At 43.0% G+C, this 144,179-nt stretch overlaps 1 protein-coding gene across 1 annotated transcript; it reads left to right on the plus strand.

Moving 5' to 3' along the window:
• The first annotated feature begins 44,825 nt into the window (after positions 1-44,825).
• GALNT15 (polypeptide N-acetylgalactosaminyltransferase 15) lies at positions 44,826-98,627 on the plus strand. Its single transcript, XM_003415742.4, has 10 exons — positions 44,826-45,370; positions 68,360-68,526; positions 71,767-71,971; positions 77,426-77,593; positions 84,698-84,815; positions 86,724-86,918; positions 91,418-91,549; positions 92,001-92,105; positions 94,213-94,356; positions 95,808-98,627. Exons 1-10 carry the CDS (start codon positions 44,826-44,828, stop codon positions 95,949-95,951), a joined length of 1,923 nt encoding a protein of 640 aa, XP_003415790.1. The 3' UTR covers positions 95,952-98,627.
• The last annotated feature ends 45,552 nt before the right edge of the window (positions 98,628-144,179 follow it).

Here is a 144,179-nt window from a genome sequence, read left to right on the forward strand (position 1 = left end):
AAACCTATAAAGAATCAAGGAAAGCAAGATAGGGCAGGGAGAGAAGCTAGGCAAAGATGTGGTTTCGGCTCAAGTCTGATCCCATAGGGAGCTCCTGAAGTGTGAACTGCACCACAAAATTGTCCCACCTTGAGGCAAGGAGGCTAGACTTTTGTACTCTTTATCAGTCACTGGTTGCAGACTGCCCTTGATGTGTGTGTGTGGTGGGAGCAGGGGGTGTAACGTGTAACCTCCTACGTATTCTACATATTTCTGGAAGAGAAGTGGCTCTTGCTGGCAGTGGGTGAGTCTCTGGAGAAGGATGTAGCTATGTGGTGTCACAAGCCAATACACCCAGAAGCTGGTGGATGGGCGTACCTGCCCAGCTAACAGAGATCTGGGTGGGGCACAATCAGCTTCTACGGCGATAGCTAAATGACTCCTGTAAGGGGAGCGGAGTCAAAGTTAATTTACAGCCGGAAACGAGAACAGGATGCATTTCGAAAAGGCCAGCAGCTTGCTATTGATGGAAAAGATGGAGTACTGAATTTACAAAGAAAGAGGGTATGTGACACAGTTAATATCCCTGGCGAGGTCCCCTTCTCCACCCTGTGTAACTGATGTCTACCCCTCCCCCACCGTTCAGGAGCCTGGAGCTTCCGGTCAGTGGAGGAAGTGAACCAGAGAATGAGAAAGGGCTCTGAGAGGACACACAGGAGGGGCCGCGTTGACGGTCTGTGGTATCTGACGTGGCTCCAATCCACAAGCCTGAATTTGTTCTTTTTCAGGAGTAGGAAATATTTATCACATCTCTTCTGGCCCAGTTCTTTGAGGAAGCTCTTGATTTGTTTACTAGAAATCAAACACCGGAAGCACAAATCATAGTCATTCATTGCTATGCGATCGTTTACACAGCCTGTCACTTTCCCTGGAGGCCATCAGCTGGTCTTGGCCCTGAATTCACCTTCTTTTGGCCAGGTTGGTTGCTCAGGACCTTCAGTGCTGCCTGAGGTTTGCATTGATAAATTGATGTTTCGTTCTGTTTTTCTCCTTTCTTAAGACTTTATTTTCTTTTGAAAAGATAGGCACTGTTGTAACCTTTTCTCTCCCGCAAGACTTCAGTCTTCCACACGTTCTCACAAATAAGAGCTAAGTGTTTTGCAATAACATTTGTCGGTTCCTTAAACCTCCTACTTCACTGGTTTGAATATACCTACCTTCGAACAGCTTCTCCTCTGTGGAGTTTAATTTGGCACACACCTCCCCCACAATGGGAGGTGATATTGTTTTGATATGTGATTAGAGTTAAATCTTTTATAGACGCATTCCTGAAGTTGCATGAGCCAAGAATCTGCTCTGAACCTGTTATAGGTGCCAAAATGTTACAAAGAGCTCTTGTTGAGATAGCGTGTGTACCCGGATGTGACTGGATATGAACAAACTAATATGTGGTGGAAAACAGGTATAAAGCAATAGGGTGATAAATGCAACATTACAAAACAGCATTCGAACTCCACAGATATCTTGCATAAGCATTGTATCCGTCCTCGCTTTTCTAATAGCCAAAAAAAATTTCATATGTATGTACTTTCCAGGCCATTATATTCATCCGTTCATTCCATACATGTATTTCGGAGTTCCTGTTATATCGCAGCCATAGTCAGGAATTGGGAAGACACAAGGGACAGGGCACTCAGGGTCCCAGCTCTCATGGAGCTTATGATTTAGGAAGAGAAACAGATATTAAGCAAATCATTAAAAAAAAAAAAAATAGCTGTTTAGTGACAGTTGGGATAGTTTTAAGAAGTAAAAATAAAGTGTTCTGATTATCTATTGCTGTGCAACGAGCCACCTGAAAATATCATCTTCAAACAATGACAATAGAATGTATAATGTTTGGTGAGGACTCAACAGGGATAGATGGCCTCTGCTGTCCTTGGCATCAGTTAGGGGGAGTGCGCAAAAGCTGGGGTTAGAATCATTGGAAGGAAAACTCACATGTCTGACAGTGGATGCTGGCTGTCTACTGGGGCCTCAGTTGGGCTATCAGATGGAACACATATACGTGGCCTTCATGGGGCCTGGGCTGCCTCACAATATGGTGACTGGGTTCCCTGGGTAAATGTCCTGAGAGAGAGTGGGGTAAAAACTGTATCTCTTTATAACTTAGCATCAATGTCACATTCTGTCACTTCAGCTACATACTAGTCATCAAGGCAGTCACAAAATCTTGATCAATTCCAAAAGGAGGAAAAATAGACTCGGCCTCTTGATAAGGATGTGGCAAGGTCTTGGAAGAGCGTGTGGGATCAGAAATAAGCCTGTGGCCATTTTTGGAAAATATAGCCTGTAACAAATGGCTATGAGAGAGCTAAGGCCTAAATTAGAAAGATACGAGAAGGGACTTTTAAGCTGGGACCTGGAGGGTGAGTTAACCAGGTAAAAAAGGAGGGGATGGAGAGGGGTATGGGGAGGAGGGACGCTCTAACAGTGGGTCCAGGCTCAGAAGGAGCTTGACTACAGGAAGAACTGAAAGGAGGCCAGTGCAGCTGCAATGTCCTGAGAAAAAGTTTGTAATTAAAAAAACTGGAAACAATTTAAAGGTCTTCAATAGGGACCATCAGGATACCACCAGGTAACATCGTGCTTAACCAACCTATGCCTAGTACCCTGGTTATCTATTATTGTGCACAAACCATCCCAAAGTTAGTGGCATAAAATGGCAATCACTTATGATTTTTTCTCACAGTTTTGGGGATTGAGGGGCTCAGTTGGGCAGTTTTCACTTGAGGTCTCTCATGTGGTTGTTGTCAGATGATGCTCAGGTGTGGAGCCATCTTGAAGCCCTTCTTGCTCACATGTTTGGTGCCTGGACTGGGAAGACTCAAATGGCTGGGGCCACAACAGCTGAGCCCCTCAAAACCTCTCTCACTCAAAATATGGACTCTCAACGTGGCCCCTCTAGCACAGCAGCTCCTGGGTAGTCAGGCTTCTTACAGGGTGGCTGATGGCTCCCAGATCAAGTATCCCAAGACAAACCAGGAGAAGTTGCATGGCCTTTTCTAGCCCAGACTCGGAAGCCAGGCAGCATCACTTCTGTCACTTGGTGGCCATTGAGGCAGTCACAAAGGCTCACCCATTTTCAAGAGGAGAGGCGGAGACTTATTTTAAAGCTGCCACACCTAGGGCGACCATGTAACACTCTGTCCAAAGGGAGACACTTTTGGGAATGAAGAGTGGGTGCTTCTTAGGCATAAACTGGGACTGTGCTTGGTAAGCCTAGATATATGGTCACCTCCCACTACTCTGTCCACAAAATTAAGAGCACCAAGCTCTCTTAAATTCCTTTGCTTTCCTGACAGTCACTGTGTCATTTTTAAACATACTCTTTACTCATAGAAATTTGTGTTTTAAAATTCATTTCTGTTTCTTGGTAATTTCTTCCTTTTAGATCATGAATATCATTATCTTGAGGTCGCTTCTTCATAATCAATCTGGAACTTAATATCTTGCCCCACAGTATCTTTCTTCCTGACCGAGACAGGCTCTGGCACTCTAGGGTAAGCGTTTAGCATGCTTTCTTTCCAGGGGTGGCTTAACCAATAAACAAGGTATGCATGGGCTTGCTTGTATTTACTTACTAATCTGTAGTGCACAATTTCATGCATCAAAGATGTGAAAAACAGATGAAATTGTACACTACAGATTAATAAGTAAGCCCATGTGTACTTTGCTTATTGGGTAATCCATCCCTGCTTCTTTCTCAGAAGAGAAAAACCCAAGCAATGGAAGAATTCGCTTCAAGGAATGTTTTTTAACAACCTCATTTTTTGGCTAAATGGTAAAAAAAAACAATCTCACTTTTTGGCTAAATGGTCACAGTGATGACTCATTGGTTGAAATCAAATCCTTCATCCCAAAGAAGTGTTTTTATAAGAAGTGGGTGTTTTTTCTTTTCCCCAAAGGCAGACTGCTTAATATTTGGTGCTTCTCTTTTCTGAGTAATAATTTCCATCTCAGATGAAACTGACAGTGACAGTTTCAGGCTCGTACCAATAACCTAAAGAGCTGTAATCGTGCCCCCTTATCCAGGGGTGTAAGGATGGTGGCGCATTGGTTAAGTGCTCAGCTGCAAACCGAAATGTTCGCAGTTAGAGACTACCCAGCAGCTCTGCAGGATAAAGACCTGGTGATCTGGTCCTGTAAAGATTACAGCCTAGGGAACCCTATAGGGCAGTTGTACTCTGTCACGCAGGATCGCTCTGAGTTGGAATGGACTCGACAGCACCCAACAACAGCATCCAGGAATCTGCTTTTGGCTACAGCCCAAAGGGGAGTTCAGCCATCCAACCATCCCACCAACAGTCTCACTTTTTCCCCCTTTTCCCTCCAGGCAGCTATTAACCTATTTTTCCAAAGATCATGGAGAAGTACAGATGACCAGACAGAGCATTTGGAAATAAGACCCAGGTGTAAGTAAGCATGGCAGGTTTATTGTCTATCGAGAAACAGCTACAGCCAATCCATCTCTCCCCATCCCAGTTCTCCATTCAAGTATCTATTCCTTTCACAGCTTTCCACCATAAAACATTTTCTTTCTGATCTTTCTTTCCTAAGATTCTACAACTCTGTGCCATTGCTGAAAGAAGGCAAAGCTATTTCTCTCCTATTGATCCAAGACAGCAAACACCTCATTCTATTCCATTTGTCTTTTTGGAAGTTTTCACAAATATCTCTTTGCTAGAAAACAAAAATGCAAAACTTGAACCCGTGTCTGTTCCTGAATGAAATACACAGGAAATTTTTGTGAACCTGGGCCATAGCCTGGGCTTCATAAATTAAGAAGGTATTTAAGACATATACAGCAAGAGAGTTAAGCCTGGGAAAACTAAGGGAAAATCCTTAAAAGGAACTACTAGGGGTGAAAATGGTGGCTTTCAACAGCTGCTGAAGACAAAAGCAGGAGTAGAGTTAGGGTGACCACTGTCCCAGTTAACCTGGGATGGAAAAGTGTTACTAGGACATGCCATGGCACTTTCAGATTTCGAATCTGGAAAGTCCTGGGAAAACTGGGACCAGTTGGTCACCGTACTGGAATTATCTTCTCTAACCAGAAGCTACCCCTGCTGCTGTACCCTGAAAAGCCAGGCTCTGCCCTGGAAAAGGAGGAGGAGGCAGAGATGACCCCAGGCCAGGCCGGAGGGCAACGGACAAAGCCAGAGGAGCAGCCAGTCATATAGACTTCCAATTTAGGGGTGCTAAGTCTTTTTTCAGGAGTTTTGGGAACAACAAGGTGGCCGTGGAAAGGTGGACAATATTGTAAATATGGAGACAGAACCTCCCTGTAGAAAGGAGGTGTCACTTAACTTTGTAAAATGAGCAGGTTCCACCTAAGCTCTGAAGGTCCCTTCTTGGCAGCCTTCCTTCCACATGAGACTCCTGGGAGTTGATGGTGGCCTGGGCCTCCAGGCAAATCCTAGAGCTCTGGCTCCTGCTCCTCTCACAGGCTTTGGGCTCTCCCTCTCCATGACAGAAGTAGGGAGTTAATTGTTAAAGCTTCCTTTTTGTCCTCAATGACCCTACCCCACACTGCTTTAGGCCAAGAGGGCACTTCTGCTGTGATGCTTTTCACGAAATAACTAGGGGAGGGGGACTCATGTCATCATGAGGTCTTCACTTAAGGTCTTGTCTTTCTTCATGAAAAAAAAAAAAATCAAATCATCCAAAAGTTGGAAACAAGGCAAAAAGATGCATGACCTCCATTGTCAAGATTGTCCAAGGGTTGTTCAACTTACTAGTAGAATGTGACTTTGTTTGACGTACTGTTTACTCTTGATTCGATATTTTACAGCTCTCAAAGGTTAAGTTGTTAATTTTTTGAAAATCATTAAGATTCAAATGATTTTTTCCGATAGCGATGTGTCTTAGTTATCTAGTGCTACTATAACAGAAATAACACATGAGGGTGGCTTTAACAAAGAGAAATTTATTTTCTCATAGTCCAGTGGGCTATAAGTCCAAAATCAAGGCATCAGCTCCAGCGGAAGCCTTTCTCTCTCTCTGTTGGCTCTGGAGGAAGGCCCTTCTCATCAATCTTCCCTTAGTCTGGGAGCTTCTTAGCACAGGAACCTCTGGTCCAAAGGACATCCTCTGCTCCCGGGGCTGCTTTTTGGTGGTATGAAGTCCCCCTGTCTCTCCACTCACCTTTCTCTTTTTTATATCCCAAAAATCACAACCCAATCCCATAGATTGAGTCCCGTCTCATCAACACAACTGCCCCCATCCCCACTTCATTAACATCATAGAGGCAGGATTTACAACATATAGGAAAATCACATCAGATGATAAGATGGTGGACAATCACACAACGCTGGAAATCATGGCCCAGTCAAATTGGTACACACGTTTTTGGGGGACAAAATTCAAACCATGGTAAGTGATTTGTGTCCTATAGAGATAACAATTACTTCTGTTTTGTAGAGTAAAAAAAAAAAAAATTGTAGAGTAGATAACACTAAAGGTTATAGTTTTATTGCCCTGAAAAAAAAAACCAGTTTTGTGTCTGACTTAGCAATATTTTCCCACATTTTTTTTCTTCCACTAACCACATACACATCAGTTTCTGATATGTGCCTGTTTCTCTCATTGAGTTAAAATAAAACTTTGACATGTGCTTGTATGTATGTATTCATATGAGAATTGTGCATTTTTTAACACTTTGAAAATTACACTTTTGGCATTTTTCCCTGCCCCATTTTTTGTTCCCTTAGCATGAGAAAAAATGCAGTTCTAAGTCACGAGAGCTCTTCATCTTTCTGTCCTTCAAATATGGATAACACCCTGGTCTCCCTTAGGGCTGTGGTAAGTGGCACCTTTGGGTAAAAACTCTCTTAGGAGAGGAATTAGTCAATTACAGAGTTACAGATAATAGCAAAATGTGGACATTAAGAGTCCAGCAATAGAAAAATAGAAAATTATAGCATATTGACATTAAATACTATCCAACTAGTAAGTGTAATCACAACAAAGACTGTGCAGCCACATGGAAAACTCTCGGGCTAACATGTTAAGACCATCACCCATTGTCAGTTTGTCAGACTGTGGTGGCTTACATGTTGCTGTGATGCTGGAAGCTATGCCGCTGGTATTTGAGATACCAGCAGGGTCCCTAATGGTGGTTTCAGCCAAACTTCCAGACCCAGATAGACTAGGAAGAAAGGCCTGGTAATCTACTTTCAAAAAGCAGTCAATGAAAACTCTATGGATCACAATAGAATATTGCCTGACAGAGTGCAGGAAGATGAGCCCTCTAGGTTGGAAGATACTCAAAATAGACAGTGGCTGAGGACTCAAATATACCAACAATTGTGAAGATGGAGCAGGATCAGGCAACATTTTATTCTGTCGTACATGGGGTTGCTATGGGTCAGAGCCAACTGGACAACCACTAAAAACAACAGCAAGTTAAGTGAAAAGTTGTTGTGGTTGTTAGGTGTTGTTGAGTTGGTTCCAACTCATAGATACCCTACGTACAACCGAACAAAATATTTCCTAGTCCTGTGCCATCCTGACAGTCATTGCTATGTTGGGCCCATTGTTGCAGCCACTGTGTCAATCCATCTCACTGAGGGTCTTCCTCTTTTTTGCTGTCCCTCTACTTTACCAAGCATGATGTCCTTCTCCAGGTACTGATCCCTCTGGATCCAGTGTAACCAGTGTACCTGTCCAATGTAACCTAACCTAAGCTGCTGCCGTCGAGTTGATTCCGACTCATAGCAACCCTATAGGACAGAGTAGAACTGCCCCATAGAGTTTCCAAGGAGCACCTGGTGGATTCAAACTGCCAGCCTTTTGGTTAGCAGCCACAGCATTTAAGCACTACCCCACCAGGGTTTCCCTGTCCAATGTATGTGAGGTGAAGTCTTGCCATCCTTGCTTCTAAGGAGCATTCTGGCTGTACTTCTTCCCAGAGAGCTTTGTTCATTTTTTTGGCAGTCCATAGTCTATTTAATATTCTTGGCCAACATCGTAATTCAAAGGCTTCAACTCTTCTATCTTCCTTATTCATTGGCCAGTTTTCACATGCATCTGAGGGATTGAAAACACCATGGCTTGGGTCAGGCACATCTCAGTCCTTAAAGTGACACCTTTGTTTTTTTTAACACTTTAGAGATCTTTTAGAGTATATTTGCCCAATGCAGTGGGTAGTTTGATTTGTTGACTGCTGCTTCCGTGGGCATTGATTGTGATTCCAAGTAAAATAAAATCCTGGTCAACTTCAATCTTTTCTCCATTTATCATGATGTTGCTTATCTGGTCCAGTTATGAGGGTTTTTGTTTTCTTTATGTTGAGGTGTAATCCATACTGAAGGCTGTAGTCTTTGATCTTCTTCAGTAAAAGTAAGTGCTTCAAGTCCTCTTCATTTTCAGCAATCAAGGTTGTGTGACCTGCCATGTCACAGGTTCTTAATGAGCCTTCCTCCAATCCTGATGCCCTGTTCTTCTTCCTATGGTCCAGCTTCTAGGATCGTTTGTTCAGCATACAGGTTGAATAAGTATGGTGAAAGTATACAACCCTGATGCACAAATTTCCTGACTTTAAATCATGTACTATCCCCTTGTTCTGTTCGAATGACTGCCTCTTGGTCTATGTACTGGTTTCGCATGAGCACAATTAAATGTCTTAGAATTCGCATTCTTTGCAATGTTACCGTAATTTGTTATGATCCACACAACCAAATGTCTTTGCATAGTCAATAAGACACTGGTAAACATCTCTCTGGTATTTTCTGCTTTAAGCCAAGATCCATCTGATGTCAGCAGTGACATCTACATTCCACGTCCTCTTCTAAATCCAGGTTGAACTTCTGGCAGTTCCCTGTCAATGTACTGCTGCAACTGCTTTTGAATGATCTTCAGCAAAGCTTTGCTTGCGTGTGATATTAATGATATTGTTTAATAATTTCCTTATTTTGGTGGATCACCTCTCTTTGGAATGGGCACAAATATTGATCTCTTGTAGTCAGTTGGCCAGGAAGCTCTCTTCCAAATTTCTTGACATAGATGAGAGTGAGCACCTCCAGCACTGCATCTGTTTGTTCAAACACCTCAGTTGGTACTCCATGAATTCCTGAAGCCTTGTTTTTCCCTATTCCCTTCAGCTCAGCTTGGGCTTCTTCCTTCAATACAATCAGTTCTTGATCATATGCTACCTCCTGAAATGTCAACCAATTCTTTCTGGAACAGTGACTCTGTGTATTCCTTCCATCTTCTTTTGATGCTTCCTGCGTCGTTCGATATTTCCCAGTAGAATCCTTCAAGATTGCAACTTGAGGCTTGAATTTTTTCTTCAGTTCTTTCAGCTTGAGAAATGCTGAGCATGTTCTTCACTTTTGGTTTTCTAACTCCAGGTCTTTGCACATTTACTTAGAATACTTTGTCTTCTCGAGCCACATTTTGAAATCTTCTGTTGAGCTCTTTTGCGTCATCATTTGTTTATTTTGCTTTAGCTACTCTACGTTCAACAGCAAGTTTCAGAGTCTCTTCTGAGACCCATTTTGGCCTTTTCTTTCTTTCACATCTTTTTAATGACATTTTGCTTTCTTCATGTATGACGTCCTTGATATCATTCCACAACTTGTCTGGTCTTCAGTCATTCATGTTCAATGTGTCAAATCTATTCTTGAGTTAGTCTCCAAATTTAGGTGGCATATACTGAAGGTTGTACTTTGGCTGTCATAGACTTTGTTTTAATTTTCTTTAGCTTGAACTTGAACTTGCATATAAGCGGTTGATGGTCTCTTCATAGTTGCCTCCTGGCCTTGTTCTGACTGATGATATTGCACTTCTATATCATCTCTTTTCACAAATATAGTCGATTTCATTCCTGTGTCTTCCATCCTGTGAGGTCCACGTGTACAGTCACCATTTATGTTGTTGAAAAAAGGTATTTGCAATGAAGAAGTCATTGTTCTTACCAAATTCTATTATGCAATCTCCAGCATCATTTCTATCACCAAGGACATATTTTCCAACTATAGATCCTTCTTCTTTGTTTCCAGCTTTTGCATTCCAATCTCCAATAATTATCAGTGCATTTTGATTGCATGTTTTTATCAACTTTAGACTGCAGAAGTAAAAATCTTCAGTTTCTTCATCTTTGGCATTAGTGATTGGTAGGTAAATTTGAATAATAGTTGTATTAACTGGTCTTCGTTGTAGGCATATGGATATTATCCTATCACTGACAGCATTGTACTTCAGGATAGAGCTTAAAATGTTCTTTTTGACGATGAATGCAACACCCAAAAAAAAATTCCTCTTCAATTCTTGGCATAGTAGGCCATATGATTGTCTGATTGAAAATGGCAAATATCAGTCCATTTCAGCTCACTAATGCCTAGAGTATTGATCTTTGTGTAGTCTATTTCATTTTTGATGACTTCCAGTTTTTCTAGATTTATCCTTTATACATTCCACATTCTGATTATTAATGTATGTTTGCAGCTGTTTCTTCTTATATTTAATTGTGCCACATCAGCAAATGAAGGCCCCAAAAGCTGTACTCCAGCCACATCGTTAAGGTTGACTCTACTTTGAGGAAGCAGCTCTTCTCCAGTTGTCTTTTGAGTGCCTTCCAACCTGAGGGGCTCATCTTCTGGCACTACATCAGACAATGTCCCACTGTTAGTCATAAGGTTTTCACTGGCCAGTTTTTTTGGAAGTAGACCTCCAGATTTTTCTTAGTCTATCTTGGTCTGGAAGTTTCACTGAAACCTGTTCACCGTGGGTAAACCTCCTGGTATTTGAAATATCGGTGGCATAGCTCCAGCATCACAGCAACACACGAGACACCACAGTACAATAAACTGACAAGACACATGGGGTAAGTGGAAAGAGTGGTATATAAAATGTTTTGAACTAGAAGGTAAGATAAATGTGAAAATATCTGTGAGGAGGGTCTATTAGGAAGGTTTCTCATTTTTTTCCCCCACGTGATATTTAACATGGTTTTTGTCCTTTCAATGAAAACAAACAAACATTAAAAGAAAGTTTAAAACCTGAGCAAGCTGAACATTACTATTATATATTACTGATATTCCGTGGTCATGAAGCTATGGTTAGGAGCTATCGTTGAGTAACTCTCTTGAGATCTCCCCAGACTGGCCCCATTCTATCACCACTTAACCTCCTCCCCACCAAGTACTCAGGAGCTCCAGTGTCACTTCCAACTTTATCATGCTGTAACCAGAGATTGTTGCTGTTGTTCGTTGCTGTGGAGTCAGTTCTGATTCATGCCGACCCCATGTGTGCAGAGTAGAACTGTTCTATAAGGTATTCAAGGCCATGACCTTTCAGAAGCAGATTACCAGGCCTTTCTTCTGTGGTGCCTCTGGGTGAGTTCAAACAGTCAAACTTTCTACTAGTAGTCAAGGGACTCCTTATGACCAGGGCAAGGAAAGGTAAATTCCCGTGGCATCAGACAGAGCTTAAGGAATGGACTTCCAAAAGTTTGCCGGGACACCACAGGCCCCAACTCCCAGACCCACAGTCAAGCTCCCCTCACAGACTCCTGGGCAGCTCCCTAGATTGTCTTGAGGGGCTATCAAGTTCCAGCTCATCCCTGCCCTCGTGGCGCTGGCCCTGATACTGCATACTCTACCTGACTCACCCAAATCCACCCTGCCACGGAGACTGAGACTGATTATGCAGGCTCCAGATTCCACACTGGGATCCAGGACTCATATCGGTTTGCCTACCCTGTCTTCCATTTCTCTCAGAGCATCCGGTCTGGCCATGAAAAACCCTTCCTGTCACAGACACAGCATTGCACTGGTCTCCTGAGGACAGACCTTCCCCTCCCCACCCTCTTGGAGAAAACCACAAAAACAAAACAGGAGCCAGCTCTGTTCTGAGGGGAATGTTTTCTCCCCATTCCCACCTCGTGAAGCTCTTTGGCCTGAAACACAAGCAGTGAAGCGTTCATGAAGCTTCCCGGAGGTACCCACACAGCAGACCCAACCACCTGCCAGCTCTGACCTCACTTCAAGTTGCTTTCAGTTTTCTGGCAGCTGATGTTTTTAAGCTGGCTTGTCTCTAAGCACATGTATTTACTGTCTTCACTGATGTTCCTTAAAATCTCCCTCCTTCTGAGTCCCCAGTTCAGCCTCTGTTCAATGAGTCAGAGTGGCATTTTGTTTAACATGTTGGTGTATTCTTAGTTATTTTCCAAGCACTGGTCCCAAATGGAGCATAAGCTCCTGATGGGCAGGAGCACATTCCACATTTCTTTGTATCCCTACAGCTAACATAGTGCCCTAGCCAGAGTAAATATCTGCGGCATACTGGAAACAATGCAAAGGTCCATACAACAGAATACTACTCAGAAATTTAAAGGAATGAACCACTGACACCGTCAACAACATGAATGAATCTCAGAAATGTTATGCCAGAGGAAAGAAGCCAGACACAAAAAAGGATCTGTATATGTATACCCTTGTGACCACCACTCTATCAAAATGATACATACGTGTGTGTGTATCCATATCTATACATACATGTGACCACCACCCTATCTATATATGTTGTTGTTGTTAGATGCCACGGAGTCAGTTCCGACTCATAGCGACCCCATGTACAACAGAAAGAACACTGCCCAGTCCTGCAGTGTCCTCACAACGGTTGTTATGTTTAAGCCCATTGTTGCAGCCACTGTGTCAACCCATCTCATTTAGTGTCTTCCTCTTTTTCGCTGACCCTCTCCTTTACCAAGCATGATGTCCTTCTCCAGGGACTGATCCCTCCTGATAACATGTCCAATGTATGTGAGATGTAGTCTCGCCATCCTTGCATCTAAGGAGCATTTTGGTTGTACTTCTTCCAAGACAGATTTGTTCCTTCTTTTGGAATTCTATGGTATGTTTAGTATTCTTCTCCAACACCACAATTCAAAGGCATCAGTTTTTCTTCCGTCTTATTTATTCATCATTCAGCTTTCATATGCATATGAGGCGATTGAAAACACCATGGCTTGGATCAGGCGCATCTTAGTCTTCAAGTTGACATCTTCTCTTTTCAACACCTTAAATAAGTCTTTTGCAGCAAATTTTCCAAATGCAATGTGTCTTTTGAGTTCTTGACTGCTGCTTCCGTGGGTGTTGATTGTGGATCTAAGTAAAATGAAATCCTTGACAACTTCAGTCTTTTTCCCGTTTATCATGATGTTGCTTATTGGTCCAGTTGTGAGGATTTTTGTTTTCTTTATGTTGAGGTGTAATCCATACTGAATGCTATGGTCTTTGATCTTCATTAGTAAGTGCTTCAAGTCCTCTTCACTTTCAGCAAGCAAGGTTGTGTCATCTGCATAACTCAGATTGTTAATGAGTCTTCCTCCAATCCCAATGCCTGGTTCTTCTTCGTATAATTCAGCTTCTTGGATTATTTGCTCAGCATATGAATTGAATAGGCATCTGAAAGGATACAACCAGGATGCACACCTTTCCTGGCTTTGAACAACACAGTATCCCCTTGTTCTATTTGAATGACTGCCTCTTGTTCTATATACAGGTTCAGCACGAGCACAGTTAAGTGTTCTGGAATTCCCATTCTTCACAATGTTATCCGTAATTTGTTATGATCCACACAGTCAAATGCCTTTGCCTAGTCAATAAAACGTAGGTAATGAATATCCAAAAGTCATCATTTTCTAGTTATTTTACTTCTATCTATGCTCCTGAGATTATTTACCTTTAAGGCATCTGGAAAACTATGTAATAGTGCACTACTCTACATCGCTTCCCAACTCTGTGTTCAGAGATATAGTGCTGGTAGCTTGAAATAGGCCACAATGGTATATCACAGAAATGGCAAATTCTGCAAATTAGAATATCACCCTTCCTAGAGAGCTGGTTGTTAAGTCTACACCAGCACACTACTGCACCAAATGGCAGGAGACCCCAGAGGAAGCAGAGCATGCACACCAAATTCCTTGCTGACTATGATAAGGGTAGGGAGTGTTGGTCACCATGCCTTCTTGCACAAGATGTGGCATGGAATGATGCAAGTCTGAGCACTCATAGAGGAAATCAAAGCAGAGAGATGGAGTGAGCTGCTAGATTCAACAGTACCTGAAGTCAGTGTTGCTGTACTTTCTTTTTTTACTTACATGAGACTCAGTATAGAGGCATCACATTCTAATTCACACAAAGACACCATATGGACTAGCAGCTTGGCCCTGGAGGGGACTTCCCTGGGACCCTTCCACAAGGGTTACAGAAGGTGTCAGCTAGGGATCATGGCCCAAGGTTAATCAAAAATCAGAAGCAAACATGGGGTGTTGCAGTTGGAAGGGCAAGGTAGAAGGTGGGCATTGGGGAGGTCATTAGATCTGAGATGGGTGTGGGCAAGGATGTGAGGCTGGGGTTCTTTCTGGACTCCTTGGGTTTGTTGTTAGGCTCCATCAAGTCAATTCAATTCACAGTGACCCCGTGTGACAGAGTAGAACTGCCCCATAGGGTTTTCTAGGCTGTAATCTTTACAGGAGCAGATCACCATTTTTTTTCTCACATGGAGCGCTGGGTGGGTTCAAACTGGCAACTTTTATGGTTAGCAGCTGAGAACATAACCATTGTGCCACCAGGGTTCATTCCTCAAACTTGCTTATCAGAATTATAAAAGGGAGTACTTTTGTTGGAGGAATTTCAGGCAGTAAAAGGCAGGAAGGGGAAAATCCCCACTATCCGGGCCAGTTGGGGAATTGTAGGTAGAGTGCAGTGGCCCAGAGTTCTGCCTCCACGGTCAGCAACTTCAAGTTGCTCTTACTTCTCATAGCTTCTCCCCCCATCTTTTTTTTTTTTTTTTCCAACTATAATACGCTCTGCTCTAAAATATTGGAGCCTAATCCTAGCGATGGGAGTAGTGGTGGTTCAGTGGCAGGATTCTATTCTTCCTTGCAGGAGACCTGGGTTCAATTCCTGAGCAATGCACCTCAAGCACAGCTACGAGTTGCTATGATGCTGAAAAGGCTTCAGCAGAGCTTCTAGACTAAGAGACTAGAAGGAAAGGCCTGGTGATCTACTTCTGAAAATCAGCCAGTGAAAACCCTATGAATCACAAAAATGGATCCCATTGTGCATGGAGGCCCCTGAGTCGGGAGCCAGCAGCTAACAACAACAATCATAGCCATGCATCAGAATCACTGAGGAGCTTCTTCCAAAATGCAGATTTGGGGGCTACTGTGGTTGGAAAATCTGATCGAGAGATTCTGGAACAGAGCCAAGGAACTGACCAGGCTTGTGAGCTCCTGAGGCAAAATATCTCCATTTAATTGTTGGTTTTGTCCATAGTGGCACCCCTGGCAAAAGCAGCAGAAACCAATTTGATGGGGTGGAATGAAGGTGGAAGAATTGCCTTGGGGCTTGGGGAAGCAGACAGGACTGGCTACACAATTTGCGGGGCCCAATGTAAAATGTAAACACAGGGCCCCTTGTTCAAAAATTATTAAGGATTTCAAGATAACAACAGCAGAACGTTAAACCAAGCATGGGGCCCTTCTGAGCATGGAGCCCTGTATGACTACACTGGTCACAAGCCTGTGAAGCCGGCCCTGGTAGCAGGTCACCATTTGTGGGTTGGGATCCTGTGTTGATTACTCATAACGCAGGGGCTGCCCACCTGATTTTCAAATCAAAGGCCCCAGGCAAAAGTCAGTGAGCCTTGAAGGCCCCTATCCCAACTTTGAAGGAGAGCCATGGTAGAGTGCCCAACAGAGCAGGACTTGGAGGAGTTCCACTTCTCCTCAGGCCCCAGAGGCTCCAGAGCCTCAGCTGGGTTCCTACTGGAATGTGGAATGGACACAGAAGTGTTTCAGGGAGATAGAAACAGAGCTGGTGGAAGAGGACCCCCATTTGGCAGCCTGGCTAGAAGGGAGGCCACAAACTGAGCAGGTAAACGTCCACAGAGGGCCACACCTTATTCCACCTCAGAACTAGTCTCGAGCTTCTCAGGCCTGACTCTTTCTCGTTGGCCAACTCACCCCTTTTCACTCAAGATAATCTTTTGAGAAGAAGCCAAACTAACAGGGTAACTAACTCATCCCCGTTTGCCCGGGACTTTCCCAGTTTCAGCAGTGAAAATCCTGCAACCCAGGAAGTCCAGGTAAACTGGGACTGTTGGCCACCCTACAAACCAAGGCTCATGTCCTTGTCCTCAGGAGGCCCCATTTTGAAAGGGCTCAAGCCATTCCTGTGGGCAGTTGTCCTTTAAGACTAAGTGGCTACGATCTAGCAATTCAACAGAGTAGGTTGCCTCCTTCAGCTGTCTTTGGCTATTTCCAGGTACATTTGTCTCAGTGGTTCACCAGGCCCTTACATTACTCACAATCAAATATTGCAAAGGCATCTTGCTATGGCTGTGGCAGGGCATTGGTAATAGCTGCTTTCAGTTTTTCCCACTTAAAACAACCCCATCCGTGCTCTAAGCAGTGGTCTTCATCCCTGGCTGCACATTACAATCCCCTGGGGGGGTCAGGTTGTTCTGATGTGCAGCCAGGGTTAAGAAGCATTGCTCTATGATCCAGAGGACTGAATATTTCATTACACCATTGTCCAAAACAGTTTCCTGAGGAAAATCTTGGTCCTGCCCAGGCTTTCCTTCACCCACCTCCCTGCAGGTGTGAGGTAGACCTCTATTCAAACTAGCCCCTAATTTAAGGAATTTTTAAAAACCACAAAGAGCATCAGGCCTACATCCTATTTGCTTGATTATCAAAGCAGGTGGCACTACTCTTGCTGATCAACACAGACCTCCAGGTTCTTGCCATTTCATAAAACCCTGAACTCCAGTTTTCATGGATAATGGTCAAGAGGATCTATTAACTATCCAACTAGGCAGTTTTTATTCTATGGATGCTGTGAATCTGATGACTAATCACATTCCTAGCAACACTGGTTGTTAGGAAGCTCAGAGTCAATTTGTGCCTCACCAAAAACCAAACCAAAACCATTGCCGCGGAGTTGATTCCGACTCATGGCAACCCTACGTGTTACAGATTAGAACTGCTCCAGGGCTTTTCTTGGCTGTAATCTTTATGGAAGCAGATTACCAGAACTTTCTCCCACAGTGCCATTGGGTAGATTTGAACTGCCAACCTTTCAGTTAGCAGCTAAGTGCAAACCATTTGCTGTACCCAAGGACCATTAAATACATACTTCATGTGCTTACTTTACTTCTGGTTTCATCTTACTTCCTAACCTTACTTTTCATTTGGCCCAGTGTCCTTAGCTATTTATCCTATTGAGTTGAATGCACACACAAGCTGCCACAAACCCTTTCGGAAATAAAGAAGGGCATAATATATAAACACATAAAATACAAATGGTAATTGTCATTATCGGGGGGAGACAGAGCACAAATAACGTTGGACAGATTCCAGGAAGCAGATCATGCTGAGTCTCATGATGCAAAACTTCCAATCTTTGACACACAGCTCTACATATTCAGGATGCAAGACTTTTCACCCTGACTTGTACGACTTGATGGCACTAGTTTTTTTTTTCTTTTTTTTTTTTTTGTGTCACCAAAGTACTAATACCCACATACCCAAGCCAGGGAGGACCTTCTCTCTGACACTGAACTGTCTTCTGGCCTTTCCATATCGTTGCAGCTAAGGAGAAGACAGTTGTCTTTACTGACACATTTATCCTTCCTCATCAAGGACACAATTCTCTTGATTGGCTTACAAGCTCCACTCTGCATTCTAGGAGAGCGAGTGTGCTACTACAGTCTGTTGTTTTAATGAATTATTTGATTTATTTGCAGAATTGGCGAGAAGGCCTTTTGAAATCAATCTGCAAATGTAATTGAAAATTTAAATCAGTAGTTTGAGCCAAGAATGTGGGCATTTTTAATGGCATTGTAGATTAGACTTAAACGCCCCTTTGTGGCTGATGACTTGGTTCTCCATAGGATTACTTTCGCAGATGCCAGGAACTTGGTTATTCACAGCACTGTCTTGTTCAGAAGCAGGGAGGCTGTGTAGGATGGCTGAGATTTCTTCACTTTCCTCCATCTGCATGGTTGTTTGGAGGTTCTGTATAAATGGCTCAGGCAGAATCTCCTTTTTTTTTTTTTAGCTTTTCATTCAGGTTTTATTTTTGTTGCTGTAAGCAAAACTTACTAAATAGCCAAAAACATGGCTGAAAGTCCCTTATCCATAACATGGCTGAGAGCCCCTTAAATTGTTTAATACTTTAACACAATAAAAAACACGATATGACACAATAATTTCATAAAATAAAGCACAAGTTTAAAGCGCTGTCTTCCTTAACTTGTTCTCTTGTTTACCAGTTCCCTCCAAATTCCTGTATTAATCATTAAAAAAAAAATTAAAAAAAAAAAATGGTTGCCAAGTTCACTCTGACTCATGGTGACCCTGACTCGTGGAGACCCCATGTATGTCAGAGTAGAACCGTGCTCCATAGGGTTTTCTTCCTTTCTTTTTATTTATTGTGCTTTAAGTGAAAGTTTACAAATCAAATTAGTCTCTCATACAAAAACTTATACACACCTTCCTATGTACTCCTAGCTGCTCTTCCCCTAACGAGACAGCCCACTCCTCCTCTCCACCCTGTATTCCCCATATCCATTCAACCAGCAGCTGCCCACTCTGCCTTCTCATCTTGCCTCCAGACAGGAGCTGCCCACATAGTCTCATGTGTCTACTAGAGCCAAGAAGCTCACTCCTCACCAGTATCGTTTTCTGTCTTACAGTCCAGTTCAATCCCTGTTTGAAGAATTGACTTTGGGAATGGTTCTAGTCATGGACTAACAGAGGATCCGGGGATCAAGACCTCTGGGTCCCTCTAGTCTCAGTCAGACCATTAAGTGTGGTCTTTTTGCAAGAATTTGAGGTCTGTATCCCCCTGTTCTCCTGCTCCATCAGAGAGAATCTCCATTTTATAATCAACATTTCCAACTCAGCCCATGGGCTGTATGTCCACTTTCCATCAAAGAAGCTCAGTGCTGAAAAAGACCTAAGGAACATTGTCATGGATTGAATTGTGTCCCCCCAAAATGTCTGTCAACTTGACTAGGTCATGATTCCCAGTATTGTATGATTGTCTACAATTTTGTTATCTGAGGTGATTTCTCTATGTGTTATAAATCCCATTACTATGATGTTAGTGAGATAGATTAGCAGCAGTTATATTGATAAGATCGACAAGATCAGATAGTGTCTTAAGCCAATCTCTTTTGAGATATAAAATAGAGAAGAGAGCAGAGAGACATGGGGACCTCATACCACCAAGAAAGCAGCACCACAAGCAGAGTACATCCTTTGGACCCAAGGTTCCTGCACAGAGAAGCTCCTAGACCATGGGAAGTTTGATGATATGGACCTTCCCCCAGAGCTGACAAAGAGAGAAAGTCTTACCCTGGAGCTGATGCTCTGAATTCAGACTTCTAGCCTCCTAGACTGTGAGAGAATAAATTTTTCTTTGTTAAAGCCACCCTCTTGTGGTGTTTCTGTTATAGCACCACTAGATGACTAAGACAAACATCTAATGCAGCTCTTTCCTTTTGTAAATGAATGAAGTTAAAGAATTTGTCCAGAATCACATAGAATGAGTGGCAGATTTTGGACCAGGGTGCAGTTTCCATCACAACTCTGAACAACCTGGAATCAGGTGTAGCAATTCTAGACTAAGACAATCTTTCAAGGATTCCGTCCAAACTCTACCTCCAACCCCCTCAACATATTCAAGGTACACTCATGGGGCTGCCCTTCTATGGTATCTTTGCCCCAAACCATGTAAATACAGCCTTTTGAAGACATAATTGAACACATATCCTAGCTGAAAACTCCCCCAGGCAACAAGAGTTCTTAACATGGGAACCCAGCCCCGCCTCCTCTCTGAAATCAGAAAAGGTCTCCATTTCTGCCTGCCTGAATCCTAGCTTATTAGCAAACCACTATTGTCAAACATTATCTGCAGCCTTATACAGTATCTCTCTCAAGGATCATCTCATGTTTTCCAAGGAGATTACAAAAGGTCATCAAAAGCTTTTTGAAGAGATATCCTAGCCTTGCAAATTGAAACGTGGCACAAAGAACATTCAAGGAGTAAAGCCCAGTCCACCCACCATGGGGACTGTGGTCCTCATTGTCTTTCTGAACCCAGCATTGCCTACAGCACCTTACTCCTCCTCTTCCAGGTGCTACATCTGTTTGGGGGAGAGGTGGGTGGTGAATTGGCAACATCTGGACTATCAGCTCTTTAAATGTCAGGGTAAATATATTTTCTAGTCTTTCCTTAATGGCTAAGATTTGGCTGCCTATAAACTCATCTCTTCCCTGTCCACTTGGATTTTGAACTATAAGTGTTCACAGATTAGCTATTTCCAATGCCTTCCCATCTCAAATGGCAGATCAAAGTGGAAGAGCTCAGGTTCCACCAGGCTCCCAAGATGTTGCAAGCTGCAGGTGTGTGACCCATTGTTTGGGTATTCAAGGTCCTAGTAATGCTGGCTAGAGTTTACTTCACATTCACCCTGCTGCCTCCAGCTCTGATCCAGCCTACAGAAGAGAGGCAGAAGCTTTTAAAAATGATGGTAAACAATGAGGTCACAGCCAAGAACAGCCCAGCCCTCGTGGAACCAGCCAAGAAAAAGCAGTCTCAGTGGCTACAGCAGCCATGTGGATAACACTGAGTCAAGGAATCATGGTTGGTAGGGCCAACCAGACAGGGACTTACAAAATGGGAGATCCATTTAAGAGCAGTGGCTTAGAATTGAATAATCTCTGTGCCAAACCCAGATTGTCTGCTACCCTAGGCTCTAAGCTCTAGTAACTAATGAAGTGCTGGGCACATAGTAGTTGGCCAGTAAGCTCAAACAACCTTCTCTATGAGGCTCAAAGTTTCAGTACCTAAAGCAGTGCCTAGCACATAGTAGGTGGGCAATAACTCTATACTGCCTTCTCTACCGGACTGTGATTTCAACGCCTGACACCTGGCACATAATAGGTAGAAATAAATGTTGGTTGAATATGTAATTGCATTCATAAACAGATATTAGGATAGGTGGAAGGATGGATGGAAGGATGGACGGATGGACGGATGGACAGACGGACAGACGGACGGATGGAATTAAACCTTTGCTTAAAACAAACAAGTCTAAAAACTTGACTCAGTTGCTCATAAGGCAATCCTTTGCTCTAATTGTTTTAAAATTCTCCCACTGATTGAGACAAAATCCGCCACATTGTTACCTATCCTGAGCATTTCTAGTTTTCTCCTGTGTCTTCCCACTCTTTTTAGAGGGCTATTCCCAAGAGAAGGAGCCCTGGTGGTGCAGTGGTTAAGTGCTTGGCCATGAACCCAAAGGTCAGCAGTTCAAACCCACCAGCTGTTCTTCATGAGAAAGACATGGTGTACTGCTTCTGTAAAGATTACAGCCTTGGAAACTTTATGGGGCAGTTCTACTCTGTCCTGTAGGGTCACTGTGAGTCGGAATCAACTTGTAGCAACAGGTTTTCGGGTTTGGTGTATAAATACCCAAGTCCCTCTCTTCTTGGTTGGGACAACTCTGAGGCATGTGTTGTACCCTGTCTCCCAGAGTTCCCCAACAAAATTAAGTTCCAGTTACCAACAGTGGTAGGAAGCTTGATAACAAACCCTTCAAAGGCTGCTTTAAAGAACCCTGGTGGTGCAAAGGTTAAGTGATCGGCTGCTAACTGAAAGATTGGTGGTTTGAACCCACCCAGAAATTCTGCAGGAGAAAGATCTGGCCACCTGCTCCCATAGAGATTACAGATTACAGCCTAGAAAACCCTATGGGGCAGTTCTACTCTGTCACACAGGGTCACTCTGAGTCTGAATCAACTCGACAGCACACAACAGCAAAGGCTGTTTTACCTTTTTTATGTCTCTTGCCCTCTCCCCTACCAGTATTTTTTCACCATCCAAATAAACTACTTATATTCAAATCCTTGCTCCAGGGTCTGCTTCTAAGAAAGTGCTAATGAAGACACCATTATTGATAGCAATGCTTTTCTCCTCAATTAATTCAGGGAAAACTAAAAAAAAAAAAAAAACAGAAAAAATAAAATAGTGGTTTACAGACACTGAACATCAACACCACAGGACAGAGCTCCCTAAGAGAGGAGAAACAAATGAGGTGAACCCCGTGATTTCCCCAGTGTACTGCCTAGAAGCAGTTTCCAGGCTATGGTGCAGAGAAGGGAGCCCTAGTGGATCCTGGTAGTGTCCCTGAGTTGAGGTGATAGAGCTGGGAGTCCGGGGAGGTCAAGGTGGTTAGAGTTTGCCGGGCAGAGTACTAGAGAGGAGAGAGCTACACAAACAGGGGGCTCCAGAAATTTGGACAGAATTTCCCTGGAGTCTTCATCTGAGCTCTGGTAAGGTCATGTTTGTGAGGAAACAACCCAAGGCCAAGGAAAGAGCTGCCTGAATGGAGCAGAGGGAACAATCCTTGGAGCTGAAATGACCATCAATTGCTGTAAGATGGGTTCTGAATCATGGCGGCTTCATGTGTGTCAGAGTAGAACTGTGCTTCATAGGGTTTTCAATGGCTAATTTTTTGAAAGTAGATTGTGAGGAATTTCTTTTTTTTTAACTCTGAGTGAACTTGAACCTCCAACCTTTTGGTTAGCACCTGAGCGCATTAAATGTTCACACAACTCAAGAGCCAGAAAACTTTGTCATTCATGGGGAATCAGAGGATTCAGAAGAGTCTTGCCTCAGTAATGAAGAAAAATTAGTCCTCAACTAATGGCTGCTCAAAAGAGCAAGCTGTTTCCAAGTAACTTCATTCCAGAACAAAGCTCCGTAATACTTATAGGAATACAAAAATATTGAACACTTAACAAGGTAAAACTTGCAATGTCTGGCATCAAATTAAAAATTCCAAAGCATGTGCAGTAGCAGGAAAATTGATCCATAATAAGGAGAAAAGTGTTTATAAATAGACCCAGCAGTGACAGAGATGATAGGATTACTAGGCAGGGCATTATTTTAACTATATTCCACATATTCAAGAAGATAGAGGATAGGTTGATTATGTTAAGTAGAGAAACGGAAGATATAAAAAAAAAAGATGCAACTAGGAATTCTGGAGATAAAATTACAACAGCTGAGATAAAAAAATACTGACTAGGATTAAAAGCAAATTAGATACTAAAGAGGAAAAAGGTTAACTAGAAGACATAGCAAAAGACACTATCCAAAATGATACTCAGAGAGAAAAGAAAAAGAAAGTAAAGTAAATCAAGGGCTTTATTGGAGCTTGGCTTCCATATGTACCTTAGCAAATTGAAGGTCATTGTTATGGATTGAAAACCTTCTCCTGGAGGTGACGCCCTGAATTTGGACCTCTCCTAGACTGTGAGAGAATAAACTTCTGTTTATTGAAACCGTCCACTTGTGGCATTTTTTGTTATAGCAGCAATAGATAACTAAGACAGTCATTAAGGTCTGTACCTGGAACTTGACCTTGTCCCTTGAGAGAATACAATAAGTGGAAGCTTGGGTTCAGGCCAAGTTTCCTACATACACTATCAAGAGGAAAGGATATGAGGCTCCTTTCAACTCTCAGGTACAAAATGGCTTCCAACACTCCCCACCTTTCTTCTTTCAGGCCTTAGAGATTTGGTGGGTAGCTGCCTCTACCAGCAGTACTTCTTAGTGATTTTCTTTTTTGTTTTTTAATTGTGCTTTAGATAAAGGTTTACAGAGCAAATTAGTTTCTCATTAACCAATTAATACACATATCGTTTTGTGATATTGGTTGACAACCCTGCGTCTTGTCAACACTCTCCCCTTCTCGACCTTGGGTTCCCCATTACCAGCTTTCCTGTCCCCTACTGCCTTCTAGTCGTTGCCCCTGGGTTGGGGTGCCCATTTAGTCTTGTTTTGTTTTGTGGGCCTCTCTAATCTTTGGCTGAAGGGTGAACCTCAGGAATGACTTCAGTACTGAGTTAAAAGCCTGTTGGGGGGCCATACTCTGAGGGTTTCTCCAGTCTCTGTCAGATCAGTAAGTCTGGTCTTTTCATGTGAGTTAGAATTTTGTTCTACATTTTTCTCCAGCTCTGTGCAGGACCCTCTATCGCGATCCCTGTCAGTACAGTCATTGGTGGTAGCCAGCCATTATGTAGTTGTGCTGGACTCAGTCTGCTGGAGGCTGTGGTACTTATGGTCCATTAGTCCTTTGGACTAATTTTTTCCTTGTGTCTTTGGTTTTCTTCATTCTCCCTTGCTCCAGATGGGGTGGGACTAGTGGGGTATCTTAGATGGCCACTCACAGACTTTTAAGACCCCAGAGCTACTCACCAAAGTAGGATGTAGAACATTTTCCTTATAAACTATGTTATGCCAATTGAGCTATATGTCCCCTGAGACCATGGTTCCCAGCCCTCAGCCCAGTAATTCCATCCCTCAGGGAGTTTGGATGTGTCTATGAAGTTTCCATGACCTTGCCTTGGTCAAGGTGTTCTGACTTCCCCAGTATTGTGTACTGTCTTACCTTTCACAAAAGCTGCCACTTATCTATTTTCTGTTTAGTGTTTTTCCCTCCCCATCCCTTCACTCTCTCATAACCGTCAAAGATGGTTTCTTCCTGTGTGTAAACCTTTTCATGTGTTTTTAGAATAGTGGTCTCATACAATATCTGTCCGTTTGTAATTGACTTATTTCTTTCAGCATAATGCCTTCCAGATTCATCCATGTTGTGAGATGCTTCACAGATTCATCATTGGTCTTTATCTTTGGGTAGTATTCCGTTGTGTGTATGTACCATAGTTTGTTTATCCATTCATGTGTTGATGGGCGTTTAGGTTGTTTCCATGTTTTTGCTATTGTGAATAATGCTGCAGTGCATATGAGTGTGCATATGTCTATTCATGTGACAGCTCTCATTTTTCTAGGATATATTCCTAGGAGTGGAATTATTGGATCATATGGTGGCTTTCTAAGGAAGTGCCATATCATTTTCCAAAAATGGTAGCACCATTTTGCTTTCCCCGACAGGAGTGTGTGAGAGCCCCAATATCCCTGCAACATTTCCAACATTTGTTATTCTCTTTTTTTTTTCTCATGTGCGCCAGTAATGTCGGGGTGAGATGGTATCTCATTGTAGTTTTGATTTGCATTTCTCTAATGGCTAGTGATTGCGAGTATCTCTTCATGTGTCTGTTAACTGCCTGAATGTCTTCTTTGATGAAGTGTCTGTTCATATCCTTTGCCCATTTTTTAATTGGATTATTTGTCTTTTTGTTGTAGAGGTTTTGGATTTTCTTATAGATTTTAGAGATCAGACCTTTGTCGAATTGGTCATAACCAAAACTTTTTTTCCAGTCTGTAGGTCCTCCTTTTACTTTTTTGGTGAAGTTTTTGATGAGCGTTTAAGTGTTTAATTTTTAGAAGGTCCCAGTTATCTAGCTTATCTTCTGGAGTTTGTGTATTGTTAGTTATGGTTTGTGTCCTGTGTATGCTGTGTATTAGGACCTCTAGCATTGCCCCTATTTTTTTTTCCTGTGATCTTTAGAGCCTTTGGTTTCGTATTTATGTATTTGATCCACTTTGAATTAGTTTTTGTGTATGGTGTGAGGTATGGGTCCTTTTTCATTTTTTTGCAGATGGACATCCAGTTTTGCCAGCACCATTTGTTAAAAAGACTGACTTTTACCCATTTGATGGACTTTGGGCCTTTGTCAAAGATCAGGTGACTGTAGGTGGATGGATTTACACCTGGGTTCTCAATTTTGTTCCATTGGCCAATGTGTCTGTTGTATTGGTACCAGGCTGTTTTGACTACCGTAGCTGTATATTAGGTTCTAAGGTCAGGTAGTGTGAGCCCTCCTACTTTATTCTTCTTCAGTAGTGCTTTACTTATCTGGGGCTTCTTCCCTTTCCCTATAATGATTAGTTTCTCCATCTCGTTTAAGAATGCTGTTGGTATTTGGATCTAGATTGAATTGTATTTGTAGATTGCTTTGGGTAGAATTGATATTTTCACAATGTTGAGTCTCTCTATCTGTTGGCATGGTCTGTTTTTCCATTTATGTAGGTCTCATTTGATTTCTTGCAGTAGTGTTTTGTAGTTTTCTTTGTATAGGTCTTTTATGTCCCTGGTTAGATTTATTCCTAAGTTTTTTTTTTTTAACTGGTTATTATAAATAATATTGCTTTTCTGATTTACTTTTCATAGTTGTCTTTATTGTTGTATAGGAATCCAATGGATTTTTGTATGTTGATGTTGTATCCTGCTCTCTGCTTAATCTTTCTTTTAGTTCCAATAGTTTTCTGTGGAGCCTTTTGGGTTCTTTATGTAGAGTGTCATATCATCCACAAACAGGAACAATTTTATTTCTTCCTTACCAGTTTGGATGCCCTTTATTTCTTTTTCTTGCCTTATTTCTCTAGCTAGGCTTTTCAGCACAAGATTAAATAGGAGCGGTGATAAAGGGCATTCTTGTTTTGTTCCTGTTCTCGGAGGAAATGTTTTCAGCCTCTCTCCATTATAAAAATAAAAAAATAAAAAATTTTTTTTTCTCCATTAAGAATGATGTTGGCTATTGGTTTTGTATAGATGCCCTGTATTATGTTGAGGAATTTCCCTTCTATTCCTATTTGGTTGAGAGTTTTTATCAGGAATGGTGTTGGACTTTATCAAATGCCTTTTCTACATCAATTGAAATGATCATGTTATTCTTTTGCTCTATTTATGTGGTGAATTACCCTTATTGATTTTTCAATGTTGAACCATCCTTGCATAGCTGGTATGAATCCCACTTGGTCCTGTGTATTATTTTTTGATATGATACTGAATTCTATTGGCTAGAATTTTGTTGAGAATTTTTGCATCTATATTCATGAGAGATACTGGTCTGTAATTTTCTTTTTGTGTGGTGTCTTTGGCTGGTCTCAGATCACGGTTATGCTGGCTTCATAGAATGAATTCAGAAGTATCCCTTCGTTTTCTATGATCTGAAATAATTTGAGTAGTACTGGTGCAAGGTTTCTCTGAATGTTTGATGGAATTCTCCAGTGAATTCATCTGGGCCAGGTCTTTTTTTTTGTTGGGAGTTTTTTAAATTGCCTTTTCTATCTCTTTTTTTCTCTTGTTATGTGTCTGTTCAGATTTTCAACCTCAATTTGTATTAGTATAGGTAGGTAATGTGTTTCTAGTAATTTGTCTATTTCCTGTAGGTTTTCGAATTCATTGGACTGTAGTTTTTCATAGTAATCTGTTATGGCACTTTTTATTTCAGTCGGGTCTGTTGTAATGTCCTCAATTTCATTTCTTATTTGGGTTATTTGCATTCTCTCCTGTTTTTCTTTTGTCAATTTGATCAATGATTAGGTGATTTTGTTGATCCTTTCAAAGAACCAACTTTTGGTTTTGTTGATTCTTTCTGTTGTTTTTCTGTTCTTTACTTCATTTATTTCTACTCTGATCTTTATCATTTCCTTTCTTCTGGTGGTTGTGGGCTTCTTTTGCTGTTCTCTTTCTATTTGTTCAAGTTGTGTAGCTAATGTTTTGATTTTGTCCCTTTCTCCTTTTTTGAAGTGTACATCTATTGCTATAAGTTGACCTCTGAGCACTGCCTTTGCTGTGTCCCAAAGGTTTTGGTATGATATGTGTTCATTCTCCTTTGATTCTAGGAATTTTTTTATTCCATCTTTGATTTTTTCTATTACCCAGTGCTTTTTAAGTAAGGTATTGTTCAGTTTCCATGTATTTGATTTTTTTTTCCTTGCTATTTCCTTGCTTTTTTTTTCCATCTTATTAATTTCTACTTTTATGCTGTTGTGACCAAAGAAAATGCTTTGTATTATCCCAATGTTTTGGATTTTGTTGACGGTTGCTTTGTGGCCTAAGATGTGGTCTATTCAGGAGAACGTTCCGTGTGCCTTGGAAAAGAATGCGTACTTTGCTGCTCTTGGAGGGAGTATTCTGTATATGTCTATGAGGTCAAGTTGGTTGATTGTGGCCTTTACATCTTCTGTATCTTTGTTGAGTTTCTAGATGTTCTGTCCTTTACCAAGTGGTGTGTTGAAGTCTCCTACTACTATTGTGGAACTGTTTATCTTTTCAGTGCTGTTACAGTTTGTTTTAAGTATTTTGGAGCCCTGTTGTTAGGGGCACAGATATTTATTAAGGTTATGTCTTCTTGGTGGATTGTCCCTTTAATCATTATATAATGTTCTTCCTTGTCTTTCATGGTGGATTTTACCTTAAAGTCTATTTTATCTGAGGTTAGTATTGCTATTCCTGCTCATTTTTGGTTGCTGTTTGGTTGATGTATTTTTTCCATCCTTTGATTTTTAATATATTTATGTCTTTGTGTCTAAGGTGTGTCTCTTGTAGATAGCATATTGATGGATCCTGTTTGTTTATCCATTTCGTTACTGTCTGTCTCTTTCTGGGTGCTCTTAAGCCATTTATGTTCAGTGTGGTTATTGATAGGTGTAAGTTTATTGCTGTTATTTTGTAGTGCTTTTTATTGCGGTGCTGATGTTTTCTTTGTTCTCACTCTCCTATGCTGAATTCCTTTTGTTTGTGCATTTTTTTTCCTTTTGTTTTTGTAGATTTTGTGTTTACTGAGATTTTATGTTTTTCTTTTTTATTCTGGTGAGTAGGTTTGTTAACTTTTTTGTGGTTACCTTGAAATTTACCCCTATCTTCCTAAGTTTAAACCAGTCTTTTATTACTTGATGTCTCCTTAACTTCCTTTCCATTTGAAAGTTCTGTACCTACACCATTTATTCCCTTTTTTATTGTTCTGACATTATTGTCATGTACAGATTTACTGCTCTGGTTCTCTATTGTAAATCTTTTAGTTTTGTTATATCCTTGAGGATCATTACCTAGGTTGGTATCTTGTTGGCACTGTCTTGCATCCTAGATTCAGATTGTTGTCTGATGTTGTTGGTTTTCTAACTGAAGGACACCTTTTAATAGTTCTCGTAAGTTTGGTTTGGCTTTTACATATCCCCTTAATTCTGTTTATCTAGAAATGGCCTAATTTTGTCATCATATTTGGGTTAGAGTTTTGCAGGATATATTACTCTTGGTTGACAATTTTTTTCTTTCGAGGTTTTATGTATTTAACCCCTTGTCTTTTTGTCTGCATTGTTTCTGCTGAGTAATCTGAGCTTAGTCTTATTGTCTCCCCTTTGTATGTGACTTTTTGTTTTTCTCGAGCTGCACTCAGGATTCTTTCTTTGTCTTTGGTTTTAGTGAATGAGATTATGATATGTCTTGGTGATTTTCTTTTGCGGTCTATCCTATACAGGGTTTGTTGAGCTTCTTGGATGGTCAGCTTTTAATCTTTCATGATATTAAGGAAGTTTTCTTTCAGCAAATCTTCAGCAATTGTCCCTGTGCTTTTCATTTTCCCACCTGTTCTGGAATTCTTATCACACACATAATTTTGCTTTCAATTGTATCCCACATCATTCTGTTTCTTCATTTTCTCTGATTTTTTCTCAAAGTAGTATCTAAGGATTTGTCTTCAATTTCACTGATCCAGTCTTCCATTGTTTCATATTTGCTCCTAAAACCTATTGTACTGTCCATTTCTGAAATCTTGTTGGATTTCTAATTTTTGTTTTTGTATGATTTCTAGTTGTTTACTTTGACATTTTGTTACTGTATTATTTTCCTGAATTCTTCCATTGCTTTGTCTGTGTTTTCCCTGATTTTGTCTGTATTTCCTGTAATTTTGTCTTTTTTTTTTTTTTTTCCTTATTTTTGTCTGCATTTTCCTTCATCTCCTGGAGAGCCCTGAATAGTAGAGTTTTGAATTCCCTATCGGGTATTTCCGGTGCCTTTTTTCTTACCAGAAGGTCATCCGGTGTTTTATTTTGGTCACTTTCTGGAGCGCTTCTTCTTCTTCTTCTTTTTTTTTTTTTTTAATATGTTTTGATATTGTCTGTTATCATCAGGACATTCTGGAATTATTTTCTTCATTTATTGATTATAGATTTGTTTGTTTTGCCCTGATTTTTGTTCTTTTTGTTTACGTCTGGGCAGGTGGGATGAATGTGCTTTGTTGCATGCTTGTCTGTGGGCACAATATTTCTCACCACCTTGTCCAAGTGGACAGAGATGGTTGCTCAGCTATGGTGCAGCAGGGCAGGTTCAGTGGGGTGAGGGATGGATTGTTTGCAGCACTTACTGGGGCCCACAGGGCAGGGCCAGGAGTTGTGCAGTTTGGGGCCTTGTGGTCCACACCTGTGCCCTTCAGGGTGCAGAGCTTGGCATGCAGTGAAGATAGGCAGGAGGAAATTGGGAGGATATGATGTGTGGAGCTAAGGGGGTAAGAGAAAGAAGATAGAGAAACAGAGCAAAAAAAAAAAAATGAAGGAAATAAGAAAGAAAAAGTGAATAAAATGGTGATGAGGTAGGATTGGGTGGGAGGGGGCAGGCAGACCTGGCAAGGCTTTGTGCCAGTGGCTCTCTAGCCAAGTGGTGCTGTTAGGCCTGTCAAGAAAGGGCATGGGTGGTGCTCTGGGCTAGGTGGGCAGGAGAAGCGAAAGGAAAGAAGGAAAAGAGAAAGAAGAAGAAGAAAATAAATAAATAAATAAATATGGAGCTGGGGGAGCCAGCCTTTGGGGGTGGAGCAGATTTGGGGTAGTGGTGAGCTGTGTAACACAGCCCATCAGGAAGGGGCAGAGGAAGCGCAGGGCCTAGATGGGAGGGAGAAGGAAAAGGGAGATGGGGAAAAATAAAGGAAAATTTAAAAAATATGGCTCCATGGGAGCAGCAAAGAGGGCCAGAGACTCTCTAGTCAACTGGTATAGCACAGCCCATCAGGTAAGGGGGAGAAGCACACAGGGGTGAGAGAAAGGACAAGTAGGCAAGGAAAGAGAAGAAAAAAAAAAAATGGCTCCAAAGGAGCCTGCCGGTGCTGGTCGCTCTCTAGCTGAGTGGTGTGCCACAGCCCATCAAGAAGGGGTGGAGATGGCACATGCAGCTAGGTGGGCAGGAGAAAGGAAAGGAAAGGAGAGATAAGAAACGAACAAACAAAAAATTACACTGAGGGAGCCTGCCAGTGGGGTGGCATGGACGGGGGAAGCCCTGTGCAGATGGCTCTCTAGCTGAGTGATGTGGCACAGCCCATTAAGAAGGGGCAGAGACGGCACATGGTGCAAGCTGGGCAGGCAAAATGAAAGGAAGGGAGTGAGAGAGAAAGAAGAAACAAACAAACAAAAAAAGCCAAAAATAAAATTAAAAAAATAACAACAACAGAAATGTTCCAAAGTATCCAGCTGGTGGGGGTGGGGGGGATCCGGGCAGAAGTAAGCTGGTGTCTCTCCAGCTGAGTGACCATGGCCGGTTGGAGAGTAGTGGAGGCCACGTAGAGAGAAGGGTGAAGGGTGGGAAAGTGTGTATCCCTGGTTATCAGATAATCTGCCTCTCATTGGGATCTCCGTGAAGTTGACTTCCCATACTCCCTGTCTGCAGTCCTTGGTGACTGAGGCCCAAGATGGCAAATCTGGGCATCAGTGAGCTGGTGTCTCTCTGGCTGAGTGACCATGGCCTGTTGGAAAGTGGCAGAGATCTTGTACAGGGAAGTAGGGTGAAGGATGGTAAAGTGTGTATTCCTGGTTACTGGGTGCTATCTCAGTATTCCTTGATGGCTGTAGCCCTAGATGACCAATCTGTGCTGTGTTAGCTGGTAGGGGACCTCCCCTCTGTAGCTCTCCTCATTCCCTGTTCTCTGTCAGTTTCTTATTCCATTTGATGCTTGATCGAGTTTTTTTTCCCCTTCATTTGATGGTTAGGCTTCCAGGATTGACATTTGTATCTGTTTTACTTAGTTTTCGGATCTTTGCTATAGAGGGATGGTATGGTGCTGTAGAGCACCATGTTGGTTCTGCCTCCTCTTAGGGTTTTTATTTGCAGAAATTGCTATGGCAATTCTTGCCTCCCTGGCTCTCTCCCTCATTTTTGACCTCCTATGAACATAGACATTTTTTGTCTTAAGATGTATCACTCATTAATGAAAATGGATAGAAGGTGACAAGAATAATTAAACCAAAAAGAAATAAACATCTTAAATATTACAATGTTTTTATAGAATTATTTCTGCTGGATGGTAAAATGAAAAAATTGAGAGTGCATTTGTCTTTCTAAACAGACTTCTCTGAGCCCCTTCTCATATAACATTAAGTATAATAAATTTTGAGACCCTGCAGAAATGAATATTAAAGCTCAATAAGGTTTATCCATGTTGTAGCATGTATCAAGACTTCATTTCTCTTTATGGCTGAATAATATTCTGTTGTATGTATGTACCATGTTTTGTTTATCCATTCATGTGTTGATGAACATTTGGGTTGTTTCCACTTCTTGGCTATTGTGAACAGCGCTGCAGTGAACACTGGTGTACAAGTATCTGTTTGTGTCGCTGCTTTCAACTGTCTTGTGAATATACTTAATAGCGGAATTGCTGGGCCATATGGTAACTCTATGATTACGCTGAGTGAAGTAAGTCAGTCACAAAAGGACAAATATTGTATAATCTCGCTAATATGATATACTTAGAATAGGCAAATGCATAGAGATCAGAGTTTAATAGCGGTTACAAAAAAAAAAAAACTTTCTTTTTTTTTTTTACCAGAGGTAGGAGGGAAGAGTAAAAGGGGAATCATTGCTTAGGAAGCATTGAGTTTCTCCTTATGGCAATGGAAAATTTGGCAACATATATTTGTGATGGTTGCACAGTATGACTGATGTAACTGGTATCACTGAACTGTATACGTGAAAAATGTTGATTTGGCAAATATTGCGTTATCTATATTTTTACAACATCAACAAAAAAACCTCAATAAGATACCATTAAGTTTCTTTTAATCATAAAATACCTCAAACATACTAAAAATAGTATAATAGGTAATCATGTAATTACATTCCAATTTTTCTAAGAGTTAACATCTTGCCATATTTTCATCAGATGTTTTGTTTTAATTAATAGTTTCAAGTTACAGATACAACTGAGTCTTTCTCCATCCTATGCCCTTCTTTCCCTAGCAGTAATCTTCTCCTGATGGTGGTGTTTTTCTTTTTAATAATTTTTATGTTTTACCACATATGTTTAATGTAGAGTATCATTTTGATTATTCAAAAAATTTATATAAGTGATATCACACTATCCTTTTACAGTTTACTTTTTCACATAATATTATGTTTTCGAGACTTATTTGTGCTGATTCATGTAGATGTAGTTCATACATTCTAGTTGCTTGTATGGGAGTTCATTATAGGACATTACATGGACATTTAGGTTGTTTCTCGTTTTTTGCTGTAACAGTGCTTTGATGAACATCCTGTACGTGTCTCCTTGTGAAAGTTTCTCTAGGATAACAACCTAGAATTGGAAATGCTGGGTTGCAGAGTATGTGCATCCTCAACTTTACTAGATATTGCCAACACGGTCATCAAAGGGTACCATTACGTTCCCACCAACAGCACATGAGCGGTCCCTTTCCCCCACATCCCTGACTGACTTAGTATGATCAAACTTTTAAATTTTTATCAGTCTGTATCTGGGCTGTCTCATCTGCTCCATTGATCTGTTTCTCATTGTGTGCCAAAACCATACTATTATAATGATTATAGCTTTATAAGTCTAGATACCTGGTGAGAGGGATTCCCTTCATTTTTCTTCTTCATAATTCTTTTATCTTATTCTTGGTCCTCTGCCCTGCTATAAGAATTGTAGAATCAACTTGTCGAAATCTATGGGAAGCTCATATAAGACATCGAATGGAATGATAGCGAATTTATAGATGAACTTGAGAAAAATTGACATCTTTGTGCTATTGAGTCTTCCCACCTATGATCACGCTATATCTGTTCAGGTTTACTTTAATTCCTTCAATAAAGTTTATCATTTTCCCCATAGATTTTGTGAGATTTATTCTTCGGTGCCTTAGAGTTTTTGTTGCTGAGATTCCACGTTTTGCTTGTCACATAGGCAAAGAACAGAAAGGTTAATAACATTCTGTGCTGGGAAGTTTATGGGAAAACAGGCACTCTCATATTTTATTAGTGCAAGTGTAAATTAGTACAACCTCTTCGGAGTGCAACTTGCAATAGCTCTAACTTTTTGTTATCATTTGGCCCAGAAATTCCACTTCCAGGAATTACTTGCAAAGATATGTGCATATATGTGAAATTTTGTGTGTATAAAGATATTTTAGGTAGCACTATTATAGTAGCGAAAGATTGGAAACAACTTAAAAGTTGCATTGGTAGAAGACTGGTTAAATCAATTATTGAATAGTTTATCTATTCAATGAAACACTATGCAACCATTAAATAGAATGAGGCAGGTTTATAAATACACGGAACAATGGCCAAGATCATGGTGGACTGTATTTTCCAAAGATAGCTACCACAATATATTCCATTTCACACACCCTTCTTAAAATGTGTTGTTGACATTCTTCTCCTTTGAGTAGGGGGTCTATAATCTCTTCCGTTGAACCGGGATAGATCTTTATGACTACCTCAATTAACAGAGTGTAGCACAAGTAAATCTATGTAAATTTTGAGGCCAGGTCATGAAATACCCACTTCTGCCTTACTCTCTTGGGTGCTTAGTTTTGGAAACTAGCTACCACACTAAGCAGCCACAAGCCAAATAACCACATGCAAAGGCTACATGTAGGTATTCCAGCTGACAGTATCCTCAGAGGTCTTAGCCAACAGGCGGCATCAACTGCCAGACATGAGAGTAAGCAAGCCTTCCAATAATTCTGCTCCTCAGCTATTGACTCGACCTCAGTCTTTGAGCCACCACAGCTGATATCACGTGGAAGAGAGATGAGCCCTCCCCACCTAGCTCTACACAAACTATAGATCCATGAACAGAAGAAATGGTTGCTGTTTTAGGCCACTAGATTTGGGATGGTTTGTTTTACAGCAATAGATATGTTGTTAAATGAAAAAAAGCAAGGTAAAGAACAGTGTGTGAATTATGGTAGCTTTAACAAGAATACACATAAATATATGCTTGTAGATACATAGGCTATCTCTGGAAATATATCCAAAAGTAATTTTTTTTTAAGTGGTTGCTTCTAAAGAAGAGATTTGGGCGACTGGGGGAACAGATAGAAATGAGAATTACTTTCATTCTAAAGAGTGGACATGTACATATATTTGTAACATGTGCATATATTTCCTATTCAAAAGATTAATTTAAAAATAATTTAAAAGGAAATCCAATCCATAATTGTTCTCATCAGAGAACATTAAAGGGAATTTCATTCATAAATGATAATGACACCTTTTATTTTTATAATAGCTTTATTGAGGTATAACTCACTTACCCTGTACTATAAAATTCATCATTTATACTGTATAGTCCAGTGGTTTTCAGTATATTCACAGAGTTGTGCAACCATCATCACAATTTTAGAACATTTTCACACCCTTAAAAGAAATCCCATACCCTTTAGCAGTCACCCCATATTAATTCTATCCCACCCCACTGTGGACAATCGCTAATCTTTCTGTCTCTGTAGATTTGCCTGTTGACGACATGTCATATAACTGGAATCATATGATGTGTGGTCTTCTGTAACTGGCTACTTTCACTTTGTATAATGTTTTCAAGGTTCACTCATGTTGTAGCATGTATTGGTATTTCATTCTTTTTTTTTATTGCTGAGTAATATTCCATTGTGTGGATAAACCATATTTTATTTATCCATTCATCAAATGATGGTCATTGGAGTTGTTTCCACTTTTTTTTTTTTTTTTGGCTATTATGAATAATGATGGCATAAACATTCATATACAAGTTTTTGTGTGGACTTTCTTGAGTGTATACCTATGGGTGGAATTGCTGAGTCATGAGTTTAACCTTTTGGGCAAATACCAGACAGTTTTCCAAAGTGGCTGGATCATTTTACATTCTCATCAGTATTGTATGAGGGTTCTAATTTTTCCACATGCTCTTGAACACTTGTTATTTTCTGTGTTTTTGATATAGCCATCCTACCAGGTGTGAAGTGGTATCTCATTGTGGCTTTGATTTGCATTTGCCTAATGACTAATGATGTTGAGCATCTTTTCATGTGCTTTTAGCCATTTGTTTATTTTCTTTGGAGAAATGTATATTCAAATCCTTTCTCCGTTTTTGATTTTTTTTTTTGTCATTTTGTTGTTGAGTTGTAAGCATTCTTTATATATTCTAGATACAAGTCCCTTATCAGATACATAACTTGTAAATATTTTCTATACTGCCATGGGTTGCTTGTTCACTTTCTTTTTTAAATTTTTATTGTGCTTTAAGTGAAAGTTTACAAATCAAGTCAGTCTTGCATACAAAAATCTGAATACACCTTGCTGTATACTCCTAACTGCTCTCCCCCTAATGAGACAGCACAATCCTTCCCTCCACTGTCTATTTTTATGTCCATTCGGCCAGCTTCTGGCCCCTCTGCCCTCTCATCTCCCCTCCAGACAGGAGATGTGAACATAGTCTCATGTGTCTACTTGATCCAAGAAGCTCATTCTTCACCAGTATCATTTTCTATCCCATAGTCCAGTCCAATCCCTGTCTGAAGAGTTGGCTTTGGGTATGGTTCCTGTCTTGGGCTAACAGAAGGTCTGGGGACTGTGACCTCCGAGGTCCTTCTAGTCTCAGTCAGACCGTTAAGTCTGGACTTTTTATGAGAATTTGGGGTCTGAATCCCACTGCTCTTCTGCGCCCTCAGGGGTTCTCTGTTGTGTTCCCTGTCAGGGCAGTCATCAGCTGTAGCAGGGCACCATCTAGTCTCAGGCTGATGCAGTCTCTGATTTATGTGGTCCTTTCTGTCTCTTTGGCTCATAATTACCTTGTGTCTTTGGTGTTCTTCATTCTCCTTTGCTCCGGGTGGGTTGAGACCAATTGATGCATCTTAGGTGGCTGTTTGCTGGGGTTTAAGACCCAAGAGCCACTCTCCAAAGTGGGATGCAGAATGTTTTCTTGATAGATTTTATTATGCCAATTGACTTAGATGCCCCCTGAAACCATGATCCCCAAACCCCTGGCCCTGCTACGCTGGCCTTCGAAACATTCAGTTTATTCAGGAAATGTGTTTGCTTTTGGTATTCCAGTTGTGCTGACCTCTCTTTTATTGTGTGTTGTCTTTCCCTTCACCTAAACTTGTTCTTATCTACTATCTAATTAGTGAAAATCCCTCTCCCTCCCTCCCTCCCCGCTCTAGTAACCATCAAAGAATATTTTCTTCTCTGTTTAAACTATTTCTCCAGATCTTATAATAGTCCTTTCCCAACTGACTAATTTCACTCAGCATAATGCCTTCCAGATTCCTCCATGTTATGAAATGTTTCACGGATTCATCATTGTTCTTTATCAATGTGTAGTATTCCATTGGGTGAATATACCATAATTTATTTATCCAGTCATCTGTTGATGGGCATCTTGGTTGCTTCCATCTTTTTGCTATTGTAAACAGTGCTGCAATGAACATGGGTGTGCATATGTCTGTTTGTGTAAAGGCTCTTATTTCTCTAGGATATATTCCAAGGAGTGGGATTGCTGGATCGTATGGTAGTTCTATTTCTAGCTTTTTAAGGAAGCTCCCAATAGATTTCCATTTTACATTCCCACCAACAGTTTTTAAGTGTTCCAGTCTCTCCACAACCTCTCTGACATTTATTATTTTGTGTTTTTTGGATTAATGCAGGCCTTCTTGGAATGAGATGGAATCTCATTGTACTTTTGATTTGCATGATCGTGAGCATTTCCTCATGTATCTGTTAGCTACCTGAATGTCTTTTTTAATGAAGTGTCTGTTCATATCTTTGCCCATTTTTTAATTGGGTTATTTGTCTGTTTGTAGTTGAGTTTTTGCAGTATCATGTAGATTTTAGAGATCAGGCGCTGATTGGAAATGTCATAGCTAAAAACTTTTTCCCAGTCTGTAGTAGCAGGCAGGCAGTTCAAATCCACCAGGCGCTCCTTGGAAACTCTATGGGGCAGTTCTACTCTACCCTATAGGGTCGCTATGAGTCGGAATCGACTCGACACACTGGGTGGTTAGGTAATCTTTTTAGTCTTTTGGTGAAATCTTTGGATGAGCATAGGTGCCTGATTTTTAGGAGCTCCTAGTTATCTGGTTTCTCTTCTGCATTGTTAGTAATGTTTTGTATACTGTTTATGCCATGTATTAGGGCTCTTACTAATGTCCCTATTTTTTCTTCCATGATCTTTATGGTTTCAGATTTTATATTTAGGCCTTTGATCCATTTTGAGTTTGTTTTTGTGCGTGGTGTGTGGTATGGGTTTTGTTTCATTTTTTTGCAGATGGATATCCAGTATTGCCTGCACCATTTGTTAAAAAGACTGCTTTTTCCCCCACCGAACTGACTTCGGGCCTTTGTCAAATATCAACTGCTCATATGTGGATGGATTTATGTCTGGATTCTCAATTCTGTTCCATTGGTCTATGTATCTGTTGTTGTACCAGTACCAGACTGTGGTGGCATAATAGGTTCAAAAATCAGGTAGAGTGAGGCCTCCCACTTTGTTCTTCTTTTTCAGTAATGCTTTATTTAACCAGGGTCTCTTTCCCTTCCATATCAAGTTGGTGATTTGTTTCTCCATCTCATTAAAAAATGTCGTTGGAATTTGCATCAGAATTGCATTTTATCTATAGATTGCTTTTGGTAGAACAGACATTTCTACAATGTTAAGTCTTCCTATCCATGAGCAAGGTACGTTTTTCCACTTATGTAGGTCTCTTTTGGTTTCTTGAAGTAGTGTCTTGTAGTTTTCTTTGTATAGGTCAGATTTATTCTTAAGTATTTTATCTTCTTGGGGGCTACTGTAAATGGTATTGATTTGGTGATTTCCTCTTCAATGTTCTTTTTGTTGGTGTAGAGGAATCCAACTGATTTTTTTATGTTTATCCTGTATCTTGATAATCTGCTGAACTCTTCTATTAGTTTCAGTAGTTTTCTTGAGGATTCCTTAGGGTTTTCTGTGTATAAGATCATGTCATCTGCAAATAGAGATACTTTTACTTCTTCCTTACCAATCTGGATGCCCTTTATTTCTTTATCTAGCCTAATTGCTCTGGCTAGGACCTCCAGTACAATGTTTAATAAGAGTGATGATAAAGTGCACACTTGTCTGGTTCCTGTTCTCAAGAGGAATGCTTTCAGACACTCTCCATTTAGGAAGATGTTGGCTGTTGGCTTTGCATAAATGCCCTTTATTATGCTGAGGAATTTTCCTTCTATTCCTATTTTGCTGAAAGTTTTTATCATGAATGGGTGTTGAACTTTGTCAAATGCCTTTTCTGCAACAATTGATAAGATCATGTGGTTCTTGTTTTTTGTTTTATTTATGTGATGGATTACATGAATTGTTTTTCTAATGTTAAACCATCCCTGCATACCCGATATGAATCCCACTTGGTCATGGCGAATTATTTTTTTGATATATTGTTGAATTCTATTGGCTAGAATTTTGTTGAGGATTTTTGCATCTCAGTTCATGAGGGATATAGGTCTGTAATTTTCTTTTTTTGTGAGAGTGCTCTCAAACCTTAGTATGTACTATAAGCACCTGGCCAGCTTGTTAAAGCACAGATTCTTGCACCCCAGCCTCATAGATTCAGCTTCAGTAAGTCTGAGAAGAGCCTAAAAATTTGCATTTCTACTAACAAACTCCAAGTGATGCTAATGGGGCACGTTGGAGGACCACACTCCAAGTAGCAAGGCTCTGTGTTACTGTAGCCAAGATCACTGCTGTCGATGCCCCGTCTATAGCCCCTTGGCACTCACCGATCTGCGGCAGCAAATCCCATGGCTTCCCACTGCAAGTATCTGCAATTTTCCCTTAACGGCTTTTTGCCTGAGCATAGCAAGCCCAGAAATACTGGAGAGTGAATTACTCCTGGACTGTCCACCAACGACTGACAGGAGTTGGCAGATGAATGCACCAGATTCCTTGCCCCTTCGATGGAACAATTCTGAGTCATGCTCCAGACTGCCCACAGTGGTAATCTGCTCATTGAAGCCTGGCTTCCTTCCCTTCCTTGTCTCACATTCCCACTTCTTTATTGGTACTTCCTGGGATCATGTACAACATACCATGATTCTGCCCCTCTTACCCTTCTGGTGGTCATCTTCTCCCTTGGACCTCCTGTTTGATTATCTTTGCTCATAGGGTTTCCTCCTCAAATGGCTTTCTCCCCATCTCTTCCAGCAAATATTTTGCTCTAACTCTCGTAGGTCCTTCTAGCCTCTCCTAGGGTGATCAGCTTGTCCCAGTTTGCCCAGGACTGTCACAGTCTTAAAACTGAAAGTTCGGTGTCCCATGAATCCTCCTCAGTCCTGGGAAAATTGGGAAAGTTGGTCACTTCCCTCTTCCTCCTACTTGGCTTCATCTTCATTGTCCTCCTCCACCAAGTAGCACCTCATCCAGGAAGCCTTCCTAACCCAAATTGTACACTCTGTTACAGCTCTTACTACAATGTTTATAGGTCTGTGCCCTCATTAGATTACCAGCAACTCAAGAGTGGAGTGTTCTATTCACTTTTATGCTCCTAGAGCCTAGCCCATTGCCTAACTCTTAGTAAGTTTCAATAGATGTTTGTCCACTGGAAATGAAGTGTGAAAGTGCTCATTTCCTATATGTTCTCTTCTCTCCATTCCTAGGTTCTCTGAGTCTACCGCTACCTCTAACCTCACCAGAGAAGAAGAATTGCATCTGTGTGGTCATACCTGGGTCTTTTTTAGAGATTGTAGGCATGGCAAGGCATATATTCTTGGTTACCTTTGCTTTTGATGATGGCCTTGCTGGTCATGGTTGGGCACAGAAAACATACTTACAAACGTCATGGATGCCAGTCCTCACCAAGTTAGCCCCATGTCATTGCTCACCACTGGGCCTTTTAGACACAAAGTCAGACCCTGATCATTGGTACTGTTATTTCTCCCAGTACAATCCAAGCCCAGAGTGACAAAAAGGAAAGCAGAGTGGTCTGGGTTGTATCAGAGAGCTGGGAAGTACAGTGGGCCAGTGGATTAGTTTCCAACTGCTGCTGTGATATCATACAAGGTGGGTGACTTTAAGAACAGAAATTTATTGTCTCACGGTTCTAGAGCCCAGGAGTCCAAATCAATGTGTCAGCCGGGCCATACTCCTCCAAAGTCTCTAGAGGAAGTCCTTTGTCACTCCAGCTTCCAGTAGCCCCAGGTGTTCCTTGGCTTGTAGATGTATCTTAACATAGCCATCGTTCCCATGTCTGTCTCTCAGTGCCTCTTCTCCTCTTTTATAAGGATACTACTCAGATTGGATTACAAGCCACTCTACTCCAGTATGACCTCATGTTAATCTGATAACACCTTCAAGGACCCGATTTCCAAACAGGTACCAGGGGTTAGGACTTCAACATATCTTTTTAGGGAAGACACAATTCACCCTGTAATGGTCACCGTCAGGCATGGTTCTCTGAGGTAGCCTGAGGAAAGGGACGGGGTTGGCTGTCTGGAACTCAGTGAAATGACCTTCTATTTCCCTTACATTTCTAAGATCAAACATTGGTAACAATCCCAGGGTGTTACCTTGTCATTAACAACTCATTTAGTGCATAATGTAGATTGTACATCTTATCGTATCTCTGACAGCCATTTATTTGGCAACTATGTGTTGCTGAGCCAGACACTGTGATGGCTATGGGAGAGACAAAGACAGAGCTACCGTAATTAGGGGAGACCAGTGAGCAAACAGCCATCCTCATATATGTAACTCAGTCAAACAAAAGTCACACCTGTGGTTAAATTCTTTGGGAAGTTGCTTCCCCACCTTCCTTATTTCTTGCTCTTCTCTTCACCTCAGCTTAGGATGGGAATCAGAACAGTGACCAGTCTGATACCTATTGATGAAATCCTCTTGAATTGCCTGGGCCAACCTTCCATTAAATTGCAGACTGTCTTACTAACTGATTTCCACCGTTCCTTTATAAAGGCTCTCAGACTCTGATTTGCCCAGACACTTTAACTTGCTACCCAACTGAACCAAAAACACCAAACTTTTCTTTCTAGGCAAATAGAGACTTTTCAACACCAAAGGTATTGAGGTCTATGAAACAAAAAACAAGTAGATGAAAAGCTAAAGGAAGCGAGATACAGCAACCCCAAAGGCTTTCCTGGGTGGTACTGGTGGTTAAGTGCTAGACTGCTAGCCAAAATGTTGGCACTTTAAATCCATTTAGAGGCAATTCAGAAGACAGGCCTGGTGATCTGCTTCTCAAAGGCCATAGCCTTGAAAACCATATGGAGGAGTTCTATTCTGCACACCTGGGGTCGCCATGAGTTGGAATCAGCTCGACAGCAATTAACAACAACAACAATGGCCATCCAACTGAAGTGTTCATTGTCTTACCTGTCTGAGCTCTGAGACAACTCAGATTTTAGATGAGGATGCTACAAGTTTTGGAAGGAACCCATGGTCTACATCTGGGTTGAGGACAGAACCAGAATGCTCAGAGTTCTTTGGATCTGGCTTATTTTGAAGTGGAACCAAGAATCCCAGACCAGAAGCCCAAGAACTCTGAGCATTCTGGTTCTGTCCTCTTTCCTATCTACACTCACTCCCAGTTCTCTCTTCTTCCTATCTACACACTCAACCCCTGGGTGATCTCAGATCTCAGGGCTTTAAACACCATGTACGTACTGCTGCCATCCAGCTTTGTATCTGCAGTCCAGACCTCTCTCCTGAGCTCCAGCTAACTGCCTGTACTTCTTTTCTCCTTGGATGTCTAAAAGAAATCTCAAACTTCATGTGTCCCAAACTGAGCCACTGATACCCACTTCATTCTACCTACTTCTCCTCGTCTTCCCCATCTCAGTTGATGACAACTGTCTTCTTCAACTGCTCAGTCCAAAACCTTGGAGTCAACCTTGACTCCTCCCTTTCTCTCACACCCACATCAATTCATCAGCAAATCCCATAGGTTCTTCCTTAAAATCCATCCAGAATTTGTCTTCTTCTCAGCACCTCCACTGATGGCACTTTGGTCCAAGCCCTTATCATCTCTCAGTGCAATAATGTCTTAGATGGTCTTCCTGCTTCTGCCATTTGCTCCCCTACTCTCTAATCTCAACATAGCAGCCAGAGTGATCCAGTTAAAACACAAGCAGATTGTGTCACTTCTCTGCTCAAAACTCTCCAAGGGCTTCCATCTCACTCAGAGTAAAAGCCAAAGTCCCTACAATGCCCTCCAAGACCCTACGTGAACCTCTCCCTCTACCCCCATTACCTCTCTGATCTCATTTTCCATCACACTCCACCTCACCCACTCTGTTCCAGCCACACTGGCCCCTTGCTGTCCCTCCAACAAGCCAGGCACACCCTACCTCAGAACCTCTGCATATGTTGTTCTCTCTGCCCCAAATGCTGGTCCCCCAGATAGCTGGCCAGCTCTCTCCCCCACCTCCTTCTGTCTTTATACAAATGCTAACTTATCTGAGAAACCATTCCTCACCATCTGTCTATTGGCAGCCCCCTCCCACCATGCTCCCCAGCCTCCTTCCCTGCTTTATCTTTTCCCTTAGCCCTTATCACCATCTGATCCACTCTATGTTTTAATTCTCTCTCTCCCCACGTAGAATGTAAGCTCCACGAGGCACACATTTTTTTCCATATCATTCATTAGTGTACCCTCAGCCCCCACAAGAGTTTTGTCACACAGTAGGTGCTCAGTAGACATTTGTTGTTTCAATGAAGGAAGTTTTGGGACAGAAGCAGATGCCACTCCTGTTCCGTGTCACCCTCCATGGCCAGGACACAATGGGCATTCAGTTGTTCTTGTGGGAAAGGAGGGGACTTACAAAAGCATCTGTCCCAAACCTCCCACCATTTTCAGAGGGACTGGGACAGTGGTACTCAGAAGTGATCAGAGTCCGGCCTGGCAGCCCAGTCACATCTGGGAGGCTGAAGCTGCCAATGGACAACTAGTTTCTTGCTTCCATGTCACGAGTGCAACCATGGTGAAACCAGGAGGGAACACTCTTTCCTGCCCCTTGGGGTGGGGAAAGAATTCTTCCTATGAGTGAGGTTCAAATCTGAACTCCTGGGATGTTCCTTTTTGATTTGGTTCTAGCAATGACGGCTTTTATTTTCTCAGGAGTTGTGTTCCTCAGATCATGCCAAAGCCCAGGAACAGTGAGGGCATTAGGACCAAGAACAAGACTCGTGCTTGGCTCTGGGTTGTGTCTGGCAGAGGGCTCTCCGCTGAGCCTGAGTGAGGAGCTCTGTGTGAAAGGAAACCAGACACTGCCTGCCGCCTTCACATCTGTTGATCTGGCCCAACTGGAAGCGTCCAAAAGGGGACGGCTGTCAGCTCTGCTGGACTAAGGACCCATCAGCTCACCCAAGACATCTCTTAGCAACCTGAGCACTCATGCGAGGGGGGCCAACAAAACACGTGGGACTAAACACCTGAGCAGAATGGAATAACTATTTCCCCCGAGAAGAAAAAAGGGGGCGCAAGGGGGCAAACTTTTCCATTCGAAGTCCCTGTGAATGGGCTTTCAGAGGCAATTAGACAAGTCCACCCAGTGCAAACCTGGGGAGGAACCTGGGTCCTGTGGCTTTCTGATAGCAAGTGGAAGTGCATCTTGCACACGCTGTTTGCAAATGTGAGATGGAAAGAAAGAAACAGGTTAAGTGAGAGGCAAAGAGCTCCCAGGTGGAACCAGGAACTCGGGTTCTGCCGCAGCTTGAAGGCACCTGGAGCAGGACAAGAAGCCAAGTTGAACAACATGACCTGTTGCATCTGGCAAGTTCCAGCAACATGCTCTTAAGGAAGCGATGCCGGCATGGACTTTGCAGAGGGCAGCTCCTGCTCCTTCTCCTGATGCTGGGATCTGTGCTGCTGATGGTGGCCGTGCTGCACCCTCCCCCGCAGGCCCTGCACCAGGCAGGCACAGCCCAGGCCGGTGGGCACAGCCCTGAGCCTGGGGACCGCCTGGACTTGGGGGAATCCCAGGAATGGGTGCTGGAGGCCGAGGATGACGGCCAAGAGTACGGCCTCCTGGAGGGCCTGCCCCCCTTGATCTCACTGCGGGAGGATCAGCTCCTGGTGGCTGTGTCCTCACCCAGGGTCAGAAGGAACCAGAGCCAGGGCAGGAGAGGTGGGCGCTACAGGCTCATAAAGCAGCCGAGCAAGAGACAGGACGAGGAGGCCCCAGAGAGGGACTGGGGGGCCGAGGAGGAGGATGGGGAGGTCTCTGAAGAAGAAGAGCTTACCCCGCTCAGCCTGGATCCCCAAGGCCTCACAGGGGCACTCAGTGCCCGCATGCCCCTGCGGAGGGCCCTGCCCGAAGTACGGCACCCGCTGTAAGTAAGGCCCTTGCTTTCCCTTCCCCCGCTACTGGGGGGCAATCGGGTGGCAGCCAACTCAGGGATGCAAACTCTCTGCACTCTGCCTCCACTGTCCTTAGAGCGGTGATTCTCAGTGTGTGGTCCCTGGACCAGGGGCAGCAGCAACATCACCTGGGAACTGGTTAGAAATGCAGATTCTTGGGCCCCACCCATGATCTGCTAAATCAGAAACCATGGCTGGGGCCCAGTGGTCTGCATTTAACAAGTCCTCTGGGGGAGAACCACTGACCCTGAGAACAGAAAATGAGGAACCCTGGCTTGTTCATTCTCTTCCCTGTCCTGGGTTCTGGCCCTTCTGTCTCTGGGTTACCTGGTCCAATAGCTTCATCTACAAGGCAAAAGGAGAGTTAGAACAGATGTTCTGTAAGGCAGTTCCAGCACCTCCAAGTCTTAACACTCTGACTCTGGTACATTTTGACATTATGATTGTTGCTGGTGTTTGCTTTTATCTTGGATCAAAATAACAATCGCAGCTAATGTTTATGTGGCTCTTGCCACATACCAGGCTTTAATCCAAGAGTTTGTCCTGTATTTACTCACAGCATCCTTACAACTCATACTATTTTCATCATGTCTATTTTACACTATGGAAATAAGGCACAGAGAGGCCAAGTAACTTTCCCACAGTCACACAGCTAGTAAGTGCAAAGCAGGGATTTGAACCCACCCAGTCCAGCTCCAGTTATAATAATAAATATATAGTCCAGCCCTAGTCTGCCTTAACCATCTCTCTATGCCACCTTCCAGGACAAGCTGGTTTTTTTTAGATTAAGGGAATAGTGCCAGTGCCCAGGAGGTAGAATACTGTGCTGACTGCAGCCTAACCCAGCAAGGTGGCCCCAACCCAAGGAGGGAAGCTGAGGGTGTGGAGGCATACAGCAGAGCTACGTCCAGGGAGGTTGTTGGCACTTTCTATACTCTCCCAAACCCTACACCACCACCACCTTGGCTGGCCGCAAGGAGGTGGGCCTGGATACCAGCCAGGAGATAACAGGGGGCAATGCCTCACTCCCTCACCTTATCAGGACCCCGCTATTTGGACTTCAGGTCTTAGTTTAAAGAGCTCTTTTTCAGGAAGTTCTAGGTCCATCTCCCCTCCCCCAAGCAGCCTGCCACCCACCCCAGTTAGTTGGCCCAATCTAGGTCCTTTGCCTGTAACCTGTTATCCTTCCCAGAGCCCAGACATGCTCCTGGGAAGCAAACCCTCTCTAACCCCTTAGGTGAAACGTCTACACTCCTCAGGTCAGAGTCCTTGGCAGGGCCATGGTGATGCTAGGGTGAGTGAGGCATGCCTGGAGTGCAAAATTTAAGGAAATGCTCACTCTCAGGGTTGGGCAAATGCAGGGTCAACCCCTGAGACTGAGTGCCTCCTTAAATCTTGTGCTGTAAGCTCCTCACTCACCTTGCCTGCCACTGGGACTTCAGGTCTTAGTTTAGTGATCTCTTTTCAGGAAACTCCCAGGTCCACTCCGCCTCCCCCAAGCAGCAGGCCAGGACCTCAGTCTGATGCTCTCTTTTCACCCCGGAGTTTTGATTGGTAGCCCTTGTTACAGCTGAAGCTAGTAGTCTTTGACGTATTTATTTTGTCAGTGTCTGCTTCTCCTGGCATGCTGTGGGCTCTGTGGAAGGTCTGGGCTCAGTCTGTTTTGTACACCCCAATGCCCAGCAGACAGCAAAGAAATGGTTGCTGAATAACGAATGGATATATAGCTTTCAAGAGTCTTTTGCTATATTTTCTCATTAGCCTAGAGCAAGAATGAGTGTCCCCATTTTGCCAATAAGAAACATTGCCTTGAATGAGAGGGTCTCTGGATGCCAAACGTGTGTGTGTGTGTGTGTGTGACTGTGTGTCTGCATTGTGCAAATGTGTTGTACACATACATATTTGTGGGTACATTGTGTATGTGTGTGCATGTGTGTGTTGTGTGTGCACTGTGTTGTGTGTATAGAACTGTGCTGTGCACTGCATGTGTGTTGTGTATATAGTACGTGTGTGGTGCACATGTGTGGTACCTATCTGATGTGTGTATGGTGCATATGTGGTGTGGTATGCACATGTGTGAGTTGTGTGCTGTGCATATGTGTGTTTTGTGCATGTGTGTACGTTGTACACATGTGTTGATGTGCATATGTGTGTTACACACGTGGTGCACTGTGCATGCATATTATGCATGTGGTCAACATATATGTTGTGATGTAGTGTTTATTGTGCATGTTTGTGTGGTGTGTGCATGTGTGCTGTGTTGTGTGTTGCATGTGTGTGATGTTCGTGCATTTGTATTGTGTGGGTGTGCAATACATGTGTTGTTTATGTATGCCGTAAACGTGCTGTGTGGGTGGCACATGTGTACGTGTGTGTTGTATATTTTGTATGTGGTATGACATGCATGGTTGTGTGATGCCTGTGTGTGTGTGTGTGTGTGATGTGCAGATGTGTCTATGCATGTATGTGCGTGCACCACTTCAGTAGTTGTTTTTTCCAGCCCTACGTCCAGAGTCTCCTCCAGCTAGGGTGGTAACTCCTCCCCATTTGACCAGGACTGTCTCGGTGGCTTTAGCCCTGAAAGTCCTGCTGCGTTGTCTGTGCTGCTGTTGGGAAGCCCCTCAATGCCAAGTAAACCTTTACCCTCGCCCTCAGCTCGCAGCTTTCACTGGACAGCCCCCAGCTTTGTCCAGAGGTGTGTGGCGCCCTCTGCTGGCCGTAGCCTGTCTCTGCGGCCTGTGCCCCCCAGGCATTGGCTGTCTCCCTCATCTGCAGTTGGGACTTCTCCTTCCTGACAACACTCCAGGATACGCAAGGGATTCCCTGAAAAGCAAGGCGCCAGCTCCCACCTCTCTCAAGGTTGATAGGATGCGTCTCCTCCTACCACTTTACAAACTGAATAAAAATACCAAAACCAAACCAAAGCCGTTGCCGTCGAGTCAATTCCGACTCATAGCCACCCTACAGGACAGAGTAGAACTGCCCCATAAAGTTTCCAAGGAGCACCTGGCGGATTCGAACTGCCGACCTTTTGGCTAGCAGCCGTAGCACTTAACCGCTATGCCACCAGGGTTTCCAATCAAAATACAGCACATTAAAAAAAAAAAAAAAAACCTCCATATAGTAAGCATCCACTGTGTGCGGGGCCCTGCACTGCTACTTTCCCACTCAGGGCCTGGAGAACACTAGAACACTCTGGGAGTCTCTGCCTCATGCCGTAGAGTCCTGGGTAATATTACCCGGCCGCACCCAGATATCGGACTCCAGGGCCTTTTGCAGGTCCATCCTCATCTACCAACCCAGACAAGACCTACTGGCCCCAATTTCTACACCAAAACCCCAATCAGTCCTGAACTCTGAGGGTTCCCCTTCTTCCAGACCATAGGCCTTTTCTGACACCTTTAGTGTCATACCTGGAGGTTAATTTCCAAAGGGGGCATGCAATGAAAGTTACCAATAATGTGAAACCAAAAATCAAAAAATCAATCTGAGAGAGATCAAAAGAAAGCTTCCGGAAAGAGAGGTAAAATCGTGGCCAACATTTACTGAGTATTTTCTCTGTACCAGAGACTGTGCTAAATTATTTTCATCCATTTAATATTCAGATCAACCCTATTAAAAACAACAACAACAACAAAACCTGTTGCTGTTGAGTTGATTTCAACTCATAGTGACCCTATAGGACAGAGTAGAACTGCCCCATAGAGTTTCTAAGGAGCGCCTGGTGGATTCGAACTGCCAGCCTTTTGATTAGCAGCCGTAGCTCTTAACCACTATGCTACCAAGGTTTCCATCAACCCTATAAGCTAGGTAATATGATCGTCTTCACTCTATGGATAAGAAAAGGAGGCACAGAAAGATAAAGGCACTGGTCTCAGGTTACCTGATCAGGTGTGTCTAACACCAAAGTCATGCTCTTAACCACCATACTTTCTGCCACTTACCAGACCCGGGCTTTGGGAGAGTTACTTGGGATAGAAGCATTTCGAACGTTTCCGTCAGTAAAGTGGGAGAACTCACACAGGTTGATGAGGAGACATATAGAAGGGTGCTCATCACAGCACTGGTGGTACTAAGGGGTCGGAAGCCATCTGGGTGCCTCTCAGCATAGAACAATGGAGGAGGTGGACATACCCTATGAAATGCTAGATGGTAATTCGAAGCAACAGGCTCAGTGTGCACTCAACGATGAAGGGAGACCTTAAAAATACCATGCTGAGTGAGAAAGCAGGTCACAGGAAGAAGTCTATAGCACAATACCATGGGGGAAATTGTAAAGTCCATTGGCACTAACCAGCAGGCTCTTCACGAGAAGAAATAAAAGAAGTATTACATTCACTGGGATGGTTGTGCTGTGGATGAGGAGATCTTGGGAGAGCGGGTCATGGGAGTGGAGGTGGGGACAAAAGTGAATATTAATATATATTACTATGAATATATAAATTAAATAAAGGGAATAGATACTAATATTAATATATAAATTAAATAAAGACAAGGGCCTGTGATAGACCAAAGATGAAAATACGCCACCAACTGAGGACTAGGATTAATTCAACCCTTCAAAGCAGCTGTCAAAAAAGAGGGCAGGAAGGAGCAAGTCTCGCCCATTTAGCCTGATGTAGCATCCATGGTTTTTAAAGCTCTTCTGTCCCAAGATCTCCTTTGACCATCCGGGCATCCAGTGTAGGGGCAATTGGTTCCCAAGATCAAAGAGGCTCCGTGTGAGAAAGTGCTTGGTAATCTTTACGTGCGGGCAGTAGCTTTCAAACTTGAGCCTACATCAGAACACCTGGACAGTGCTTGCTAACATACAGATTCCCAGCCTCCATCTCTGTAGTTTCTGACTCAGGGACAGCTGGAGGTGGGGCCTGGGAATCTGCATGTCTAACAAATTCCCAGGTGATGCTGGTGCTGCTGATCTGGAGACCACACTTTGAGAAGCACTACTCTAAAGAACACGCTTTGTGTCAAACAGGTTGGCCAGAGCAGTGTTTCTGAAAAGGTGTGTGCAAATCACCTGTGAAGCCTGTTAAAATAGGGTCTGATTCAGCAGGTCAGGGCTGGGGCCCAAGATGTCACTTTTCGAACAAGCTCCCAAGTGATGCTGACACTGCTGAGCCACAGACCACACTTTTGAGCAGCAAGGGGCTAGATTACCAGTTCTCCAAATTTTGTACACATCAGATTCCCCTGGATTGCGTATTAAAAATAGAGATTTTCAGACTCCACCACTGGAGACTCTGATTCCATAGTTGGGGTTGAGCCTAGTAGTCTGAATTTCTAAAAGCCAATGCCAGACAGTTTGGGGAACCACAGGTATAGAAAGCCAGTGGGGGACAGTAGAGTCTGGGAAGGTTCCATGGGGGGCAGGTAGTACTGGAATTGGAAAATAGAGAAGGGGGCAGAGAGGAACGCAATCCCCCTCATGTCCCGGGGTTTTATACTTTAAGTAAATGTCAGCTCAGCGGCAGTTGGCTGTGTGCTGCCTGCTTCTATCAACTTATGATTTGTGTTTATGGTTTGGCCCAGGTTTCCCTCGTTTATATACCCACAACTGGCTGGTCTCCCCATCACAGTAGGCAATTTGGTCCTGACTGACTAACTCATAGGCCCATAGAACAGTGGACCTGGATAAGAGTCCTCCACTAACTCTTACTGTGTGACCTGGTGCAAATCACTCAACTTCTTTGGGCCTTATTTTCCTCAGCTATAAAATGGGGATGATTATAACCCTTCCGCACAGGGCTGTAGATTAAATGAGACAAAACGTGTGATGATTCTTTTCAGTATTAAATTTCATACAGATGTCGGCCTTATCATATTCTTGAGTAAAGGGCCAAGACAGAGTTGGAGAGATGGGGGAAAAATGGAGCAGGCAGCTGTGGACACGACACTGTCCTTTATCTGACTAAACATTTATTTCCTGCCCCTTGGGGCTGCTAACTCATCAGTTCATGAATTTGGATACACATTGGAATTATCTGGAAAGTCTTAATAACTACTGAAGCCCAGGTCCCACTTCTAGAGGTCCCACTTCTAGAGATTCTTATGTAATTGTTCTGGGGTGAGGTCTAGGTGTCTGGAGGTTTTACATCTTCCCAGGTGAATCTAATGTGCAGCCAGGGTTGAGAACCAGGCCTGCAAGGTGCCAGGTTGTTGATCTGCTCTTTAGAGCCAATGGGGAATGGTAGAAAAGAGGTATCTTCTTCTTTGTTCCTTCCTACCTGAAGCTACACAGGGGTAGGGACAGGGACAGGGGAAGGGGCAGAGGCAGGGAGAATCATTTTGGCAGCAGCTTTGTTGTCAAGGAGAAGGTGGTGCTGCAATCCATGCTGGTCCATTCAGTTCCCTGCAGAGCATCCGTCCTACCAGGAAGTAAGTCACCCCAGGATGACCCCCTACCCCTTGTCGGTTCTGATAGCTGGGGCTGCAAAAGAGAGAGAAGACAGCTGATAGGGCGTCAATTAACCCAAGAAGGTGGACACAGCCCTGGGGGACAGAGGGAGGAGAGCACAGGAGCAGGAATAGGTAAGGCCAGAGCTCAGCTCACCCTGGTAAGAAAAAACACCTGGTATGGTCAGTATGAATGGGTTCTGAGCCTTCTTGGCCGAGTCTTGAAAGGAAACCACAAGCTCCAAGCTTCTGGCCCTCAGAGTCCAGTGGAGCCATGGTCAGGGTCAGCACCTACCCCAGATCTCCCCACTGGATCCATCACCCCTCAATGAGGTCATGGCATAGACTGAACTGAGTATAATACTTTGGGATCGAATGTGCTCACAGTAACCAGTGTGGCAGAGTCTTGCTTTGTGCTTTGGTATAAACCCAGACTGGCCTTGAGGGTTCAAATGGAGATGGTCAACCTGCAAATTTTCTTTTTTAATTACTAAGGAAATCTGCTATTATTTACCCCAGTGCCACTCAAAGTGTGGTTCTCAGACCAGCAGCATCAGAAATGCAGAATCTCAGACCCTGCTCAGACTACTAAATAAAAATCTCTGTTTAAACAAGATCTCCTAGGTGATGTATATTCATGTTAAAGTCTGGGAAATGCTGGTGAAGCCCATGGTTCACAATTCTGGCTGCACATTTGAATCCACTGGAGAGTTTTATAAGTCATCATGTGGAGTTCCTGCCCCACCAATGAGATAAAATTCTCTGGGAATCGCTCTCCAAGTGATTCTACTGTGCAACCAGGTTAAGAAGCATGGATTTAGGCCCTTTTAAGAGTACTTCCCCACCTGTCTGTCAGTTTGACTTACTGTGATGGCTTGATATTTTGCTGTGATATTGGAAGCAATGCCACCGGTATTTCAAATGCCAGCAGGGTCAACCATGGTGGACAGGTTTCAGTGGAGCTTCCAGACTCAGACAGACTAGGAAGAAGGACATGGTGGTCTACTGCTGAGAACATTGTGAACCTTATGAACAGCAGCAGAACATTGTCTGATCTAGTGCTGGAAGATGAGCCCCTGAAGTTGGAAAAAAAAAAAAAAGAAGTTGGAAGGCACTCAAAATACGACTGGCGAAGAGCTTCTTCCTCAAAGTAGAGTTGATCTTAGTGATGTGGATGGAGTCAAATTTCAGGACCTCATTTGCTGATGTGGCACAAATTAAAATGAGAAGAAAGAGCTGCAAGCATTCATTAATAATAGGAACGTGGAATATATGACGTATGAATCTAGGAAAATTGGAAATCACCAAATATGAAATAGAATGCATAAACATTAATATCCTAGGCAGTAGTGAATTGAAACGGACTGGTATTGGCCATTTTGAATCCGACAATCATATGGTATACTATGACAAATTGAAGAGAAATGGTGTTGCATTCATTGTCAAAAAGAACATTTCAAGATCTACCCTGAAGTACAACGCTGTCACTGATAGGATAACATTCATACACCTACAAGGAAGACCAGTTAATAGGATTACTATTCAAATTTACACACTAACCACTAAGGCCAGAGTTGAAGAAATTGAAGATTTTTACCAACTTCTGCAGTCTGAAATTAATCAAACATATAATCCGGCTGCATTGATAATTACTAGCAATTGGAATGCACAAGTTGAAAACAAAGAAGGAAGATCAGTAGTTGGTAGAATTTTGCAACACCAACGACTTCTTCTGGCAGTTACATTTTTCAACAACATGAACAGTGACTATACATGTGGATCTCACCAGATGGAATATGCAGGAATCAAATTGACTACATCTGTTGAAAAAGATGATGGAAAAGCTCAATATCATCAGTCAGAACAAGGTCAGGAGTTGACTGTGGGACTGACCATCAATTGTTCATAAGCAAGTTCAAGCTGAAGCTGAAGAAAATTAGAAAAAAATCTATGAAAGCCAAAGTATGGCCATTAGTATAATTCCACCTAAATTTAGAGACCATCTCAAGAATAGATTTCACTCATTGAATACTAATGACTGAAGACCAGATGACTTGTGGGATGACATCAAGGACATCATACATGAAGAAAGCAAGAGGTCATTAAAAAGACAGGAAAGAAAGCAAAGACCAAAATAGATATCAGAAAAGACTCTGAAACTTGCTCTTGAAGGTAGAGTAGCTAAAGTGAAAGGAAGAAATGAAGAAGTAAAAGAGCTGAACACAAGATTTCAAAGGGCAGCTCAAGAAGACAAAGTAAATTATTATGATGAAATGTGCAAAGACCTAAAGTTAGAAAACCAAAAGGGAAGAACATGCTCAGCATTTCTTAAGCTGAAAGAACTGAAAAGAAAATTCAAGCTGCAAGTTTCAATATTGAAGGGTTCTGCAGGGAAAATACTAAACAATGGAGAAAGCATCAAAAGAAGATGGAAGGAATACACAGAGTCACTGTACCAAAAAGAATTGCTTGGCGTTCAACCATTTCAGGAGGTAGCATATGATAAGAACTGATGGTACTGATGGAAGAAGCCCAAGCTGCCCTCTGAAGACACTGGCAAAAAACAAGGCTCCAAGAATTTACAGAATACCAACTGAGTTGTTTCAACAAAAGGATGCAACGCTGAAAGAGTTCACTCGTCTATGCCAAGAAATTTCGAAGACAGCTACCTGGCCAACCAACTGGAAGAGATCCGTATGTGTGCCCCTTTCAAAGAAAGGTGATCCAACAGAATGCAGAAATTATTGAATAATATCATTAATATCACACGCAAGTAAAATTTTGCTGAAGATAATTCAAAAATGGTTGCAGCAGTACATTGACAGGGAACTACCAGAAATTCTAGCTGGATTCAGAAGAGGACATGGAACCAGGGATATCACTGCTGATGTCAGATGGATCTTGGCTAAAAGCAGAGAATACCAGAAAGATGTTTACCTGTGTTTTATTGACTATGCAAAAGCATTCGACTGGGTGGATCATAACAAACTATGGATAACATTGCAAAGAATGGGAATTCCAGAACACTTAATTGTGCTCATGTGGAACCTGTACATAGACCAAGAGGCAGTCATTCGGAAAGCCTGTGGAAGCCTGTGGAGCAGTTCTACCTGATCCTATAGAGTCTCTATGAGTCAGAATCAACTTGACGACAGCGGGTTTGGTTTTTAGGAGTCCCTGAGTGGTGCATGTGGTTAGCTTGCTCAGCTGAGATAGGAGGTTAAAATTCACCAAGAGGCACCTTGGAAGAAAAGCCTGGCAATCTACTTCTGGAAAATGAGCCATTGAAAACCCTATGGAGCACAGTTCTACTCTCACACACATGGGATCACCTTGCCGTGAGTTGGAATTGACTTCACAGCAACCGAATTTTATGTAAAAAGGAACAGAGATGCTCGTTTTACACCAGGTGGTGGAGTTAATACAAATTCACACAGGAAATAAGGAACAAGGAACTGTCCAGCCAAGATTCAAGGAGGAGAAGGAGGACAGGAAGGAAATTCATGATCCATAGTTCTGCCAGGGCCAGGACCCTCTTGACAGTCTTCAGCGGTAGATGTCCTGCTCAAGCATTCCACCCTTATGACAATTTACCTACTATAACCCTGCTACTGACGGATGGCCAACAGCCGTCTACTCAAACTGTGATCCAGGAACCAGTAGCAGCCCATCCCTTTGGAGCTTGTTAGTAATGCAGAATCTCAGGCCCAACCCCAAACCTACTGAGTCAGTATCTGCATTTTGACAAGCTTACCTGGAGATTCAGGTGTACATTAACATCTGAGAAGCTTTGGGCTACCTCTTGGCTTCTGCTCCCTCGTCTTTGCCTTACTGCCCATTTGTTCTCTGACCTGCTATCAGCTGCTGATCTTCTCTGCGTGTCTGAAGATCAAACAGCTTAAGACAGAACACCTACAAGGTTCTACTGGCCACTATCCAGACAGGACTATTGTGCCTCTGGCCAGTCCTCAGACTGGTGACTCCCAGTCAGTGCCCTTTTCTGGTCCAGGCCTAGGAGGCCAGGATCATGTGGCTCAGAACAAAGCCAAGGATGCTTGGAGCCCTTCAGAAAGGGGCTGTGGGACTTCAGAGAGTTCCCACAAAGAGAAGGACCTGCGTGCACCTTGCTCCACCTGTTTCCACAATGACAGCACCAGTCTCGACTACAGAATCCAGTCCTTTGCACACTTCTCTATTATTCCAGAATTTCCTTTGTCCACTCCTCGCCCAAGTCTGCGATATAGCCCTAGTATTCCCAGGCCTGCCCAAGAAGTTGGTGTTCTCAAGATGAGACCTACCAATTGGAAGCAAGCTGGGCTGAACATTGAAATAGTTTCATAATATAGACAATCTGTTCCATGGTTGTTATTGTTGTGTGCCATCGAGTCAATTCCATCTCACAGGGACCCTACATAACAGAGCAGAACTGCCCCATAGGGTTTCCTAGGCTGTAATATTTATGGGAACGGTTTGCCAGGTCTTTTCTCCCACAGAGCATCTGGTGGGTTTGAACCACCAACCATGGTTGTTACTCTCCTGTTTATATTGACATCCAGCCTATACACACCTTGTAGGCAAGAACAATGTCTTTCTTTATTCATTTAAGAAATACGTATTTAGCGATTACTCTAGGCAAAAGGGGAAATGCTGGTGGTGTAGTGGTTAAGTGTTATGGCAGCTAACCAAAGGGTTGGCAGTTTGAATCCATCAGGTGCTCCTTGGAAACCCTATGGGGCAGTTCTACTCTGTCCTGTAGGGTTGCTATGAGTCAGAATCGACTTTATGGCAACAGGTTTGATTTTGGTTTTATAGGCAAGAGCCCCAGTGGTGCAGTGGTTAAAGTACTTGGCTGCTAACCAAAAGGTAGCAGTTTGAATCCCACCAGCCTCTCGAAGGGAGAAAGATGTGGCAGTCTGCTTCGGTAAAGATTTACAGCCTTGGAAACCCTATGGGGCAGTTCTACTCTATGCTATAGGGTCGCTATGAGTTGGAATCAAATTGACGGCAATGGGTTTGGTTTTTTTTTTGGTTACAGGCAAGAAAAGGTCTCTGGGTGGTGCAAATGGTTTGCGCTTGGCTGCTAACAGAGAAGTTAGTTGTTCAAACCCACCCAGCAGCACTGCGGAAGAAAGGCCTGGTGAATCTGGAACAACATTACAGCCAAGAAAACCCTATGGAACACAGTTCTACTCTAAAACATGGGGCCATCATGAGTCAGAATCAACTCAAAGGCAATGGGTTTGTTTTTTTGGTATAGGCAAGAAGATGAGCAAGATCCAGTCCCAACCCCAAGGAGCTTGGGGTGCAATGGGGGTTGCAGACAAGCAACCAGGCCTTTACATGGATGGCTTCAGTGCTGAGATAATGGAAATTTCGCTGAGTGGAGAGCCTCTGCTGATTTGGTAGAGAATAGGGGTTAGAAAGCCCCAAAACAGCTTTAGAAAACCCAGCAGAAAATTTTCTACTCTGGCCAGGCCAGGAGAGGGTGGGGAGAATGTTCCTGCCACAACCAGGCCATCTGGTGCAATGCTGTGACTTACTCTCTTTTGGGCTGTCATCCGAATGCATTTTCCAAGCTCATAGGGGATCCTGGAGCTTCATGAAGAGAGGAGGTGCGTCTGCGTGCAAACCAAGACCCAGACTCCACTGACCTCAGAGTGTGAAGATACAAAGCTAACATTTATTGATCAGCTCTCATGGCATGGCCAGGATTACCCCTTTTTATCTGGCAACAGTCCCAGGTTAGAGGAAGATACCAGCACCAACCCACTCCACCCATGCTCTGTGTTGGCTGTTTGTTGTTAGTTGTCATTGAGTAGGCTTCGACTCATAGTGACCACACTTGTGCAAAGTAGAACTTCTCCATAGGATCTTCAAGGCTGTGACCTTTCAGAAGCAGGTCGCCAAGCCTGTCTTCTGAGGCACCTCTGGGTGGGTTTGAACTACCAACCTTCCCGCTAGTAGTCACGTGCTTAACTGTTTGCACCACCTAGGGACTCCTGTAGGCTGATTAGGGGATATAAACATCAGAGCCAGGATTCAAGCCCAGCTGATCTGACTCCATAGACCCTGGTCTCTCCTGTCACTCAGTAGATGGACAATGAGGTCGGGGGGTGGCTTCTGGGTGTGTGTATAATGCTATCCAACCCTATGAACACAGTGAGATAGTAAAGCATTCACCATGTATTTGTGTTAGGGGGTATACTTTAGGGATAAATGACAAAGACAGTAGCCCCGTTATTCAAATAACAAAAACATCCATTTTTTCACAGATCCTCTCCATGGGTGCCTAGTCACATTTGGGCACTGCTTTACAATTTCCAAAAGCCTTTTCTGTGCCCTACCTCATTGATGACCTCAGCAATGCTGTGACATAGGTTAAAAAACAAAAAACAGTATTGTGTCAATTCCTACTCATGGCGACCCCATATGTTTCAGAATAGAACTGTGCTCTACAGGGTCTTCAACGGTTGTGATCTTTCATAAATAGATTGCAAAGTCTTTCTTCCAAGGCACCTCTGGGTGGATTCGAACTGCCAACTTTTGGGTTAGCAGCCAAGCACATCAACCATTTGTGCCATCAAGGGACTCCATGGCATAGGTAGCACAGGAAAAATTTATATCCCCATTCTAAAAAAAAGAATCTAATTTCAGAGAGTTTTAGTGATTTGCCCAAGGTCCCTTGCTTGACCACTTATATTTCACTCATACCCAGCTCTTCAATCTGTAGATGCTTGGGGTGAGCATCTCTGGCTATCAGAGAAAGCCCTTGGGCAAATGGAATTTAGGCTGTCTGGTATTACAACGACATGGCCCAAGGGGGTATGGGCACCACAGACTCTATTTCAAGGATCTTACCTATTTAATTCATCTTTGAGCCCTGACACATAGTAAAAAAAAAAAAAAAAAAAAAAAATTTGTGTTAAATGACTGGATGGAAAGAGGAAAGGTCAAGGTCAAAGAGAAAATTAGAATGAAGATACGCATTTGGCAAATCCTAAACAACTAAATATCTTATTTTTTTATGAGCTTCCCGGCAGCCAAACTGAAAACGGAAGCACAATAGATACCAAGATTCTTATTGTTCATGAGGAGGAAGCACACCAGTTCTTTAGACTAAAAGTAGCTTTTTGTGGCATTTATATCTGAAATGAATTTCACTCCAAAGCTTTCATGGAAGAGATAGCAAGTGAAAGAGAGGACAGCACTTCAGCATATTCTTTCAGTAAATATAAAGTAAGTTTCATAAAACTGGTTCTTTTACTGTCTTCTGATGAAAGTTGAGAGTATGACACCAAGCATGACTCTACAGAAGCAAGTTTCTAAGGCAGCCAAGATAGTGGGGTCCAAGTAAGTTGCTTTCCGAAGGCATTAATAAATCAGTGTAGACAGTCCACAGCATGTGATGAAATCAATGGATTACATGTTCTTCAAATGACCCTCCGTAACTGTCACTTTGACCCATAAAAAGAATGAAGTACTCATATATGCTACTACAAGGATAAACCTTGAAAACATTATGCTGAGTGAAAGAAGCCAGTCACAAAAGGTTACACATGTTGTATGATTCTATTTTTATGAAGTGTCCAGAAAAGGCAAATCCATAGAGAAACCTGGGCCCATAGACGTAGACAGGGCACCTTCCATTTACCAGTCCCCACCCACCTCTGTGTTGCCCATCTCCAAGATGAACGATGACCATGGGCCCCCATAAGCTCAAGTACATATTTGGTATCCCTCCTTCCCCTGGTGTCTGGGAGCTCCATGACTGCACTGTCCTCAGGGCTCTCCTCCCAGTCACCCTGCCCACCAGAAACGCAATCATAAATCCTTGGCTCCTCTTGAAAGCTCCTCACAGGCGCTGAGACACCAGGCCTTGCCAAACTTCTGTTTATGATATCTAGCCCTGCATCACAGAGGGCTGTGGAGGGTGTTGGGTCTGCTCACAAACCGCAGCCAGTTCATTCCGAGCCCACGTTGGTCCTCTCTTAAAACAGCAGATTATTTCCACGGTTATTTTCAGTGCTTGTCTCCTGGCAGTTCTGCAGTTGCCTGGAGAGGTGCCTTGAAGCTGTCTGTTTATGTCTTAAAGTCTGTGTGAGCCTCTTTCTCCGGGAGAGGGTGAAGGGTCCTTTCTGAGCTGATGCCAGAAGACCCACCCCACAGCTTAGGGAAGCAGCTCATCTGGCCTTTCAATAGTTTTCAAGAACCTACTTGGTCCTCAAAAGCCCTCAGCAGCTTTTTAAGTTTATCCCACTCATACATTGTCACCAGTTCGCCATCCTGGTTCACTGTGAACAGAGAGCACAGTCATATCTGTCCATAAAAAAAAAAAAATTTTTTTTTTTTTTTTGTCCATATAACCCCGAAAATTTTGGAGTGAGGCAGCTCCAGGGAGAGGAGGAAGAGTCTCTTTGAAATGCCTGCTCCCTGGTCTTCCCTCCTCCCTCCCCTTCTGCCTCAGTGCGGCCCCAAAGAATCAAGAGCACAAAGAATTTCAAGGCTGGAAGAGCCTGAGAAATACATCTTCTGATGCCACCCCTCATGTTTTAAGTAATAATAACAGTAGCCAGCACTTACTCCAAGTACTTTAGTCTTCATTTTGAAAGGTGAGCTTTTGTTACCATCCTCACCTTATAGGCAAGGAAATCAAGGCAACGCGAAGCTAAGCGACCCGCCCAGGGTCATTCATACAGGTAGGAAGTGATGGCACTCCAGTGTCCAAGCTGCTTCAGAATGTTCCCTGAGGGCCAAGAGAAGAAGCCGGTTACCCAGGATCACCAGCTGATTTTCCTCATTTTTGGCATTAGTGGTTGATGTATAAATTTGAATAATAGTCATATTAACTGGTCTTCCTTGTAGGCATATGGTTTACTGTCATCTACAGCGTTGTACTTCAGGATAGATCTTGAAATGTTCTTTTCAACAATGAATGTGACACTGTTCCTCTTTAATTCGTCGTTCCTGGCATAGTAGATCATGTGATTGTCCAGTTCAAAATGGCCAATACCAGTCCATTTCAGCTCACTAATGCCTAGGATATCAATCTTCAAGTGTTCCATTTCATTATTGACTATTCTCAAATTTTTCTAGATTCGTAATTTGTACATTCCATATTGCGAATGTCTGCAGCAGTTTCTTCACATTTTAAGTTGTGCCACATCAGGAAATGCAGGTCCCAAAAGCTTGACTCCGTCCATGTCATTAAGGTCAACTCTACTTTGAGGAGGCAGCTCTTCCCCAATTGCATTTTGAGTGCCTTCCAACCTGAGGGACTCATCTTCCAGCACTATGTCACACAGTGTTCTGCTGCTATTTGTAAGGTTTTCGCTGGTCACTTTTTTTCAGAACTAGACTGCCAGGTCCTTCTTCCTAGTCTGTCTTAGTCTGGAAGCTCAGCTGAAACCTGTCCACCATGAGTAACCCTGCCGTATTTGAAATACCAGTGGCAGAGCTCCCAGCATCACAGCAATATGCAAGCCACCACAGTACAACAAACTGACTAATGCCAAAGATGAAGAAATTGAAGATTTTTACCAACTTCTGCAGTCTGAAGTTGATTAAACATGATCAAACAATGTTCCGCTACTATTCGTAAGGTTTTCATGGGCCAATTTTTTCAGAAGTAGATTCCCAGGTCCTTCTTCCTAGTCTGTCTTAGTCTGGAAGCTAATCAATATGCATTGACAAATACTGGTGATAGAAATACAAAAGTTGGAAACAAACAAGGATCAGTAGTTGGAAAATATGGTCTTGGTAATACAAACAACACCAGAGATCCCATGATAGAATATTGCAAGACCAATGACCTATTCATTGGAAATATCTTTTTTCAACAACATAAATAGTAACTATATATGTAGATCTTGCCAAATGGAATACACAGGAATCAAATTGACTACATCCATGGAAAGAGACGATGGAGAAGTTCAATATCATCAGTCAGAACAAGGCCAGGGACCAACTGCAGAACAGATCATCAATTGCTCATATACAAGTTCAAGTTGAAGCTGAAGAAAATTTTAAAAAGTTCAGGAGAGCCAAAATACAACCTTGAGTATATCCTACCTGCATTTACAGACCATCTCAAGAACAGATTTGATGCACTGAACATTAAAGGGCGAAGACCAGACAAGTTGTGGAATGATATCAAAGACATCATATATGAAGACAGCAAGAAGTCATTAAAAAGACAGGAAAGAAAGAAAAGACCAAAATGGATGTCAGAAGAGACTCTGAAACTTGCTCTTGAATGTAGAGTAAAATGGAAGAAACGAAGAAGTGAAAGAGCCAAACTGAAGATTTCAAAAGGCAGCTCGAGAAGGCAGCGTGAAGTGTTATAATGAAATGTGCAGGGGCCTGGAATTAGAACACCAAAAGGGAAGAACACGCTCAGCATTTCTCAAGCTGAAAGAACTGAAGAAAAAATTCAAGCCTAGAGTTGCAATATTGAGGGATTCTATGGGCAAAATATTGAACAATGCAGGAAGCATTAACAGAAGATGGAAGAAATACAGGTCAACCTTCCACCATTTCAGGAGGTAGCATATGATCAAGAACTGATGGTATTGAAGGAGGAAGTTCAAGCTGCACTGAAGGCATTAGCTAAATACAAGGCTCCAGGAATTAATGGAATATCAACTGAGATGTTTCAACAAATAAATGCAACTCTGGAAGCACCCCTCTATGCCAAGAAATTTGGAGTACAGCTACCTGGCCAACCGACTGGAAGAGATCCATATTTGTGCCTATTCCAAAGAAAGGTGATACAACAGGATGCAGAAATTATTGAACAATATCATTAATATCACATGCAAGTAAAATTTTGCTGAAGAAAATTCAGAAGTGGTTGCAGCAGTACATCAACAGGGAACTGTCAGAAGTTCAAGGTGGATTCAGAAGAGGCCGTGAAACAATGGATATCATTGCTGATGTCAGATGGAGCTTGGCTGAAAGCAGAGAATACCAGAAAGATGTTTAAAAATCCCTTGCCATCGAGTTGATTCTGACTCATAGAGACGCTATAGGACAGAGTAGAACTGTCTATAGGGTTTTCCAAGCAGTTGGTGTATTCGAACTGCCGGCCTTTTGGTTAGCAGCTGAGCTGCGTTTCGTTGACTATGCGAAAGGATTTGACTGTGTGGATCATAAAAGTTATGGATAATATTGCAAACAATGGGAGTTCCAGAACACTTAATGGTGCTCACGCAGAACCTGTGCATAGACCAAGAGACAGTTGTTCTAACAGAACAAGGGGAAACTGCATGGTTTAAAATCAGGGAAGGTGCGCATCAAGGTCATATCCTTTCACCATACTTATTCAACCTCTACGCTGAGCAAATAATCTGAGAAGCTGGACTACATGAAGAAGAAAGTGACATCAGGATTGGAGGAAGATTCATTAACAATCTGTAATATGCAGATGCCACAACCTTGTTTGCTGAAAGTGAAGAGGACTTGAAGCACTTAACTGATAAATATCAAAGACCACAGCCTTCAGTATGGACTACATATCAACATAAAGAAAACAAAAATTCTCACAGCTGGACCAATAAACAACACCATGATAAATGGAGAAAAGATCGAAGTTGTCAAGGATTTCATCTTACTTGGATCCACAATCAACTCCCATGGAAGCAGAAGTCAAGAAATCAAACAACACATTGCATTGGGCAAATCTACTGCAAAAGGTCTCTTTAAAGTAAACTCTATGAGGAAGTTCTACTCTGTCCTATAGGGTCTCTATGAGTTGGAATCGACTGGACAGCAACGGGTTCAGTTTGAGATTCAAGTGTTAAAAAGCAAAGATGTCACTGAGGATTAAGGTGCTCTTGACCCAAGCCATGGTATTTTCAATCGCCTCATACGCATGTTAAAGCGAGACAATAAATAAGGAAGGCTGAAGAAGAATTGATGCATTTGAATTATGGTGTTGGCAAAGAATGTTGAATCTACCAGGGACTGCAAGAAGAACAAACAAGTCTTGTCTAAGTAGCCAGAATGCTACTTAGAAGGGAGGATGGTGAGACTTCGACTCATGTAATTTGGACATGTTATCAAGAGGGAACAGTCCCTGGAGAAGGACATCATGCTTAGTAGAGGGTCAACAACAACAACAAAAAGAACACCCTTAAGGAGATGGGTTGACACAGTGGCTGCGACAATGGGGTCAAACATAGCAATGATTGTGAGGATGGCACAAGTCCGGGCAGTGTTTTATTCTGTTGTACATAGGGTCATTGTAGGGTCGCTAAGAGTCAGAATCGATTCGATGGCAGTGGGTTTGTTTTTTTTTTTTTGGACATAGAGTCATTATGAGTTAGATCCGACTCAAGGGCATCTGACAACAACAATAACCAGCTAGTTAGCCAAGCAGGAAGCTCTCATGTCTCTGACTTTGCAGAATGCTCCAGGAGTGTTGTTTGCAAGAGCTAGAGTTTAAATAAGATTTCTTTTGTTGATGGAATCCCTACTACCCACCAGGCAAAGTGCTACGCAATTTGTCAGACTTTAAGGTTTTGAGATGGGCCATGTTGACATTCCCATTGTCCAAATGAGAAAAGTGAAACTTGAAAGTAGTTCAGTAGGCATATTAGTGGTAGAATTCTCACCTTCCATGCAGGAAGCTTGGGTTCAATTCCTGGCCAGTGCACCTCAAGCACAGCTACCACCCATCTGTCAGGGGAAGCCTGTGTGTTGCTATGATGCTGAGCAGGTTTCAGCAGAGCTTCCAGACTAAGACAGACTGGGAGGAAAGGCCTGGCCATCTACTTTCAAAACTCAGCCAGTGAAAACCCTATGGATCACAATAGCTTGATCCACAACTTATTATGCAGTCTCCACAAGTTGGGGTCTCACTTGATGACAGCTAATAACAACAAGGCATATCATGCTATACTGGAGTTGTTTAAAGATAGCTGTATATTACAAAGATGATTATAATACAATAACATATTAATTATATCCTGTCTGTTTTGAAGATGGCTATACAATAAAAAAAAATTATAGGCACTGTTTATTGTGTGCTTATTATTTTTTTTATTCCCAGAATAGGTTCAAAGGGTGAAAATTACTATCCTTATTATTGTCCTTATTTTTCAGATGAGAAAACTGAGGCTTATAAATACTGAGTGCGTTCCTCAAGAATACTAGGAGGCAACAGGGTGAAGATTCAAATCTGAACACGTCTGATTCCAAAGTCTAACTTCTTTCGACCACCTTACTACAAGAATGTATTTATATGTGCGTCACACATTATGATGTTTCAGATCCTTATGTTTGTGGATTCAGGTAGAGAAACGGATCAGACCTGGGGCAGGCATAGTGGTATTCTGCTGTGAGGTGATCAACTTCGGCCCCTGGAACATTCTTCCAAATTCCAGCCTCTCTGTCCCCAAACTCCTGTCCTACCTGAGTTGGAAAACAGCCCCCAGCTGGCAATTTGCCTGAGTAATATTTTAGCTTCCTTTCTGCACCCAGTGAATTCATTGAGAAAAGATTTCTTTTCATAGCCACGGGCAGCCCTAAGCCTAGGGCCCTGGACTTGTCTACACCCACGGCCACAAAGGAAAGGGAAAGGACAGGTGTTTTAAATCTGCTTGTGGGCAGATTTGGAGTAAATCTGAGGGCAGGGTGGAAACCCTCAAAGTCTGGTGGGCTGGAGGAGGGATGCTCCAAAAGGGTTGGAGGTAAGGGTGGGGATTGGGGAGGACGGCGTGGGGGAAGAGTGACTAAAGGACTCAGCAAAAACTGTAACGTGGGGGGAGCGGCTCTCAGTCATCTTCCCAAAGCCTTAAGGGGAAGCTGGTTCCACTTTGGGCATGTGAGTTGAATAGCCCTGAGATTAGACTATAAAAGTTCATCTGAAGCTCGTTATTATATTTATCTTAGGATGCTTTTAAGGATATTGTCATCCATTTAGGTACTTCTTTCTAAAGTCATAGGAATTTCTTTTACAAATTAGTGCTGGATTTATATACTGGTGAAATCAGAACCAGGTCTGTATTTGAGTTGATTAATGTTGTACCATGTCCGTTCCCTGATTCTGATCATTGTATTATGGTGATGTGGAAACACTGGCAGCATAGTGGTTAAGTGCTATGGCTGCTAACCAAAGAGTTGGCAGTTCAAATCTACCAGTCACTCCTTGGAAACCGTACGGGGCAGTTCCACCCTGTCCTATAAGGTCGCTATGCGTCGGGATCGACTCGACAGCGTGTTTGGTTATTTCGGTTTATTGTGGTGATGTAAGATAATATCAGGGGAAGCTGAGTAAAGGAAACATGGGAACTCTCTGTGCTATTTTTGCAACCTCTTGTGAGTCATAAACTATTTTGAAAATAAAAAGTTATAAAATGTTTTAAAAAATCGGTAAAAGAGCATTGCTTTTCCTAAAAAAACCTAGTATGTCATTTTTCTGATGGTGACAATTCTTCCATCTTACTTTGGCTACAACGAAGCTCAGAGTCAAAATGAAAATTCATTCGAGAAATATTCAGGCCCTTATGGCCTAAATGGAAACCCTGGTGGCGTAGTGGTTAAGTGCTACGGCTGTTAACCAAAAGGTCAGCAGTTCAAGTCCACCAGGCGCTCCTTGGAAACTCTATGGGGCAGTTCTACTCTGTCCTATAGGGTTGCTATAAGTCGGAATCGACTCAATGGCAGTAGGTTTGGTTTGGTTTTGGTCTGGTATGGCCTAAATAATTATGCTCTTTCTCCAAATGTTGACTTTCTATGTTTACTTGCATTTCCTTGCTCCTGGCTTTTCCTTCTTGTTGTTTTTTCTACCATTATTCTATCGTGTGAATTTTTGTGAATGGCTTTAAATCTTTTATGGGAAGATACAGTATATAAATAAAATAATTGAGGTTTTTTTTTTTAATCGTCTAGGATTTTCATTTTCCTGTTATCTTAAAGCATTTTCCTATCATCAGTTCTCCCCTTTCTGTATCAGATTTTGCCCTGAGACTCACACACAGGTTTCATAGGTTTCTTTGCATTGAAGTTTCTTGAAGGTTTCAGCCTTGGTTAAAATGGTACCACACACATGAACACTCAGCTAATTAGCACCACCTGTAACCTGTTGCCATCGAGTCAATTCTGACTTATAGCGACCCTATAGAACAGCGTAGAACTGCCCCATAGAGTTTCCAAGGAGCAGCTGGTGAATTCGAACTGCTAACCTTTTGGTTAGCAGCCGTTGCTCTTAACCACTATGCCACCAGGGTTTCCTAATGAGCACCACAGGTTGTCACTATTTCAGATGGTATTCCCCTTGGCAGGACCAGCCTTGACTACTCCAGAGCACGCCCTTGCAGGCCGGTCTGCTTCTCCTTCAGTAGGTTCAATGTTAGAGATGCCTTCTTTTAGGTGTTGCAAGTGTGGTGTCCTTGAAACGACTCCTATTCAAATGCAAATACTCCTCTGACGGGGGACAAAGTTTTAGCAGCAACAACCTGGAAAGAAACCCTTTGAAAAAGCATTACAGGAAAGTTTCTTTTGTGAACAAGTGTGAGCCACACACTCTTCATTATTGGCTTGTTATTATAATTCATTCAATTGTGGACCCACTTGGAATCCTCAACAGACCCAAGGCAAATCAAATACGGAGCATCCTAAACACCCAGAGAGACGGGAGAGCCACAAACAGGCTCCGGGCAGAGTAGAAGGCAACACTATGCACCCCCGTGTATCCAGCCACAAGCCAGCCAAGTGCAGTGGAAAGGGCACGAAGGTTTTGGAGATATAAAATCCAGCTCTGCCACTTCAGTTGTGACCTCCGATGAACCTCGCCTCCTCTCTGAGCCTCAGTTTCCTCATCTGTAAAGTGGGGATAATATAGCCCAACCCACAGGCTTATTATAGGATAAACATGAAGTGGTGCATGTAAAGGGCACAGTGCCTGGCTTGTGGTTGGCACTCACAAACGTTCAATCCTTGTTCCTTCTTCAGTGATAACAATAATAATGACAAGAATAACAACAACAGTAATAAAAGTGATGTTCCAAGTTATAGGAATACAAAAAGAAATCAGATAGGATCCCTGCCCCTGAATGGATGATCATTAGTGTTCACAGGGTACTTACCATGTGCATCACCCTATTTAAGCTCTATGAGGTTGGTAAAGGAAACCCTGGTGGTGTAGTGGTTAAGTGCTATGGCTGCTAACCCAGAGGTCGGCAGTTCAAATCCACCAGGCATTCCTGGGAAACTATATGGGGCAGTTCTACTCTGTCCTATAGGGTCGCTCTAAGTTGGAATTGACTCAAAGGCAATGGAGGTTGGTAATATCGTTCAATATCATTCATTCCCATTTTACAGATAAAGAATATTAGCAACACCCTTCAACTGCAACAAGTAGGGCATGGATTAAACATGGTTAAGGAGTTCCTGAGGATCTGAAGATTCTGCACTGTGAAATGTAATGGGATCTCCTTTACGGGACCTTTAAGAAAACCTGGGAAAGCTGTTGAGTTGGGAGGAGAGTGGTACGGTTGTTATAGCCTCAGCCAAGGCCTAGGGAGATGAGTCAGAGAATGCTCATGGCTCCCTGGTTCTCTTCCCCGCAGGTGTCTGCAGCAGCACGCTGGGGACAGGCTGCCCATGGCCAGCGTCATCCTCTGTTTCCACGATGAGGCCTGGTCCACCCTGCTGAGAACTGTGCACAGCATTCTCGACACAGCACCCAGGGCCTTCCTGAAGGAGATCATCCTTGTGGACGACCTCAGCCAGCAAGGTATCAACAGACTTCCTGGAGCTCCCCTCAGGTGGCCTGAACCCTGGAGGATTCATTCCCCTGCATAAGGCTGGAGTTTGGAATGTCTTAGGCCAGATTCCCCAGCAGTAGAGCCCAGCATAGGGGTTCATGTGCAAGTGTTTTATTAACAAAGAGCCCCCAGGAGAAACCAGGAAGTAAGTCAGAGAAGCAGGCCAGAGAAGGGGAGAACCACACCAGGCAAAAGCTCCGGCGGGGAGGGGGGTCACTCCGAGAATCCTACGGCACGTCTGTCTCTCAGACCCCAACCTCCACGCAGTGCAGTAAGCCGCTCTGAAGAGCCACAAAGGAACGCCACTCGTGAGTGCTCACAGCACCCTAGACACTGGGCAAAGCACCTTACATGCATTAGTCATTAGGTCGTCATTGCTTAGCCCGCCCCACTCACTTTCCAAATGTGGAAACTGAGGCCCAGAGAAGAGAATTGACTAGAGCTGAATCACACCAAAAGCAGCAGAGTCAGCACCAGAGCCCAGACTTGCAGAGTCAGCTTGAATGCTTCCACTCACAGGAAGCTCACTACTGTGGGCCTCCCATCCCATTGCAGGGCGGAGACAGAGAAATCCCCTGCCTTGCTTCTTCTAGGCCTGTGGTTCTCAAACTTGAGCGTGTATCAGAGTCACCTGGCAATTAAGGTACTGATTGTTGAGCCCACCCCAGAGTTTATAATTGGCTGGGTCTCAGGTGAGGCCCAAGAATGTACATTTTAACATGTTCCCAGGTGATGCTGACACTGCTGATCTGGGGAACACAGTTTGAGGGAGACTGCTCTAGCCTGAGGCCTACATTTCTGTCTCAACTAAATGACCTGCCCAGGCCCCTCCTGGCCTTGTGAAAAGATGGGACTGCTCCAGAGGGAAGCTGAGCATTTGCTAAGACCAGCAAAGTGCTTATCTTACGGGGACAATAGAGGATGGCAGAGAGTGGCCAGGTGCCTCTGTTAGTCCTTCCTACGGTCCTCATGCCGGGACTTTGTCCAGCCCGGCCACGGTGTTTAGTCAAACCAGCCAGAGGCTCCAGGTGTTTGTGGGATTACTGAGCTCCAGGTGTTTGTGGGATTACTGAGCCACCTCTGGCTGTGTATTAGGAGAACTGAAGGAAAGACGTTGGACTGGGCTGGGTACCCAGAGACTCCCCAAACTCTTGGCTGGGGCAGGGTCCTCCCTGAGAGCCCACCTGTGGCCACACACACACCCATCAAGTGATCAGCGTGTGTTGTCAGTGTCCTTTCAGGAGCTTCCCTTTTTGAGCATGTGGCAGTGGAAAAGCCAGGCCCTGGGGAAGTGGGCTGCCTCCAAATTCCTCAGCTCTGACCTGTCCCCTCAGAGGGTATGTGGATATTGGGCCCAGTGATTAAACTCTGCCTCCTGGCCCACTCTCCCTCCACCCCTCACCACCAGCCGGCTCTCCTTCCAGCAGCCCTGTGTTACTTGCTGACACCAGGGTGCAAGGCCCTCCCTACAACCAGGAGCAGCACTGGCTCCATTTGTCCCTGGGCACCCTCCTCTATGTGCCCGCTAAGAGCTGGAGCCCAGACAAAGACCACTGTGCACTCTGCTCTCCAGCCCCATTTACAGATACCCACAAAGACCCTGGGAGTGGCCCAGAGCCACCCAACAGTGCTGTCAAGCTGATGGTCACAGCACTGTAGAATGGTGTGATAGAGTCAGCTAGATGTGCCTCAGGTTACTCATCTGTGAACTGCGAATGATAACTCCCATGACTCATGAAATCACAAAATGGGTGTGATGGCCAGCCATGATAGACCCTTCATAAAAGGAAGTCATCATTGCTGTTTTCTGGAGGAATAGGCCAAGCACCTCAGCAGCCCCTCACTTCTGAGCATTAAGTACCTACACCATTCCAGACATGTGGGCTCCTTACCTGCTCTGAAAACTCTCTAAGAATGCCAAAGCCCATTACAGCCTGGGAGTTCTTCTTCAGTCTGTTCTGGACCTCTTTTGCTGGTGCCTACCGTGCCTAGAATTTCACCCTAAATAACACCAGTGAGGGTTATAGCTAAAAACATTCGCTGTCAGGTCAGCCCAAGCAGAGCCTCATGAAGCAATGTCTGGTGAGGATATCAGTGAGGGGTTATGTTTCACTGCTTGGAACAGAAAGCTGCTACGGTGGCTTAACCAGCCACTGGAGACTTATTTTTCTTACATTACAGGAAGCCAATGGTTAGCAACGCAGGGCTGGTATGGCAGGTCCACAATGATACCAGGAACTGAGCTCTTTCTGCTTTCCCCTTAACCATATTAAGAGTGTGGTTTTGGCCTCATGTTCACAACAGGGCTGCTTCAACTCTGGGCATCACATCCACATTTCAGACAGAAAAAGGGCTAAGAGCCAATAGGCACCTTTGTCACTTATGAAAAAAAAAAAGTTAGTAAAACAATAGTTTTCCCAGAATCCTCTCACCCAGTATATTTCTACTAGAGTTGGATCACATCTACCCCTAGAAGCAAGGGAATCCTGGGAAATGAGTGCTTTTGGCTGCCCCGAACAAAATCAAGGTCCTGCTAGTAAGGTCACAGGGGAGAGTGAATGTTGAGGAAGACAACTAGCAATGTTCAGTACAGTGGAGTCACAGAGGGGCTGGTTTTCAGAGGTTCCAGTTCATAAAAGCTAACAGTCTGACTAACAGACCCCTCTCCAGGGAATGAACTGGTGCTAACAAGCTTACCGACTGAGAAGTTCTGTCAGAAGCCATGTTCTGCATAACTTCTGTGTAACTCGTAGTACATTCAGGAGAGGAAGCTCCAGGTACCCAAGGCCATTCTCCAGAAAAGGGTGCAGGTTGCAGTTGGCAGCAGCACACCCTCAGCAGCTGGAGTGTGCAAACCAAACCGGTAAAGGGGATCCAGGGCATCTGAGTTGGGCACCAACAGTATCTGCTACAACCTCACCTCTGCATTTAGAGAATGTTAGCAAGTTCTTGAAGGTCTCTCCTCTTCTGGTTTTATGACACCCTCTTTCCTGATTTTCACTGGTGAGAATCCTGGCCCATTCCAAGGTCTGGAAGTATCTGCCCTTTTAGTAGCAACCACACTGTGATAATGTATTTGATTCTCGGGATCCTTGTACTCCCTAGAGCTTCCAAGAGATCACTGTTGACAGTCATCTGAGAGATGGTCATCACAATCTCAGTTGGCCGTGGCATCTGTGACCCAATTTTCCACACCCTGTTGATTCCAGGACAGCTCAAGTCGGCTCTCAGCGAATATGTAGCCAGGCTGGAGGGCGTGAAGCTGCTCAGGAGCAACAAGAGGCTGGGCCCCATCCAAGGCCGGATGCTGGGGGCCACCAGGGCCACAGGGGACGTGCTGGTCTTCATGGACTCCCACTGCGAGTGCCACCAAGGCTGGCTGGAGCCCCTCCTCAGCAGAATAGCTGGTGACAGGTAACTCAGCCCCTGGGGCCTACTGAGCAAGAGGCAGGACTGAGAAAATTAGATCTACAGACTCAGCCACTCACAGAACATCTATCCCCACTGTTATGGATTGAATTGGGTCCCCCTCAGAAATACGTGTTGGAACGCTAACTCCTATACCTGTGGGTGTAAACTCATTTGGGAATAGGCTTTTCTTTGTTATGTTAATGAGGCCATGTTATGTTAATGAGGGCACCTCCTAAACCTAATAACTTTCGAGATGTAAAAAGAACAGGTTAGGCACAGAAGCAAGGATGGGCAAATGGGGGAAAGATATATGCCTCTTGGAGATTGTCAAGGAACTGATGAACACCAGGGCCAGCGAATCTGAAAAAAGGACCTTCCCCCAGAGTGGACAAAGAGAGAGAGAGAGAGCCTTCCCCTAGAGCTGGTGCCCTGGATTTGGGCTTCTAGCCTACTGAACTGTGAGAAAATAAATTTCTGTTTGTTAAAGCCACCCATGTGTGGTATTTCTCTTACAGCAGCACTAGGAAACTAAGACACCCACCATCTGAATAAGTGTCTGAGCTTCCATGATTAGAGAGTGAGGCGTCTGAATTTTTCAGACGTCTGGGCCTTCTATGAAACATAGGGCCTTGGAGTTGGAAGGAGGTTAGAAGTCTTCCAGTTCATCATTCTAAGCTTGGAAAGCAGCTTCTATTATGTTGTAAATACCCCTGGGAAGGGTAACATCTTTTCATGGCTATCATTACCTTTGATGAAAATTTCACAGTTTTAATCAGGATTGTAGCTTATTGTTGTTATGTGCTATTGAGTTGATTCTGACTCAGTGACTCTATAGGACAGAGTAGAACTGCCCTGTAGGGTTTCCTAGGCTGCAGTCTTTATGGGCTTTATGGGAGCAGATCACTAGGTCTTTTCTCCTGTGAAGCCACTGGTGGGTTCGAACTGTAGACCTTTCAGTTAGCAGCCAAACATGGCTCCTCTGACTATAGTATAACCTAGGAAAAATCTCTAAATTTCTCTAGGCTATAGATTACTCATCCATTAAAAAGAAAAGAAAAAAAAAATAGACTTTGTCATCACCAAATTTTGATCGAGAACTGGCATTCTTTGGTTTTCTGGTTTATAAAAGTGGTCTCTAATTTTCCAATTAAGGCTACCTCTTGGAAATGTTGTGAAGTTAGAGAGGGTTGAATTACACATCCTGCAGCCAAACATCTTAAAGTATGTGATCATGTCTCTGTTCTCCCTCCCCAGTCTTGCTGGCATTCTCTTTACCACTTCCTTGTGCAACTCCAACAGTGCCTAAACAGGTCTGGTCAACTATTTCCCTCCTTCTGAATATCCCGTTCAGGAAAAACAAACCCTGATGCCTAGCCCACATTGGACCATGTCAGGTATACTCCTTGGAGCTGAAGCAGACCTGTCAATAGGAAGAGTTCAATAAATGATTATTATTGATGGTCCCCAGCAGATAGAGCTGACGCTAGAACCTAAGCCTATGACTTCTATTCTTGCATTCCTACTCATGGTAAATGTATACTGTCTAAATTGAACTTGGGGACAATCACATATAAGAAAAAAAATTCCCTGGGCCACATTAGGGTGGATCCTTCAAGTATAGGATCCTACCAGAGGGAGAAGGTTTCAGGTAACACAAAGTATATTGTTAATAGTCCAACATTCCATTTTAATAAAGAAAAACAATCGGAGGTCTAGCGAGACCAAGATGGATTAATTTTGCCCAATTCCATGACACAGATTACTGCCCACTCTCTGGATCCCTGGTGGCGCACTGGTTAAGAGCTACAACTGCTAACCACAAAGGGTAGCAGTTCGAATCCACCTGCTGCTCCTTGGAAACCGCATGGGGCAGATCCAGCCTATTGTACAGGGTCACTATGAGTCTGAATCAACTCGACAGCAATGGGTTTGGTCTTGGCTCATGTCTCCTAAGAAAAGGAGACTTGCATAAATTCAGCACCAGAACTAGGAAAAGAAAATGAACAAGCTTTACAATGCCGCCATCTTTGTTTCTGTCCCACGCAGAGGACTGCCTCAACATTACAAAGGCTAGGTGTCATTTGATCTCAGACTCTTAATTTGCCTCACCCACTCCCCATTCCATTCCTATTCTGGTATCACAGATGGATGGCTCTCAGACGGACTTTTAAGATAATTTAGTCCCGCCTTGTGGAGCCTAGAAAAGCTTAAAAGAAGATCAACCTTGTATTTGCCTGAGAGTTAAAACTCTACTCATGAGCAAGAGGGTGAGCGAGTGATGAAGTAAGCAGATACTTCTAGTTCCTTCCAAGTCAAGTGGGGTAGCTTTGCTATTCTGCTCTAAGTGAATTCCAAGAACACCAGACACATCTCTAAGTACAAAAACACAAAGCTAAATATAAGTTTGTTGGTTTTAAAAAAATTTTTTTTAATTAATTACCATTTCTGAGTCACCAGATGGCAGTTACTCACTAAATTAGCCCTGGTTAGGCAGCTTCCATGGTCTAGGAATATAAAATCCAAAGCAGAAAGCACTAGTGACCTTCTCACCTCATTCACTGACATTTTATTCTTCGTCTCTATCCAAAGTGTACTCAAGAGGGCTCCTGATAAATCACTTATGTACCTGGTTAAAAGGAGCGCTGGTGGCACAGTGGTTAATTGCTGAGCTGCTAATCCAGAGGTTGGTGGTTCAAACCCACCAGCTACTTCATGGGAGAAAGATGTGACAGTCTGCTTCCATCAAGATTACAGCCTTGGGAGCCCTATGGGGCAGTTCTACTCTGTCCTACAGGGTCGCTATGAGTGAGAATGAGTCAAAAGTTTAATGGGTACCCGGTTAAAATAGAGGGAAAAAGAGAGCTCAGAAAGGAAACAATGATATGGGAAATCAGGAATTATGCTGTATTAAAAGTGAGCTTTTCATATGACTCTGAGCTTCTAACAGGAAAATGGAATATGACAAATATGACGAATTTTAGAGTTCTCATTTGCTGATGGAAAGTAATGCATGCTTGGTCAAGAAGGACGTAGCACAAAATTCTAGGATGAAGTGATTATGTGGATGCTTGAATGCAATTTCCTTTCCCAACCTGTTATGATTAGTGAAGATGGCATAGATTTGAGGCGAGTCTTCAGAATCCAGTCACACGGCTTCCCCTGGCTCTCAATTCTGAAATTCCACAGAATGCTTTGCCAATAGCCAAATCCATCCCATCTGCCTGGCTCATTCCAGAGTAAATGGGGACTTGGAGAGGGTCTGGGTGCCCTCCTTTCCTTCTTGCTTTTCATCTCATACATCAGGGCAGAGACTGCAAAACAGTAAGGACCCAGAGGATAGTTACCCTTGCCTTCCAGCGGGAACAGTGCAGAAAAGAGAGGAAAAGCCTATCAAGATCCTTGCTCTAAATACAGACCCATGACTTCTCATGCCAACATCCATCACTTAGGACCACACAGATCAACGCAGATAACCGAATCCCAGGACCACCCAGCCCGCTCTGTGTGGCCTGGGCTTGTGCCAGCCTGGCTGTCTTTGAGATAGATGGAACAGAGATGGAAATAGAGCTGAGTGTAAACACACTGTGGCTGGCATCTCTCCTTCCAGGAAGCTTGCTTCTCTTGGTGTGATACCTTCCAGCTACCCACATTCAGGCCTGATCCATTTCATATTGCAGATTTTAAAATTAAGTGTCTTGAGAGGCTGGGGAGGTGGGAAGGGGGGGGACCGTGATTACTATTAGCTAGATGCGGAGCAGCTCCTGGTACATCCCAATGATTGCCTGTGTAGGTAAAAGGTGAGGCTTCTGGTCTGTATCAATTTCCCATATCACCCTCTCTGAGGTCATATCATCAGGCTCTGCAATTAAAAAAAAAAAAAATGAAATTACGGGCAGCAATAGTAAAGGAGCAAATAAACCCAGATTCAGGACTTTGGTTTGCTTATAGACACCATGTCCACAACACATAAACATCAACGCTAGGGACACTGCCAGTTGCCGTCGAATCGATTCTGACTCATGGTGGCCCCACGCGTCTCAGAGTAGAACTGTGCTCCGTAAGGTTTTCCATGGCTCTAATCTTATGGAATTAGATCTCCAGGACTTTTTTCCACGGCACCACTGTTTGGATTCAAACCACCCATCTTTTGGTTAGCAGCTGAGTGCAAGCCATTTGCACCACCCAGGGACCTTAGGGGCACTCTAAGTTTTGACAGTCCTGATTCCTAGAGCCCAGTCAGGTTTTATGATATAGGGAGGAACAAGAAGTAGATCCTAGGGCAGAGGTCCATGTGCTGCCTGAAACTGTCACAATATTTTGTATATGGACTTTTTTTCTGAGGAGGGACCCATAGTTTCTCCCAATTCTCAAAGGGATCAAAGACCTCAAGAAAAGTTAAGAACCACAGTCCTAGAACATTACCACTGGGAAAGACCTTTCTGGAAAGTAGTTAAACCTTCCATCTTACAAATGAGGAAACTCCAGCCCAGCAATTACCCCCAGATAATTCAGCTTTTTAGTGCCAGAGCTGAGCCTGGGCTCCCATTCTCCTGTCTCCTGGTGTTGTCAAAAGAGGCTTTCGAAGAAAGAAAGAGGCAGGCACGCTCTTTGGGGAAGTGGACCCCAATTCCTTAAGGGAAAACATATTTTCTAGAATACCGCTATCCAATAGAAATGTAACATAAGCCACATATGTAACTTAAAATTTTCTAGTAGCCACATTAAAAAGAAAAAGATGAAATCAATCTTAATAATATGCTTTAATTAACCCACCACATGCAAAAAAAACCCTATCCTTTCAACATATAATCCATACAAAAATTATTGAGATATTTTAGAGCCTTTTTTTGGGTACTAAGTTTTCTAAATTCAATGTGTACACTTTCAGCTCATCTCAAACCATATTTTAAATGCCCCGTAGTCACATGTGGCTAACACAACAAGAGAAAAACCAAACCTGTTGTCAATAAGTCAATTCCAACTCATGGCCACCCCATATATTACAGAGTAGAACTGCTCCATTTCTTGGCTTTTGTCTTTACAGAAGCAGATCACCAGGCCTTTCTTCCATGGCACTGGTGTGTGGGTTCAAGCTGCCAACCCGTAGGATAGTAAACAAACCAAACTGATTGCCACCGAGTCAATTCCAACTCATAGCAACCCTATAGGGTTTCCAAGGCTGTAAATCTTTATGAAAGCAGACTGCCACAACTTTCTCCCTCAGAGTGGCTGGTGGGTTTGAACCACCAGCCTTCTGGTTAGCAGGCTAGTGCTTAACCACAGCACCACCAGGGCTCCTTAGTTTAGTAGGGAGTCCAAATAGTTTGTGCCACTTAGGGACCTTGTCACATGTGGCTAGTGGCTGCCATATTGGGCAATGCATGTCTATATTATGCTTCCTTCAACCAGTAACTGAATAATTTGTATCCCTTTATCCAATTCCATGATTTTTTTCAGGAGCCGGGTGGTATCTCCGGTCATAGATGTGATTGACTGGAAGACTTTCCAGTATTACCCATCCGAGGCCCTGCAACGTGGGGTGTTGGACTGGAACCTGGATTTCCACTGGGAACCTTTGCCGGAGCATGAAAAGAAGGCCCTCCAGTCTCCCATCAGCCCCATCAGGTAAGGCCCTGCTGCCCAACCTGCTTTTCCTTTGCTTCTTCAGGATGGACCCTGCAGCTAATTGTGACTCCTCCAGTTTCCCAGTAAATCACTTAATCTGTGCCTTAGTTTCCTCATCAGTAAATTGATGATAGATAATAATACTACTTACCTTATAGAGCTGTTGTGATTGAATGAGTTAATATATGAAAAGCATTTAGAGAGTACCAGGCACTCAGCTCTGGTGTTGTCATTATTGTTATATTAGTGGAATCCAGTGTTCTTCCAGTTAGCTCCAAGGGACGCCCCAGAGCGGGAAGCAAAAGAGCCAGAGTTGGGATCTTGACCCCGCTCTAACTCACCAGGTAACACTGGAAACTCCCTGGCCTCGGATCCCTTCTCAGTAAAAAGGAAGAATTTAGCTAGGTGAAAGCTAAGATACCATGTTGTTGTCATTGTTAGCTGCTGTCTAATCAGTTCCAACTCATAGCAACTCTATGTACAACAGAACAAAACACTGCCCTGTCCTGAGCCAAGATACCATAAATCTCAAAATATTTTATGGGCTGTTAAAAAAAAAAAAAAGATTTTTTTTTTTTTTTTTTTTTTTTAATCACATGTTTGGATTTTGGACAACTATTCTATTTAGGTAGTTCTAGTTATCTTCTGCTGCATAACAAACTACACCATATGTAGTGTTGTAAAACAACAACCACTTTGTTAAGCTCATGGATTGTGTGGGTCATGAATTCTGAAAGGGCACGGCAGGGCTGATTGTCTCCACTCCACAGTGTCTGAGGTCTCAGCCGGGAAGATTTGATCAGCCAGGAATGACTCAACAGCTGGAGCTGGAATCCTCTGGAGACTGGTTCTCTTCCAAGTCTAACGGTTGGCGTTGGCTGTTGGCCAGGACCTCAGCTGGGGCTGTCGACTGGAACAGCTTCACAGGTTCTCTCCATGAGGTCTCTTTACTTGGGCTCATTGGGGTTTGCAAGGCATGGCACTGAGCTCTGAGGGCAAGTACCCCAAAGGAGCCAGGTGAAGAAAGCTGTACCTCCTTTTATGACCGAGCCTCAGAAGTCACCTTGAGTCACTTCCATCAGGGTTGCTGGTCCACCCAGGTTCACAGAAGGGAACAGAGACTCCACCTTTCAATGAAAGTCGTGTCAATGTCACATTGTAAGAGGAACCTGTGGCATCAGAGATCTTGTGGTGTATATGGAAAGTACCATCTGCCTCAGTAGATCTCCAACATATACTCCCCAACACCACTCAATTATCTAAGCCATTTTGAAGTGCTGACCACATGTCTAGCACAGGAACACGGATGAAGGCATTAGACACAAACAGGCCTTCCAAGGGCCTTCCCAAGGGAGTGTGCCTATCTATAGCAGCAGAAGTTTGATCAGCCACAAGCTCAAATGTGCAAAAAAAAATCTTTATTTTCGAAGAGAATTAGATAATTTCTCGAGCCTCTTAATGGCAGAACCCTTTCAGGAAAATTAGTCAAATTCAGTGATATCTTAATCATCTCATGTTTAAATCTGTCATCCAGGCATTTCCTCCTCCCTTGCCTCCCTGGAGTTGATTGTGAGCTCCGGACTTCTGTAGGAGCAGTGTTGGTAGGAAGGAAGAGCCCATCTCAGGCCCAGGCTGTCCCAAATTGGTGTTGGCCAAACCCTCCCACCACACATCACAGCCTCCAGGTGAGTGACAGACACATCTGCACCCTCCACGTCAGCATCGACCAGTGTCCCAGCCTCTCCCAGCCTCTGAGGGCTCAGCTCACTCCGCTCTCCTCACTGGGGCCTCTATAGAGCTGCACCACCATCTTCTGCCTGGTGTCTCACGACACCATCTGAACCCCCATCTCCTGTCTCCTGTAGCAGAGGGCCCAGGGGGCTTCTGGGCTCCCAGGGCAGCCATGTGAAAAGTGCCCTCTGTTCTCAGATCCCCAAACGTGAAGTGCAGAACCCAACTCCTCCAGGAATTAACCCAGAAGAGGCCCTGGTGGAAGCAAATGGATTCTGTTCAAGAGAATGAACAGATCAGAGGGCTTGTTCCTAACCTGAGGCAGAGGCTCCTGACCCCAGGCACCAACCCTCTCAGGAGCCTTCTTCCAGGCCTCAGTGCTTGGCAACCCCTTGAGTGTCTCTGAGGGCAGCACTCTGGGTCATTGTTCCCAGCTGGAACCACCCTCAGCCAAAGTCAACGCCTCTCAGTTCCAGCCAGAGCAGGCCCAGCCATCTTTGCCCTGGAAGCAGATGCTGCCCTGAGACCCAGCTGCTGCGTGGGCCTCACTGAGGCCTCGGGCTCCACACCCAGGGCCCAGACCCCTCCTCACACAGCCTCTTCCATTTCTACCCACATTCCCCCACTCTGAATGCTCAGACATAACAGCCCTGCCCTCTGCAGTCTGGTTGTTGCTGTTGTTACTTGCTGTTGAGGGGGTTCCTACTCATAGCGACCCTGTGCACAACAGAACAGAACACTGCCCAGGCCTGCACCCTCCTCACAATCACTGTTGTGCTTGAGCCTATTTTTGCAGCTACTGTGTCAGTCCGTCTCATTGAGGGTCTTCCTCTTTTTCACTGACCCTCTACTTTACCAAGCATGATGTCCTTCTCCAGGGACTGATCCCTCCTGATAACATTTCCAAAGTATGTGAGATGTAGTCCCGCCATCCTCGCTTCTAAGGAACATTCTGGTTGTACTTCCTCCAAGACAGATTTGTTGGTTCTTTTGGCAGTCTGTGGTATAGTCAATATTCTTTGCCAACACCACAATTCAAAGTCGTCAACTCTTCCTCGGTCTTCCTTATTTATTGCCCAGCTTTCACATGTATATGAGGTGATTTAAAATACCACAACTTGGGTCAGGTGCACCTTAGTCTTCAAAGTGACGTCTTTGCTTTTCAACATTTTAAAGAGGTCTTTTGCAGCAGATTTATCCAAATGCAATGTGTCTTTTGATTTCTTGACTGCTGCTTCCGTGGTAGTTGATTACGGATCTAAGTAAAATGAAATCCTTGACAACTTCAATCTTTTCTCTGTTTATCACGATGTTGCTTATCAGTCCAGCTGTGAGGATTTTTCTTTTCTTTATGTTGAGGTGCAATCCATACTGAAGGCTGTAGTCTTTGATCTTCATCAGCAAGTGCTTCAAGTCCCCTTCACTTTCATCAGGGAAGGTTGTGTCCTCTGTATAATGCAGGTTGTTAATGCATCTTCCTTTAATCTCGATACCCCATTCTTCACAGAGTCCAGCTTCTCGGACTATTTGCTCAGCATACAGATTAAATAGGTATGGTGAAAGGATACAACCCTGATGCACACCTTTCCTGACTTTAAACAATGCAGTATCCCCTTGTTCTTTTCCAACTACTGCTTCTTGATCTGTGTACAGGTTCCTCATGAGCACAATTAAGTGTTCTGGAATTCTCATTCTTTGCAATGTTATCAATAATTTGTTATGATCCACATAGTCAACAAAACACAGGTAAACATCTTTCTGCTATTCTCTGCTTTCAGCCAGCATCCATCTGACATCAGCAAGGATACTCCTGGTTCCATGACCTCTTCTGAATCTGGCTTGAATTTCTGGCAGTTCCCTGCTGATAGACTGCTGCAGCCACTTTTGAATGATCTTCAGCAAAATTTTGCTTGTCAGTGATATTAATGATATTGTTCATATGCTACCTCCTGAAATGGTTGAATGTCTGCCAATTCTTTTTGGTATAATGATTCTGTGTATTCCTTCCATCTTCTTTTGATGCTACCTGCATCATTCAATATTTTCCCCCATAAAATCCTTCAAAATTTCAACTCAAGGCTTGAATTTTTTCTTCAGTTCTTTCAGCTTGAGAAATGCTGAGTGTGTTCTTTCCTTTTGGTTTTCTGTCTCCAGCTCTTTGCACATGTCATTATAAATACTTTACTTTGTCTTTTTGAGCACCCTTTGGAAATCTTCTGTTCAGTTCTTTTACTTCAGCATTTCTTCCTTTTGCTTTGGCTATTGGACATTCAAGAGCAAGTTTCAGAATCTCTTCTGACATCCATTTTGGTCTTTTCTTTCTTTCCTGTCTTTTAAATGACCTCTTGCTTTCTTCATGTATGATATCTTTGATGTCATTCCACAACTCACCTGGTCTTTGGTAATTAGTGTTCAGTGTGTCCAGTCTATTCTTGAGATGATCTCTACATTCAGGTGGGATATATTCAAAGTCGTACTTTGGCTGTAATGAACTTGTTCTAATTTTCTTCAGTTTCAACTTGAACTCGCATATGAGGAATTGATGGTCTGTTCTACAATCAGCCCTTGGCCTTGTTCTGAGGTGTCTGTCGGTTTGTGGTACTATGGGGGCTTGCTTGTTGCTGTGATACTGAAAGAAAGCTATGCCACTGGTATTCAAATACCAGCAGGGTCACCCATGGAGGACAGGTTTCAGCTGAGCTACCAGTCTAAGACAGACTAGGAAGAAGGACCTGGCAGTCTACTTCTGAAAAGAATTAGCCAGTGAAAACCTTATGAATAGCAGTACAACGTTGTCTGATGTAGTGCCGGAAGATGAGCCCTCCAGTTTGGAAGGCACTCTAAAGACAACTGGGGAAGAACTACCTCCTCAAAGTAGAGTCGACCTTAATGACATGGATGGAGTCAAGCTTTCGGGACCCTTATTTGCTAATGTGGCACGAATCAAAATGAGAAGAAACAGCTGCAAGCATCTATTAATAATTGGAACCTGGAATGTATTAAGTATGAATCTAGGAAAATTAGAAACTGTCAAAAATGAAATGGAACGCCTAAAGATCGATACCCTAGGCATTAGTGAGCTGAAATGGCCATTTTGAAACAGACAATCATATGGTCTACTATGCTGGGAACGACAACTTGAACAGGAATGGTATTGCATTCATCATCAAAAAGAACATTTCAAGATCTATTTTGAAGTACAGAGCTGTCAATAATAGGATAATATCCATAAGTCTGCAAGGAAGACTAGTTAATGCAACTATTATTCAAATTTGTACACCAAAGACTAAAGATGAAGAAATTGAAGACTTTTACCAACTTCCAAAGTCTGAAGTTGATAGAACATGCCATCAGGATGCATGATAATTACTGGAGATTGGAATGCGCAGGTTGGAAAATATGGCCTTGGTGACAGAAACAATGCCAGAGATCGCATGATAGAATTTTGCAAGACCAAAAACTTCTTCATTGCAAAGATCTTTTTTCCCCAGCAGTCTGGTTAGAGAGTACCAAATGAGAAATTATGACATGGTTGGGTGCAGACTATATATAGATGCAGAGAAAATTCCAGAAAGAAAATGATCATTTGTAATATGAAAATGATAATAAGTAATATTTACTGAGCATGTACTATGTGCTAGATACTTGTATAAACACATAAACACATTGTACACATTATTAAGTCAAACTTCTGTGAAACAGTTATTGTTACCAATCTCATTTTACAGATGTAAAAACTGAGGTACATATGGATTAAAAAACTTGCCCAACTTCATAAAATTAATAAGATGTAGAATCAGAATTAAAACCAGGACAGTCAGGCTCCTGAGACCACACTGCTATGCTATGCTGGATTTTAAATACAAGTCTACAGTCTGATTTTCTCAATTTTAAAACCTGAGAGGCTATGAAAACTAAAACAAGCCCTGGTAGCACCAGGTTAAGCACTCAACTGCTAACGGAAAGGCCAGAAAGATGTGGCTGCTTCAGTAAAGATTTACAGCCTCAGATTTTTTTTTTTTTATAGAAACCCTATGGGGCTATAGAGTCGCTATGAGTTGGAATCAACTTAATGGCAATGGGTATGAAAACTAAACTTTTTTCACAACTTATTTGATGCCAGAAGCTGCCCTGAACTGACATGGGTGTCTGCACAGCCTTTATTTATCCCACTTACTGTGACTATTCATATGTTTCACTGAAGAAATATATTTGATTAAGGAGTGCTGACCCAGACCCTAGTATAACTGTTATGTAATATATGATGTGTACCCCTTTTTAAAATCCAAAAAAATCCTGAATTCAAAACACACTGGCCCCATGCATTGCAAATAAGGGATCGTGGACCTGTAATACCAAAATTTAGTAAGAACTTAGAATATGGCATGCCGATCAGTTCACATAACTTCCTTTAATTCTCCCAAAACTCTATTACAAAGCACTCCTCTTGTCCCCAATTCAGAGGTGCAGGAGCTGAGTTCAGAGAGGTTGTGTATCTCATCCAAGATCTTACAAATTGTCAGTGGAAGAAGAGTTGGAAATTGAACCTCGTAATAATGGCCATATTGGTTTTTTGTATTTTGATATAACTTAAGCACCTTAAAGGCCAGTATATACATATAGTTTTAATGTAATACTCTTTTTTTGGGCAATTAAAAAGTCTGGACTCTGAATCATTACATCTGGAGACAGATTCAGAGTTCTGGCCACATTAGAATTTTGTCCTGAATGAAGAGTTCAAAAGCCTCTGGCTACATCTTTCCCTGTTAAAAACTGCTTCTGAAAGATACTACTGTCATTTTCATTCCCTTGTTCAGGATTTCTAGCTTCCAGGGTTTATAAGTCATGTGTATTTCCCCTGGGGCTGGGTGGAGGCCTGTCTACTTCTGGCATCCCTGGTGGATTCATCTTAGAACTGGGGAGCAGGCAATGCTCATTAAGAAAAACAGAAGATGGTGAGGTAAGGAAATAGGGGAAGAGAGAGGGGAAAAGAACCTGACCACTTCCCTTTGTCCAGACCCAACCCTACCTCCCTCAGGATAATTCACTATAACCCAAGGCCTTCTTCCACCAACATTTCTCCAGAGAGACTCAAGTCAGGGGGTAGGGCAGCCTCAGACACAGTCCAGGGTCCTCTCTACGGAAGTACCTGAGGACGGATATGAAAGGCCCAGACAACCATAGCTGTCTTTTTCATAAAATACTGGTATTTCAGACTTAAAATAAATACTGCATTGTTCAGTCTTACAACTAAAGTCACTGAGGTCTGTCAGAGCCCAGAGTCCACTCTCAGTCACTAAGCCCTAAGCCTCCCAACCTTGCCTGATATGTCCGGTTCTGAGCTGCAGCCTCTTCCTCATTTTCTGTGTCTAGGAGCCCTGTGGTACCAGGTGGGGTCGTGGCGATAGACAGACATTACTTCCAAAACACTGGAGCTTATGACCCTCTCATGTCACTGTGGGGTGGCGAAAACCTCGAACTGTCTCTCAAGGTATGTCCTGGATGGAGGGAGGACACAGGTTGGGGTCCTTGGAGCAGAGGGTACAGCCAAAGCTTGGGGGCAGCTTTAGGAATGTCACCGGTCTGGGATAAGGCTGTGGGCAAATTATAAAATCTACAACATGGTGTCTCCACCCCCCTGTTTCTTCCCCTTCCCCCATCTGTCCCTCAGAACTCACTGTCCAAACCTGCTCACAGGAAATGACATATTACCAACCTCAGTGCAATGGGCCTTGGTGGTTCAGTGGTAGTATTCTCACCTTCCGTGAGGGAGAACTGGGTTCGGTTCCCGGCCAATGCACCTCGTGTGCTGCTACCATCCATCTCTTAGTGGGTTATTTTGTGTTGTTATGATGTTGAACAGGTTTCAGCAGAGCTTCCAGATTAAAATGGGATAGGAAGTGTTTGGGGGGCCAACTCAACGGCCGTGAACAACAACACCTTAGCACAGAGGTTCTGCACACGGCGTTCTTAGCATCTCAGTAATTTTTTCACGGCACCCACAGGCCAAAACGAACACCTAACAGCCCTGTTGTTGTTGTTAGGTGCTGTTGAGTCGGTTCCAACTCATAGATACCGCATATAGAACAAAACACTGCTCAGTCCTACACTGTCCTCACAATCGCTGTTATACTTGAGCCCATTGTTGCAGCCACTGTGTCAACCCATCTCATTGAGGGTCTTCCTCTTTTTTGGTGACCCCCCAATTTACCAAGCATGATGTCCTTCTCCAGGGATGGTCCCTACTGATAACATGTCCAAAGTATGTGAGACAAAGTCTCGCCATCCTTGCTTCTAAAGGAGCATTTTGTTTGTACTTCTTCTAAGATGGATTTGTTCATTCTTTTGGCAGTCCGTGGTATATTTGATATTCTTCAACAACACCATAATTCAAAGGTGTCAATTCTTCTTCAGTCTTCCTTATTCATTGTCCAGCTTTTGCATGCATATGTAGTAAGTAGTTAGGTCCAAACAACTTCATAAGTATTTGTCCTAATAAGTCAGTGCCTACTGGGCACCACACAGCCTCTTAGACCTCAGAAGCAGATAGACACCATCACCACACTCATTTCCTCTGCCACAGTGATTTTTGCATGACACTTGCTTTCTATCACAGCAACCTCCAAAAACTCAACCTGGCAACGACATCCATCATCAAAAGTGCTGTGGACTGATGTTGAAACCTGGAAGCTTATAGTTTGCACAGAACCCAATGAATGTCACTGTGTTTCTCTTGAAATTTTAAAATATCACAAGGCACCCCTTGGAGTTCTCTGGGGCACCCTGGGGCACCTTGGCACACAGTTTGGGAGCCTAGGCCTTAGTGTCTTTCAGTTCATATGCTGCCAATCATAGAACTGTTTTCATTTTGATCTTTGTCCCCAACGTGGAATGAAAGGTTTCCTGTCAAATGAATGTCAGACATTTGGGAGTAGGTGGGAGAATTAGTGGAGAGCAGAGAGAACGTTCCTAAAGCAGTGAAGGCCACATTAAAGGAAAGTTTTTTTGGTCTCCACCACAAATAGCTTTTGGCACCCGTGTAGCAGGAGACTTCAGAAGCTTTTGGTAATTCCCTAACCATTAGGGACATCTCTGCCCCTGAGGAAGCATCCTTTGGGGGATGGGGTGCTAATCTGCATGGCTGCATCTCTATAAGTGCTGAGATCTGTTTCAAGGTAGGGGCATAAGTGCAGCCCCCTCAGCCCCAGGTCCTTCCCTGGGCACCTGCCACTCATTCTTCCCACCTTGGCACCCCCCTGCCCAGAACTTCCAGATCTGGATTCCACTTTACCTTTTATGCTTATCACTTCCTGCCATCTGCCAGCCCCTCACAGACAGGTGCCTTACTTCCCACCATTACTGAAGGTGGAGAGGTGTTTATTTTCTCCCCTTGTGGCAGACCTGGCTCTGTGGTGGCTCCGTTGAGATCCTTCCCTGCTCTCGGGTAGGGCACGTCTACCGAAATCAGGATGCCCACCCTGTCCTTGACCAAGAGGCCACCCTGCAAAACAAGATTCGCATTGCGGAGACCTGGCTGGCGTCATTCAAAGAAACCTTCTACAAGCACAGCCCAGAGGCCTTCTCCTTGAGCCAGGTAAGGAGAGAGCTGACAGGGCTTCTGTGCCCACCATAGACCACCAGCTGGAGGCTGGGCAGGTAGGTTCTCTTCCTTCTGCCTGGAGGGGAGCATAGAAGCTTCTGGCTTATGCTTCCTGTGGCTCCTCTGACCTGGGACAGGGGCTGCCCCCTGCCTTTCCCGGCATCTCCATGGGACATCACGACCCACCTCGGCCTAGAACTCCCTGCTGTGGTCCACTTGATGGAATGCAGTCCTTCACCACAGAGCAGAGGAGAGGCTGGGTGGGGGTGAGCACTGAAACAGGCTTGCCAGGGCATGGTCATCCTGAGGACAGTGCTCAAGGCTATGAAATTACCCAAGACATGAAACAACTGTATATAGAAAAATACAAAGAGTAAAAAAAAAAAAAAACACACTGAAAAATGAAGACATTGAACATTGAATTTAATGTCTACAAATATAGTGCATTGTTAACTGGTCAACCGCCGCTCAATTCTTGAGGAATGACACATTAAATGCTACTTAATGTGGGATGTGAGATCACATTAATGTTTGCTGTGCTTGGAGTGAGGGCTCCAAGTTAAGACTTCAGGACCCACAAAGGTCTTGGAACAGCTCCCACAAGCCCCTTGCCAGCCACACTGCTGGGTGGCTGGGTGTGAGTTGTTTAACTAAAGGGCCAGGCCCTTCAAATGGAGTGGTGTAATTTCGCCTACTAACCAGGCCTTTCTCTGAGTGCCAGGGAATGTCTGACAGGGATATGATCCTCAGGGATTCGTCACTGGCCACCCCCATGCACCTGTTTCTTGATTCTCCAGCTATATTTCCAGAAACCCCATACCCTCCGTGAAGGCTCAGACCCTTGACCAACCCTCTGTCCCAAGTCAGAATAGCCTCCATGGCCTCATGGGAGGAATCCTGATGTAAGAGACCTAGAGTCACAGGGCTCCAGGATTGAGTGGATTAGGTCTCCTCTAGGCTACAAGGTTATTTGCTTAGGGGATAGTGTTAAAGAATCACAAACTCCCTGGGCTCAACAGCGATTCCCAAGGTCTGGAAAGTCTGGAGCCCCTCTTCATCCTGTGAGTTAGTCACATTATTACACAAAATGGCATTGGCCCTGTCCCCAATACAGGAGCTGTGCTGCTGATGGCAGCCTCTTTAGTTACTCCAAGGAAGGCTCTGAAATGAAGGGAAAATTCTCACAAGGACACCATTCAATTCTTAGCTAGCATCTTTGTCCTCCTTCAGTCTCCTTCTCCTGCTCCATCTAGGGAAAATGATAGGATGCGGCCAACTCTAGACATCACTCTAGAAACCATATAGCCTAGTGGTTAAGATCATGGACTCCAAGAACAAGAATGCTTGGGTTTGAATGTTGGCTCTTTGGTTGCATGATATTGAAAGCTACTTAACAACTGCTTCTTCATTTGATAATCCTTGCTTATGAGGTGGTTAATATGATTAAATAGGTTATTATATCTAAAGCACTTAGAACAGAGCCTGACACTAAGTAAGCCCTATATGAGTGTTAACTACCATCATTATTACCGTGGCTACTAGTAGTCAACAATAGTCAGAAAAGGTCAACCAAACACCTGCTCTGTGTAGGCCCTGTGTGGATCCTGAACTGTGCCCAGTGCTGCCCAGTTCCTAGTGAGGGCGAAAGCTCCTCTGTGAGGACAAAAACCCACAAAGTTCCCAGCCATTCATCTCAGGCAGGCTGACGAGGGACACTTTCACAGGTGGTGGTTGAACTGTGGCTGAATAGGTACAACTTAGATGTCCAGAGATGGAGTTGGGAAGAGATTCTAGAGCCCTTGAGTACCAGGTTAAAGAGTTTAGACTTTATCTGTTTGGCAGTGGGGCGTAAGTGGCATGATCTCAGTTCTACAGAGTTCTGTAGAGGTCCACAGAGCTTCTTCCATTTTTAATCTCTTGGCTTTCTTCTGGCCAGAGCATCTCTTTTACCTCTCTCCACGTGTCAGCTTAGTATTTGCTCTTTGCTTTCAGAGAACACTTGCTCAATGTCTGCACAGACTGCATTTATAAAGAACTCTTAAAGAAGTGCTAAATACAGCATAATATTTCCAATGCACCTTCCACCAGACGGGCTCAACTAGAACATGGTACGCTGGCTCCAGCCAGTCTAAAAGCAAAACCATGTAAATTACTTACAGAACCTCACCCATCTCACCTCAGTTGTCTGTTTGTTTAGAAGTACCATGAATATACACCTGGCTCCAGACACTAACAGAATTTGGGAACTGGGGTGATGCTGGCATTTTTAGAGCCCAGCTGGTCTGCTTTAAGGAAATACAATTTGCTTGTCTAGTTGCTGATTGGGGAGTTTTTTTAAGTACTTCTTTGTGTTCCTTCTATTTACTAGAAAACCAAGGCCCCATGAGAGAGTGAGTTACTAAAGAAAAGTAGGGAAAGAACCAGAACTTGAATTGCAACTACAACTAGAACCTGGGTCCAGCCTAATAGTTTGTTTTCTGCCTCCCAGCTTCCTGGTGTCTGGAAACACAAATCCTCAAATGCAGATACCACCCTCATCCAGGAATAGCTGGTATCTTGTGAAGCAGTTCTCATCTATAGTTCTGTCTGAGTTGGGGGGAGGCAGGGGTATGCTTGATATATAGAAGGTTCTCAATAAATGTTTCAAGAACCTATAAGCTCAACAAGGGCAAGGACAATGTCTATTTTGCTCTCCATTAAAGTCTCTAACATCTGGTGCAATTCCAGGTACATAGTAAAAAAAAAAAAAAGTGCTCAATAAATATTCATTGATGGAATAGATAGTAGACAGTAAGGTGAAAACACTATTGAATATGATGTCAAGTTATAACTCTGACCTTTTAGAAGCTATTGAACTTGGGAAAGACATTTCAGTTCTAGGAAACCTATTTTAAGAGCTGTCATAAGGATCTAATAAAATGACATACATGAGGGCACTTTGGAAAACATAAAAGACCAGATAATACTAGGCTTACTAAATTTATAAAGTCTGTGAGTTGAGGTCCCTTATTAGTCTTTCTTTTTTTGAAATCCACTTGGATGTCCACTTAGATACCCCGTTCTCTGATCCAGAAATGCCTCCATTAGTTCAGTTGATGACTTTCACAAGGAGGATGGCGCCCCCTACTGGTCAGTAAGAAGACAGGTTTAGGAGAGGATTTCTTCCTTTTCTGAATCATTTTTTTTCTTTAGAACATTCCATTAATTTGTGTTTTGAAAAATATTCTAATACTTGCTTTGATTTCAAGGCCATCCATGTCTCTCTTAGAGTGTTTGATAATATACACTTACTTTAAATAGTTAAAAATCAGTTTTGTTCTAAGGATTTCTATCCTCCTAGCCCCCTTCTCACCTTCAACTCCAATACCTTGCACGGATTTTGAGACACAAAAATCCAAGAAGACAAAACCAGAGTTTCACTGCTGGGGCGTTGTCGTTCTCTTGGTTTCTCCTCTCTTGCAGCAAGGTTGTACAGAAAGGAAAGTTCAGTGTCAGCATGACTTCTCATTTGAAGTCCAATTTGCTAATTTGTTCCATCACCAAGAAAGGTAAAAGTGATGGAACTCACATGAAGAGGTGTTTCTACTTTGGCAGAAAAATCCAATCTAGAGGAGGGGCTGAGGTGGGGTGCTCTCAACTGAACACCAAGAATGCTAAGAACTCGTCAAAAATTTTATGCTGATTTCCTTAGAGGAAAATGTAATAGATCAATTTGGTTTGATGGTGGTCATTCATTTGGAACCTCTGACCTGGGCTTCCTGTTCCAGACTGCTTTCTCTTCCTCTCCCCAGCCCAGGAAATAATTATCTCTGTTTTTGGCTTTTGGTTCTTCCAATCCCTCCCAAGTACCTCTTTCTTCCCTAACAATATCCAGGGCTTAGTGCTAAACTTCAGTGTTAAGGACTTCCTTAGATATCCCTCCCAGAAAAATTGCATCATAAAGGAATATTTCAGGGAGAAGGAATCAGTCCAAAGGATTGATTCTTTCAAGGAGGAAATTTGAGAGCCTAAAGGAAAATAAAGGTAAACGTTCATTGCTCCCTCCCCCTAATTTCACAGCTTTCTTCTATTTCAGTTAGTTGTCTTTGGTTAGATTCCTGCCTCCATGCAGCCCATCATGGTTCTGCACCACACCAGCTAGGCGCAAAGCCCCGCCATTTTGTCGGTTTCCACAGGAAAGCTAGCAAAGCAGGGATATCATGGTCTTCGTAGACTGAAGATTTCAGGGGTTGTAGAAGGGGGTGAAATCACAAAGCAAGTGGCCACCTATCATCTTGCTGGTTCCACAACTCTCTCTAAGGAAGACTCATCCTATTCTGCCCCTTCCAAACCCTCTTCTCCCAACACATGACCGTCCCCCTGTCTGCAGCCCTCACTGTCTCCCTATCCTTCAGCTTCTTCTCAGCTTCCTTCCCCCTCCCCCTCCCCCAACAGGAATTCTGGCATAAAACAAGCTTTTTCCATCTCACTGCCTGTGTCTTTCTGCTTCCAAGGCTGAGAAGCCAGACTGCACGGAACGCCTGCAACTGCAAAGGAGGCTGGGTTGTCGGATGTTCCACTGGTTTCTGGCCAACATCTACCCTGAGTTGTACCCATCTGAACACATGCCAAGGTTCTCTGGAAAGGCAAGGCATGACCCAAGGCTGAGGGGGAGGAGAGGAAATGCTGGGGGCACATGGGGGTAGTGGGTAGGGAAGGTTACTGAGAAAGGAGCAGGGTGTTCAGAAATGGTTCTAGTTTCCTCGCTCCTGCATTGATTCTAGTCAAACAGTCGCAAGCTCAGCAGGGTCTCAGAGGTCCTTGAGTCCACACCCTGCCTCCATGCCTGCCCCTGAGGGGTGGCTGGGTTGTTCCATAACCCATCCCAGAGCCTCTGAGGAGGACAGGTATGGTCTGCCTCCTCCAGGTGGCCTGTCCCTTATAATCAGTGGTTTCAGCTTGACTCCGCCTGTTTTTATAGCTGGAGTATGGCACCTCGAGATACACTTCAGAGAGCGAAGGAGAAAAATGATGCCCGATAGAGGATTCTTTACAACGGAGGTCAGGATTCACTTCTGTGTGTATGTCTACTTTCAGCTCCACAACACTGGACTTGGCTTCTGTGCAGACTGCCAGGCAGAAGGAGACACCCTGGGCTGTCCCATGATGCTGTTTCCTTGCAATGACAACCGGAAGCAACAGGTAAGACCTGCAAGTAGCTGACATTTTTTGGGATGGTCTTTACTTCCCTTTGGGGCATCTCAGTGGCCCCATGTCCCTTGATTGCCCATGGGCAGTCCCCCGCTGTGATGACCCATCTTTTCCATCACAGCTCTGCCCACCCACCCCAGCTCTAAGCATAGGCATGGGCCGGCCTCAGAGAACAAAGGCATCATGGTTAGAAGGAAATTGAAGGGCTATTTAGCCAATCCTTTCATTTGACAGATGAGGAAATTGAGGCTTAGAGAGTGACTAGACCAAGGGCTACAAACTCAGATGCCTGCAGAACTCAGGCAGGTAAAGGAATGAACAAAGTGAGCTGGGTGCGGGCTGTTGTGACCTGAGGAGCACTTGGCCTATCTAAAAGGACATAGTTGCATCCCCCTTCTCAGTTTGAACAGATTTTTTTGTCTTACATATAAGTGAGACCAGTATTATGAGATCATCTAAAATTTAAAAAAATACTGGAAACCTAGAGTTTATGGAAAAACTCCTTATTTAAATTTTAAACATATAAAGCAGAGACAAAACAAATCCTGTGTGAAGGCAAATTTCTACCAGGCACCATTTTGAAACCTCTGGAGCAGCCCAAGGTCATTAGCCAACTAGGACCAGTGGTGGAGACAGTTGGTCACCAAAGGGGGAGCTATGAGCACAAAAGAAGTGAGAAGAAGCAAAGGGGAACCCAGAAAATGTCCCCCACTGCAGGTGTGCTTAAACCAAGGATTTGTGACTGGTACTGTGAGACTCAAGTCGTCTGACACCGAGGCCTGCCTGAATACGTGTGTGTGTGTCTTTCAGGTATTTAATGGGGGCCTACAGGAGCAAACACTTTATCCTACAGGGGTGTCTTTACCACAGCTGTTTGGTTTGGTGTGTGTGTGTGTGGATCCCCTTTGACAAAATTACTCTCCCCTGAGATTTTTTTTAAAGATAATTTTAATTTTCTCACGTAACAAAAATCTGGAAGTAGGTTGTTTAAAAAAAAAAAAAAAGGGTTGGTTAATTCAGCAACTCAGCAATGTCAGGTTATATGAGTCAGCTTCTCCAGAATGTTTTTAGCTTTCCCCTCATGGTTGCAAAATAACTGCCACAGCTCCGTTTTCACTAGACATCCTCCAAGGCAGGCTGGATGAAAGGCATAAGGGATCTCTTTAGATGTATCAATTTTCAGCTTATGAAGGAACAATATCTGTTCCAGAAATTCCTCAAAACCCAGTAGGCTTTCTCCCCTGAGAATTTCTAACCACAGTATGTATCTTATATGAATTTAGAGTTCAAATTTGTACTAATTGTGTGGTTCAGGAATCCTCAAACAAGGCCACCTACATAATTTGCAAGGACAAATGCAAAAATAAAAATGCAGGACCTCTCATTTAACAATTATTAAGAATTTCAAGACAGCAATAAAAGAGATTTAAACCAAGTGTATCAAACCAAGAACATATAACCTTTCTAAGCACAAGGCCTATGTGACTGCACAGGTTGCATGCCCATGAAGCCAGCCCTGTCTCCAAGCCACAAAATTAACATAAAAATTAGTTCCAGGCTGTACCTGGCAGGAACAAACACAAAATGATTTTATCAGGACATGCCCTCCAACGAGGCTGCACAGGCTTCCCACAGTTAAAGCACCTCTGCAGATAGACTCATACTCCAATACTATAAAACACCTGAGAGTCAGCAGGTACAGCAAATAACAGGAAAATTAGTTACACAGGCAGGCCACATCTCTCCAGAAAGAGATCAGCTTGGACCTCAAGAGGCTTTTCATTTCACCTTCCAACTCACGAACACATGACATTCCTTATGGCCTCACCTACAATACAGCAAATAGGATAATGGAGGAACATGTCAGAATGTATAAATACGAATGCACTAGCAGCTAGAATGCGAAGATTTCACAGGTAAGGGCTAGTCTAGCAGTGTGTTTGTGGACTTAACCATGAAACACAGTCTTGCTGACCCCGGTAGAAACCGAAGATTCTGCCCCTAGGCCTCAGCTATCTTGTGTACAATCCTTTCATCTCCAGCTTCAGAGGGGAGAGTCTCCCTCTAGCTGCGCTGACGAACGTTCCCTCTGTCCCAGCACCTGCAGCATACCAGCAGGAAGGAGATACGCTTTGGCAGCCCACAGCACCTGTGCTTCGGTGTCAGGGGAGCGCAAGTGGTTCTTCAGAACTGCACAGAGGAAGGCCCTGTCATCCATCAGCAGCACTGGGACTTCCAAGAGGTAAGTCATCAGTTCAGGAAGGGCTCAGTAGTGCTACTGGCCAGAACTTCTGGTCAGTGCTACAACCCGGGCTCTTCTTGACCAGAGGGTCAGCTTTTACCACACAGGCTTTTGTTGTCAGACTTTGTGGCTTTACACTAAGGCCAAATCGGACATACCACCTTTTTTCCATTTAATGCAAATTCCACTGTGAGCATTTATTATTTTAGTAAGACTTTGATTCCTATTACTCACAGGAGAGAAACTCTAGATCCTTCCCAAAGATTGAATATCAATATAGAGGAACTAGGAGTATAAAGTACTTAGAGAGAGGGTCTCAGATATAGGACTGGAAGAGGAATGTGATAGTATCAACAATAAGTGTCCATCCATACGCAGCTTTTTCTCCATTTCAAATCCTTTCTGAAATGAGTTAGCGTATAAATACACAAAATATACACATCAGTTTTTATTTCTTTTCTTCCACTTCTTCTTGGGGGTAATAACCTAATTGATAAGCTAAATCACAGCAGGCAGTTGAGAAAAAAGCTCTCGGGGCTTTGATAACCAGTCAAGTCAGGACTCAGGGAGCCCACACATGCTAAGAGAAGTCTTAGAAGCCAAGCTGAGGTCTACAGTAGGCCATAAAGGATCATTTTAAGTAATTCCTGTGAATGAAGTATTTTCAAAGCAGTATTTAAAAACGACAAGTTAAGATTAGTGAGTAATGTACCCAGCATATTTCAGGCATTAAAAAAAAAAAAAAAAAGAAATTTAAAATGATATTTTCAGAAACTAAATATTTCTTTAAAAAGGGAATAGTTAAGTTAATATTAGATCTGGTGTGTTTTCAGCAGCTAGTGGCCATAGTCTTTCAAACATGTCTGGCTTAGGTCTTCAAATGATCCTTGAAATCTTGCTCTCTACTACAACCTGGTGGCAGCAAGACTGCCACCAAACCCCAAAACCAAACCCATTGCCATCGAGTCTATTCTGACTCATAGTGACCCTATAGGACAGAGTAGAACTGCCCCATAGGGTTTCTAAGGAGCGGCTGGTTGATTCAAATTGCCAGCTTTTTGGTTAGCAGCTGAGCTCTTAACCACTGCACCACCAGGGCTGATTAAATCCTTTCAAAAGCAGAAATTTATAAGTACAGTGATAACAATGAATGTCACAAATACAGCATAAAGAGTGGTCTGTCTATACATTAACATCCTACTAACCAGAACCCTCTAAGAAGTGGCACATTTACATAACCACAATAATTATAATGAGGTTAATGACCCCAAGGCTCTGAAAGACATCCAAATTTGGGGGTTAACTAAATTATCTTTTATGTTAATGAAAATACTACAGTTTTGTACCAGGCCAGTTCGCACTACCCTTATTATTCTCTTAATAATTAGCACAATCCTTAGAAATGCCTTCCTTTGCTGACTAGTTGTAGGGGACTGGTTTCTTTTTTTCAGAATGGAATGATAGTTCACATCCTGTCTGGGCAATGCATTGAAGCTGTCGTGCAGGAAAACAATAAAGACTTGTATTTGCGCCAGTGTGATGGGAAAGCCAGTCAGCTGTGGCGATTTGACCAAATCAACCCTGTGGATGAATGATGAATGCCAGTGTCAGAAGGAAAAGAGAATTTTGGCCAACACAGTTCAGCTCCAAGGGAACTAAAGAGTATGTATATTTCATGAAGTAGGCCTCTTAGTGTTTGTGTTTCTGGTGATAGAAAAGAATATAAACAATCTCTCCTTCTTGCATCTTATTTCATTGACAGCTGGCTGTTTGAAAAGGAAAAATCTGATTTATTGTCTCATTGTCTTCATCACTGGAAGATAATCATTCCATAGTACAGAAAGTTCTTCATTTTTTCCATTAAACACTTAAACAATTGCTTTTACTTCTGACTAGGGAAAGAACCCTGGGCATTTCTAGCAGCACCTCTAGGACACAAAGGTCCAATAGATCAATTTCTTTGCCTTCAAATGATCTTACCTTGGATTGTCTATGTGGCCAACCATGAAAATTAGAGTGTGAAGGGGATGTAATGGTTTGATATCCCAAATACTTTGGACAAGGCTTGTTAGCATGAATTTCATGCTCATTGGTATAACAATAGCTCAGAAAAAGGGAGAGTAGGGTTGGAGCGAAGGTGGAAGGGAGCTTTGACCCAATTATTCAGCTCAATCTAGCAGCTGAAAAGAGTCAGTAAACCTGAGAAAGGTATTTTCACATTTATGAGAATTTCCTCAAATTTTCTACCTCTGTCCACCCTGTCCTAGCCTTTCCCTAGATTAGCTACCATAACCAGATTCCCTTGCAATGTATTTCTCTTTAATCCTTGGTATTGCAAGGATCATCCAAGACTGAGAATACTGATTAACAAAAATGTTTACAGTTGAGAGCCTCTCCTGATGTCTTGTTTCAGGGCTTGTATTTACTGGATCATTAACAACAGTCTTTGCAAAGTGACAGACTTCCTTGAGAAGGGAATTACAAAGCCTAAGCTAAAGTTCTATGAAAGGAAGCAGAATTGGATGTAAACGTTCATGAAGTGGTCACAGGGCTATCCCTGAGCCCACAAGAGCTATCTGGGGCCTCCAAATGAGCCCACAGGTTGAACATTCACAGCGTGGGGAAAAAAGGACATGTTGACTGGTGTGTCTGACACCTCAACAAGCACAGGGCCAATGCCAAGAAGAGCTGAATGACTCTCCTTGCTGTGTCCTCGCCTACCTAGTTCAGCCGTAAGTGTTGCTGAGTGTAGTTGATTCTGATATTAAGAAGACACCATTTCTGGGGACCATGGTCTCAAGGGATATCTGGGTCTATTGGCATAACATAGTTCTAAGACACATCTACTGGTCCCATCTATCCAGAGCAAAGGAGAATGAAGAAAACCAAAGACACAATAAAAAGATTAGCCCAAAGGGCTAATGGACCACATGAATGACAGTCTTCACCAGCCTGAGCCCAGAAGAAATAGATGGCACCCAGCTACCATCACTGACTGCTCTGACAGGGATTACAATATAAGGTTCTGGACAGAGCAGGAAAAAAAAATGTAGAACAAAATTCAAATTCATGAAAAAAGACCAGATTTACTAGCCTGACAGAGATTGGAGGAACCCCCGAGACTATGGCCACCAGACACCCTGCTGAGAACTGAAGCCACTCCCAAAGTCCACCTTTCAGTCAAAGATTAACCCAGTGCCGTCAAGTCGATTCTGATTAGACAGACCTATAAATCAAACAGCATACATATGTGAGGAATGTGCTTCTTAGTTCAATCAAGTATACTAGACCAAATGGGCAGTACCTGCCCAAAAGCAAAGACAAGAAGGCAGGAAGGGACAGGAAACTTGGACGAATGGACACTGGGAACCCAAGGTGGAAAAGGAAAGAGGAGTGCTAACACGTTGCAGGGATTTCAACCAATGTCATAAAATGATTTATGTATAAATTTTTGGATGATAGATAGTAGACAAGGATCCACTTCAGTGAAGAGAAGGACAGCACACAACACAACTGGGCCAAAGCAAAAGCTAAGAAGTTTCCTGGACACATCCAAACACTTTAAGGGACAGAGTAGCTGGGGCTATGGCCTGGGGACCATAGTTTCAGGGATCATCTAGGTCAATTGGCATAACATAGTTTATGAAGAAAATGTTCTACGTCCCACTTTGATGAGTAGCATCTGGGGTCTTAAAAGCTTGTGAGCTGCCATCTAAGATACATCTATTGGTCCCATTCCACTCAGAGCAAAGAAGAATGAAGAAAGCCAAAGACACAAAGAAAATACTAGTCCAAAGGATTAAAGGACCAAATGAGCCAGAGACTCCACTAGCCTGAGACAAGAACTAGATGATGCCTGGCTACCACTAATGACTGTCCTGACAGAGAACACAACAGAGAGTCCCGGATAAAGCAAGAGAAAAATGTAGAAAAGAAACTTGCACTATAAACTTTCACCTAAAGCACAATAAAAAATTTTAAAACCCTAGGAATGAACCATTAAAGAGAAGAAGAAGGTGCTATTCATGCCCATTTCTCTCCCAGGTGGAGTTCACTCTCGACATTATCAGCTTGAAACCCTCTCCCTCAACAATGCCGATCTCCTTCAGGATATTTCAGAGCAAAGTGCATTTCAAATGAGAAAAATTAGGTAGAAAGTGTGTGTCTACAAACAGTACCTATCATCATTGTGTATTCCTTCTCCACTTGCTTAAGTCAATGGCATGCTGCACTTCTCCTTTCACCTTTCTCTGTACTGTCCAATATGGAAGTCACCTGCCACATGTGAATATATAAGTTTAAATTCATTAAAATTAAATTTAAAACTCAGTACCCCAGTTGTAAGGGTCACATTTTACATGCTCACTACCCACTATTGGCTAGTTGGCTACAATATCAGACAGTGCAGATATAAATAACCCAATAATTACAAACAGTTCTCTGGGACTGTTTGTGCTGATCTAGGTAGATTCATTATCCCATGTAGAGAAGAGATTTTACCCACTGTTTTCTTGCTTCAAACCTGTCTATATTTAAGACAAATTCCCATAGCATTCTGAGGCTGAGCTGGAGCTAAAAATTCTCAGATGACAACCTTGTAAAGAGTATTGATGGTTGAAGAATAAACGTTAAACAAGACCTCTATTTTTTCAAGTGAATTTTATTTTCAGATTGTGGATGTTTGATGTTGCTGATAAATTAACATAATTAAATAAAAGGCTGAATTCAATTGTGTAAGTTGTGTTTGACAGTAATTAACAAAAGGACCCAGATGGCTTATTGCTTAATTGGTTGAACAAAGCAAGAATGCAGTGCGTCTAGCTTCTTTAACCATCCCCATGATTTATTACTTTATTACAGAAATGGTTGTCAACTTGGTCCCTGGCTGGCATTTACAGACCTTTAATTTAAACAAAACAGATGCTTCCATTTAGTTCTAAAAGAAATTCAACCTTCTCATTACGGTGTAGCCAAGTATTCAAATTTCCTCCTCTGTCGACTCAGCTTTAATTTCATCCACAATTAGCAATTTAAAACCAGAGAAACTTGACAGCTGGGAGACCTGATTCCCAAGAGTTTGATCTTCATTTGCCCATCTGACTTTTATGATTGGTTTCTAAGATTGAATTTCATCATCACTCCCACTAAGTTAGTCAATGGAATCCCAATGAAGGGAATGGAGAGAAGTTTTCAGCCAGCAGTCTAGGAGTCAACGTTCTTTTTTTTTTTTTTTTTTGCGGGGAGTCTCTGGGTGGCACAACGGCTAGCAAAGTTTGGTGGTTCAAACCCACCCAGAGGTGCCTCAGAAGATAGGCCTGGCAATCTGTTTCTGAAAGATCACAGCCCTAAAAATCCTATGGAGCAGTTCTACTCTGCACATGTGGGTCACTATGAGTCAGAATTGACTTGACGGCAACTAATAACAACAAGGGAAGCAGTGGTGGTAGAAGGGGAAAGTGGGAGGTGGGCGCAGTGTTTAACTGGGTGTTCATAGCAGTTGAGTGCCAGAGTTGAGGATGGGAGCTCAGGGGAAGGGGAAAGTATGTGGTTTCACACATTATGTTCCAACCACAATAACAGCTCATAGTTATGAGTACTTTATTTTTCTCCAAATTTCATTTATTTTGTTGTTGTTGAGAATATACACAGCAAAACATACACCAATTCAAGTTTCTACGTGTACAATTCAGTGACATTGATTACATTCTTTGAGTTGTGCAAACATTTTTACCCTCCTTTTCTGAGTTGTTCCTCCCTCATTAACATAAACTCACTGCCCCCTAAGGTTCCTATCTAATCTTTCGAGATGCTATTGTCAATTTGATCCCATATAGATAGTTCTTTAAAAAGCATAATGCTCAAGGCAGACCTTTTTTACTAGTTAAGCTAAACTATTGTTTGGTTTTAAGATGTCTTTAGGGGATATTTTTGGTTTAAGGTTTAAAGATTATCTCAGGGCAGTAGTTTCAGGAGTTCATTCTCTGTGGCTTCAGAAAGTCTAGAGTCCACGAGAATTTGAAATTCTCTTCTGTATTTTCCCTCTTTTGATCAGAATTCTTCTATGGAACCTTTGATCAAAATGTTCGATAATGGTAGCCAGGCACCATCCAGTTCTTCTGGTCACATGGCAGAGGAGGCAGCTGTTCATGGAAGTAATTAGCCACACATTCCATATCCTCCTCTTATTCCTGACTCTCCTTCTTCCAAGGGCTTAAGATTCTTTATGTTATTTCACAATCGCAAAAGCAGATGTCATTCCAGGAGAAGACCTGATCTATTTCCTCCTTTGTCCCATTGCCACAGATCTCACTGGCCAACTCAGAATTCCAACCTCAATAGGCATCAAAAAGTCACCCAGAACCATGATTAGGGTGCCATCACTGCACCACAACTTGACATTATTAGAAATCATGCTATTGTGCTCACCTTAAGGAGGTTCCATTTTTAAATGAAAAAGACAGTTGGATACCAAGTGATCTGTGACTAGTGCCAAATCTGAATAAAGGCAGACTATGTCAATGAGCTGTCTTAATGGACACAACTGTATATATTATGTAAACTATTTATACTTGTTATTTAAATGCTCTTTTAAAAATACAATTTGTTTGAACCGCTTTTGACCCAAGCCCAAAGCCTACAATTCCTGTGCTGATTGTTCAAACACATAGATTTAGGCAATTAGCCACATATTCCATGGCAAGGAGGTGAGATTTCCAGGATTCTAGAACCTTCTGTTATTTCTGTATTAAGAACAACCCTCCAATCTCCAACCCCCTTGCCAGTTTCAATCTCTTCTTCCATGAATGTGCTCTTTGGATATAGAGGTGCATCCTTGCTATCATTTTAATATTGTGACACTCTGCTGCTGTGGTAGGTCTTACCATAGGTAGGATATGTTTATATTTTCCCATCACCAAAGGCTCTATGTAATGCAAACACACTATGCTGTCATACATATAAACAGCTTGCATAACATTCTTTGGATTAAAATAAGAATCATCGTGGTCACTTCTGGGATCATATTTTTCAAGTTTAATCCTAACAGACCAAATTCATGTTTGAAAATTGCAGTTCCCCAACAATTCCCAAACTCTTCAGCTAGCTCATAGTCAACTGACATTCCAGGATCCTTGGAAAACACTAAAATAGTGGAAAAAGAACAGGGCTAACTCTGCTGCAGTTTTGGCATGTGAAAGGCTTTAATTTTTCAGTACAAGAATGGCCAAGAGAGTAGCATTTCCTTTACTTCATTGAGAGGCCCTCACGAAGACACTGCTGACCACTACCCTTTAGGCACAGGCCAAGAGTGGCATTGCTTAATATTTTAGTCAAATAAGATACAGCAGAGCCTGAGCAGCTGTCTTTAAAGTCATAACCCACCTAGATACACTAATGCTTTCAGGGAATGGAGAAGTATCTATTGCATGGGATATAGACAGCTCTTGGATTATCCAGCTAGCACAATTCTCCAACTGTAGGTTCATGGCTACAGTGGAAGCTACCCTGTTCCCACAGCAAGATTCCACTCCCTTCTCCCAGTTGATTGGTCCCAGGGAGGACACCTGACCCAGTTGAGCCAATCAGCATGTTACCCAGTAATTTTATTATTGAGGCTAAGAAATTAGTCTGTCTGCAAATGACTGAGGAGATAATGTGAAAATTTCTGAGCTCTCAGCAGCCTTGTTTCTGTACATGACCCTATGAAGCAGATAAATTAAGTGAGAGACGGAGAAAAGAAGCAAATGTAAAAATAGGAGCAGAGGCAAGGAGGCAAGAAACAGAAAGAGCATTGTGATGACAGTCAAGTTGCTGGTTCCAGTTTGTTTCCGAGGCCTTACTATCCCTGTCTTCAGAGTCCATGAGACACCCAATAATCTTTTTGTTTCATCCAGTGCTTCTCAATCTTCACTGTGCTCACAAATCACCCAGAAATCCTGTTAAAATGTAGATTTCAATTCAGTAGCTCTGGGGTGGGCCCTGAGATTCTGCCTTCCTAGTAAGTTCCCGGGTGATACTACTGCCGCTGGTATGTGCAAACAATTATTCCAAGTTGCATTTCTGTTACTCGGAACTAAAAGAGGGTTCTTGGGCTATTTTCCTTTGTTTATCATAGATCTCTTTTTGAATCCATGTGATAGGATGGTTTGAGCCTATGTTTTATAGGACAATACATCTTGTCCAATGTAATGAGGATGATTTTAATTTATTTTTCTCTCTTCCCTTGGCACCCTTGCTCTCTCTCATTCTGTCCACTAGTTCTACTCTTTTCAGAGGGGAGTTCTTTACCATTTTTATCGTTTGTTCTGTGGTTACATTGTGCCATCCTCACTTCCCTTATCTTGTCCCCAACTTCCCCCTATTTCCCATCTCTGATCAAAGCTGCTTTTCCAGAACCATGGTCTTGTGGGCTTTTATCTCACTCTCACTTTTCCGTTATCTGGGCCTCTATGTCCTTCTATCACCTATTTCAACCAACCATTCTTAATGGAGTGAATAGCCTCGATTTCTCCGAAGGATTTTTTGAAGCACTGAGAAAATCAACTAACAGCTCAGATTTTCCGCTCATCAATCTCATCTTCTTTTCTGGTAGAATCTAGGGTATGAAGATGAAGAAATGCCATTTAATATGGACTTGGGATGATAGGGCTATTGGAGGTAGTGTGGTGGTGGTGGGAATGTGGCTCTGGTTTTGTGGAGTCAGCTGGGGTGCAAGCAGGTAGGTAGCCCTATGTAGAGGACCTACATAGAAGAAGCCTCTTGTTGTTAGGTATCATCAAGCTGATTTTCCACTCATAGCGAGTCCATGTGATAGAGTAGAACTGCCCCATAGGGTTCCCTTGGCTGTAATCTTTATGGAAGCAGACCACCATGTCTTTCTCCTGTGGAGCTGCTATGTGGGTTCAAACCAGGGCTTCAAACCACCCACATCAGGGCCTAAGGACTGGCAGCTTCACCCATACTATCTAGCCACCCATGACAGGGGTCTGAAAATAAGTGGTGCCTCCCAGTCCTTACAGCCAACAGCATTGGGTGCCCAAAGTCTGGCTGTAAAACCAACCCACCTAAGTGCTCTAGGGGACAGTGACACACCTTCCACCTAGGCACTCAGGGGCAGCCATCATCCCCCTATCTTGCTCAGCACATAACCCCCTACTGTGGCCAGACATCTGTACCTGCTCCAATAACCCCTACATAGCCCTGACCAACTAGGAATGTGGGTATGAGTCTACACTATACACTCAGTGACCAACAACTTAGAAAAACCTGAGCTGAATCCACACACAAAAAGTGAACAGACTCCTGGGCTCACACATCTAGAAGTAGCTCTAACCACCTGGTGACAGGATGTGAGTGTCAAAGGTGTCAATAATCAAAGCAGCTCATATGCCCAGCCTATTTGGGCATATCAAAACAAAACAAGAAGCTAGGACACAATAAGGAAACACAAAATAAATAAATATAATAACTTACTGATGACCCAGAGACACTAGTCAATGTCAAATCACATAAAGAGGCAGACCATGATGGCGCCAGCAAGTGAACAAAGCAAAGAACCAGGAAACCTCCCAGAGGAAGGTAAAGTCTTGAAATTACCAGAGGTAGAATTCAAAAGATTAATATACAGAGCTTTTCAAGATCAGGAAGGAGATCAGGCAAAACTCAGACCAAGCCAAGGAACACACAGACAAAGCAATGGAGGAATTTAGGAAATCTACACAAGAGCAGAATGACAAAGTTAACAGGCTGCTAGAATCCACAGAGAGACAACAAATAGAAATCCAAAAGATTAACAATAAAATTTCTGAATTAGACAACTCGACAGAAAGTCATAGGAGCAGAATTGAGGCAATGGAAGTCAGAATTAGTGAGGTTAAAGGTAAAGCACTTTACATCAATTTATTTGAGGAAAAATCAGATAAAAGAATTTTAAAAAATGAAGAAACTCTAAGAATTATGTGGTACTCTGTCAAGAGGAATAACATGCAAGTGATTGGAGTACCAGAATGGGGCAGAAGATAACAGAAAATACAGAGAGAATTGCTGAAGATTTGTTGGCAGAAATCTTTCCCTGATACTGTGAAAGACAAGAAGATATCTATCTAAGAAGCTCATCAAACTCCACACAGGGTAGCTCCCAAAAGAAAGTCACCAAGACATAATATAATCAAACTTGTCAAAACCACAGAAAAAGAGAGAATTTTAAGAGTGGCTAGGGATAAACAAAAAGTTGCCTACAAAGGAGAGTCAATAAGACTAAGCTCTGACTACTCAGCAGAAATCATGCAGGCAAGAAGGCAATAGGATGACACATATAAAGCCTTAAAGAAAAGAAAAAAAAAAAAAAAAGCCAGCTAAGAATTATATATCCAGCAAAACTGTCTATCAAATATGAAGGTGAAATTAGGGCAGGACATTTCCTGATAAAGAAAAGTTAAGGGAATTTGTAAAAACAAAACCAAAATTACAAAAAGTACTAAAGATAGTCCTCCGGCTAGAGAATCAATAATATCAGATAACAACCCAAGACTAGAACACAGGACAGAACAACCAGATATCAACCCAGATAGGGAAGTCACAAAAAGGAGTCAAACATAAAACACTGAAAATAGGGAAACGGAGATGCCAATATATAAAAGATGACAACACTAAATCAAAAAAGAAGGACTAAATAGTATAATCATAGAACTTTCATATACAGAGGAAGTTAAGGAGATATCAAGAAATAAAACATTGGTTTAAGCTTAGAAAAATTGAGGTAAATTTTAAGGTATTCACAAAGGGCACTAACAAATCTACACATCAAAATAAAAAAGAAGAAAAACATAAAAACTCAGCAAATACAAAATAAACAAAAATGCAAAAGATGAAAAGAAAATACAGAAAGAATAATGACTCAGCACAGAAAATTAAGAGGAACAAGGAAAATGTCAATACCACACACACAAAAAAAAGAATACATCAAAATGACAGCAGTAAACTCATACCTATCAATAATTACACTGAATGTAAATGGCCTAAATGCATCAATGAAGAGACAGAGAGTGGCAGAATGGACAAAAAACACAATCTGTCTATATGCTGCCCACAAGAGACACACTTTAGATTCAAGGACACAAACGAACTAAAACTCAAAAGATGGAAAAAAAAATATATCAAGCAAACAACAATCAAAAAAGAGCACAAGTGGCAATATTGATCTCCCACAAAATATACTTTAAAGCAAAATCCACCACAAAGGATAAGGAAAGACACTATATAATGATTAAAGGGTCAATACACCAGGAGGATATAACCATAATAAGTATATATGCACCCAATGACAGGGCTGCAAGTTACATAAAACAAACTCTAACAGCCTTGAAAAGAGAAATAGACAGCTCCACAATAGTAGTAAGAGACTTCCACACACCACTTTCAGTGAAGGACAGAATATCTAGAAAGAAGCTTAATAAAGACACAGAAGATCTAAATGCCACAGTCAACCAACTGAATCTCATAGACATATACAGAACACTCCACCTGACAGCAGCAAAATATACATTCTTTTCCAATACACATGGAACATTCTCAGCGTAGACCACATATTAAGCCACAGAGCAAGCCTTAACAGAATCAAAAACATTGAAATATTACAAAGCAACTTTTCTGACCATAAAGTCATAAAAGTAGAAATCAATAATAGAAAAAGCAAGGGAAAAAAAAAATCAAATACATGGAAACTGAACAACACCTCATTCGAAAACCACTGGGTTATAGAAGAGTCAAGGGGGGGAGGAATAAAGAAATTCATAGAATCAAATGAGAATGAAAACACATCTCACCACAACCTTTGGGACACAGCTAAAGCAGTGCTCAGAGGTCAATTTATAGCAATAAATGCACACATCCAAAAATAAGAAAGAACCAAAATCAAAACATTAAGCCTAAAACTAGAACAAATAGAAAGAGAGCAGCAAAAGAAGCCCTTAGACACCAGAAGAAAGCAAATAATAAAACAGAGCAGAAATAAATGAAATACAGAATAGAAAAACAAATGAAAGGGCCAACAAGACCAAAAACTTTGAAAAGCTCAACAAAACTGATAAGCCATTGCTCCAAATTGAGAAAAGAAAAACATGAAAGAAGCAAATAACCTGAATAAGAAATGAGATGGGCGTTATTACAACAGACCCAACTGAAATTTAAAAAATGATAACAGAATACTATGAAAAATTGTACACCAACTAGTTTGAAACCTAGAGGACGTGGACAAATTTCTAGAAACACACCACCTACTTAAACTAACACAAACCGAGGTAGAAAAACTAAATATAAACCTACAACAAAAGAAGAGATTGAAGAGGTAAAAAAAACCTCCCAACAGAAAAAAAGCCCTGGTCCTGACAGCTTCACTGGAGAAATCTGCCAAACATTCAGAGAAGAGTTAACACCAATATTACTAAAGGTATTTCAGAGCATAGAAAAGAATAGAATGAATGAAGAATAGAATGAAGCCAGCATAACCCTGATACCAAAACCAGGTAAAGACACCACAAAAAAAAAAAAGAAAGAAAGAAAATTACAGAAAAATATCCCTCATGAGCATAGAAGCAAAAATCCTCCACAAAATTCTAGCCAATAGAATTCAACAACATATCAAAAAAATAATTCATCATGACCAACTGGGATTCATACCAGTTATGCAGGAATGGCTCAACATTAGAAAAAAATCAATGTAATCCATCACATAAAGAAAACAAAAGAACCACACGACCTTATCAATCGATGCAGAAAAGGCGTTTGACAAAGTCCAAGGCCCATTCCTGATAAAAACTCTCAGCAAAATATGAATAGAAGGGAAATTCCTCAACGTAATAAAGGGCATTTATACAAAGCCAACAGCCAGCATCATCCTAAACTGGGAGAGTCTGAAAGCATTCCCCTTGAGAACGGGAACCAGACAAGGAGGCTCCACTTTTATTCAACATTGTTCTGGAGGTTCTAGCCAGAGCAATAAGGCAAGAAAAAAAAATCAAGGGCATCCAAATTGGTAAGGAAGAATAAAAGTACCCCTATTTGCAGAAAACCCCAAAGAATCCACAAGAAAACTACTGAACTAATAGGAGATTTCAGCAAAATATCAGGATACAAGGTAAACATACAAAAATCAGTTGGATTCCTCTACGCCAACAAAGAGAACTTCAAAAAGGAAATCACCAAATCAATACAATTAAAATAGCCCCCAAGAAGATAAAATACTTAGGAATAAATCTAACCAGAGATGTAAGAGATCTATACAAAGAAAACTACAAATACTACTGCAAGAAACCAAAAGAGACCTACATAAGTGGAAAAACATACCATGCTCATGGATAGGAAGACTCAACATTGTGAAAATGTCAATTCTACATACACAAAGCGATCTACAGATACAATGCAATTCTGATCTAAATTCCAATGGCATTTTTTTAACAAGATGAGGAAACAAATCACCAACTTCATATGGAAAGGGAAGAGGCCCCAGATAAGTGAACTATTACTGAAGAAGAAGAACAAACTGGGAGGCCTCATACTACCTGATTTTAGAACCTATTATCCTGCCACGGTAGTCAACGACAGACACATAAACCAATGGAACAGAACTGCAAACTCAGGCATAAATCCATCGACCTATAAGCCGAGGATATGTGACAAAGGCTCAAAGTCCGCTAAATGGGAGAAAGACAAGTCTCTTTAACAAATGGTGCTGGTATAACTGGATAACCATCAGCAAAAAAGTGAAAAGAGGCCCATACCTCACACCATGTACAAAAACTAATTCAAAATGGATAAATATAATATCTAAAACAACAAAGTTCATGAAAGAAAAAATAGGGACAAAGCTAGGGGCCCTAATGCATGGCATAAACAGAATACAAACCATAACTAAAAGGTACAAACACCAGAAGAGAAACTAGATAACTAGGAGCTCCTAAAAATTAGACACTATGTTCATCAAAAGACTTCACCAAAAGAGTAAAAAGAGAACCTACAGACTGGGGAAAAAAATTTGGCTAGGACAAAGCCGATATGAGTCTAAACTCTAATTTATATGAGATACTGCAACATCTCAACAACAAAAAGACAAATAGCCCAATTAAAAAATGGACAAAGGATATGAACAGATACTTCAGCAGAGAAGACATTCAGGTGGCTAACAGACACGTGCAGAACGCTCACCATCATCAGCCATTAGAGAAATACACATCAGAACTACAATAAGATACCATCTCTCCCTAACAAGGCTGACGCTAAGCCAAAACACACAAAATAACAAATAGTGGAGAGGTTGCAGGGAGACTGAAACTCTTATGCATTGCTGGTGGGAATCTACAATGGTACAACCACTTTGGAAAACAATATGGTGCTTCTTTAAAAAGCTAGAAATACTCTATGATCTGGTAATCCCACTCCTAGGCATATACTCAAGAGAAATAAGAGCCATCACACAAATAGACATATGCACACCCATGTTCATTGCAGCACTATTCACAATGACAAAAAAATGAAAATCACCTAAATGCCCATCAACAGAGGAATGGATAAACAAATTATGGTACATACACACAAAGGAATACTATGCAACGATAAAGAACAATGATGAATCCACAAAACACCTCACAACATGAATGAATCTGGAGGGCCTTATGCTGAGTGAAATAAGTCAGTGACAAAAGGACAAATATTGTATGAGACCACTATTATAACAACTCAAGAACAGGTTTAAACACAGAAAAAAAAAGCATTCTTTGATGGTTACGAGGGTGGGGAGGGAGAGGGGAAATCACTAAGTAGGTAGCAGGCAAGGGTCACCTTCTGTGAAGGGAAGGACAGCACACAATACAGGGGAAGTCAGCACACCCGGACCAAAGCAAAAGCAAAGAAGTTTCCTAGATACATCCGAACACTTTGAGGGACAAAGTAGCTGGGGTAGGGGCCTGGGGACCATGTTTTGGGGAATATCTAGGTCAATTGGCATAACAGTTTATAAAGAAAATGTTCTACATCTCACTTTGGCGACTAGCTTCTGGTGTCTTAAAAACTTGCAAGCAGCCATCTGAGATATATATATTGGTCGCATCGTACTAGGAGCAAAGGAGCATGAAGAAAACCAAAGACACAAGGAAAATACTAGCTCAAAGGACTAAAGGACCAAATGAGCCAGAGACTCCACAAGCCTGAGACCAGAAGAACTAGATGCTGCCTGGCTGCCACCAATGACCACCCTGATAAGGGAATACAACAGAGAATCTCGGACAGAGCAGGGGAAAAATGTAGAATAGAATTCAAACTCATGTAAAAAAGACCAAAGTTAATGGTCTGACAGAGACTGGAGGAACCCCCGAAACCATGGCCCTTGACCTCCCGAAACTATGGCTCCCGGACGCTCTGTTAACCCAGAACTGAAACCATTCCCGAAGCCCACTCTTCAGACAAAGATTAGACAGGACTATAAAACAAAAAATAATACACACGAGGAACGCCCTTCTTAGTTATGAGAACCAGTGAGCAGCTCCATCCAAAGCAGGATGAGAAGGCAGAAAGGGACAGGATATAGTCAAATGGGCACAGGGAACCCAACGTGGAAAGGGGGAGTGTGCTGTCACATTGTGGGGACTGCAACCAATGTCACAAAGCAATATGTGTATAAATTTTTGAATGACAATTAACTTGAGCTCTAAGCTTTTACCTAAAGCACAATAAAATAAATAAATATTAGTGATGAAAATAACCACAAGTGCTATGCTTTTCTAAGCCCTTTATTCACATTATTTCTTCTAAAGCACATAACAGGCCAATGAGAATGATTATGTCTCCGATTTTATATCATCCTATTAATTTTTTTTTTTTTTTATTTTATGGTTGAGGAAGTAACACAAACAGAGGTTAAGTAATTTTCCTAAGGCCATACAACTAGAAAGTGATGGAACTGGATCACAAGCCCAGTTTCACCTGGTTCCAAGTCCTTCACTGTTAGCCTCCACATCTGATTGCTTCCCAGTATATGTAACCGAAAAGAATAAAGCAAAACAGTGACTATCCAAATGGCAATGGGTGAAGACAAGGGCCAGCTTGTTTTCGGATCTGTCAAAATTAGATGTATCAGTTAGGATGAGTTCAGGGGCAAGTAAGAGAATAACCAACTCCCAGGAGCTTAAGAAATAAAGATCTTCAGTTATTTCACATACTGGAAACCTAAAGGTAGATAGTTCCATATTTGATGCAATGGCTCACAGAGGTCATCCCTGACCCAGGTTCTTTTTAACCTTCAATTCACCATTCCTGTTGACTTTTGTTTTTGGTTTCTATCTCCTCAAGGTCATAAGATGGCCACCACAACTCCAGACATTACATCCTTGCCCCAGCATCCTAAATAGGAAGGCAGAAGGGGCAGTAGAGAAAACTCTCCTCTAACATCTTTCTGTCTAATGAGAAAGCAAGATATTTCTCGGAAGCCCCCAGCAGACTACCCCTTCTGTCTCCTTGGCCAGAACTATGTCACATGGTCACCCCAGCAGCAAGGAAGGCTGGGAAAGTACCTCAGCAAAGGGGAAAAGGGCTGGGCACCTAACTGGGGTTCTGTGAGCCATAAAGATGGGAGTGATGGACTGCCAGTAACGGTGTCTGCATTTTGGGAATGCTTCCTCTCTCAGGCAAGATCAGGTTCTGATCCTTTTTGTATCACAATGAGATGAGAATTGCAGGATACCAAGACAGAGATCTTTAAAATCCTGTGCTCACAATTCTCAGATATTATCCACTCAGCTCCTGCCCTCTGCCCAAAAGCAGACATTTTCACCTGTCCAAGTAGCTTGATGCCCCAGAACAGACTCAGTTTACTCTGTTTGTCAAATAGGGAGGGTGTAAGGATGCGTGCCATCTGAGTCTCAGCCTCTGCCACCATAGTTGGTCAACCATTCTGAGAACTAAACGTGTTCTTGTCCATTTATTATACACCTTCTGGCAAAAATTGTGGCCCAAATATAACATCCAATAAAACTCTCTTTATTTCCGTCTCTGAGAGGCAATGTTCTACTTGTTCCCTAAAAGAAACACGAAAGCAGGTAAGCATGGCTTATAAAAATGGGGAGGGGGATATTCATGAGATTTATAATGATTTTCTTCCCTTGTTGTATATCACAGGGAACGTATAGAGGACATGACATGGGAAGTTTCTTGAGAATATAGCTTAAAAGAACAGTTACAGTCTGTTAACCCCATCTGCTTCCATAAGCAAGAAACGCCATTGCATGATGGTGTCAAGGGACCTCTGGATTTTTCAAGGCTTTCCCATGTAGCAAGCACTTAAGACAAAATCCTCCAATGCTTTGGCTCTAATTCTCCCCTCAGTCCTTTCAGTAACACAGAAGGTAACAGCATCTGGCCAATATCCATGAGGGCTGAGAATGCAAAAGTGAAAAAACTTTCTGTGCTCTGACAAGTTTCAGGGGCTGAGTCTTAAGTAGTCTGCAAAGCATAAAGTTAGAATTTCTGACTGATATGTTCACTATTAGCAACCTTGGCTCTTTCCAAAGTGAATCCTTGAGCATTAAGATCACCTATCCAGTTTCAAAAGCAATACAAGTACATGTTTACTGACTATTATGTGCCAAGCACACGTCTAGGTGTTTGTCCCATGTGTTTTCTGAACTCTTGACTAGGAAGAGTCACTCATGAATCCAGAAATTGCAAAATATCATCTTCATTACATATTATGTCAGCATAGACTCAGACAGAGCTGAGTATGTACTCTCTGTCTTCTGGGACAGCAGAGATATTTCAAAAGCAATTCTAGGAAAGGAAACAAATATGCCTTTGATACCTTTGCCAAGTGGGACACAAAACAGATCTAAATTTGTAAATAATATTTTTTTTTCAACATTGCCATGGGAACATGTCCAGCATACAATGGCCCTTAAAATACATAGTTGTGAAGTAATAATTTTTCTGTTGTATTCTTGTTGTTGTGTGCTGTTGAGTCAATTCGACTCGTAGCAACCCTATAGGACAGAATAGAACTGCCCCATAGGGTTTCCTAGGCTGTAGTCTTATGGAAGCAGATCACCAGGGATTTTCTCTTGTGGAGCCACTGATGGGTTCAAACCGAAAACCTTTCTGTTAGAAGCTGAGCACTTAGCCATGGCATCAGTAAAGGAGTGCTTTAGATACATTAAAAAAAAAAAACAAAAACAAAAAAAAACAGTGCTATCGAGTCAATATAGCTCCTTAACAATACATCTCTGTTCTAAAAATTCCCAGATGTTTCTCCAGCCTTGACTGACGCATTGAACCCCAGATTCGCTTACTGAAGCACCGTCAGCCTAGACTACAGCCTGAGTGATCTATCTAACGCACTTCCCTACTGATAGCCCTTCCATCACTCCCATCACCTTCAGAATAACGCCTGACTCCCTCACATAGCCTACGTAAAAAATCTGACCTAACCTGGCCTCCTCCCTCTGGACTTACCTCCTGCCACTCATTGCACCTTCTGTTAAGACCAAACTATTTGTGGTTCCCAAGCCACACTCTTTTTCTTGTCTCTGCTTTTACCATGCTGTTCCCTCTGCCCAGAACGTCCTTCCCTCCTTTCACTAGCTTGTTCTACTGTATCATTTCAGACTCAGTTCATACATCCTCCCTTTAGAGAGCCTTCCCTAGCCCCTAGGCTGGCTAAGTGCCGCTTTTCTGGAACATTCTGTACGTAGCTCTGCCTTAACGTAAATCACTTTGTAATAAATTATTGTACACTTGTTTCCTCTACTAGACTTTAAACACACTCTACCCATCTTTTTGCCCAGAGTCCCTACACAGTGTCTGACTCTTGATGGGTTCATTACATGTGCCGGCTGAATGTCATGATAACAACCTTTTTAGTGCCTAGAGTCGAGTAGAAGGAAAATGGGAAAAGAGAAGTCACAAACTTAAATTTAGACATCTGCAGGCTTTTATTTGAGGCCAGATTTAAGAAGGCTTTATTCTGATCACTCTTCATTTTTCCAGAGTCTTTAGTGGAAAAAAAAAATCCACATTTTAAAGAATGCATAGGTTTAACTCAAGAAGAACAAAAGGCAACTTTTTGAAAAAGCAGCCATAACCTTTTTTAAAAAACAGTGTATAACTAGACACAAATCAGCTAAGCCAGAGTGTGATGAGAGAACTGGACTCTGTGCAATTTATGGTTCTAAATATGGAGATTAAAAAGAAAACCTTTACGGTGTCTAAAAGGAATAGCAATTAAAGATAGCAAAACAGAGTAATAGTTTTTCTGTTGTATTGTTGTTGTTGTGTGACATAAGACTCCCCCCAGCCCTTCCTGGAAAGCATGGCATTCTCCCTGGAGTCCAAGGGTTTCAGAGCAAACCAGGGAGGCCGGATCACAGTGAGGACATTGGCTAACATGTTGGGGGAAAGGAGACCAATTACTTAAACGTGGGAGGAATTGATTCTGTATGAAGCGTGTGGTCTTTACACTGTTACAAAAAAATAGTCCCATAACAAGTATAGCTGTCGTTGTTAGTTGCCATCGAGTTGGTTCCAACTCATGGGAACCCCATGTGGCAACACCATGTGTGCAGAGTACAAGTACTGTCCATAGGCTGTAATCTTTATGGAAGCAGGTTGTCAGGACTTAGTTCCAAGGTGTCTCTGGGTGGGTTTGAACTGCCAACCTTTTGGTTAGTAGTCCAGCGCTTAGCCATTGAACCAGCTAGGTAGCAGAAACAGTGTGGAGTTCCTCATCATGCCCTTCCCCTGGGTTGTGTCTGAATTCCGGAGTTTGCACAGTGTTGAGGTGTCAGAGCCTCAGTGGGCATCTGGTCCTCGATTGTATACTCTACAGGCTGCATTTTGGTCTGCACAGGTGGCTTCTGAATTACGTTCATTAAAGTCCTAAAGACCCTGCTATGCCTAGCTCTCTCTCAGCTTCAGGCATACCTGTTCAAGATCTAGAAATATTGCCCTCTCTGAGCTTCTCTGTGGCCATAAGAGACTCAGTAGGAGGTCCTGTGTCCTTTATCACCTTCTTAAGACTCCAGGGGCCCAGAAGACATTCTTTAGCCTACACAGGGCACCCAGTTTGTTTGAGGCCCATCTGCCTGCCTCCCGACACAGCTACTTTGTTTTCCATGCCAGGCCGAGACCCAGAGAAATGCTGGGGTCTTGCCACCTCCTCAGGTCCTTCTGGAAGCAAGCAAGTCACAGGCTCGCTCTACTCTTGACAGCTCCCCAGCCTCTCACTGGGTGATGGCTTCCCAGGGACCTTTCCCCAAGGAAAGTACCAGCATCTAAATCTCTCTTCCCCCCAGCCCAGCCCAGCCCATCCAATCTCTGAGACTGTGGGTAGGGGCAGGGAGGAGTGCCAAAGCTCACTTTGGCTCCTAGGTGTGCTTCAGAATCCCCTCAGGACCTAGGGTTTCCCCGAGCACAAACATCGTGAACTTGTATTCTTCCCCTGAGGCAGTAAATCCTACAGACTGAGTGGGGCCCAGTCTTCTGTATTTTAGGAAGCTCTCCAGGTGTTTTGAGTGCAGCCAGGCTCAGAAGATTGATTCTGTGGGCCCTGAGATGTAGCCTGATCAGGTGACTGCCCCTCAACAAATGTAAACGCCAGAACAAAACTAAACTTTATTTCTCTCCCAGGGTGAAGGGAAACTGGGTGCCGTATCATTTGGTAGTCTTTGGTTTGCAAGCAACACCGACCCAAACTGGTTTACACAAAAGGGGGAAATAATAGATTAATGTAACTGGTGAGTCCAGGGATAGTCTACCTTCAGGCCCTGCTTGACCCAGGATTCAAAAGGTATCACTTGGATCCATCACTCGGCCCGGCTTCCTCTGGTTTGGCTTTTTCACCTAGTCCCCCAAGATGGCCATCTGACAGCTTTAGACCCTCCCCTGTGGCTCCCATCCTGCCACTACACTGTCCCAGGTATCTATTGCTACATAACAAACTATTACAAAACATAGTGGCTTAAAACGACAACAGTTTTACTATGGCTCACGATTTTGTGGGTCAGGAATTCGGGTATGGGTCAGCTAGGCAATTCCCCTGCTTCATGTGGCACCAACTAGTATCACTTGGAGGGATTTGGCTAGTGTCTAGTCTGGAGGGTCCAAAAGAGCTTCACTCACAGGCTTGGCACCTTGGCAGGGACATCTGGAAGGCTGTGCTCAGCTGGGCCCTCCCCCTCCATGTTGTCTCAGGGCCTCTCTCACACTCTCTGAAGCAGGTTGCTCAGATTCCTTACATGGCGACTCAGCTCTCCCAGAGACCAATGTAGAAGCTGTTGGTTCTCTTAAAGGCCAGACCTAGAACTCAATAGCATTCCTTCTGCCTGCTCCATTGCTCAAAGCAATCACAGGCCAGGCCAGATCCAAGGGGAAAACAGATGTTCCCCCCATCCTGGGGAGGAGTAGCAAAGAATTTTCACCCATCTTAAAACCACTACGTCATAAGCCAAGCGGCAGAGACTGAGTCTCCTTCCCAGAATTCCCAGTAAACGCTCTGAGACTCCCACTGTTGAACTGGTTTGAAGAATATGCCTGCTTCTCAATCAGTCTCTATGACCAGGAGAATCAATGAAAAATATTGATCGCATCTGGGTATAGAAACAATCCCAGCCAACTCTCTGGATAAGAAATTCTACCAGAAGAAGGGAAGAGCTTGATGCGAGGGAGTTTGGATCCACCTAAAAGCAGAACCTGAGACAAGGCCTTATGTGAAGGTGACTCATTTGAGAGATGATCCCAGGCAGCAGGATTGAGGGAGTGGGAAGAGTGAGACAGGGAGGAAGGAAAAGGTGATATGAGGGTATTAAAAGCAATGGGGCCCGTTTCCTCTTACTCTGAGATGCCTACAGAACAAGTTCTAGAACTTTCCACCTTCAGGGTAGAGGCTGGGATATCCTGCCACTACCTTTCATTCTTTACTGATGGAAGGTTACCCCTCAGGGCATTGACACCCCCCAATACACACTTGTAGGCTGCACTCGCAAGAGCTGGGCTGGCTCCCAAGACTTCAGAGAAGGTCTTAAGGCAGAAAAGTGGGGAGCTTGAGCTTGAGGTGGACACTATGCAAGATAAGTCAGTCTGAGCCCACAGGGAACTTCCCACCACAGCTGAGGCAGAAACCTGAGGAGGGTCAAAACACCTACTAGAAGCAGAGCCCAAATCGCCTTGCCAGGTGGCTCCCAGGAAGTACTCCTACAGCTGAGGTGGTGGGTGACCAGGGAATACCTTCTTGCAGGATATCAGCACTAGCCATCTTCCCTTTGGGCCTGTTGACATCACTAGCCAAAGCCACCAAGGACACATCTGTGGTCAATCAAATTTGAGGTTATTGCTACTTGTTGCAATAAGAGAGACCACACACCATAGGGAACAATGGGAGTGTCATAGATGGGTGTCAAGAGGGACTTCTAATGAGACTGGAGCTTGACTAAGGTGATTTGGGGAAGGATTCAAGGAAGCATGATCTTGCTCTGGATTGGGTGTTATCAGAAAGTAGGGGAATTTTATGATTAGGCATCAAAATAATTTTTATCCAGGAGGTGGGAGGAACAGAGCAGGGTTAAAGGTGTAATTGGTAAGCAACCACTCATGTTTGCCAGGAGAGGGGCTATTTGGTCATTTTTGTCATTTGCCCCATGTTTTTGTTTTTGTCTGTGGTCTTGTTTTTGTCTCACTCCATCGTGGTCACAGAGTGGCTTTGTCTGACGTTGGTGTTCTGTGAAACTGTATATGTTAAGTTGTACGGGAACTCTACAGCCTAACCTAGGATTGGAGCCAGGCCTAGCGGTTGTGTCTTTTTCTTCCTCAGGCCTCATATAACACAGGCTCTGCACCCCCACAAGGCTGGCAGGCACCCATGCCAGCCCAGGTGCAAGGCTCTAAGCAATAGCCAACTCATGAAGTTCAAGGGGCAAAAAAATAGGTGCAGACCTACAGTACCTTACTGAACTTTGTAGTCTTAGTATAAATTATATAAGCTCACTTTGGGTGAGGTGCCCCTGGCCCAGATGAGGCGATCTCTGGTTCATATCCAGACTACTAGCCTCTGTGCAAAGTCACTGGGTGGTGGCGAACAGTTAACGTGCTCGGCTGCTAACCAAAAGGATGGAGGTGTGAGTCCACCAGACAGGGGTGCCTAGGGAGAAGGGCCTGGAGATCTACTTCCAAAAAAATTGGCCACAGAAAACCCTACGTACAGAGCACAGGTCTACTCTGACACACATGGGGTCACCATGAGTTGAAATCGAGTTGACTGCAACTGGAGAAGCCTTAGTGCAGGCTCCAGTCTTCAGTCTGGGCCTGGAGACAGAGTTGAGCTTCCAGAAGTCCTGATGAGATCCTCATACGACTTTGCACAGTCTAAGTGCCAATGGCAAGGCTGCTACAGGGCTCTGTATCTCCCAAAAATCTCTAAGTCTGGCTGGAGACATTTGAGTGCATTCTACCTCTTAGTGACTCACAGCCACGATGATGCTCGTGGTTGAACCTCGGAGCAATGCCAGCAACAAGGAAACTGACAGGGCTTGCCAATTCGTTTCCTGCCATTCGTTCAAGCTGACAAGGTATGATGGTGACAGCTCAGGTAACATTCCCAGTCACAAAATCCTTAAACTAAATGGAGCCTGGCTGCCGAGGAGGAGAGTGACAGGTACTCCACGTGGTGCAGACACTGCTCCTGACTGCAACCACCACAGGAGAGTTTCACATGGAACTTGGAGCCTTCAGAGCAGCTTCTGAAGCAGGGATTGCCCACTGACGTGTTGATGAATGTTAATTGTTGACCCAGTCCAAAGGCCAGACGAGGCAGCCTAACATTCATGGGCAAGTCAATGGTTTAAGAGAGTCCACACAGTTGGGATGTACAATGGAGAAAGCTACATGCCCTGGCCCGCAAAGCAGCCTCACCATTGGTGCTTAGACTGCAAAGTCGTATGAGGATCTCATCAGGACTTCTGGAAGCTCAGCTCTGTCTCCAGGCCCAGACTGAAGACTGGAGCCTGCACTGAGGCTTCTCCAGGTGCAGTCGAGTCGATTTCAACTCATGGCGACCCCATGTGTGTCAGAGTAGACCTGTGCTCTGTACGTAGGGTTTTCAGTGGCCAATTTTTTTGGAAGTAGATCTCCAGGCCTTTCTCCCTAGGCACCCCTGTCTGGTGGACTCACACCTCCATCCTTTTGGTTAGCAGCCGAGCACGTTAACTGTTTGCCACCACCCGGTGACTTTGCACAGAGGCTAGTATTCTGGATATGAACCAGAGATCGCCTTATCTGGGCCAGGGGCGCCTCACCCAAACTGGGCTTATTAATTTACACTAAGACTACAAAGTTCAGTAAGGTACTGTCACGGATAAGATACCTCTGGTGCCTGTACCACATCCCCTCGGGCCACCTCTGCTCAGCCACAGCCCCGGGGCAGTTCTGTGCCTGCTCAGGTTTCCTTAGCACCCACGAAGGATCATTCTGCATTCTGCTCCAGGGACTTCTCTGAAGGCGGAGCTGTTTGCACAGCCAGGGAGCAAGCACACTGGCTTGCTGGGAGAGTGAACACCCGGGGCAGTCCTTAGTCGTGGAGGAAACAGAGACCAGTGATGCGTGCCCTAGCCTCCCTTCATTCAGCTGGTCATTCTAGAAGGCCTTCTGTGTACTTCTCAGGACCATCCACCAGAATCAAGCAGCAACTGTGATTACATGCCCTTATGTTGGCTTTCCTTCTTCCTAGTCTCACTTCCCACCCCACACTCCTGATTCCCAGGTTCACCTCTGACACAAGCCACCTGCACCCAAGTCCTTGTCCCAGGCTCTGCTTTCAGGGGAACCCAAACTAAACCACCATGAACAGTCTCTTTATTACTGAGACTTCCCAGGTGAACACAGCTGATGCCAAGTACATTCCTTCTCCAACTTTGGGATACAAGACTAGAACAGGGCCCAGCTCTCCAGACGCCTCTGAGAATCCCACCTCGGGCCTTCACCCAGCTCTAGGGCTGATCCGGCATCCTAGCACATCCAAGAAGTTCTTTCCAGTTTTGTTGGATGGATCAGCCTTTCCAGCGGGAATCTTTTTGATGACTTGTGACAAAAAGTCAAATTGAAGAAGCTTAGTCCTTCAGGGGCAGGGGTGATTTTTAGAATACTGAAGTATCTATTATAATTGAAGAAGGGTTAGACAACCAAACCATGGGAAGGGCAGGGGAGCAGCTAGACCTCAGAGGGACAAGCCATCCTCCCCTCTATTCTCCTCGTCTCTGCTCCCCCTCCCTCCCCTCCCTAGCCTTGGTCTTTGTCTCATTCAAACTGATTTCTTCCACATGGAGTGAACTGCGGCCACAAACAGTTAAAATGTCCACATTAAGGAAGACAAAGGTGTATAAAAACACTGCAATGCAAGAGACCTTATGTAAGCTCCAGGAAGGAAGATGCTTTGTTTCTGTTGTTCGCTGATTAACCCATGTGCCTAGGAAAGCATTTGCAAAGTAGTGTATGGTCAGTAAGTATTTGTTGAATGAGTGAATGTATGTATGGCAGAGGGAGAAGGAGGAAAAAGGAGGAGGTGGGCTTGGGGAAGGAGGTTTGGGACAGGATTGAGGATGAAGTTGTCAGCCTCAACCTTTGTGTGGGCACGGCTCATTCCAGAGGCCATGGCTGATGAGGTGGTCACGTGATTCCTCTGGCCAGAAGGCTTTCGTGGCTCCTCATTGCCTGTGGACAGAAAAACGACCTTTTAGCAGGATATGTAATTCCCCCAAAGCCTGGCCCTAACCACCTCTTCTTCACACACCCTCTGTTTAGGGCACACTGGCCTACAAGCCTAGAGCCATCCTGAGGAGCTGTCCTGAGACACTGTCACTGTTCTCTTCTCCAGGGAAAACATCAACCATGTTTTGAAAGGAATTTTAAACTGGTCTTATGGAGTAAATGAATCATCTTGTCCATGTAAATATCCTATAGCAGAACCCAGTGGGGAATAATAGATTCCGAATACATAGTAATACTCTTCTAATGGAGGGGGGGAGTATAATTTCATATAGCTAAAAGGAAGAGGAGCCCTGGTGCTGCAGCGGTTAAGCACTCAGCTGCTAATCAAAAGGTTGGTCCTTCAAACCCAGCAGCCACTCCATCGGAGAAAGATGTGGCCGTCTGCTTCCTTGAAGATTACAGCCTTGGAAACCCTATGGGGCAGTTCTACTCTGTCCTCTAGGGTCACTGAGTCAGACGGTAACAGGGTCAAAAGGGTCAAAAGGAAAAGTATTTGTAAAAATAAACACTGGAAATGATGGAGTTATAGGAGTAAAGTATTTCAAATAAAATATTAAGGGAATGATTGAAACTGTAGCTGATGAGTCCTGTGGCCCATGGTTTGTAATTTTAAGAATGCTAGAAAAGAAATAGGAAATTAGTATCTTTTCAGTGATTTTTGTTGTTGTTGTTGCTACATACTCTGCCATTATTTAGTCTCTTCGGAATGTGGCTTTTCTTACAGAAATGTGCTCAAAAAAGAGTAAACTTTGGATGAATATGGAATGGGGGGCAGGTGGAGGATGTTTTATGTGTCAACAAATACAGCAGTGTGTGCGCTCACACGCACATGCACGTATGCACGTGTGTGTGTGAGACACTCTGCTATATTGTAGGCTGCTTGAGGACAAAGTCCTTATCAGCTATGGTTTCTAGGCCAGAAATACGAATCCATAAATGTATATTGAAAGAACGAGGAAAAGAAGGGCAATGATTATTGAGCATTGGCTGTGTGCCTAGCATTGTGCAAGCGGCTTAGCACATGTCATCTCATGTAATCCTCACAACCGTCCTGCAGGATGATTGTGATCGTTCCCAATTACAAAAGGGGGAACTAGGGCTTGCCCAAGGTCTCAAAACCAACAAAGAATTCAACGCCCCGGCTTTCTTCTAGAGAGGCGGCTGCCCTGAAAAGTGAACCTGCGCCATCTAGTGGCAGAACTAGACCTGGCACCAGGTCCGCTACTAAAACAAACAATATTCAAACAGCAAGTTGCACGCCCCAGCGAGGCTTGTGAAACCTGGAGCAGCAAACGGGCATGTCTGTGTCCCACCCTCACTCCCAACTCCATGAACAAAAAAAGATAACAACAAACTAATGGCCCTGTAAATACTAAAGAAGAATAAATTGTGCCAGGATGTTTCAGGAATGTTAAAATCACTGGGCTGCTGGCTTCAAAGCCCTGATGGGGTGAAGTGATTCAGAGAGAGAAAACTCCTATTTCTTCTTCAGCATCACCAACCTTGGCTAGCTCAGTTCACCCAGTGAAGATTCCAGCTTCCATTTTCAACAAACAATTTAAATACCCACTACCTGAAAGACGAGGTAAGCACAAGCGTCATAACCACGTAATATTTTACTCTGAAACCTCTGCTATGGACTTATCCCATTACACCATAATTGTTGATTTAAGAAACAAATTCTCTCTGGCCCACAAGTGTGAGTTCCTTGAGATCAGCGTCTGCTTCCATTTCTCCTTAACTCCAGTGGCTAGCACTGTGCCTGACACAAGCTAGGTGCTCCGTGAATAATAGGAAAATGCAGACGGCACTGTGGGGAGACCTCAGGCAGCACAAAGGAGACTCTACCACAAGTTAGAGACTATATACTGTCAATGTAAAAATTTCAAAAAGTGAAAACATAATGACCCTCATGCAAATACATGGTGAGGATGTGCCAAAGAGTCACTTATTAATGAGACAACCAACAGGATGTTAAAGTTGGCTCGAAGGATAATAGCAGAAACCGTTTATAGAGTTAGTGATAAAAAAGCATACTTAAATAAGATCGGTAAATTAGGTCCATACAAAATCCATACCAATTGATGAATGCCCTACAGGACAACAAAACCATAAATTTTGGGGGGTATCATTTTGGTTGTGAGAAAGTTTTATTTCTCCTGGAATCCAGGGTCTGGCTTTCATGGAGGTTGGGGCAACCCACCCAGATCGTTGCCCTTAGGTGTCCTTTTGAACTTTGAGCCTTGAAGAAAAGTCATCTTTAAGTCAAAGAGTGGTCTAGATAAACTAGTGAAAACCAGTTTTCCTTGTTCACTGGGATCTTTTGAAGGGTTATCTATGTACAGTCAGTTTACAGGAATAGAAACTGCGAGGTCAGACAAAAGGTTGTGTTTTAGGGTAAATTGTTATTATATAAACTTTGTTTTGGCCATGGCAATGCCAGTAAGATGTGGTACAGGCAGTCCCTGGGTTACAAACATCAGACTTGACCAACAACTCGTACTTAAGAACGGACTGTCATAAAGCCTATTATATTAAAACTACGAGTTAAATAAAAGGGTTCATAATACCAAATGGGAAATCCTGGTGGAGTAGTGATTAAGACCTATGGCCACTAACCAAAAGGCTGGCAGTTCAAATCTACCAGGCGCTCCTTGGAAACTCTAGGGGGCAGTTGTACTCTGTCCTATAGGGTCGCTATGAGTTGGAATTGACAATGGGTTTGGTTTTTGTTTTTTTAATAACAAACGCATGCACTACTTTGTGACACTCATGAAAACATTGCACAGTTTGGAAGTGTTTAAGTGTTTTACATACATAAAAATGTAAAATATATACTAAGACAAACATTTGACTTACTGATTCTAAATATGAATCGTTCTGACTTACCTATACATTCGATTTAAAGACAGACTTAGGAATGGATCTCATTCATAACCTAGGGACTGTCTGTATGAGAGTTTTGAAAGTTCTTCTCATCTTCGGAACATTTTTGACTCCCTTAGACAATGTTCCGCTGCTATTCATAAAGTTTTCACTGGCTAATTCTTTTCAGAAGTAAACCACCAGGTTCTTCTTCCTAGTCTGCCTTAGTCTGGACATCCATTTTGGCCTTTACTTTCTTTCCCGTCTTTTTAATGACCTCTTGCTTTCTTCATGTACGACGCCCTTGATGTCATTCCACAACTCATCTGGTCTTCGGTCACTACTGTTCAATGTGTCAATTCTACTCTTGAGATGGTCTGTAACTTCAGGTGGGATATATTCAGGGTCGTACTTTGACTCTCATGAACTTGTTCTAATTTTCTTCAGCTTCAGCTTGAACTTGCATATGAGCAATTGATGGTCTGCTCTGCAGTTGGCCCGTGGCCTCGTTCTGACTGATGATATTGAGCTTTTCCATCGTCTCTTTCCACAGACGTAGCCGATTTGATTCCCGTGTATTCCATCTGGTAAGGCCTACCATGTGTATAGTTGCCTTTTATGTTGTTGAAAAAAGGTATATACAATGAAGTTGATGGTCTTGCAAAATTCTATCAGCATTGTTTCTATCACCAAGTTGGAAAATATTTCCAGCTACCGATCCTTCTTTGTTTCCAACTCTTGCATTCCAATAACCAATAATTATCAATGCATCCCGATTGCATATTCGATCAATTTCAGACTGCAGAAGTTGGTAAAAGCCTTTAATTTCTTCATCTTTGGTCTTAGCGGTTGGTGTATAAGTTTGAATAATAGTCATACTAACTAGCCTTCCTTGTAAGCATATGAATATTTTCCTATCACTGACAGCGTTGTACTTCAGGATAAATCTTAAAATGTTCTTTTTGACAGTGAATGTAACACCATTCCTCTTCATGTTGTCATTCCTGGCATAGTAGATCATGTGATTATCTGACTCAAAATGGCCAGTGCCAGTCCATTTCAGCTCACTAATGCCTAAGGTATCAATCTTTATGTGTTCCATTTCATCTTTGATGATTTCCAATTTTCCTAGATTTGTACTTTGTACATTCCAAGTTCTGATTATTAATGGATGTTTAAAGCTGTTTCTTCTCATCTCGAGATGTACCACATCAAATGAAAGTCCCAAACGCTTGACTACATCCACATCATTAAGGTCATCTCTACTTTGAGGAGGCAGCTTTTCCCCAGTCTTCTTTTGAGTGCCTTCCAACTTAGGGGGGTCATCTTCTGGCATTATACAGACAATGTTCTGCCTGGTCTTGAGCCATCCTTACAATCATTGCTGTGTTTCAGCCCATTGTTGCAGCCACTGTGTCAGTTCACCCTGTTGAGGGTCCTCCTCTTTTTTGCTGACCCTCTACTTTACCAAGCATGATGTCCTTCTCCAGGGCCTGGTCCCTCCTGATTACATGTCCAAAGTACGTGAGGTGAAGCCTCATTGTCCTCACTTCTAAGGAGCATTCTGGCTGTACCTCTTCCAAGACAGACTTGTTAGTTCTTTTGGCAGTTCATGGTATAGTCAATATTCTTCACCAACATCATAATTGAAAGGTATCAATTCTTCTTCAGTCTTCCTTAATCATTATTGTCCATCTTTCACATTTTTTTTTTTTCACATACATATGAGGTGATTGAAAATACCATGGCTTGGGTCAGATGCACCTTAGTCCTCAAAGTAATGTCTTTGCTTTTTAACACTTTAAAGAGGTCTTTTGCAGTAGATTCACCAATGCAATATACCCTTTGATTTCTTGACTGCTACTTCCATGGACATTGATTGTGGCTCCAAGCAAGACGAAATCCTTGACAACATCAACATTTTGTCCATTTATCATGATGTTGCTTATTAGACCAATTGTAAGGATTTTTGTCTTCTTTATATTGAGGTGTAAGCCATACTGAAGGCTGCCGTCCTTGATCTTCATCATTAAGTGCTTCAAGTTCTCTTCACTTTCAACAAGCAAGGTTGTGTCATCTGTGTATTGCAGGTTGTTAATGAGTCTTCCTCCAATCCTGATGCCCCATTCTTCTTCATATAGTCCCGCTTCTTGGATTATTTGCTCAGCCTACAGATTGAATAAGTATGATGAAAGGATACAATGCTAATGCACAATGTTCTTGACTTTAAACCACACAGCACCCCCTTGTTCTGTTCAAACAACTGCCTTTTGGTCTATATACAGACTCCACATGACCACGATTAATTGTTCTGGAATTCTCATTCTTTGTAATGTTATCCATAATTTTTTATGATCCACACAGTCAAATGCCTTTGCATGGTCAATAAAATGCAGGTAAACATCTTTCTTATATTCTCTGCTTCCAGCTAAGATTCATCTGATATCAGCAATGATACCCCTTGTTCCATGTCCTCTTCTGAATCCAGCTTGAATTTCTGGAAGTTCCCTGCTGGTGTACTGACAAGCAAAGACACCACAAAAAAAGAAAATTACAGATCAATACCCCTCATGAACAAAGGGATGCAAAAATCTTCAATGAAATTCTAGCCAATAGAATTCAACAGCATATCAAAAAAGTAATACATCATGACCAAATGAGATTCATACTGGCTATGCAGGGATGGTTCAGCATTAGAAAATCAATCAATGTAATATATCACATAAATAAAAGAAAAGAACCACATGATCTTATCAATCAATGCAGAAAACCCATTTCTGATTAAAACTCTCAGCAAAATAGGAATAGAGGGGAAAATTCTTGATATAATAAAAGGCGTTTATAAAGCCAACAACCAACATCATTCTAAACAGAGAGAGACTGAAAGCATTCCTCCTGAGAATGGGAACCAGACAAGGACACCCTCTATCACCACTCTTATTCAACATTGTGCTGGAGGTCCTAGCCAGAGCAACAAGGCAAGAAAAAGAAATAAAGGGCATCCAAATTGGTAAGGAAGGAGTAAAAGCATCCCTATTTGCAGATGATATGATCTTGTTAACAGAGAACCCCAAAGAATCCACAAGAAATCTACTGGAACTAGTAGAAGATTTAAGCAAAGTATAAGGTTACAAAATAAACACATAAAAATCAGTTGGACTCTGTCTTAGTCATCTAGTGCTGCTGTAACAGAAATACCACAATGGATAGCTTTAATGAAGAGAAACTGATTCTTTCACGGTCTAGTAGACTACAAGTCCAAATTCAGGGCACCAGCTGAGGAGGCTTTCTTCCTCTGTTGGCTCTGGAGGAAGGTTGTTCTCATCAGTCTTCCCCTGGTCGAGGAGCTTCTCAGGTGCAGGGACCCTGGGTCCAAGGGACACGCTCTGCTCCTGGTGCTGCTCTCTGGGTGGTATAAGGTCCCCCTGTCTCTCTGCTTGCTTCTTTCTTTTATATCTCAAAAGACATAATCAATCTGAGTCCTGCCTAATTAACATAACTGCTGCCAATCCCACCTTATTAACATCATAGAGGTAGAATTTACAACACATAAGAAAATCACATCAGATGACAAAATGGTGGACAATCACACAATACTGGGAATCATGGCCTAGCCAAATAGATGCACAATTCAATCCCTAACAGATTCATCTACACCAACAAAGAGAACTTCGAAAAGGAAATCACCAATCAATACAATTTACAAAAGTCCCCCAAGAAGACAAAGTTCTTAGGAATAAATCTAACCAGAGACATAAAATGCCTATACAAAGAAAACTATAAAACACTACTGTGAGAAACCAAAAGAGACTTACATAAGCAGAAAAACATACCATGCTCATGGATAGGAAGACTCAACATTGTGAAAATGTCAATTCTACACAAAGCTATCTACAGATACAATGCAATCCTGATCTAAATTCCAATGGCGTTTTTTTAACGAGATGGAGAAACAAATCACCAACTTCATATGGAAAGGGAAGAGGCCCTAAGTAAATAAATAATAAAGCATTACTGAAGAAGAACAAAGTGGGAAGCCTCATACTAACTGATTTTAGAACGTATTATACCACCAGAGTAGTCAAAACAGCCTTGTACTGGTACAACAACAGACATATAGACCAATGGAACAGAATTGAGACCCAGATCCACCCTCCTATGAGCAGAGGATATTTGGCAAAGGCCCAAAGTCAGTTAAACGGGGAAAAGACAGTCTCTTTAACAAATGGTTCTGGCATAACTGGATATCCATCTGCAAAAAAATGAAACAAGACCAATACCTCACACCATGCACAAAAACGAACTCAAAATGGATCAAAGACCTAAATATAAAATATAAAATGATAAAGATCATGGAAGAAAAAATAGGGACAACGTTGGGAGCCCTAATACATGGCATAAACAGTATACAAAACATTACTAACAATGCACAAACACGAGAAGAGAAACTAGATAACTGGGAGCTCCTAAAAATCAAACACTTATGCTCATCAAAAGACTTCACCAAAAGAGTAAAACAAGAACCTACAGACTAGGAAAAAAATTTTGGCTATGACATACCCAATAAGAGTCTAATCTCTAAAACCTACAAAACACTGCAATGCCTCAACAACAAAAAGGCAAAAAATCCAACTAAAAAATGGGCAAAGGACATGAACAGACACTTCACCAAAGAAGACATTCAGGTGGCTATGGATAGCCATTAGAGAAATGCACATCAAAACCACAATGAGATACCATCTCATCCCAACAAGGCTGGCACTAATCCAAAAAACACAAAATAACAAATGTTGGGGAGGTTGCAGGGAGATTGGAAGTCTTATGTACTGCTGGTGGAAATGTATAATGATACAATCACTTTGGAAAACAATATGGAGCTTCCTTAAAAAGGTAGGAATAGAAATACTACATGATCCAGCAATTCCACTCCTAAGACTATACCTGAGAGAAATAAGAGCCATCACATGCATGAGTAGGCATATGCACACCCATGTTCACTGCAGCACTTTCGCAATAGCAAAAAAGATAGTAACAACCTAAATGCCCATCAACAGATGAATGATAAACAAATTATGGTACATACACACAATGGAATACTATGCAACAATAAAGAACAATGATGAATCCACGAAACATTTCACGACATGGATAAATCTGGAAGGCATTATGCTGAGTGAAATAAGTCAGTCACAAAAGGACAAATATTGTATGAGACCACTATTATAAGAACTCAAGAAAAGGTTTAAACATAGAAAAAAGCATTCTTTGATGGTACTAGGGTGGGGAGGGGAGAGGAGGGAAAATTAATAACTAGATAGTAGACAAGGGTTAACTTCAGTGAAGGAAAAGGACAGCACACAATACGGGGGAAGTCAGCACAACTAGATCAAAGCAAAAGCTAGGAAGTTTCCTAGACATATCCAAACACTTTGAGGGACAGAGTAGCTGGGGCTGCCTCAGGACCATAGTTTCAGGGGACATCTAGGTCAGTTGGCATAATATAGTTTATAAAGAAAATGTTCTACATTCCACTTTGCGTAGTAGCGTTTGGGGTCTTAAAAGCTTGTGAGGGGGTATCTAAGATACATCTATTGGTCCTACCCGACTCGGAGCAAAGGAGAATGAAGAAAGCCAAAGACACAAGGAAAATACTAGCCCAAAGGACTAAAGGACCAAATGAGCCAGAGACTCCACCAGCCTGAGACAAGAAGAACTAAATGGCTACCACCAATGACTGCTCTGACAGGGAACACAACAGAGTCCTGGACACTGCAGGTGAAAAATATACAACAGAATTCAAATTCACATAAAAAGACCAGACTTGATGGTCTGACAGATACTGGAGAAATCCCTGAAACTATGGCCGCCGGACACTATTAACCTAGAAATGAATCCATTCCCAAGCCCCACTCTTCAGACAAAGATTAGACAGGACCTTAGGGAAAGAATAACACATGTGAGGAACATGCTTCTTGGTTCAATTGGCTCGCGAAACCAAATGGGTTGCTCCTGTCCAAGAGCAGGATGAGAAGGCAGGAAGGGACAGGAGTTGGTTGAATGAACATGGGGAACCTGGGGAGGAGGGGGGAGCATGCTGTCACATTGTGGAGATTGTAACCAATGATGCAAAATGATGTGTGTATAAGTTTTTGAATGAGAAAGTAACTTGAGCTGTAAACTTTTACTGAAAGTACAAAAGAAAGAGTCTATAGCAGAATCCTAATCGAAAGGAAGGAATTCAGAAGAAGTTTTAATTATCTTGGAATCCAGGTTTCTGGCTTTCATGGAGGTTGGGGTAACCCACCTAGGCCATTACCCTTAGAAGCTCTTTTGAACTTTGAGCCTTGAAGAAAACAGTCTCCTAAAAAAAACACCTTTAATTCAAACAATGGTCCAGATAAACTAGTAAAAACCATTTTTGCCTTGGGCATTGGGTTCTTTTGAAGAATTATCTATGTGCAGTCAGTTTAGAGGAACAAGAAATCCAAGATCAGACTAGAAGCTGTGTTTTAGGGTGAATTGTTATTACATAAACACTATTTTGGACCCATTTTCATGGTAATGCTGATAAGATCTGGTATAAGAATTTTGGAAATTCATTTCATCTTTGGAAACTTTTTGACAGCACAGTGGTTAAGAGCTCGGCTGCTGACCAAAAGATTGGCAGTTGGAATCCACCAGCGCTCCTTGAAATTTCTATGGGGCAGTTCTTCTCTGTCCTGTACAATCGGTATGAGTCGGAATCAACACGATGGCCACGAGTTTGGTTTTTCTTAGTAGAAATATTACCCTGAATGACAAATCTTATATTAAATAAACTTCAATCAGTTTCTATTATTGGCTTAATGTGATTTTTGTTTTATCAGTTGGATGGAATTTGTTTGCATGTGTACCAGATTAAAATCACTTGGAATTTATTAAACCAGTTGCCATTGAGTCGATTCCAACTCTTGGCAATCCCATGTGTGTCAGAATAGAGCAGTGCTCCATACTTACTACTATTCAACAAATTAACATCTAACTTCATAGAGCCTGGGCCCCAATCAGTAGTAAGTCGTATGTCAAACAAAGTCACAGTTCTGTAGAGAATTAGAAACTCCTTGGACAGATTTTGTCAGATAATGCTTCACTATGAAATTAAAAAACATGCAGCCACACTTTTGCCTTATTTTCCCTCTTCAGAAAATTTTTCTTAGCAGTACCATTGGCTGGACTAGCTCTGAGCTGTTTCCAGAAGAACCTGGAATTCTCACGTTACAGAGAACCCCAGAAAGCCCTCATTGGTTTTGTAGATAAGGAATCTAAGGGCGAGAAAATTTGTCCACAGAGAGTCAGTGCCCTGCTGGAAAGACTCCGGTATAGACCTCCTTTTACTAAGCACAGGGCTTTGGGCCCCCAGGGGGCTCCCAGACATTCAACTTCAATCCCCTCCAGCCCTCCCGCCAGGGGTACCCTCCAGGTTTTCTGCTCCTCCCCACACCCAGGCAAACCTCATTCTTCCATCCCTCTGTACACATCTGGGTGCCCTCCCCGTGGTCTTCCCTGTATCCCAGGAGTATCCAGATAGCTCAGATTCTCTGGTTTCACCACACCATCCTTCCTCCAGCATCCACCTCCTTCCATTGCTCATTCTTTAATTCTGGGAAAACTATTAACAGATAATTTTCGAAAAATGGTAATATCACAACTCTTATTAAAAAAAAAAAAAAACCCAAACAACTCTTATACAGACATAAAAATGAAAACCAAACCAAACTCATTGCTGTCAAGTTCAGTTCCAACACATCAGTGACCCTATAGGTCAGAGTAGAACTTCACCATAGGGTTTCCAAGATTGTAATCTTTATGAAGGGTGGGGGGTGGTGATGCTCTTGTGGCGCAGTGGTTAAGCACTCAGCTGTTAACAGAAAAGTTAGCGGTTCGAACCCACTAGCTGCTACGATGGAGAAAGAAATGGTCTTCTGCTTTGGCAAAGGTTTATGGCCTTGGAAACCCTATGGGGCAGTTCTACTCTGTCTTGTAAGATCACTATTGAGACCGATATGGTTAACAGTGCTGGCGGAACAAAAGAGCTGTTAAAAGATTACCATTTAGAAATTGGGTAAACAGGAACCATATTCTGTCAACATGAAATAAGACTGAAACAACCTGTGAATTACTATCTCCTTCTTATTGTTTTTCTAGTCCTTTCCCCCTTTACAGGCTCCCACATGAGCAGAAAACAAACTGTGACCGCTGTTTAACCTTCCTTAGCCCTCCGAAGAGGGAGATGTAGTGCCAAAGATCAAAGATCAGTGCGCTTGCACTATATCCTATAATAAATGATGCCAAGGGCTACCAAGAGGACTCCATCTTGAATAATAGTGGGTTCCATCTTGGAATCCAGACGTGCACGCAACGTAATTAACATGCACCACCATTCTGAGAAGTGCTCGCCCCTTGAAAGAAGCCCACTAAATATTCATTACTCTATTGTCTCCACCAAACCCATATAAGCCCTAGCCTTGCTTCCCTTTTCGAGTCAACCTTTTGGAAAAGCTTAGTCCCCGCTGACTCCTTTTGCTTGACTCAAGCAAAATAAAGCTTGCTGAAGATAAAGTTTGTCTTTCATGTGTATTCTTACTTGGGAAAAGACAAGGACCCTTTGTGTCAGATTGGCGATTGGTAACACTATGAGTCTGAATGGACCCCACTGCAACTGGTTTGGAATCTTTAGCACAATGGGTCAAGCCACCGATGTTTTGGTTAGCAGCCAAGCACTTAACCACTGCACCACAAGGGCTCCTTATATTAAAATGAACATTAGTTAAAATTTTTATTTAACTCATAAGGGAACCCAGTAGATGCTATAATAACTCAAAAGAGAAAACGAAAAAAAAAGGCACATATATACATCAGTAATATTGAAAAGAATATGTAAATAGAGGCAAAACTGGTCTTTTTATAGAGTGGGAAGGCAGATTATTGAAACTTTACTATAACAGTACAGAATTTGCATGTCTATAGATAAGAATGAACTTGCATTACACTCAGTTCTCTACAATTTACAGAGTTGCAAAATAGCTCAAAGAAAATGGAAGACAAGAATCAGATAAACTGAACGGATGTCCTCTGGAAGAAGCTGTTTTCTACTGAAATACATTTTCTTTCTACACTGGGAACAGATGTGTCCCCCAACACCCTTGCCCCACCAAACGTTTCTTGACCCATCTGCTGCCCCCACCACACCCAGTACTGGTTTATGTAAAAGGAACCTTAGTGGTGTAATGGTTAAGCACTTGGCTGCTAACTGAAAGGTTGGCTGTTTGAACCCACCAGCTGCTCCGAGAGAGAAAGATGTGGCTGTCTGCTCCATAAAGATTAAACCAAAGAAAAAAAAAATTGCCATTAGTGGATTCCTACTCATAGGGACCCTGTAAGACAGAGAAGCGCTGCCCTACAGGGTTTCCAAAGAGCGGCTGGTGGATTCCAACTACTGACCTTTGTATTTGCAGCCAAGATCCTAACCACTACATCATCAGGGCTCCCCCTAAAGACTACAACCTTGGAAACCCTATGGTGCAGTTCTACTCTGTCCTACAAGGTTGGTATGCATTAGAATTGACTTGATGGCAATGGGTGGGAGAATTAGCCTCACGCTCACAGGCCTGGTTGGTGGCAATCACCTCACACTGCTGTGGTAGGGCTTTCTGGTGTGATGTGGTGGTGTGCTCACACAGCTGGGGCCTTGAGCTCACCACCGAGCCACCAGGGATTAGTCTGGTGATTATAGCTCTCCAACCCAGTTGTTGTCAATCTGCCTATAACTGAATTCCTCGAGTTCTTGTCCTTTTCCATTAGCCGGTCAAAATAAGACGGACGCCGATTGTAAGGGAAACAGAAAGTGGAAATTTATTCTCTACCAGACAAAGAGCAACGTGGGACCTGGTGGCCAAAAGACCATGAGCTCCCCACACAAGGGGATCAGGGACCTTTTATGTCCTCGAGCTGGTGCCTGAAACCCTGAACCTTGAGCTCTCCCATGCCTAAATTTGGAGATCCAGGTGGTGAGTCATTCTTCATAGGAAGTCCTTATTGTGGGACCTCTCGCTTTGTAAAGGGGCTTGGGTGGTGCTGTGTGCTGAAGAATATTTTTGCCTCCAGAAATTCTCGGTCCGGGGTCAGGTAAGGACACCATTCTCCTGATATGCATGTGTGACAAGATCCTGGCCCACACATACACGAAGACCTGGCACCAGATACAAACTGCAGTCAGAGACCGAGGCTTGCAAGGGTGAACGAAGTGAGGGGGCAGGGGGAACCACGGCAGAGCGGGTTTCGCCTCACCCGCTGATTCATTCCACTTGAAGAAGCAGTCCCATCCTCTCTGTTTATACTATTTTTTGAAGAAGTTGTTGTTAGGTGCCATCCAGTCGGTTCTGACTCCTAGCAACCCTATGCACAACAGTACAAAACACTGCCGAATCCTGTGCCATCCTCATAATCGTTGTTATGCTTGAGCCCATTGTTGCAGCCACTGTGTCAATCCATCTCATTGAGGGTCTTCCTCTTTTTATTTCTGGAAGAAGGGCAGTCTATTAATATTCACTGAGAACTTACTGTTCAAGTTACTGTTTGCCACCCTCATCAAAACACAGAAGAATTTATTCCTGCCTTAGAAAATATTACAGGCCCATTAGCCAGAGGCAAGGAAACATTCTCCTTGTTATCCTGGCCCCTGAGAAGTCGGAGTCTCTCTTCTTTCTGCCTCCCTCTGTCTCTGTATCACTCACACACACACATACACACACCTGATATAAGAACATATATAATGTTACATTTAAGGGCGTTGAAATAAAATATAAAGTGAATAAAAAATGTCCAGGGAATAAGGTGCACAGAGCAGCTGGTGTTGTCTGGGAGAGGATCCCAGGCCACCAAGAGTCCTTCCGGAAATTGCACCTGGATTGGGCACAATGAAGAGCACTGACCATGCTAAGTCAGTGATGCCTCCTACTCCTCAGAGAAAAACGACGGGAAACATAAAATCACCGTGCAAGTCACAGACATAAAAATGAAGCAGCTCCCTGTTTTTACTGGAAATAAGCATGAGTTTTAAAGTGTTTTGCTTACCTCAGGTTGTGATGAATTCTAATGGGTTCAGTGCCAGTCACCTCTGCACACCTATAGGGAGGCATCCCTGGGCGAGCACTCCCTGACAGCCAGATTCGTCACCTCAAAGATGCCACTATTCCAGCACAATTGCTCCAACTGTACAGCAGGCACTGTCCTTGGAGTCTGTCTACACCCACTTGGGACGAGGCCTTGCAGGTAAGGGAGGCCCAGCTGGGCCCAAAACTGGGAGGGCTCTTCATAGGTGTGTGTGTGCAGGGTCGGTGTCAGGGCATGCAGAACTGTCCGGCTACCTTGAAATAGGCCTGAGGTAGACTAATTAGTGTTGTGATTATTGTGTGCCATCGACTCGATTCCGACTCATATCAACCCCCAGGCAGAGTAGAACTACCCCATAGGGTCTCCAAGGCTGTAATCTTTATGCAAGCAGATTGCCACATCTTTCTTCCACAGAGCAACTGGTGAGTTTGAAGCACCGACCTTTGGGTTAGCATCCTAGCGCTTCACCACTGAGCCACCAGGGCTCCTAGGCTAATTAATAACATGCATTTTCCCAGCTTCTATCATTGTACTTGGCACATACCAAAAAAAAAAAAAAAAAAAAGCCATTGCCGTTGAGTAGATTATGACTCATAGTGACCCAGTAGGAGAGTAGAGCTGTCCCATAGGGTTTGCAAGGCTGTAAATCTTTATGCAAGCAGACTGCCATGTCTTTCTCCTGTGAAGTGGTTGGTGAATTTGAACTGCTGACCTTTCTGGTAGCAGCCAAGTGCTTTAACCACTGTGTCACCGGAGCTCCTACTTGGCACATACCAAAACCATTGCTGTAGCATCAATTCCAACTCATAGTGACCCTATAGGACAGACTAGAGCTGCCCCATAGGGTTTCCAAGGCTGTAATCTTTATGAAAGCAGATCGCCATATCTTTCTCCCATATGGCAGCTCGTGGGTTCGAACTGCTGATCTTTTGGTTAGCAGCTGTGCACTTAACCACTGTGGCACAAGGACAGAGGCTGAAGAGCCCAAAATCAAGCTAGAAAGGGACAGGTGAGGATGGAGGTGCTATGCTAAATGCTCGTATTTGTAATTTCATTTGATCCTCACAGCAACCCTGTGAAAGAATATCATTATCCCCATTTTACAGGTGAAGCAACTGAAGCTTAGAGAGGTTAATTCATTTCCTAATACCACACAGCTTATAAGTAGCTGACTCAGGATTTGAATCAAGGCAGTCTGACTGCATATATAGACATAGGGACTTATTGCCCACTCAAGTGACTTGTTAGCCTGGCAGGAAACAATCTTCCAGTTTCCAGGGTTACCCTACAAGCCAGTTGGGCCCTAGTTGACAGCCAGCTTCCTGGGATAGGTTGAGGGTCCAGGGGCAGGCCCTGGGAAGGGAGGAAAAGGCCCCAACAGATGACTCCCCCTCCCAGGCATCTGAGGTGACCTCAGCTTGGCAAGGGCAGAGTATTCCCTCAGAGAGCAGGGCCGGGGGTAAGAGGCCTGCAAAGAGGACAGTGACTCCAAGAGGAGTCTCCCTAACTTAAACCAAGGTAAGAGAAAGGGCCACCAAGCTCTGAGCTGTTAGGGGAGGGAGCAGGGAGTGGATCCAGGCCATTTTGTCCTGTGTATGCTGGATCTCTGGGGCACAGTGGGTGGGGAAGGAGAACATTGGTTGCAAAGGCGGAAGGGGTCTGGGCAAATGAGAGCCTCAGTCACTCAAAGATTAGTCCTTTCAGAATTTTGCAAGACTTTTTTCTCTCTTGCTTTTTTATTCTAACTCATTTCCACCAATTATTTCAGTTTACAATAGCAAAATACTGGAACAATTCAACTTATAATAATAAGAGAGTTGTTGGAAGATGTGCCAGAATTAGTGGATTGTTATATAAACTCTGGTAAGTTATAAAGTCCCTGGGTGGTACAGAGAGTTAATGATCTTGGATGCTAACTGTCTTAGTTATCTAGTGCTGCTATAACTGAAATACCACAAGTGGATGGCTTTAACAAAGACAAATTTTATTCTTTCACAGTTTAGGGGGCTAGAAGCCCGAATTCAGGGCACCAGCTCCAGGAAAAGGCTTTCTCTCTCTCTCAGTCCTGGGGAAGATCTTTGTCATCAATCTTTCCCTGGTCTAGGAGTACCTCAGCACAGGGACCTTGGGTCCAAAGGACAAACTCTGATCCTGACTCTGCCTTCTTGATGGTAGAAGGTCCCCTTGTCTCTCTGTCTGCTCAGTTCTCTCTTTTATATCCCAAAAGAGATTGACTCAAGATACCCCATATTGTAGATTGAGTCCTGTCTCATTCACATAACTACCTTTAATCCTGCCTCATTAACATCATAGAGGTAGGATTTACAACACATAGGAAAATCACATCAGGTGACAAAATGGTGGACAATCACACAATACTGGGAATCATGGCCTAGCCAAGTTAACACATATTTTGGGGGGACACAATTCAATCCAAAACACTAACCAAAAGGCTGGCTGTTTGAGTCCATCCAGAAGCACCTCAGAATAAAGACCTGACCATCTACTTCAGAAAAATCAGCTATTGAAAACCCTATGGAGCACAGTTCTACTCTGACACACGTGGGGACTCGATGGTAACCGTACAACTAGTAAGGTAAGTTATAATTAAACATGTATGTAAGAATTTTACTTTTGTAGAAAAAAATACGCACAAGTGTGTGAGTGTGCATGTGCATGTGTGTGTGTGCGTGTGTGTGTGTGTGTGTGTGTAGAGACAGAAGGAATTGGAAGGACATACAAGTTATTACGAGGTATTAGCTGAGTTCTCAGTAAAGGTAGGATTATTTTAGGAGTTCTTGTTCTTTATTTTCTTCTTTTGTTTGTCTATGTTTTGTGATTTCTTTATAATGAGGATACATTGCTTATATAATAAAGCAAAACAATAAAATTTTATTGGTGAACATTTACTTTATACCAGCTAATGCCCTATTGTTCAACATTTATGTCCTTCCTGCGTTTTGTAATTATAAACAACACGGAAGCAGGGATACTGGCTGAGAATGAATTAAAAATGGAACAGGAAATAATGGAAAAATGTGAAAGTTAGCCAACAGTGTGTAAATAGGCTAAACAGTTGTCAAATGTTGCATCATGTGACAAAATCATTAATACTTGAAAGAATATTGACTAGATTGTATATGTAGATATTGATTCTGATCAAATTTTTGTTTGGCAGTGTCGACTGACTTTTTTTGGGGGGCCCAATTGTTTAGACCTTGGGTTTGCTGGAAAGAGTGATTTCTTGTCTGTCTCTCAGCCCTTAGTCCTTATGTTCTTGGGAACTTTGGGTTCTGCTCAAGATAACTCCATCAGGGCCAAAAAGACAAGGTTCAGTTGGGGAGAATGAAAGGCAACTTTATTTGTTGACTGAGCAGGGTGATAAAAGGGGCAACGAGCCATCCAATACTGCCTCGCAGGCAGCTTGTCGAGGCTGGTTTATATAGGCAGGATCAGTTTCAAAATACAAAATGGCGTGTGTGCGGTCGAGGAGCGTTTTAGAATGGTAAGTATTTTCTAAGACCTGGGTTTGATCCCTCGCTCAGGAGGAACTTAGTAATTCAGCTGACTTAGTATGTCAGCTCTCCACCCAGGGGCAGAGAATTTACCAAGCATGAAGCAGTTAATGAGCTAAAGGTCGTCTGGAATGCCGGGATGGAGGGCAGGACCTGTGTCCACTGATTCCTGCTAGCAGGCAGCTGTTTCTCTTTAAGGAGGTTCTGAGGAGAAAAGGAAAGAACTCTAGGAGATGGCCTGGGTGAGGGCCTGTCTTGAGGCTAAGAAAAATGGCTCTATGGCTCTAAAAAAATGGCTCTAGCCCTGTCTTATTTATAGTCCATCCCTAACACCATGCAATCTGCCCCTGGGTAGCACCATACATACATGTCTGTGTGTAAAGGGTCCAACTCCTGCAACCCTTTAAGTAATTTGCCTAAGCTTGATGTTGGGGAGCTGAGACTTGAGCCCAGGCCTTGATATCAAATGCCTTGCCCTTTTTACCCTCCAAGAATATCTTGCTAAGACATTCTAACACAAACAAAGAAGGGTAATATAAGAAGAAGATAAAGTCAGGAGAGACATTTTGTATTTCCTCATATAATGTGCTACAGTATAATAACCTGTGTTATATGTGAGCATTCAGTGTGAGCACCATGCCACATTCTAGGACAGAGTTGTCCAATAAAACTTTCCACGATGATGGAAATGTTATCTGTGCTGCTCAGTACGGTAGTGTGACTGAAGAAATGACTTTTCAATTTTATTAAATCTTAATTAATTTAAATTTAAAAAGTCACACATAGACAGTGGCTACCATGTTGGATGGTACAAGTCTAGAACACAAAAGCTCTGCCGAGGCAGTAACTAGCAGCCGTGTTTGCCTCAGACCTTGGAGTGAAGGTCCCACAAGTATCAATTGCCTCAGATACTCACAATAAGTAGGCTGCCCCTTGGCGAAGGGAACAGGTGGGCCCAGGGAGTTCTTGGCTGTATGGGCCCTACCGCAAGCTGGCCTGGGCTTGAGTCTGCCAACATTAGTGCCCAGTGGGGCTCTGGCTCCCCCACAGGCCCTGGCCACTGTAGATTCACAATCATCCTGGAAAGCCTTTAACCCCTCCTCCCCTTCCTGCAGCCCAGAAACACAGTGGTCATCTCAAGGTTGCCCCTTCAGACAAGCTAGGACAGCCTCATCCAAGAATAGAAATAGTCATTCATTTGGTCCAAGTCACATCAGAATAGAGCTGACAGGGACTTTAGAAATCACTTCTTCCAACCCAACCCACCCCACTCCGGCCCCCTTTAACAGTTGAGAAACCCAGGCCTAGAACAGTGACCAGTATTGTCCTTGGCCTCTTTACTCAGGGCACTGATCCACTGAGTACACAGATGGGTCAGAAACACGTGTGCAAGAGAGAAAAACGGAAACCATCTGGTCTAGGTCAGGCATTCCTTCTCTCTTGTGGATCCTTATGGCCACACAGTAATTCCTTAAGATTGATGATGAGTAAGGTATCGTTTCAAAAGAGAACCAAGTGTCCTACCATTTAACCATCAACATATATGTTTGGGTCACTTACTGTTTTGGAGAACTTTTCTACCCTGTTCTTTCTGGAATACAATTCTCTTTTTTTAAATTCCTTCTTACACAGAGATTAGGCCCAGATCTTATACACAAAATATACTTGAAGAATATTTATTGATTGAATGACACTGTTCATCCATGGAGGGGAGTTGAGTATCTACTATAAATGTCACTTTTCCAAATAGAACGTTCTTCTTCACGTCTAACTACTGGTTCTGTGTTTTTTTTTTTTTTTTTCTTTCTTTCCCTCTAACAACTCAGCATGGTATGGAGTGCTTAGCCAAGGGTGGGACAGAGAGCTTGGTTTGGCTTTTTGTCTCCGATTTCTGAAAACAGCTCTTGGAATTTGCCTGTACTCCAAGTGAGCTCAAGCATAACAACGATTGTAAGGATGGCTCAGGACCGGGCAGAGTTTCATTCTGTTGTGCATAGGATCGCTATGAGCCGGAACCGACTCTATGACACCTAACAACAACAACAACCACCAAATGCCTTTGTTTTCCAAAATAGTCAGGCAAGTAGGCACTACACAGGCCCCCCACTTGTAGAACTAACTTCAGGAAGAAGGGGGACTTGATGAATCATGCATATTCATTGATCAGATCAATCATAGCTATGCATTAAGGCCTCATCATGCATATTCATTGAGGCTCCAATGACTAAGGGACCCTGGACCTTGGAGCTTCCTCTCTGGGGCCTCCCGAGTTGGTGAGAACACTCATACATGTGGGAGTGTCCAGCATGTCCCTGGGGACAATGAAAGCCTCATGCTGCTGGGCCCTCTTCTAGCCCTTGCCTGATAAGTCTCTTCCCTCGTATACTTTCTGGCTATAATAAATGGGTAACTCTAAGTATCCAAAAAAAGAAAAGAAAACAAACCCATTGCCATTGGGTCAATTCTGACTCATAGTGACCAGACAGGACAGAGTAGGACTGCCCCACAGGGTTTCCAACCACTGTGCCAAAAAACTGTTCACTGCAGAGTTGATTCTGACTCACAGCGACCCTATAGGACAGAATAGGACTGCTCCATAGGGTTTCCAAGGAGCAGCTGGTGGATTCGAACTGCTCAGCTTTTGGTTAGCAGCCGTAGTTCTGAACCACTGCGCCACCAGGGCTCCCAAGTATAGGTAATAAAACCAACCAAAATCAAACCTGCTGCTGTCTAGTCAATTCCAACTCATAGCGACCCTATAGGACAGAGTAGAACTGCCCCATAAGGTTTCCGAGGAGTGCCTGGTGGATTTGAACTGCCCACAGTTTGGTTAGCAGCTGAACTCTTAACCACCATGCCACCAGGGTTTCCAAGTATAGGTAATATTCTCCTTGAATTTTGTGAGCCATTACAGAGAACAAACAAACCCACAGGGTGTGTGAGCAGCAGGAGCTGGCAGGACAGAGTCTTAATTTGTGAAGATATAGCTCTGGGTGGCTGGTGGTCAGCGAAAGGTTTCACAGGCAGTCAGTGAAGAACAGAGTCCTTCCAGCTTGTGACCTGGCCCTGGGGGCTAGAGAGGGGAAGGGAGAGGGGCTGGCTGCTCTGAAGTGCAGGGAGTTGTACAGGCTCCTGAGCCTAGTATAAAATGTCCTGGCCACGGGCCAGGGTTGAGGTCTGCCCTAACTTTTGTTGGTTAGGGTCAAAGAGATAAAGTGCCATGAAAGTGGCTGGCAGTGAGGAAGTGATAAAGGTGGGGCTTGCCCACCTCACCCTTTTGGTAGCATCACACCAAGTCAGATGGACAAATCATTAATAGGTCATGCTTTGCTAGGAATATATAAACTATATCTGGCAGTGTCCAGGGTTACCCCATATGCCACTTGGGCCCCAGTTGACAGCCAGCTTCCTGGGATTGGTTGGAGATCCAGGAGCAGACCCTGGGGAGGGAGGGAAAGGCCCCATCAGATGGCTCCCCCTCCCAGGTATCTGAGGTGACCCCAGCTTGGCAAGGACAGAATGTTCCCACAGAGAGGAGGGCGAGGGGGTGAGAAGCCTGCAAAGAGGACAGTGACTCCAAGAGGAGCCTCTCTAACCTGAACCAAGGTAAGAGGAAGGGCCACCAAGCTCTGAGCTGTAAGGGAGGGAGCAGGGAGTGGGGTTCAGGCCATTTGTCCTGTGTGTGCTGGATCTCTGGGGCACACTGGGTGGGGAAGGAGAACATTGGTTGCAAAAGTTCATTGCTTCAGATATAGCCTAGCAAATCACATCAGATGTGAAGTGGGAACAGCTATCATGATTTGAAACAGTCTGGATAATAAACTATGGGAGTGTTATACATTGGGAGTGGATGGACACCCCTGAAATGTACCAGGGAATTAGTTGCAATAAAAACACTCAAAATAAATCACCCCAAAGTTCCAGCAAGCAGAAAATATATAAGTCAGGAAGGTGAGTAATCTAGGTTCCCCTGGGTATTATATATCACTTTTAATGATACTATGTGAGGATATGATCCCATTTTTCTCTATAATTACAGCTGATAAATATCTTCAAGTGGATATTCATGGCAAACTTTACGTTTTAAAAATATTAACCTAGTATTTACCAGAGTTCCATTGCTGAAGGTAGAGCCTGAATTTGAATGTGGAAAACACTACCAAAGCCCTGCTCATCTCAAAACACAAATGAATAAAAAATTAATCCCATGGGATTTTTGGCCAGTGGCTGGCCAGCAAGATGAGAGTGGCTGGCTCGTTTTAATGCTTCAAGCTGCTGCCATTTTATCACATGGTAAGTTTTCAAGTATCCAAAACTGCTACAGAAGGAAGAAAAAAAAAAGTCAAAAGTAAACTGGGCTGAAATGCCAAGCCTGCTGTTTGATGGCTGTGATAGATCAATTTTCAAAAATATTCACTCCTGTCTCCACCGTCTCCACGGGAGGATTGTATTTCCCCACCCCTTGACTTTGGGCTTGGCTACGTGATTTGCTTTACCCAATGCAGTGTTAGCAGACATGATGCAAAGACTTGAACTGTGCTTGGGTGGTGGGGATTAAGCTCTTGAACCTCTGTCCCAGGGAATCCTTTGGTCCAAGAAGGAAGACAGACATGAGACCAAACCCAGACCCAACCTGCAGCTTACAGCCACCCAGCCAAGTCAAACCAGCATTAGCCGCTCCCCAGCTGAGAATAAATGATTATTGTTTTAAGTTTTGAGGTGGTTTGTTATGCAGAAATACAACTGATGAATTGGCAGAGCCTCAGTTTCAGTTAACATGGGAATGACAATATCTACACCATGATGTAATGCCATTGTCACTGTACCTAATGAAGACCAGAGTGCCCTGCTCCTGGCTTGGCTTCCCCTACATTCTATGTGGTGAATTTACTAAGATGGAACTACATTTCTCAGAATTCCCTTTCCCGAATAGTCCTGGGTGCACATTGGCCATGAGAGACATTTTGTGCAAGATTTGGAAGCCAGAAGTAAAGCAGTATACATAGTTTTTAATACTCTGAAGGTTGAAGCAGGGCACCAAGCACAGTGGCAGCTCACACACATTGTTGTTTATCTGCTAGCTTGGCTTCTTGGCCTGAGTCCTGGGTCAAGTGCTTATGTAATTCCGTGGTAAAGGGCACCAGCTTCCCCTGCAAGTCATCCCTGGCATTGAAGTTGCAGGTGGTGAGAGACAAATGTAGGTTCTAATTTGTATTTGCTCTTGTTCACACCCAGTTTTCTACCAGTTTGGCCGACTGCTTTAGGCTAAACATCAGATGCAGAAATAACAGTCTTGCCTTGACACCTCCACTATCTCCCACAATCATGTATAGTCTAATCCTATAACAAATTCCTCATTCCCTTTCACTCATGGTGCTTCCGGTTCTCTGGGTTGAACCCTAACTGACACATTATGGTAGAGTCCATTGTAGTCTTAACCTGTTAAGTTCATTCAGTTACCTGAAACCATAGTTTTGAGCTTTTTCTCATGGATCAAGAAGTATGTAAGATTAAACTACCATTTATTGAGCCCTGACTGTGTGCAAACACTATGCTAACATTAAATGGTCCCAAGACTCTCATACAGTCTGGTTCACTCATCATCATCACCAATTGGTAGTTCAGAGATTCCTGCTAGCTGCAGTAATGCTCCACGTTCTCACCGACACTTGGGACTGCAGGCTGGGATGCAATGCCCTCTGGGATGACTCTGGGTGGCCTGTGCTGCCTTCATGTAAAGAGCCTGTTACACAAGTCGTGTCCTTAAGGGGTTGTTTCCCCATCCTCAGCTGTGACATTAATCTTTGCCCAAAAGTACCACCTGTGACTCTATTCAAGAACTCAGTTATTCTATATTATGAATTGGATCGTGTCCCCGCAAAATGTGGCAACTTGGTTAGGCCATGATTCCCAGTATTGTGTGGTTGTCTACCATTTTGTGATCTGATGTGATTTTCCTGTGTGTTCTAATTCCTACTTCTATGATATGAGGCAATTTTGGAGGCAGTTATGTTAATGAGGCAGGATTCAATCTACAAGATTAGGTTGTGTCTTAAAGTCAATTTCTTTTGAGATATAAAAGAGAGAAGCAGGCAGAGAGACACGCGACCTCATACTACTAAGAATGAAGAACCAGTAGGGAAATTCGTCCTTCGGACTCGGAGTCTCTGTGCTGAAGCTCCTAGACCAGGGGAAGATTGATGACAAGGACTTTCCCCTAGAGTTGAAAGGAGAAAGCCTTCCCCTGGAGCTCGCACCCTGAATTTGGGCTTCTAGCCTCCTGGACTGAGAGAATAAATTTCTCTTTGTTAAAGCCATCTACTTGTAGTATTTCCGTTATTGCAGCCCTAGATAACTAAGACACTCTCTAAGGATGAAGTCTGGTCCCAAATCTTTGCGTAGGGGCTGGGTCATTTTACCATGGTCAGGTTTCACAGGGTGACTGCTTGTCTGCCTCAGTCCCAAGTGTTGGCCCTCCTGGACTGAAGCTAGACCTGTGGTTCT

The sequence above is a fragment of the Loxodonta africana genome, chromosome 27, assembly GCF_030014295.1.
Source record: "Loxodonta africana isolate mLoxAfr1 chromosome 27, mLoxAfr1.hap2, whole genome shotgun sequence".
Taxonomy (NCBI): Eukaryota; Metazoa; Chordata; class Mammalia; order Proboscidea; family Elephantidae; genus Loxodonta; species Loxodonta africana.

Bases quoted from the DNA above. Each gene is read 5' to 3' on its own strand.
- GALNT15 (XM_003415742.4), top strand. From the start codon at position 44,826: ATGCTCTTAAGGAAGCGATGCCGGCATGGACTTTGCAGAGGGCAGCTC. The intron at 71,972-77,425 runs GTAACTCAGCCC...GATTTTTTTCAG, and splicing joins AGCAGAATAGCTGGTGACAG to GAGCCGGGTGGTATCTCCGG. The intron at 91,550-92,000 runs GCAAGGCATGAC...GTCTACTTTCAG, and splicing joins TGCCAAGGTTCTCTGGAAAG to CTCCACAACACTGGACTTGG.